At 36.3% G+C, this 144,179-nt stretch overlaps 1 protein-coding gene across 3 annotated transcripts; it reads right to left on the bottom strand.

The window, feature by feature from the left end:
* Positions 1-42,743: 42,743 nt before the first annotated feature.
* On the bottom strand, positions 42,744-102,462 carry LOC107863735 (kinesin-like protein KIN-7K, chloroplastic). 3 transcript variants are annotated; one of them, XM_016709840.2, is made up of 24 exons: positions 102,278-102,462; positions 101,840-102,083; positions 101,661-101,758; positions 98,503-98,592; positions 97,514-97,566; positions 90,113-90,178; positions 89,984-90,037; positions 89,189-89,248; positions 81,292-81,370; positions 61,131-61,198; positions 60,945-61,007; positions 60,193-60,297; positions 59,557-59,661; positions 59,320-59,427; positions 59,099-59,242; positions 57,886-58,068; positions 56,908-57,066; positions 55,929-56,150; positions 55,455-55,595; positions 55,234-55,359; positions 55,010-55,060; positions 54,850-54,897; positions 54,562-54,765; positions 42,744-43,581 (listed from the first exon to the last, which is right to left on the bottom strand). In XM_016709840.2, the coding sequence occupies exons 2-24, from the start codon at positions 102,076-102,078 to the stop codon at positions 43,027-43,029; spliced, it is 3,021 nt and encodes a 1,006-aa protein (XP_016565326.1). In that variant the 5' UTR covers positions 102,079-102,083; positions 102,278-102,462; the 3' UTR covers positions 42,744-43,026. The 3 variants fall into 3 exon arrangements, with proteins under 3 accessions (XP_016565326.1, XP_016565328.1, XP_016565329.1); XM_016709842.2 differs by lacking the exon at positions 102,278-102,462 and adding an exon at positions 102,213-102,263; XM_016709843.2 differs by lacking the exons at positions 89,189-89,248; positions 89,984-90,037; positions 90,113-90,178; ... (3 more) ...; positions 101,840-102,083; positions 102,278-102,462 and adding an exon at positions 82,646-82,726.
* Between the last annotated feature and the right edge of the window lie 41,717 nt (positions 102,463-144,179).

The raw sequence follows: 144,179 nt of genomic DNA, 5'->3' as shown, positions 1-144,179 counted from the left end.
GTAGGAAGAGGTGTTTCACGTGCAACACCTTGTACGGTCACTAAGATAGTACGATCACAGGTATAGGTCTACGATAGCGGGATCCAAGAACAAAGTATGGGTATAAATAAACCCTTATGTCATAATTTTTGCTATTTCTTACATATTTCCTAAGAGAAAAAAACCTAAAGAGTGAGATATCTTAAAATTGAGGCTTATGGGTAACTTAGCAGCTTGTTTAATATTTGCTTTGGCAATTATCTTCTGATTTGAAGTAAGAATTCACCCTTTTTCTTGATGCATATTATTGATTTATTTGTCAAAACCCTAAAACCTTGATGGATTGATTTTAGCCACAATTTATCTTAGTTTTCATCCATTTTTTAGGGCAATGATTCCTTGAGTATGTATGGTCCTAAGCTGGGGGTCTATAAGAAACAGCCTCTCTACTTCTCTTGAGATAGTGGTATGGTCTGTGTACACTCTACCCTTCCCAGACCCCAGTAAGTGGGAATACACTGGGTATGTTGTTGTTGTTACTCTATTTCTTGAGCATGTAAGAATTTTGGATTGATTTTGAAAATGTGTTTTCAATAAGTAGGACTCATTGGGGATTTTAATGTTATTTTTGTACGTGAATAACAATGGTGCAATATGGATATTTTTATTCTCCTATTGATGAGTAAAATGTATTTATGATAGCTTTGCATCTTGGGGAGGCTTCTTGAAAGGTAAAAGAGGTACATTAGTGGATCTTGTGAACTTTCTTTGGCATCCAGGTAGGCTAGGTATTATCCCTAGTTAGATTGAGCTATTTCATAGTATTCTTATGATATTAGGTTAGATTTAGGATGGGTTTTAGGTGTTGGATTGAAGAAATTCAAGACTTAGGTTAGTCAGACCATTTAGGCCATTTTAAAATCATAGAGTTGAAACACTTGACTTGTTTCCTTATGCCTTAGGTGAATTGGACTTTATTTCTCATGCTTAGCATGAGAATGCCTTAGATCACTCAAGATTATGTAAAAAATTCTCTAGTTACTCATGCTAAGGGTATGTTAGCCTTAGTTGCTCTGGTTACTCATGCTTAGGGTATGTTAGCCTTAGTTGCTTACACTAATGAAGGTTGCCTTAGTTTTATTTGACTTGGTTAAAGTGTTTGAGAAGAATCTCTACCTTAGGGCTATTTGTGGCTTACTTAACATCTAAGAATGGATTCAGATACCTTAGCCTAGTCTGGGGTAAAACTTGACTTAGAATATATTTTGGGGATTTAGAAGTAGGCTCTATGACCCACCTTAACCCAAGATCGATGTTAGTTCTCTTGAAATATTTATATGCTTGTTGAATACCTAGTGAATGCCCTTTTGAGGTAATATTGAGAAACTTTGATACTTGATGGTTATGTTAGTAAATGTGAGGGTTGACGCCTATGATTATGTTATTATTTATGCTATTGATGATGCTATTCATGATCTTGATTATATATGTGTGTGTGTATCTGGTTTAAGTACTAAAGATAATTATGCTATTTATTAAATACCCAGTTTGAGTTCAAAGGATGATTATGACACTATTGATTATATTTACTAGTTTGAGTTTGGCTATTGATTATTTACCAGTTCAAGTCTGACTATTGATAATATTTACATTTTTGAGTTTGATATACATATTATGCTATGATGACATACTTTTTATGATTAACAATATCGGGCTGTGAGATTAGGAGTAGAAATTTGGCTAAGTTGGAAAATGAGGAAATAGTTATAATATGGCATGACATAAATGGACTTTAGTGTTAAAATGACTAGTTGACAAATGATTCTTAGTTAAGAAATGATAACTAGCTAATAACTGAACTAGTTATAATAGATGGTTTGTTAATTAATGGTGACTAGTGTATCATGATGATAAGGTTTCTATATGATGGTAAAATTGTGAAATAATGTTAAATGATGATAAAGGTTAGTTATAATGTTGGATGATTGAATTATTCTATCTTGATTGTACTCTCCAGGAATATAGGGGTCTATGATGAGTTGTTTACTTTTCTGCACTATTTGGCATATGGGAGCCAATTTTTTAGTTATGACTGTAAGTGTTGATGCTTTATGTTATGTTTTTATTTTGATTCACTTACTTATCTATGCACAGCAATGTCGGAGCTCTAATGGAGTTGAATAAACGTGTAAATCATGAGTTTTAAGAAGATTTGAATAGAGTTCACACTATATTGCATGATAAGAATATGAAAGAAGTAAATCTTTTTGTAAAATATTTCATAGCCTCTCACTCATAAGTGTGGCATGCTTCACACCCATGAACAAGACTCTACTTAACACAGCTTTCAGAAACCCTAAGACACATTAAACCGAATGCTCTGATTCCAAGTTTTTCATAACTCGAGACTACCCCTTAGTTGTGACACGATGCTTAGAGTCACAAGTGAACTCAAGCTAACTCATGGCCTGGTATAACAACATAAAACTAAAATAATTGATGTAGAAACACTCTGTAGAAGTTGGACTGAATGACAAATTAATAAATCAGCCAATAATATTATCTGGGTTTAAAACCAAAAGGCTGAATATCTAATTGTATGTTCGAAAGCCTTTAATAAGATGAGTTACTGAGACAAGCCCTCAGTTGACTCTAACTAACTAAAACTAAAATGAAATAAAATGAAATATTAATATTATTTCTCAAATAATGATGTCACCAAAGTACCACTATTAATTTAGAGAAGATCGTACTATGCGCGATCCATATCTTGAACGTTAGAACCTATATTATAAGATAATATAGAACAAAAAATATTTGTGATCAATAGTTTGAATGTAATGAGTCTGTAAGATAGGAAATAAATATCATATGACTAATATGATGTATGTAACATGGTAATCAAATGCATTACCTAGTAATAAACATATACAATATGATAAACTGAAAAACTGAATACAAGGTCACACAAGTATCTAAAGTTGAACCATAAACTATGAAATATAAGGTATGGAATGTGGGAGCTATGGATAGCTGACATACCCCAATCTAACTTAATCATTTCCCAACTAGTAACCCTAGATGGAAGGGTGTTTTATACCTTGCTAAGGGTACGAACACTAACTGGTGTGTATCCACTAAACTGATGTCCAGAAGAACTAAGGTGACAAGACTGGTCTGATGGGTAACCCTTTAAAATATACAATAGATTCATAGTTTTGGGGCTAGGGACTTCTAGTAAAGGTCTCAGACTAACTGACGAGTGACCCTTCATCCCTATATCCACACGGTGCTAAGTACTATTCCCACCAAAATGACATAAATAATTAAAATGCTCAATAATAGTAATATTCTGATAACTGAAAATAAATGCACTATCTTAGAGCATTCAAAACATTTAAACTAGAAGATATAATACACATAAATATATGCATGAAATTCTTACTCTGGAGAATGAAACTGTTATGACAATTTCATGAACTAAATAAATTAAGGAATTTAATAAATCAAGTCCAACAATTATGGATTTCACAATATAATTAGGGTTTATAAATTTAAAATATAATGGTAATGATATTTATGTTAAAGCATGGGTTTATAACTCAATGGGATCAAGAATCTGAAATATCAAGAAATTCACAACATTCATAAAGCCTAGGTTCTTAGGATGGAATTAAACTGAGAAATTAAGTTAACTTTGGTACCCCATTAATGAAATCCCACATACCTATTGATAAAAACCCTAAAGAAATTTTTGAAATTGGAAGATTGAAGAAGATGAACCCTAGTTGCCCTGAAGAGGAGAAATTGCCTCTTTCATTCTTTGTTATGCAAAGTGTTGAATGTTTTTTTAGTAATGAAGGCTTGGGGTATCATTAATATTTATACTCATCCTTGAGGTGGCTTAAATATTATAGTTTTGATGTTAAAAGAGTGGGAAAAGACAGCAAAGCTCCTCATGAAACAAAACTAAAAATCTCCAGCATTGCATCATACGAACCATCCCACGATTATGGGACCCACTGATAATTATGGGTGGTGCACGTGGTTTAAAGGATGAATTTGGGATCTCCGAATTCCACCAGATGAGCCATGGTATGATCGTGGGACCCGCCTATAATTGTACCCTGTTTTATAAGTTGGAAGTACAATCTTAATCAACTTTAGGAGTCACGATCATACCTAAGATCATGGTTTATAACCATGATCATTGTTCCCTCTCATGGTCACAATGATACGTAATCTCACCAAGATCATACCTACACTTTTAGGTTCTCACTGTTAGATAGTGTTTCCTTAAAATGGCCATAACTTTTTACTGTAATAGCGGATTAAGGTGAAATAGTATGAGTTACAAAAATAATTTAAATACATTTTATTTGGTGGGCCTTGAGCTCAAAAATACTTCAGAATCTAGGATTTATGCTCATTTGAAGTTGACTATACAAATATTCTTCTCAAGAAATCAATAGGTAAGGTAGGTTTTGACTTGGCCTTGAGCTAGGAGTCACTTGTGGCTTAATACGAGTCTAAATTACTTCTCATACATCCAAAACATAATGTTCAATTCTTTATGCACTTGAATCATGTTTCTAATCATATATTGGATTTTTAAGGTGTTACAGGTCCCCTCATATAGAGTCATTTTTGGTAGTTTTTGAATTCTAGGATGTGTTCCCTTCAGACCAATCGGGTATGCCTCCCGATAAAGAGATCAATTTTTGTTTTGACTTAGAGTCAAGCACTCTCCCTATATACATTTTGCAATAGAATGGCTCCAATGGAGTTGAGGGATCTCAATACTCAATTGTAGAAGCTACTTGAAAAGGTTTTTATTCGTCTGAGTGCTTTATGTTGGGGTGCTCCAATATTGTTTGTCAAAAAGAAGAAAAATAGTTTAAGGGTGTGTCATGCTTATGGACAGTTGAAAAAGGTTACTATCAGAAATAAACAACTTTTTCTTTAGCATAAATGATTTGTTTGACTAGTTGTAGGGACGTCAGTGTTCTCAAAAATTAATTTACAATCGGGTTATCATTAGCAAAAAATTTGACCGGAGGATGTGCCAAAGAAAACTTTTTGAACTTGGTATGGTCATTATAAATTTCTAATGATGTCTTTTGGGTTGACTAATTCACATATGACCTTTATGAGTTTAATGAATGGGATCTTTTAAGTTGTTCTTGGATTCTTTTATTATTGTTTTTATTTCTGATATTCTTGTCAACTCTAAGGTAAATAAGAGCATGCAGTCCATCTTTGCATGGTTTTGGAGATTCTAAGGGAGAAACGATTGTCTGCTAAGTTTTTAAAGTGCAAATCTAATAGTCTTTAGTTGCCTTCTTGGGGTATGTAATTTTTAAAAGAGGGATAATGGTGGATTCCTAGAAGATTAAGGTAGTAAAGAATTGGATTCGGCATAGTTCAATGACATAAGGAGCTTTATGGATCTTGCTATTTATTACCATAGGTTTCTGAAGAACTCTGCATCCATTGCAATGCACTTGACAACGTTAATTAGAAGGAAGTGCCATTTTTTTGGTCATATAAATATAAAGAGAGCTTCAAAATATCAAGACACTCTTGACTACAATGTGTATTCTTTCATTGTTGGTTAAAGGTTTGGACTTTATAGTGTCTTAATGATTTACTTTTGGGTTTGGGTTTTGAGTTGATGCAAGATAAAAATATCATTACTTATGCTTCGAGGTAGTTGTAGCCTCACAAAAGTACCTATTGAACACATGACCTAGAGTCGACATCGGTGGTCTTTGCATTAAAGATTTAGAGACACTATCTTCATGGTATCAAGAGTGAGGTCCTCACAGATAACCATAACCTAAAACAATTATACACTCAAAGGGATCTAAATTTAAGGCAGCGGAGGTGGATGAAATTATTGAAGAAGCATAATGTAACTATTCAGTATCATTCGGGTAAGGCTAACATGGTGGCAGATGCATTGAGCCAAAAAGTGGTAAGTATGGGTAGTTTATCATTCCTGAGGGTGTCCAGGCGACCACTAGCTAGAAAATTTCAATGTCACAACCCGATTTATGAGTCATGATAGCACCTACCATCTCCGACCAGTAGGTATGAAAATACCATTAGCTAGAGCTAACGTAATGGGTTAATCCGGTACAAAAGGCCCAACATAGGTGAAACATAAGAACATCAATTGTAAACATAAGGGTTCTAGATAGAATAAACAATCATGAAAGATACCAATCCCAAAACCTAATAGAGCTATGTAATACCCGTGCTTATTCCTAGCTAGAAATCATCTCAAGGATGCTAGTACTTTCTTTGAAATACAAATCTATTTTTGTACCCGTGGTATTTTTGAGATTTCTACATTCTACCACGTGGGAAATTGATTTAGCTTTCTAATGATACCTATTTTGTCCAAATCCGACACTAGACGAGAAAGTTATAGATATTTTACTCAGAACTGACCGAAACGCCCAGGTAGGACATCCGAGTTAACAGACCACCAAATAAGTGACGGATCGCTACTTTGACCATCACAGCCAAGGCAGTAGGGCCACGTTCTAGATAAGGATTGATGGATGAGTTGACAGACTGTCAGATTTTTGACGGACCATCATCCAGGCCGTCAACTCTTATCCAGTAAACCCCATTTCTGATCAATGTATGACGGTCGAAATGAAGGACTAGAAAGTTCCTGATGGACCGTCAGTCGGGTCATCACACACCACGTTTTGGTTACTTCTAGGCCATTTTAACTGGGTATTTTTGGACACTTACCACTCGCCTATATGTACCCAAATGAGTCCGAATTTAGCCATTTTGCTCATTATTATTTCATAAACAAAAACTAGGGCTTCTCTCTAACTGTAATCTCCAAGAACAAGAACCAATCTTCTTCAAAAATCAAATGATTTCAAATCTATCAAGTTCAAAAACATCAAGAACCTTGAGTCAGGTATGCGTAGTGTTCATCTATGGATCCATTTCGTTCATAGAGCTCAAGAACCATGTTTTAAATATTATTATGTGATTGTCTTGTTGTGTTATGAGCACGTACATGTTGATGATTGTTGTTTAAGTTTCAAGATGATATCTAAAGGTGTTTTCATGAAGTATATATGTTTGTTAGTTGAAACCCATGATCCTTATGTGGCTTAATATGGTGAAATTCATGAACACACTTAAGCTAAAAGAATGTATGCAAAGTGTTTGATAATATTCCTAGATGATAGAATGCATGTCCCATGATTTAATAGTGCTTAAATGACAAGTCCTTGCTCTATGCTTTACGATTTCCCATGAATTCCATGTGAGTGATATGCGTTGTTGTTATGATATGGATTAACCATGATATTGAATCTATGCAAGTATATACATATTGTATGAATTTCCCTTCCAAGTATAAGATGTTGAGAACTATGCTTAGTATGAAATCCCCTACTCATGATATGGTAAATTGTGGACTCTACTCTTACGATCAAGTCAGTCATTTGTGTCAGTTTCCTTCCATTGAGTCCTGGGGGTACTTATACCCGAAAAATATTGTTGTGAACCTAGAGCCATGTTATGTTATCACAATAATCTTAGTCAAGCCATGATCTATAGAACTCAGTCGGGCATGTGACTCAGGAAACCTCAGAAATCTCATGATCTTAGTTAATTCTCAAATAGTAGCACTAATCCATCAGTCAACGGAAGTCAGTTACTCAGTCCATGTACCATCAGTAAAATCACGTTCAGTCTCTTCAGATGGGAGTAGAAGTTAGCACCGAGTGAACCCAAGGATGGGAACTCACCTATCAGTTTAGGGTGTGATTCTTAATAATCATCCTTGTGTTCCAAAACTACGTAGCCACTATAGGTTAAGACATCTTAAACTATCATATTAGGGTTGATGAGGTGGCTTAATCCGTTAGTTTAGAGTTCCCACCGATCTCATTTTAAGTACCTGCCAGCTAAGGGTCACTCACAACTGTCCTTACCAGTGGCGCAGTATTAACAACCTTCCAGTCGGGGCAGAGATTGGACCCCAACTTAGCTATATGCTTTATTGGGGCATGTCAGTCAAATAACTACCTCCTACAGTTTCATTCCTAGTCTCAGTAAAAGAACTCAGATAGTTCTTTAAATTTCAGTATATCAGGATGGTCAGATACAGTCAATTCAGTTATAGAATGGAACACAGATAGTTCCATTAGATCAGGACTGTCAGACACAGTCATCTATATTATCAGAATTTTAGTATTTGTCATGCTAGACATCAGTAGATCATGTATTAGTGTCCAGATCTAGATATCACATAATCATGATCTCAATTACTATGTATACATATTTACACTCTTATGTTCATATCAATCAGTCAGTTAGCATCGTTCATTCATGTAAACCCTTTTTGCATTTAGCCTACCTCACTCGTAGACTCAGTACTCCCAGTTGTACTGACACATATGTGCTATGGTGCTTTTTTTATGTTATACTATAGTTTCACAGATACGAGCTCCAGATCAGCAGTAGCAGTAGCATTCCAGTCACAGAGTTGCAGTGAGTACTCATCCATTCGAAGGAGATATTATTTATTTTATTTATCATTTCAATTCAGTTTTGCTAGATAGAGTTAGTTGGAGACATGTTTCTTCAACTCCTTATCAGATAATATTTAGAGGCTTTCAGATTAAGCTTAAATTTGATTCAGATTTCAATTGTTTTGGGTATTCGTTAGCCCATATGGATGTTACAATTTGTCAGATATTCTATGCAGTTGAACCTTATGGCATATTGTTCATGTTTTCCGCATTATTACATCATATATTGTAGTATATAGGTACAGATATCATTTATCGGTTAGATTGTGGTCCTACAGGATTATAGGCATCGTGTAGCACTCCGATTCAAAAAATTGGGGAATTATAAACTTGGTATCAGAGCCTAAGGTTCAATAGAGTCCTAGAAAGTCTGAAAGTCGTATCTAGCAGAGTCTTTTGCATGGGTGTGTTGCGCGCCACATTTATGTGCAATAGGATTTAAGATGTTTTAGGAACAGTTTCCCTTCTTTCGATATTCATATCGTGCTAGTGAGCATAATCTCAAGTTAAACTCTCAGTCTAATTTGTTCTTCTCTTATTTCAGAATATGTCTCCAAAGAGAAGAAACTAGCCAGCTCCTCAGCCCGAAGATCCTTTGGGTGAACATATTTCTCATGCGGAGTTTAGGGTCGCATTCACTACACTTGCTCATTCTATGGCAGCCCAAAATTAATGGCCACTAGTTATTCCAGCCAATCCAGTGGCCAACTCAGCCGCACCTAGGATTCAGGACTTCACCTGAATGAACCCTCTATCTTTCTTTGGGTCTAAGTCTGATGAAGACCCTTAGGAATTCATTGACCAAGTCCAGAAGGTCATAGAAATCATGGGAGTTACTTCTTGTTAGAGTGTTGAGTTAGCTGCATACCAGTTACAGGATGTTGCTCACACTTGGCACAAACAGTAGAAGTCTAAGAGGTTAGAAGATACAGGTCCTATAGAGTGGGAAGAATTTGTCACGACTTTCTTAGATTCTTTCCCCAAGAGCTGAGAGAGGAAAAAGTTCTAGAGTTCATCAATATTAGGTAGTGAAATATGATGGTTAAGGAGTATTCTCTCATATTTACTCAGCTAGCCAGATATGCCCCTTATGTTGTTACAGACAATAGGGCTAAGATGAGCAAGTTTGTGCCAGGGGTAAATGATAGTGTGGTAAATGAGTGTAGGTCTGCAATGTTGAACAGTGATATGACTTTAGCCAGGCTTATGACTCATACTCAACAATAGAGGAGCAAAAGATTAGGACTAGGGAGAGACAAAACAAGAGAGCAAGGTTAGGCAGTTTCAGTTTTGCTCAACCAAAATCAGAAGGAGGAAACCGTTTGTAGTTTTGTCCTAAGCCATAATTCCAACTCCTTCCTCCGTCGGTGCCCCAGTGCTGAAATTCAGAGACGGAAACAGAGATCAAGCACCAGGCTCTAAGTCTCAGGGTAGTGTCAGCAGTACCCGAACTAATCTCCTGTGTCAGACTTATGGTAAGAACCACAAGGGTACCGGTCGATCTGGTAGCAATGTTTGTTTTGATTGTGGCAAGCCAGGATATAGGGTTGGAGAGTGTGCACAGTCAGGTCTACAGGGTAAGCAGAATCGTTCCACAGCCCAGCCTGATCGCCCAAATCAGCAGAGTGCTACTTTTATGCTACTAATGGGCAATGCCCAAACAGACTCTATGCTCTTTAGAACCAATAATATCAGGAAAATTCTCCTAATATCATTACTGGTACGTTGCAGATTTTCCATGTTTATGTTTATGCTTTTTTAGATCCAGGTGCATCCTTATCTTTTGTTACTCCTTATATAGCAGGTAATTTCAGAATCAATCCCAAAATTTTAGCAGAGCCCTTTTTAGTCTCTACCCCAGTGGGTAAAACCATCATAGCTCGGCGGGTATATAGGTACTGCGCAATTTTGATATTTCAAAAATCCATGTCAGTAGATTTAGTTGAGTTAGAGATGACTGATTTTGATGTCATTCTCGGCATGGATTGGCTTCATTCGTACTATGCCACAGTCGACTGCAAAACCAGGGTAGTTCAGTTTTAGTTCCCAAATTAGCCCGTCCTAGAGTGGAAGGGTAGTACTTCATCTTTTAGGGGTCAGCTTATTTTCTAACTGCGGGAAAGGAAAATGATTTCTAAGGGGTGTGTGTATCATCTCGTGCATATTAAAGATTCCAGTTCTGAATCTCCTATACTTGAATCAATCTCAATTTTTCTTCCAGATACTCAATATATTTCTATTCTGCCATACAGAATGGCACCAGCAGAACTCAAGAAACTGAAAAATGAGTTGAAGGATCTCTTAGATAAGGGATTCATCAGGCCCAGTGTATCCCCATGGGGTGCACCAGTATTATTCGTGCGTAAGAAAGACAGTTCTCTCAGGATGTGCATTGATTACCATCAGCTCAACAAAGTTACGGTCAAGAACAAATATCCTTCTCCCAGAATAGATGACTTCTTTGACCAACTTTAGGGTCCCAGTTATTTCTCCAAAATAGATCTTAGATCAGACTAGCATCAGCTCAGAGTTAGAGAATGTTACATCCTAAAAACAGCTTTCCGGACTCGATATGGTCACTTCAATTTTTTAGTTATGTCCTTTGGTCTTACCAATGCCCCTTCCGCTTTCATGGACTTGATGAACTATGTGTTCAAGTGGTACTTATACATGTTTGTCATTGTCTTCATAGATGATATCCTGGTCTATTCCTGCATAGAGCATGATCATTAAGACCATCTCAGGATTGTTCTTCAGACTCTTAGACATCACCAGTTATTCACCAAATTCAATAAGTGCAAGTTTTGTCTAAGATCAGTAGCATTCCTTGGCCATATTATTTCTGGTGATGGCATTAGAGTAGATCCTTAGAAGACCAAAGTGGTAAGAACCTAGCCTCACCCCATCTCTCCATCAGATATTAGGAGTTTCTTGGTATTGGTTGGCTATTACAGATGATTTGTCGAGGGATTTTATTCTATTGCATCACCCATGTCCAGATTGACGTAGAAGAAGGTCAAGTTTTAGTGGTCGGATCATGTGAGAAGAGTTTTAAAGAGTTGAAGACTCGACTCACCTCAGCTCCAGTTCTAGCTCCTCTAGATGGTTCAGATAGGTTCGTGGTATATTATGATACATCTAGAGTGGGTTTAGGTTGTGTCCTCATGCGGCATGGTAAGGCCATAGCCTACGCCTCGAGATAGTTAAAGCCCTATGAGAAGAATTATCCTACTCATTATCTTGAGTTAGCAGCCGTAGTATTTTCCATAAAGATTTGAAGGCATTATCTATATGGAGTTCATGTAGGTGTCTTCACGGATCATAAGAGTCTCCAGTATTTATTTTCTTAGAAAGATCTTAATCTTCGTCAGAGAATTTTGAAAGATTATGACATGAGTGTCCTTTACTATTCGAGAAAGGCCAACATTGTGGACAACGCTTTTAGTACTCTCCATGGGTAGTGTTTCTCTCATCGAGGACAATAAGAAGAAGATAGCTCAGGAAATCCATCAGCTCGCTAGACTAGGTGTTCGCTTAGTCAATTCTTCGGAGAGTGGTGTATGTGTTCAGAGTAGTTTAGAGTCATCTTTAGTTTCTGAGATGAAAGAAAAGCAAGATAGGGATCCTAGCCTTGTCAAGATAAAAGAGCCAGTTTAGAATCAGAGAGTAGAGGTTTTCTCCCAATTCTTCGTTGTCAGGGTTGTCTGTGCGTTCCAGGTGTAGATGACTTAAAGTAGTGGATTCTTGCAGAAGCGCATGGTGCACGATACTCTATTCATCCAGGCGCCACTAAGATGTACCGCAACCTGCAGGAAATCTATTGGTGGAGTAGGATAAAGAGAGATATTGAAGAGTTTGTAGCTAAGTGCTCTACATATCAGCAAGTTAAGATAGATAATCAGAAGCCTAGTGGACCCATGCAGGAGTTCACCATTCCTACTTGGATATGGGAAGAAGTGAACATGGACTTTATGACGGGTTTGCCTCAAACTCATCATCAGCATGATTCAGTTTGGGTTATTGTAGACAGGATGACTAAGTGAGCTCATTTCCTCCAGTTCGTACCTCTTATTCAGCCAAGGATTACACCAAACTCTATATCAGGGAGTTGTTCAGATTACACGGTGTTCCATTATCTATTATTTAAGACAGAGGTACCTAGTTCACCTCTCACTTCTGGAAAGCATTCCAAAAGGGTCTTGGTACACAAGTCTATCTCAGTACAGCCTTTCATCCTCAGATAGATGGTCAAGAAGAAAAGACCATTCAGACTCTTGAATATATGCTAAGGGTGTGTGCAATTTATTTCAAGGGAAGTTGGGATGACCACTTCCCTTTGATTGAGTTTGCATACAACAATAGCTATCATTCCAGTATTAAAATGGCTTCTTTCGAAGCTCTCTATGGCAGGAGGTATAGATCTCCAATTAGTTGGTTTGAAGATAGTGAGGCCTCAGTCATAGGTCCTGACTTAGTTTTCAAAGCCTTAGAGAAAGTTCAGTTGATCAGAGAGAGACTCCGGGCTTCTCATAGCCGACAGAAGTCTTATACTGATGTTCGTAAAAAGGATCTTGAGTTCGAGGTCGATGACTATGTCTATCTCAAGATCTTTCCCATGAAAGGAGTGAAGAGTTTAAGCAAGAAAGGGAAACTCAGTCCCCGCTATGTCAGTCCCTTTACGATTCTCAGTCGCTTAGGCAAGGTAGCTTATGAGCTTGAATTGCCATCAGATTTAGCCTCAGTTCATCTGGCCTTCTATGTATCCTTGCTCAAGAAGTGCGTAGGTGACCTAGCAGTTGTAGTCCCTATTCAAAGCATTGATGTTCAGAACAGTCTCTCTTATGAAGAGATTCTAGTCAAAATCTTAGACTATCAGACTCGTCGATTGAGGAACAAAGAGGTCCCTCTAGTTAAGGTTATTTGGATAAATAAGTCCATCGAGGGAGCTACTTGGGAAGTTGAAGCAGATATTCATACCAAGTATCCTTACCTCTTCTCCGCTGATTCACATCAAGCTTAAGGTAATAGTTTGCCTTAAGCTTATTCAGTTTCATATTCATGTTCCCATTATAAACATGGTATCTACTACCATTTTATACTCTGTCATGTATTTATGTATCAGTTCAGTTATAAAATCATGCATTAGCTATGCATTCTCGTCTTGAGAAACTCAGTTTATCAGAACACTCAGTCACGCATTCATGTACCAATTAGCCATACATAAGATGTGCAAGAGTTAAGTATATTTAGCATATCAGTCATGAAGTCATGTCTCAGTCACTCATGTTCAGTTCATGTTCATGTATTATTTTCCCTATTAGTCAGTCTCATTCGAGGATGAATAATCTCAAGGGGGAGATATTGTAATACCCTTGCTTATTCCTAGATAGAAATAATCTCAAAGATGCTAGTACTTACTTTGAAATAAAAATCTATTTTTGTACCCGTGGTATTTTTGAGACTTCTACTTTCTATCACGTGGGAAATTGAGTTATCTTTCTAATGATACCTATTTTGTCCAAATACGACACCAGACGAGGAAGTTATGGATATTTTACTCAAAACTGACTGAAATGCCCAGGTGCGACGTCCAAGTTTACGGACTGCCAAAAAAGTGATGGACCACCACTTTTACTATCACAGCCAAGGTAGTAGGGCCACGTTCTGGATAAGGATTGATGAACGAGTTGATGAACCATCAGATTTTTGACGGACCGTCATCCAGGCCGTCAACTCTTATCCAGTGAACCCCATTTTTGGTCCACGTATGACGGTCAAAAAGATGGACCGTCAAGTTCCTAACGGACCATCTGTCGAGTCTTCACACGCCATGTTCATTTTACCTCCAGGCCATTTTAATAGGGGTATTTAGTCACTTACCACTCGCCTATATATACCCAGATGAGTCCAAATTCAGCCATTTTGCTTATTATTATTTCACAAATAAAAAAACTAGGGTTTCTCTCTAACTTTAATCTCCAAGCCCAATCTTCTTCAAAAATCAAAGGATTTCAAATCCTTCAAGTTCAAAAACATCAAGAACCTTGAGTTAGGTATGCGTAGTGTTCATCTATGGATCCATTTCGTTCATAAATCTCAAGAACCATGATTGAAATATTATTATGTGATTGTCTTGTTGTGTTATGATCATGTACATGTTGATGATTGTTGTTTAAGTTTCAAGATGATATCTAAAGGTGTTTTCATAAAGCATATGTGTTTGTTAGTTGAAACCCATGATCCTTATGTGGCTTAATATAGTAAAAATCATGAACACACTTAAGCTAAAAAATGCATGCAAAGTGTTTGATAATATGCCTAGATGGTAGAATTCATGTCCCATGCTGTAATAGTCTTAAATGACAAGTCCATCCTCTATGCTTTATGATTTTCCAATTCCATGTAAGTGATATGTACTGTTGTTGTGATATGGATTGACCATGATATTGAAGTTATGCAAGTATATACATGTTGTATGAATTTTTCTTCCATTTATAAGATGTTGAGAACTATACTTGTGTGAAATCTCCTACTCATGATATGGTAAATTGTGGATTCTACTCTTACGATCAAGTCAGTCATGTGTGTCACTTTCCTTCCATTGAGTCTTGTTGGTACTTGTACACAAAAAATATAGTTGTGTACCTAGATCTATGTCATGTTATCAAGATAATCTCAGTCAAGCCATGATCTATAGAACTCAGTCAGGCATGTGACTCAGGAAACCTTAGAAATATCTTGATCTCAGTTAATTCTCAAATAGTAGCACAAATCCATCAGTCAACGGAATTCAGTTACTCAGTCCATGTACCGTCAGTTAAATCATGCTCATTGTCTTCAGATGGGAGTAGAAGTTAGCACCGAGTGAACCCAAGGATAGGAACTCACCTGTCAGTTTAGGGTGTGATTCTTAGTAATCATCCTTGTGTTCTAGAACTACATAGCCAGTGTAGGTTGAGACGTCTTAACCTATCAGATTAGGGTTGATGAGGTGGCTTAATTCGTTAGTTTAGGGTTCCCACTGATCTCATTTTGAGTACCTACTAGCTAAGGGTCACTCACAGCTATCCTTACCAGTGGCACAGTATTGATATCCTTCCAGTTGGGGCAGAGATTGGACCCCAACTTAGCTATATGCATTATTGGGGCATGTCGTTCAAACAACTACCTCCCACATTTTCAATCCCAGTCTTAGTAAAAGAACTCAGATAGTTCTTTAGATTTCATTATATCAGGATGGTCAGATACAGTCAATTCAGTTATAGAACGGAACACAGATAGTTCTATTAGATTCAGGACTGTCAGACACAGTCATCTATGTTATCAGAATTTCAATATTTTTCATGCTAGATATCAGTAGATCATGTATTACTATCCAGATCTAGATATCACGTAATCACAATCTTAGTTACTATGTATGCATATTTGCACTCTTACGTTCATATTAGTCAGTCAGTTAGCATCGTTCATGTATGTAAACCCTTTATGCATTTATCCTACCTCACTCGTATACTCAGTACTCCTAGTCGTACTGACTCATTTGCGCTATGGTGCTTTCTTTCACGTTACACCATAGGTTCACAGATACGAGCTCCAGATCAGCAGCAGCAGTAGCATTCAGTCGCAGAGTTGTAGTGAGTTCTCATCCGTTCAAGGGCGATATTATTTATTTCATTTATTATTTCTGTTCAGTTTTGCCAGACGAAGTTAGTTGGACACATGTTCATTCAACTCCTTATTCAGACAGTATTTAGAGGCTTTCAGATTTAGCTCAGATTTGATTCAGATTTCAGTTGTTTTGGGTATTTGTTACCCCATATGGATGTTATGATTTATCAGATATTCTATGCAATTGAACCTTATGTCCTATTGTTTATGTTTTCCGCATTATTACTTCATATATTGTAGTATACAAGTACAGATATCAGTCATGGGTTAGCTTGTGGTCCTTCAGGGTCATAGGCACCGTGTAGCACTCCGGTTCAAAAATTTGGGGTGTTACAAGCTAGTACAAGAGCAACTAATCGTATCAATACAACTCTAAGTCTAGAATAGTTGATACATTAATCTTAAATACTAACGACTGAATACAAGAGATAGAAGGAAATTGGATGACTCAAACTCCAAGAGCTCACCCTATCTCCAAAAATCAATCTTTTCATGAACCACAATCAAAAATGACATCTAATACTCGAATTTAAACCAAAAAGGTCTAGAAGTATAGCATGAGTACAAACATAATAGGCACTCAGTAGGCATCATCAGCAGACTGAGCTAAATCATGATATAAGAATGATAAAATGCAAGATAATCATATACTAAGTCAAGGTAAAAATCAAACATGAATCATCTCCATCATCACTGTATATCATAAGTAAGCAATTCGAAATAACAGTATAACATAAGGCATCAATACATACTAATATCATTGTACATAACAAGAATGAAATATCAGAATCACAAAATAACGTAAGGCATTAATGCATGCCAATATCGCTGGACATAACAAGTAATAAATATCATAATGACCATATAATAAGGCACCAATGCATGCCAATACTATCATGCATAAGAAATAAATAATTCAAAATTATAAAACAACACAAGTAAAATCACCAGCAAATACAAGTACAAAGTTGGCTCCCATACACCAACTAGTGCATAAAGTAAAGAACTCATCACGACGTCCCATACTACCAGAGAGTACACCCAAGAGAAACATAAAAGAATCAAATCATCCATATACCCAAACTTTATCATTATCCATAGTTTTGCACAATTTCCATCAAACGACAATTTGCCAACATTCATAATCATCATCCATGATCGTAATTGAATAATATATACTCCGTTCGTTTTAAAAATAATGACCTACTTTGACTTGGCACAAAGTTTAAGAAACTAAAGAGGATTTTTGAATCTTGTGACCTTAAATTAAAGTTGTGTTGAATTTATCAAAATACCCTTTAATCTGGTTCTAAATATGCCATGTGGAAAGTTAAAATTAAAGTATTGCCAAAAAAGAAAAGAGGTCATTCTTTTTTAAATGGACTAAAAAAGAAAGTTGGTCATTGTTTTTTAAATGGAGGGACCACCAATCTACTCAAAACTATAACCATACCATCGTATAGGCCTCTATCTCATCAACACACCTTAGTCATTCATTATTAGATAACCAACTCTTATTACTAAACCCATTTACTCACTAGAGATCATATGACCTCTAGTTATTATCTATCCACTATTTGGCACATAAACACTATTCACGGGTTAATGACTAACCACCATTTACTAATTAGCCAATAACTAGCATCTAGCCTAGATTTACCACTAGGCCATAGTCGTCAAATAAACAATACTTAATTCTAGCCATCGTACTTCCACTAGTTACCATTAGTTCACCATTCATCTATCAAATAACATTTTTTTATTAATTAACATCATTAATCCATAAATCCTCACTTAACAACTAACCAAAATCATAGACTTAGTCATTAATAGCAACTAATCATCCCCATCTCTAATCCCATTATCACTAATCTCTATAGTAAAATAATCATCACTACTATTAGCCATCAATTTCATGAGTCATTTTCATCACTAAGGTTCACTAATCCATTAGTCACTATTAGAAACTTAAGCAATATCCACCACTAAGCATCTTTTATCCTTAAAACACAACTATACCACTTTCTACCTTAACTCATTAGAAGACTATAGCTGACATCTCTAATATCAACATAATACCCAACTACACAAGAGTATAAATAAACAAGTACACAAGAGTATAAATAAACAAGTAATTTCAATACATAGGGCTAGACAGATTCGAATCGATTATATATACATAGGCATATCAATAATCATCCTCCGACTGTATCGGGCATCATCATATCATTATAGTATCCTCCAGACTTGTCGGGTATCATCTTATCATCATAATATCTTTCGACCTTGCTGAATATCATCATATTATCACAATATCCTCTGGCCTTGCTGGGTACCATCATATCACCACAATATTTGTTATCTGTATCAGGTATCATCATATTATCATAATATACTCTATCCTCCTTGGGTATCAACATATCATCATCATATCCTCCGACCTTGTAGAGTATCATCATAATATCATCACATCCTCCAAACTCGTCGGGTATCATTATAAAGTCATCATATCCTCTGATCTTTTCGGGTATTACCATGACATCACAATACATTAATTCATATAATTAATAAAGAACAATCCCTACAAGTTCAAAAGTAAATGAAAAGCCCCATAAGGGCTAAAGTAAATGATAAGCCCCACGAGGGCTAAAGTGAATGACAAGCCCTATGATCTGAGGTGGTTTTATACACTTTTGTATCATTATTCTAGCTTATTCCTTGTTTTGAGAGAAATTTGCGTGCTTAACGTGTCCATATTGATATAAATAAGCATTTAAGTGTCCAAGTGTGTATTTATAATGTTCAAAGTGTTTTTCAATCAATTTTGTGCTTAGTTGAGTCATTTAGAGTTCAACCCAGAAAACTAGTTTTACTAGCTTGAGCTAGGTGTGTGTCTAGTTGGTTTCGGTGGATTCTAATATGTTTAATTTGTTTCAAATGATTTAAATGTGTAATTATGAGTGGAATAACTTATTTTTAATGTGAAAAGTTTAATTTGATTAAGTCAAGAGTCAAAATAATAAGTTAAAGATCATTGAGAATTAGCCTTATCTTTGCTTTTGTTTTGATTCATCATTGAGGATATTGTATTGTTTCAATTTTTAATTTATAATGTGTGATTATGTAGGAGGCTTTGTGAGATGAATACGGTAATATATTATTGATAAAAAGGCCAAAAATTTATTGGAAATACACTACAAAAGACATAAAAAAAAGGAGAGACGTTCAACACTCAGCCAAATTTTTAGAAGCTAATTCCAGTACACCGATGAGATACCGTCGCGTCGATGTGAAATGCTGCCAGCATCGCACCGCGTTAGTATATATGCTTGCCAAGTTAAATCTTTGCCGACACAGTTATGCATTTGTCCTATTATTACTTTCCATGACACTCAGTTTAAGGCTTGGGGAATCTATTCCTAATCTCACAAAAATTAGGTAAAATCCCACTTTATCTATATAAATATGGCAATACATCTGGACAACATTAAAGAATACTTGGACAATACCTGAACAACTTTGGATGTGAAAAACAAAGAGGCTGCTGCACAATTTGTTTATAGGTTTTTAATTCTTTAATTTAGTCATTAATTTCTCATATCATGTATTCAATTAATTGAATTATGATTATGAATATTATTGGCTAAAAAAACCCTTTTTTCGGGGTTAAAGTCAAGAACATAATTACTATTATTTTGGATTAATTTTAATTAATTTTGCTTATCATATTTGGTTGTTTGTTTATTCTTGTTTTAATTATTTTAAGGATTCGCGACCCTTAGAATACATATATTGTCGACCTTTTGATCTCGGGAAAGGACATAGAGAGATAGAACATGAGAATAAACAAAGTTTGGGTTTTTATTCTTTTATAAAATAAAGAATTAAACTTAGCGTCTAGGACAAGGATGTACTTAGATGTCTTACTTGATTCAAACGTAGGAGGATAGTTTTAATTCACTTAATTGGATTATTATTAATTCACTCAATGATGTAGTTGTAATATTTATATTAGGTAAAAGATTAGAGGTTGGGAAACCATGATCATGCAATTAACCCTAGGAATCAACAACCAAGATAAGCAAATTAACGAATGAAATTCAATAACATAGTATCATTGTTTGAAGTGCTTTAACCCTGGGTTTTACTCCACTGATTGTTCTAAGTATTTTTTTATTTACGCATTGTTACTTTAATTTTAATTTCCAAACTGTCTTTTTGCTTACACTTGCACTAAATTACTCTAAACTGTAAACTAGAATTAAATCATTGTTAAATAAAGTCTCTATGGGATCGATATTCGGCTTTCTTAAAGGCCACTATATTACCTGATAAGATCACGTACACTTGCATGTGTACTCGGGCGCTGTCAAGTTTTTGGCACCATTGTCGGGGACTTGTTATTTGCAATTATTTATTTTAGTTTCACTTTTAGATTTATTTGGTGTTTTCTATTCTTGGTCTTAGTTTTGTTTTTATTGGAAATAGATTTTCAAAGTAGAAAGTTGGCAAGGGATCATGACTTGGTTGAACCAAGCTATGAACCTAAGCAACTTTACATCAGCAAAGGAGAAAAGCAATCCTTCTCCCCAGAATTCCTCAATTCCAAGGAAACCAAGAGAATACTGTTCCAATGGCTGAACAACAAGCAGCTCGTAGGACAGTTAGGAAAGTGGCAGTCCCACTTCTGACACACTTGACTTCCCCAATTCAAAGACCGAGAGCTGGGGGAATTTTGAGTTAAAACAAACATGGTGCAGCTTCTAATCAGTAGTGGACAGTTTGCAAGGCTTTCACATGAGGATCCACAAGTCTACTTGTAGAATTTCATTGAGCTTACTGACACATTCATTCCTACTAGGGTGAGTATAGATCATGTGAGGCTGATACTATTTCCCCATTCCGTGTTGGGGGAAGCAAAAAGATGGTTGAATATGGAGCCGACCAATTCAATCACTTCATGGAATGACTTAGCCAGAAAATTCCTCATCAAATTTTTCCCTTCTAGCAAGACTGGGAGACTTTATAGTGAGATAGTGAGTTTCAACCAAAAGCCAGACGAGAACCTTTATTATACTTAGGAATATTTAAGGCTCTTATTTGGGACTGTCCACATCACCAAAAGTCTAATGTGGTACTTGCTCATACTTTTGTAGAAGTACTTGATCATAATATGAAGATTTTGCTAGATTCAGCCGCAGGTGGTCAAGTATTAAAGCTGACTTATCATGAGCTATACACATTACTGAACCGCATAGCACAAGGAAATCTAGAGTGGCATTCAAATTCTAGAAGTACGACAAAAAAATTATGGGTGTATTAGAGGTGGATCAATTCACAGCCCTATCAACATAGGTTTCTGCCTTACAAAATTTGATCAACACATCGTTCAGTAGCATGAAGTTAGGAGCAGCACAACCTACATCCACAGTTAATGCCATCCAAAAAGTTGTACATTGGTGCGAGGTATGTAGAAATAGTGGTCATGTAGCGGCCATGTGTGCTTCAAATCTAGAATTTGTGATGTATGTAGGCAATGCTCAAAGAACAAATTATGGTAATGCCTACAACATGAAGTGGCAGACTCAGCCATGGAAAGCTCCACAGCCACAGGCCCAATCAAATCAATCAACTAGCAATATAGAAGATATGATGAAATAGGTTTTAGCTAATCAGACATAATTTGTTGCAGACTTGAAAAGTTTACAAGTGGACACAAGAAGTTTATAAGTGCAAATGGGACTGAATCAAAAAGCATTGAATACTAGGCCACTAGGTAAGTTGCTAGAAGATACAGAAAATCCAGAGAAGGTTATGTCAATTACCTTGAGGAGTAGTAAGGAACTTCAAGGAGAGCCTCCAAATTTAACTAAGGAGGTAGATGCTGACGTGGTGACCCAAAAGGTAAATGACAAAGTTGCTAAAAATTAGAGAAAGTCTGAGTACTTGAAAACTAAAGTTGCTGAACAAAAAGTGAAAAATACACTGTCACTACCCTTCCCTAAGAGGCAAATAAAAGCAAAGGAGGATGCTATGTTCAAAAGTTCATTGACTCATTCAAAGAGCTTCATATTAATTTATCTCTTTTAGATTTTTTGCAGAGTATGCCCAAGTATGCAAAGTACTTGAGGGATGTGGTGGGAAAGAAGGTAAAATTACTGGATGCATGAGCAATAACACTTGCTAAACAATGTAGTGTGGTAATAACACTGAAAATCCCAAAGAAATCAAAAGATCAGGGGAAGTTTACTATCCCTATCTAAATTAGGAGTAAAATGGTCCATGCACCGAGTGACTTAGGGGCAAGCATAAATTTGATGCCTCTATCGTCGTTTAAAATATTGGGCTTAAGAGAACCAAGACCGACCTTCATGGTGTTGCAGTTGGCAGATAGTACATTTACATATTTGGATGGAATAATTGAGGATGTCCTGATTAAGATTGGTAAATTTATTATACCTGTTGACTTTATTGTTCTTGATTTTGAGGCAGATAAATAGGTACCAATCATCTTGGGGCATCCATTCTTAGCCACTGGTGGGGCCTTGGTTGATGTTAGAGAAAGCACGCTCAAAATAAGGGTAGATGATAAAGAGGTGGTATTTGATATTTATAAAACACCTATAGTAAAATCCCAAATTAAAGATTTATATGTTATCAATGTGATTGAAAGGGATGAGTGTAGGGTGGTTAATCCACCAAAGACCTCTTTGGATTAACTGATAGAGTGGCCTAAGTTAAAATTGTTGTCTCCCAACATGATGAAAGTTGAAGTAAATAAAGATGTTGACCTTGAGAGTGCAAACTCAAGAGGTCAGAAACGAATAAAAAAATAGTTCCCAAAAGGGAGTAAAGGGTGAAGGAATATGGTTGAGTTGAGTTGGGTCGTGTCGCGACACTAAATCAGGCGCTGCTTGGGAGGCAATCCATGATAAATTAGGTATTTTTTATTTTTAGTTTTTTTTAGTTTTTATTTCACATAGTTTTTATTTTTGGTTGAGTCACAATTTAATGGAAAGTCTGAGTACCATAAACCTAACCTAAGTAACATGGCAAAGAATGAGTGTGGGGTTCCCGTGGACCTCATTCATGTGTAAAGATGCTACTAGCTAGGCCTAGAGGCCTCAGGGTGTATTTTTATTTCTTACTTTTAAATTCACTTTGAGGACAAAGTAGATTTTTAAGAGTGGGATGGGGAAATTTCCAAATTTTGACTCAATTTAAAAAAAATTGTGTAAGATATTCTTATTGGTGCTATTTTTTATTACATGGTGTAAGTGGGTTTGTTTGTAAAAGTATGTTGATTGAATGAATTTCTATTTTTTGAGACCCTTAGGCTCATGTTTATGACTCTTGTACATGTTGGCTTAAAACTTCAATTTGTGCTATTGTTTAGTTGGGAGTCTATGATGATCCTCTTGAGTTAAGAATGTGCCGTGTGTGTGAGAATTTTTGTATATTCCTTGTTGCATGTGATGTATAGAACTTTTCCGGTGTGTGTGTGAAGAGAAATAAAGAATGTGGGTTTAGGAGATGATTTAGGTATTTCTTTGATAAAGTCCTACCCTTGTGCATTATCCTAGTTAACCTCCATTGAGCCTTTAGCTTTTTCTTTGGTATCCTTATTTTTAGCCTAATCCCTTCTTTGATAGACCATAATTTGATCCAAAAAGCTCCTAAGTTCTTTAATGAAAAAAAAATAATTTAGTAAGGAGTTTGAGAAATTGAAGAAGAAAAAGGTGAAATTGATGCCCCAAGCTAATAGTTATAGGTGTTTATATTTGATGTGTGGTGGTTGGGAGTGATATAAATGGTATGAAAAATATTCCCATGACTGTAGAAAAAGAAAAAAATTGAATCTTGAAGGATTAAACAATATGCCCACCATGTGTTTGTGAAAATGCTTAAAAGAGATGGGGCAAAATAAATGAATGGAGTTGACCAAAAAATGGTGTAAATTGGTTGTTGGCGATTGGTTTTAAACGTATAATGTAGTGTATTAAAGCTCTTAGAGAGGTTAGTCACTATTCCCAAATAGTTTCTACCCGTACCTTAGCCTATATTACAACCCAAAAAAGACCTATTTGATCCTAAGTTCATCCTTCCGTATTAATGGAGCATTACACTAAGGGAAATCTTATGGTTCATTGTGTGTGACTTGTGAATTCTTTGTGAGAGTGGGCGTAATTTGATTCATGTACCCACTATGTTATAAATTGCATTATTATGAGTGATTAGGGGTAACTCTGTTGTTGTGAGGGGCACATGTTTGATAAATGTGGGTTATTTGTATGATTTCCTTGATTGAATGATATGCATGAGTTTTCCAACTAGGTGAGACAATTCTTGAGGTTAGGATGTTTTGGAGTAGTGTTCATAAGCTTTCAATGGTGTAAATAACATACTGTATAAAAACTTGCATTTAGTGTAATCATTATAGTACTAGCTTGAGTGTCTTTATTTTAGTAAATGACAAGCCCATGAGGGCTAAAGTAAATGACAAGCCCCACGAGGGCTAAAGTAAATGACAAGCCCTATGATCTGAGGTGGTTTTATACACTTTTATATCATTATTCTAGCTTATTTTGCCTTATTTTGAGAGAAAATTGTGTGCTTAATGTGTCCATATTGATATAAATAAGCATTTAAGTGTCCAAGTGTGTATTTACAATGTTTAAAGTGTTTTTCAATTAAGTTTGTATTTAATTGAGTCATTTAGAGTTTAACCCGAAAAACTAGTTTTACTAGCTTGAGCTAGGTGTGTGTCTAGTTGGTTTCGATGGATTCTAATATGTTTAATTTGTTTCAGATGATTTAAATGTGTAATTATGAGTGGAATAACTTATTTGTAATGTTAAAAGTTTAATTTGATTAAGTCAAGAGTCAAAATAATAAGTTGAAGATCATTGAGAATTAGCCTTATCTTTGCTTTTGTTTTGATTCATCATTGAGGATATTGTATTGTTTAAATTTTTAATTTATAATATGTGATTATGTATGAGGCTTTGTGAGATGAATACGATAATATATTATTGATAAAAAGGCCAAAAATTTATTGGAAATACACTATAAAAGACATGAAAAAAAGGAGAGACGTTCAACACTTAACCAAATTTTTAAAAGCTAATTCCAGTACGCCGATGAGATATCGTCGCATCGCGTCGATGTGAAATGCTGCCAGCATCGCACCGCGTTGCCGACACAGTTATGCATTTTTCCTATTATTACTTTCCATGACACTCAGTTTAAGGCTTGGGGAATCTATTCCTAATCTCACAAAAATTAGGTAAAATCCCACTTTATCTATATAAATATGGCAATACATCTGGACAACATTAAAGAATACTTGGACAATACCTGAACAACTTTGGATGTGAAAAACAAAGAGGCTGCTGCACAATTTTTTTTATAGGTTTTTAATTCCTTAATTTAGTCTTTAATTTTTCATATCATGTATTCAATTATTTGGATTTTGATTATGAATATTATTGGCTAAAAAACCCTCTTGCTGGGGTTAAATCCAAGAACATAAATACTATTATTTTGGATTAATTTTGATTAATTTTGCTTATCATATTTGGTTGTTTGTTTATTCTTGTTTTTATTATTTTAAGGATTCCCGACCCTTAGAATACATATATTGCCGACCTTTTGATCTCGGGAGAGGGAATAGGCAAATAGAACAGGGGAATAAACAAAGTTTAGAATTTTATTCTTTTATAAAACAAAGAACTAAGCTTAGCGTCTAGGACAAGGATATACTTAGATGTCTTACTTGATTCAAACGTAGGAGGATAGTTTTAATTCACTTAATTGGATTATTATTAATTCACTCAATGATGTAGCTGTAATATTTATATTAGGTAAAAGATTAGAGGTTGGGAAATCATGATCATCCAATTAACCCTACGAATAAAAAAAACAAGATAAGTAAATTGATGAATGAAATTCAATAACATAGTATGATTGTTCGAAGTGCTTTAACCCTGGGCTTTACTCCATTGATTCTTCCAAGTATTTTTTTATTTACTCATTGTTACTTTAATTTTAATTTCCAAACTCTCTTTTTGGTTACTCTTGCACTAAATTAATCTAAATTGTGAACTAGAATTAAATCGTTGTTAAATCAAGTCTCTGTGGGATCGATATTCGACTTTCTTGAAGGCCACTATATTACTTGATAAGACCACATACACTTGTGTGTGTGCTCGGGCACTATCACCTTACGAGGTCTAAATTAAATTACAATCCCCACAAGGGCTAAAGTGAATAGATATAAGGGAGAAGCAAAGAAAATCATGCCTCAATAATCCAACGTTCATCATTAATGTCACTTTATCCGTAGATGTATGTATATGTAATATGAATAATATAAACTATTATCGGGTTTTTCCCCAAAATTTATATTTTTAATACCAACATTTTCCCTACATCCCATACTGGAGAGATGGTTATATAGATATGTATAAGAAGCAGCAAAAGCATTAGCATAAGTAATAATATAAGGAAGTATCATGAGTCGAAGCATAATATATAGAAAATATTTATATGTAGTCAATAAGTGTGCCTTCTAGCACCAGTAACATCATGGTCTCCAATATCGACAATAAGGAAGATTTCCAATATAATTATTAGCGCAGTTACTAAGCATGACCGTAACAAGGTCAATAGTATAGTTAACGGTCTAAACACTAGCCTAATCAACGGCTTAGTCAAGAGTATAAGCAAGGGTTTATCCTTACATAATCAATAATCTAGTCGTGCCCAAGTTTAGGCTAATAGTGCCCAGTCGGCTTCATCTCACCCTTCTTGCAGATTCTGTGGTTAGAGTCATCGTGGTCAGTGTAAGAAAGAGAAAAATTGATGATTTCATTATGTTCAAGTTGGGCATATGCAACGAGAGTTCTAATCTCGAGATGACTCTTCGACCAACAAAGCCCCTATTGCTACTTCTCCTACTCTGAAATCGAAAGGTGCTATCTCCGCTTCTATTTTTGGAACCAGCACTGGTCGAAGTCCCTTGTATGCACATTCTACTCACTAGGGGTCTGAAGCATTTTTGAATAATGTTACGTGTATGTTATTACCTTTCTCCCATGATGTGTATTGTTTGCTTGATCCAGGGTCTATACTTTCTTATGCACCCCCGTATATGGCGGTGCGTCTTAATGGTGGTCCCAAAAGTTATTGGTTCCTTTCTCTATTTCTACCTCGATAGGAGACTCTGTGGTTGTTAAAAGAGTCTATAGGGAATGTGTGATATTTGTTAGTGGTAGGGTACTTTTATTGACTTGATAGAGTTTGACATGGTTGATTTTGAAGTTATTTTGGGGATGGATTAGTTTCACTCTTGCTACGCTTTCTTAGATTGTAGGACTCGTAGGGTCATGTTTAAATTCTCCAATGAGTCGGTCATTGTATGGGAAGGTGGTTCCTTAGTTCCTAAGAGAGGTTCATTTCTTATCTTAAAGCCCAAAAGATGATTTCAAAGGGGTGTTTGTGTCATTTAGTCCGAGTTAAAGATTCTAACTTAGAAGAGTCTCCTCTAGAGTCTGTTCCCATGGTTAATGAGTTTTTTGTCATGTCCTTCAGTTGACCAATTCTCCAATGGCATTTATGGACTTGGTAAATAGGGTCTTCCATTCATTCTTGGAAATGGTTGTCTTTATCTTCATTGATAACATCTTAGTTTTTTCTATAAGCAAGGCGGATCATGTATATCACCTCCGTGCAGTGTTGCAAACTTTGAAGGATAACCGTTTGTATGCCAATTTCCCCAAGTATGATTTTTGGTTAGAAGTCGTAGCTTTTTTTATTCATGTTATCTATCTCTAGTGAAGGAATCAGGGTAGATTTCCTCAAAAGGGATACGGTAGTGTGTCTTTGGGTGTTCGGACCTAAGGATTCCTCTTTAGGTATGTTGTGTTGGGATGGGTCTAATATATGACTTAGATGGTCACTATGAAGCACTCTGTACCTATGGTGTCTTGTCTCTATTGAGGGTCTTGCCTTGAGTGGCAAGAGTAGTTCTTGTGCTTTAGTTCCTCCGTGACCCTCTTGTGTTGGATAGTGGCTTGGGGAGCATGGTGATGTTTTGAGATAATGGAAATGTAAAAGTCTCTAAGTGGGAGATTCTAGGGAGCCTTTTTAGGCATTGTATAGTGGGGGATATCGTTCTCCCATTTGATGGTATAAAGTTGGTAAGGTAAGTTGCTTGACCCCAATTTAGTTCACCAAGCCTTAGAAAGATATTAAGGTGATTCGTGAGAGGTTGAAAACCACTCAAAGTCACCAAAAATTCATATGTGGATATGTGGCATAGGAGTTTAGAGTTTAGTATGGGCGATTGGGTATTTTTGAAGGTGTCTCCCATGAAGGGAGTGATGCGAGTTGGTAATAAGGGAAAGCATAGTCCTTGGTATATTGGTCCCTACTTGATTATGAAGAGGGTTGGCAATGTTTCCTATGAGTTGGAGTTACCTTCTAGTATGAACTCCATTCACCCGCTTTTTTATGTCTCTATGTTGCATAAATGCATAAGTGATCTTTTATTGGTTGTGCCCTTAGAGGACGTTGGTATTTTGGGTTCCTTGTCTTGTGAGGATATCCTAGTAAGGATCTTAGTTTGGTAAGTTCACCGGTTATGAACGAAAGAGGTGGCTTTGAAAAAGGTTTTGTGGAGGAGCTGAAGGTCCGAGGAAGCTACTTGGGAGACGGAAGAGGACATAAAGTCCAAGTATTCACAATTATTTTCCATTTTAGAAACTCATGCTTGAGATATGTATTGGTGTTCCTAACTCGGTCTGTGTCTTTGATAGACGATGGGTCAAATCCCCGATGCTTATGATTAATTCATGTCTTTAGTAGACAAGGGATTCAAGTTTCCGATGCTTGAGTTGTTTTATGTATTTGAAAATCGATGGGTTTAAGACCCTAAGTTTTGAGTTGATGGAGTGTCCTAGATAAATGATGGGTTGGAAATGCTAAAGATTGATGAAATGAATGGTTGATTGATGATGATCACGATATGTGTTGGTTGCATCTTTGTTATGTGCCTTGTTCTAACTTGTTTGAAAGTTGTTTTGATATGTGATGATGTTAAGTTATGGTTATGGTTTCCTTATCCGTCATTCGCGGACAAATGATCCTAAGTGGGGGAGCATGAAACACCTAAGATTATGACCTTGCAAATTACTTTTTCTGATTTCTGAGCATGTTGTCCAAGGTACGATTGGCCAAGCCACTCGTACCCTTGGATATGAGCCGCACCCACTTCCCCCTCCCCTCTCATATTATAAGCATCCTAAAGGTTGCCATTCTGTCCTCTATACAAGTGAACCTCCACTTAATTGTATACTAAGTATACGAGTCATACCAAGTGAATCGTATAGAGCTTAGACTTGAACCATGGAGTGGACTGTTTTGTATACAAGTGGTGCATACGGTTAGAGCATGAGTCGTACCCTTTGGATATGACTCAAGGGTGTCCACTCATACCGTAACCAATGTAGAATTCCTAGGAGGAGCCTAGGGTACGAGTTAGGGTACCACTCATACCCTAGGGTACGATTGCTTAAGGAGTCATATGGGGGAGTCATACCCCTGAATGAGGTCACTTTTCAGCTTTTAACTAAGGGCCTTGTGGTCATTTTCCTTGCCTAAAACCCTAAGATCTCTCACTATATAAAACATTGTAGCCTCCTAGTCCCTCATTTTACATGACTCAAACATTCCAAAACACTCTAAAAGTTCTTGGAGAAAGATTGGAGGCTAGGGTTTGGAGGATGTGCACCTAGAGGCAAGAAGAGCCAAGATGTCTTGGTGGATCATCTTTTTTAAGGCATGTAGCTCTTCCCCTTGTTAAATAACTCTAAACCCATGTATTTCACACTTGAATTAGTAAGTGTACATGGTGATTTAGGAATCAAATAAAAAAGGTTTTGTTGCCTAATGATGGATAATGATGATTCTTGTCTAGACTTATGTTTGTACATATTATTGATGATGAATTGTACTTGTGGATGCTTGTTGTATGTGTTTTAACATGAGAGACTTGATTAACCCTAATCTTGATGATTTCTACCATGATAATGGCCTTGTTAAAGGTATATACATAAGGTGTTTATGAAAATATCTAAGCGAATTGTCTAGTCTCATGTTTGTGATGTTTGAAACTAGGGCAATGGCCCAATAAGAACGAATGATTGATGAATGATAGTGTAAATGTATTATGAACCATGTATTGTGAAATTGATGATATTGTTGGATTGATGACTAATAAGGGGTTGAAGCCACTAAATAGGAAAATGAACTTGATGTGTGTGTTGAGCCTAAATGTGGTGAGAATGTGGTGTAAGCTTGCTATATGTGAATAATTATATGGGTCTTGATAATTGTAAATTTACTTTATGAAGAGTGGAACTAAGGCATTTAGTATATTAAAGTGATTAGTGGTTAAATGGTGTTGTGAAGGTCAAATGTGTGTCTATGGAATTGGTTTAGTGAACGTGAATGAGTCATGTAATGACTAGATGAATGTGAATACTTGTGGGTGGCTGGTAAAGACCTTGTTTGACATTTATTGGGTCACAATGATTGTAAATTCTTGGTAAATAGTTGATAAGAACTTTGTTAATCATGTAATGGATTAGCGTAAGAATTTAAATGGGGTGATGACCCTATAAGTATGAACGGTTGATAATTGGTAATGTGCTGATGTTGCTTCCCATGTAATTTGTTAAACTATGTCCATGTTGGTTTGATGGCTAAAAAAAAAGTTCAATTCCTTAAGCTTGAACTTGAAATTGTGTGTGGAACTAAAGTGTGGCATTGAAATATTAATGAAGAATGAATTAGTAAGGGTCTTGATGACCACCGATTAAATTGAATGATGACATAAATTGAGGCTTTGGCCTAATAAAGTGTTTAATCAATAAATATTTTCATAAAGACCTTATAGTCCCGTGTGGGTCTTCATGACCATGAATTGATTTACATGATGAAATATGTTAAGGCGTCGGCCTATTAAAATGGTTGAGCAATGAAGGCTCCCATGAAGACCATGTGGTCATGTATCGTTGAATTGGCTAAATGAGCTAGAGTCCTTAACTGTGAAATGAATAGGATAAATGTAAATTCATGAACTAATAGGTTAAGAGTTCAAATGGTGACTAATAACGATAGGAGATTTGAGTTCCTCGTCTAATGATATGACTAGTGATTCAAGTTCCTAGACCGGTGAAATGACTAGTGATTCAAGTTCCTAGTCCAATGAAACGGTGAGTGATTCGAGTTCCTTATCTAATGAAATGGCTAATGAGGAGAGTTCCTAGTCCGATGAGATGGCTAGTGATTCTAGTTCCTAGTCTAAAGAATGGCTTGTGGCCCGAGCCCCCCCCCCCCCCCCCGCCTAATGAAATTGGTTGAATTGGTTAACTTGTTTGACTCGGTCAAAGTTAGTGTGTTGGTTGAGTTGGTTTGGGGTTTGGATCCCCTTTGACTAATGTAACGAAGAAGTTTAAGGTTATAAAATTGGTAAGGTGGAAGATTGGAAGTTCTTCACTCCATGTCTCATGAATGAATGAATTGAGAATACATTCTAAGTCTTGATTTTCCTTTGGAAGCATAATATGAACATGTCGTGTATATCTACGTGTATGAGTATGTGTTTAAGAATGTAATTAAGGTTTTATGCCTAATAAGAATGGTTTGAACCTATGTGTGGAATATCGGAGTCCTCCACTTTATGTCTCATGATTGAAGAGTTCAAGAATGTTGTCAAGTCTTGATATCTTGTTGGCATATGATATGTATCTATATGTAAGGATAAGTGCATTAGTATGATTGAATATGATATATCAACTTGTTGTTGAATGATGATGTTATTTTATCCTTACCCTTGAGTTACATACTAGCGCTCCAACAACTAACCGTCTTCGAATGATATATCCCAATGCGACATAGGAGATGCAGTGCACGGGTGTTCGAGCGGATTCATGCATTGACCTTGAAGTGGTGAACTTCCACACTATGGAAGACCTATCTCTCATAGTCACATTACTCTATGTCATAAACTTGTATAGATTTGGAACTTGGCTATTGTCGGAGGATTGTCCCGACATATTATTGACTTCAGTTCATTAGAGGTTTGTGGATGATTGTGAACTTGGGTATTTTGGCTAGATGATGATTAGGTTGGGTTAATGGGGTGACCTCCGGTTCATGTGGGCTTGGGGTGCCCATACGACATATCCCAGTTTTGGGGTGTGTCAGAATTCAAGAAATTATAGCATGAAAATGAAGGATTCATACCTTAAATTTGATGTTAATCATGAAAATATAAGTTAATCAAGATTCCAAGTTGCACCCAAGACTCAATTTGAAGTTAGCACATCACTCTGGGGGTTCTTGGTCTCTAAAATGAGTGAAAATGACCACAGTCGCGTCCTTGGGGCCTATTTTTAGCCACTACAGGTAAAGAGATATTGTTATCGTGACCACTTGGACTATGATCGCAAAGTCAAGATCGCCATGCTCCCCTCCGCGATTGTGGTATTCCCCTATTGCACCAGATATCAGCTGAAACTTGGAATATTTTCAAAGTTTCGGCCAATGCCTTGGGATGCATATGAAATCCATTATGAGCAAATGAACTATGAAACCATACTAATTTCAATATTTCAGATGCGTAGGCAATGTTGTATTTTCCATCCGAGGTTGTTTCGACCAACTATGGGTCCCACACCTAATTTTTTGATTTGTTAACTTTTCGACCAATAAGTCAAAATGTGTTTGGGTGTGCTGGGACCCAAACCAAAAGTCTACTCAATCTAAAATTAATATTCTGAAGTTGCTAGCACAATCGGAATTCGCTTTCGAGATTGTTTTACTAAAATTTTTATTTGATGGCCATTTGGAACCAACAAAGACTTTTAAACAGGGAATTGACTCTAAAAATCAAATGAACTACCCGTTAACTGAACTATCAGTTATAGCAAGTCATAAATGACTTTGGGCAGATATGGATAAGCTCTAACGGCAAAAATAAGCAGAATTATGGGAAATGACCTGGAGGGTCATTACATTCAAACTCTAGCATATTTAAGCATGTGGTTTGAGGTCTCAAAAAAGGGTGGTACATTGTCTAGTGTCAAGGTAAAGTCAACATTTATGGATCAGATTGTCCAAGCAATTTGAGGATGAGAAATTGAATGCATTTCAGAATAAAGTAGTGAGCGGTGAGATGGCAGACGTTACGCTTAACATAGGTAGGGTGTTGTTGTTTAAGCAAAGATTATGTGTTCCTTTGGTTGGTGATTTGATTTGAGGTATTCTTTTAGAGGCCTACAGTTTGCACTATTCTATTCATTCGGGTAGAACCAAGATGTACCTATTTTTAGAAAGCTTTAATAGTGACGTGTGACGAAGAGAGACATAATGTATTATGTGTCTAAGTGTCAGAATTGTTAACAGGTGAATTATGAACATGAAAGGCCTAAGGGATTGCTTCAGATGATGCTTATACCTGTGTGGAAATGGGATCATATTGCTATGGATCTCGTGATGAGTCTTCTTAAGACTTTGGAGAAGTATGACTCCATTTGGATGATAGTAAGTCAGCTAACGAAATTAGCTTACTTTTTATTGGTTTGGGTAGACTACAGCTCTTAGTAGTCAACTAAAACCTATATCAAGGTGATTTTCAAACTTCATGGGATGCCCCTAACCATCATTTTTAACAGGGATGCCAAGAACACTTCTAAATTCTAGGACAGGTAGCATGAGGATTTGGGTACCAAGCTCACATTTAGCATAATTTTTCATCCTCAAATTAATGGGTAGTCAGAGAGGATGATTCAAGTGCTAAAGGCCTGCGTAATTGATTTTAATGGTCAATGGGACCAGTTTCTTCCATTGTGTGAGTTTTCATACAACAATAGTTGTCACTCCAACATTGATATAGCCCTATTCGAGGCACTTCATGAAACAAAGTATATGTCACCTACTGGGTGGTTTGAGGCTGACAATGTCAAATATTTGAGCACAAACATGGTAAAAGGAGGCTCAAGAAAGTAAGATTTATTCAAACCAAGTTATTGGCTACTCAAAGTAGGCAAAAAGAGTATGCGGACCATAAGGTAAGAGAAAATGGACTTCAAAGTTGGTGAGCAAGTTTTGCTTAAGGCATCTCCCGTAAAGGGAGTGATGAGGTTCAATCAAGAGGGGGCAAGATCAGCTCATGGTATATCGGTCCTTTCGAGGTTCTTGAAGAGGTGGGTCCCGTTGCATATAAATTAGATCTACCACAGGGTTGTTGTAAGTCCATTTGGTATTTGATGTCTTAATGTTGAAAAGGTACCAACGGGAGGGAGACTACATAATTAAATGAAATTTAGTACTTCTAGATAAGGATCTGGCTTATGTAGAGGAACCAGTAGCGATTCTAGATTAGGATATCTAGATACTGAGGATGAAGGAAATTAATTCGGTTAAGATTTAATAGAAGCATTATCTAGTTAAGGAAGCCACTTGGGAAATGGAGAAGGACATACGGGATAAGTACCCTTAATTTTTTGGGGATTCAGATACTGTATTCTCTCCTCAATTTAGCCTACTTTTGCATTTGATCATTTGGGAATAAACAATGGGTAAATTGGTATCTAATGTAATGACCATCTCATTGTTATGTATGAATATTTATTGGTATCTAATATAATGACCATCTCATTGTTATGTATGAATATTTCATTAAAAGTCCCATGCTAAATTTCTTTTTAAAGTTAGAAATTTTAGGCTAGGCTAGTTTCGAACAAAATCCGAGCGAGGTGTGGTCTAGGTATGTAAGGAAATTATTTGGACAGGTTTAGTGGCATTTTACTTGAATTTTTGATAGCTAAGTCGATTGAGAACCCATAGGAATTTACGAAATAAAATTTGGGTGAGTAGAACTCCTGAAATTGATCTTAGCAAAAAGGGTGTTGTTTGAAGTATCCCAAATCTAAGGCGTGTTGTAAGAAGAGGGATTTTGGGGAAAAACTAGCCAATTTATCCCATTGACACCGCTATAGCAACTGGTATTCTTCTATAGCGACTGCGCTATAGCGGAGAAAATCCTGCTATATCAACAATCAAAGGTTGGCTAACACCGTTATAGTTGCAGGTGCTGTTATCGATGAAAATCACAGTTTAATTAAATATTCTCTCAAAATAGTTTATTATTTTAAAACTCATTTTGGAGTAAAGAAAGGGCAATTTGAAGCGATTAACCCTAAAAATTCTTTATTTAGCTTCAAAAAGGTAACGAAGCCATCCTCATTAACTTGTAATTGATGACTAAGCCTTAGAATTTCTAATTTACGAAATTCGAGGGGGGTTTTAGGGAGAAATATAGTTGTTTCTGGTTCAAGGGAGGAAATTAAGCAATAAGATAATAGGGTTTGTTGTTAACAGTTAAATTACCTTACATTTTATTAATTGATGAATTTAACCATGAAATTGGTAGCTTTAGGTGAATTATAATAGAAAAGTCCTAGAACGGAAATAAATTATCATGAACTTGACCTTAGGGGTTAGCGGTGATTTACAATTCCCGACATGGTAGGTCATGGTATTAATTATATTTTTATATGCCTGTTCTAGACCACTAGCAAACAAAAATTGTAGGGAAGGGCAAAGCTTCGGCTTAGAGGAGTTGTGCAACTTTCGTTCGAGGTAGGTGATAGTATTATGTTTAATCCAATTAGTGTTATATTTGTATGTTAACTACTTTATAGTGTGGTGGGTTGGTGTATGTTGTTTGGTATGGTCAATGCAAATGATTTTACGATTGATATATGATTCTGACCTACTTTATTTGTTAAATATGAAATGTTCGGTATTTAGAACGTTCTCACGGATTTTTGGTGAAACAAGGTTAGCAGACACTTGTGTCTGGGATTTATTACATGGACAGAGATTGTACCCTACAGGTTATGGCTAGAGGGCGATTATTTACCCCTAGCATGCATGTACAAAGCAAAGGTGAGTTTGACGGTTTCATGCGTAAACCAGGAAAATATGTTTACGTGCTAAATAATTTACTCTAACTTAACTTGACAGAATTTGACTGGTGATAAGATGTTGACTTGCAGTTTTGATCCCTAATTGCTTATTTGTTTCTTGTTATGATATGTGTGATTGTTGAGCATGGATTAACTTGTTCTACTATAATTTGGTTATTTGTTCATATTCTCTTCTAGGGTTAGTCAAATTACCCTGATACTATACCTGCTCTTACTTTTGTGAATAACGCATAATCCAGCAACTCCTACGAGACCTCACTTGTAATCCTGGTGGTTAAGCAGATTATATGCAGGCATATTCGAGCTACCATGGAATCTCTCCTCAGTGGCATAGTTTCTTTATTTCTGAACTTATGTTTCTATTATAATTTTTGGGGTTGCATCCCTTTCTTGACATTCTTTAGTAGTTTTGGTATGGACGACTTTCAGTTCCTAGGAATGGTTTATTTTCTTAAGTGCAATATTTTGTCTTTGATTGTACTTATTTTTTGGTTTATCATTATTTTATCTATTAATTTATTGGTTCTTGATTTTTTAAGTATTGCTTGTTAGATGGTGTATTAGGATAGATGGTTCTCCCAATAGGTGAATAGTGTGGGTGCTACTCATGACGGATTTTGGGTCGTGACAATATCTTACATCTTATATGTAGTTTCCTAGTCTTTTCAGCTACCAATGTGAAACTTATATTAATACATCCAACAATTATTGGGCTCAACCAACCCAAAGATACTCTTAGATGGTGCAATGTTATCTGCTTTGAGCCAAACCTATACAATCTTTTTTAAAAGGTCTCACACCATTAAGAGATCCTGCATCTTATATATAGCTTCTCAGTCCTTTTACCTATCAATGTGAAACTTTGTTCACACACTCTCTAATCTCCCCTTGAACTAAGTTCCTTATGATACATCATCATGATATATAGATAACGGAGTTTAACTATAACATCCACATATTTTGAGTATTATTATGGAAATCGTAACCCGCAACAGACTTCTTCTTGTATGTGCACCTCCAAGCTCGTAATGGTAAGCAAATCAACCTCCGCACTACATCACTCTGCCATATCCTCATACTCATCCCACTAAATTTGGGCTCTAATACTAGTTGATGATCTCAGAAAGTCAAAAGGTACTCTTACATGGTGTGATATTGTCCACTTTAAGCCTAGTCCGTATGTTTTTCCTTAAAAGGCCTCACTCCATTAAGAGATCCTACATCTAATTTGTAGCTTTTCAATCTTTTTAGCTATCAATGTGAAAATTTTATTCGCACAGCCAAAATAAATTATGATTTTGATTTATTAAAAGGAAAAATTCACAGGTGGCTGGTAGATTGAATGCTAATAATATATATTGATGAAAAATAAATTAGTTAATTGGATCCATATCTTAATGTGGAAATTGATGATATATCTTTTGAAAAGCTTATAAATTTTCATTAAGTGAATTTATGAATTCAGCACATGAAATATGTAGTATTATAAAGAAAATTATCAACGAACTAAACTCATAAATAATTAATTTATTAACTTATATCTGTGGTTTTAACATGGTAAATTAAGTAAATATTTAAATAAAAATTTAAAAAAATATATAGAGGAGGCAAATACAATTTTTAATAGAATAATTTGAAATTTATTATGGTAAGAATAATTCATTCATATTTTAATTATTTATATAACAAGGAGCTTCAGTAATTAATTTTGTACTTCATGCTACGCCCACATTTAACTAAACTCAAAATCTCATTTCTTGATTTTAAGATAAAAGAAAGAAACCAAACTTAATTTTATCTAGGTTTCCAAGGCTAAACATGTGTGTATAAAATAGAGGTTATATGTTTATAAAATGGAGGTTATTCTAAGCTTTAAAGAGAACTTGTTTGCATAGTATGTAATTGTCTGCCGCCAACATTAAAAGAGTTATCAACTAGCAATATGAGATCAATATAAAAGATTATGAAATTGAAGACCTACTTTGATACAAGTGGAACTTCATCAATATCGTGGAATGAAGAATGAGCTCAAAAATATGCTTAAGTGAAAGAACAAGGAAGAAAGAGGTTATGGATGCAAAAGCGATCACTTTTGACATTAAAGCCTCATACTAAACAAGACCGTTATTTTATTAAGGATATTTTTGTAATTACTAGTGTAAGCTATAAATAAAAGAGAATAGCTTATTTTACGGATAGACTAATTTTGATGATTAATATTTTGATGAGAAACTTTGTGAGAGTTATGGGAGACTATTTTGATTATTGATATTTTCATGACAAACTCTTGTGAGAGTTTAGGCTATGTTCTTTGTTTCTATTGAATGTTGATAGGACTGCTTGCTTGAGGATATCATTCCTCTTGAGAGTGTCTCGACGATATAGGTGTTTGTCGCATTTCTTAATAGAAGGTCTTGATTTTCATATAGCCTCGATTGCCTATTAAATCTTTACTTGTATCTTACTTTTCTAGATTTGGTATATTTTAGACTTAGTATTTGAGGGTATTAATTTTGATATAATCATTGTTCTCATTTCTTTTCCATTTTATGTCGATCTTCTATCGTTAATTTCGTGTTCAAAATTTTAGGATTTCATCTTACCTCCTACGTATTTCTTTCTTGTATCATACTTGGAGGATATATTTTCACTCTTTGAAAAATATTTCTCGAATATATTCTAGCATGACGGTATATGTTGTCAATTTTTCATTTAAGCAATCATTTCTGCTTCCACTGTTCATATTTTCCAATAACTTCTTTGACATAATCAGTGACCTTTGGTTTGGGTCCTAAGTTGAGTTGAGGTCGAGACTAGGTCGGGTGTCAGAAGTCGGCGTCGAGAGTCGAGGTTAGGTGCCCGAGTTGGGTGTTGGATCGGGTCTTAGGTCAGTCTCGGGTCAGAGTGGTGGATAATGTAATAACTCTAATTGTGATTTTTAGTTTTTTCTTTATTTTTTTTATTTTGCCCTTCCATAGTTATTATATGTCATTGATGAGTTGTCGGTATGATTGGCACAATATCTGAAGCGTTCGGTGATGATTTGAATGAGTTTGAGATTTTGATTAGTCTTGAAAGTAGGGATTTCCATGGTTCAGTTTGGATCAATTTTTGATTAAAATCAAAACCAAATCAGTTTAGTTGAATTTTAAATTTTTAAAATCAAATCAAACTAAATAAAATAAAAAAAATCGATTTAATTTGGTCTTTTAATTTTTAGCTAACTAATGATAAATTGATAATGATAAAATAACAGAGATATGAGACAATAATTTCGAATGAACATTAGGAATCAATAAATTCCTCTTTACTAGCACAAGAATGTATATGAATCTTCTAGTATTTTTCAATACTATTTTGATGTTTTAGCATGTTTCAGTTGCATAACGTACTGTAGAGGTAGTACCACATCACATATCTAGCCTTTACAAAATTAAGATGAAACTTTAGATAGAACGATTAATCCTACAAAAATTAAAGGGACAAGGGATTGAAGAGTAGATGGTTGTCTTAGTAAAGAAAATTAAATGCCGCCAATATATCACACCACATATAGACATTTAGATTTAGAGTGTGATTTGTGCATATTTGTTTAGAAACTTATGTGTTATAGTGCATGTGAAAGAAGTTAATGATTAAAAGATTTAAAATATTTAAAATTATTTATGAGAAACTAATATCATATATTCAAATAAATATAAAATTTAGGTATATAATTTATCAGTTAGGTTTGATTATTTATTCAGTTATATTTTAGTAAAATCAAAAGCAAGTCAAATATTGTTGGTTTTTAAAATTTAAAACCAAACCAAATCAAATCACTTTTTTTAACATGTTTGATTTGGTTCACGGTTTGGTTTGATTTTTAATCAAATCGTGAACACCCCTAATTAAAAGTGATTAGTTTGACTTTAGTCAACATTTAGTGATCCGAGCATCGAAAAGTGATTTTGTCAATTCCACTAGATCCAATTATCAATTTTGAATTAATAGCGTGGTTGATTCAGGTTTCGAGTCCTTATTTTGATTTTTGAGCACTTAGAAAAGAAACTAACTAAATTAGTCTAAAAAGTACCGGAGGGTTAACTTGTTGATAATGGCATTTTTGGTGAATCAAATGATTTCATTGAGTCTGGAATGTCAAAATTAATCTAGTAGCATTATTGAATTATTTTATGGGGTCCTAAATGAATCTCGAGGGTCCATTTGGAAGATTTTGAATCATTTTCCTTCGTTGACTGTTGTCATCTAGTGTAGGACCTGATCTTCATCTCAATCGAATAACTTTGTGTTGTGATTGCGAGGTTTGACCAAGTGACTCACGCAATTGCGTGGGGGTTGACCACGATTGCGTAGAGTTGAGCTAGACTAGATCGAGTTTATCTGTCGCGGTAGCGAGGCCCACCTACGACAATCGTGGTGGCTTATTTAATTGTCGGTTAATATTGATCCTCGCGATCACGTGGTGGACGCTGCAATCGTGAGGCATTGTGCACCTGTAGAGTATAAAAGTTTTCTTTCTCGATTTTATCATTTATGGATCTTGAAACCTCGGGATTGACAATTTTAAAGAAGGTTCATCATCAAAAGTGTTTAGGTAAGCTTCTAAACATAATTTCTATCATTATTCATTGATCTAATTTCAAGAACATCTTCAAAACCTTGATTTTAAACTTGGAATGTTGAGGTTTTTCCTGGTAGAATGAAAAGAATGATTTTTCGTCGAAATCAACTTGTTTTTAGATGAATTTTCATATAAAGAATTCTTGAAGTATGAAAAACTTGATTCTTCAATAAAATTCTGATTTTGTCATTTTCTTGTCGGGATCGATCTTGAAAGTATTGTGAACCCAAAATAAAAGTAGCTAATATGGGTATCATTAGACTCCTTTTGATGTGTAGATTATGTTTTTGATAGATTGGATTCATTTTGAGACCGCACAAAAAGGAAAGATCTTTGTTGAATGGTCCAGGCTTGTATTTCAGCTTTTTGAGGCGGGTATGACTAACTTTCTTCCGATCGGACTGGCTAGTTAACTATTAATGTAAAGTATGCTATGAGTTGGAGATTTTTTCATGAGATCATCTTTGAAAATCATTATTTTGTCATGCTATTATTTGCCTTTACTATTATTGTGATGCTCGAGTATGGGCTTGGATTGATATTATCGACGTTTTACATGACTCATTATTACTTTGATGCCATGCGATAACTTGTATCATGATCTAGTGAGATTTAAGGAGATTTGAGCTTATTTATACCATTATTGAGTTGATTCATTACATAATATTTTTTGGGTTATAAGAACGCATCCTCATTTCATTCATCTTTATTCATAAAATTAGTACCATTGAAAAACACTGATTTTGAAAAAAAAATGCACTTTATAAATATCTTGATCGAGGGAAATGTTGGTGAGGTTGACTGAGATATGAGATGTTGTTTGCTAATTGTGTAATTTAGTCTTCCTTTATATATTCCTGTGCAGTCATTCTTATATTGTTATTACACTTGTATTATTTAAACTATTAGGAGATATGACTTAAGCTGTCGTTGAAAACATTTCTATATGCAGGTGAAAATGCTTGTAGTATCCTTTAAATGTTTTGTTTTCTACTGTGTTCGATCTGTCTATGATGCCTACTAAGTATACATGGATCATACTCGCTCCAATTTTCTGTATCTTTTTTGTGCAGATGATCCCAATTCGAGCGCAACCCTCGGAGCTTGAGATCATGTTGGATTGGGGTTGTCTCAGAGAAATGATGAACGTCTCATTCAGAGCATGACCCCAAAATTCATCGTATCTTTATCTTGATCTTGTCTTTATTTTATATTTCAAAGACAGATGTATTTTCATATTTTACGTCAGTTATTAGTGCTCTTTGCTCGTGACACTAGATTTTGAATTTGAATTGTATTTACTTCAGTTTTGAATTTGTTTCATATATATTTGGTCTGACTTTAATTCAAAGTCTCACATGTGGGTGTTATTTATCTTCTTTATGCATATCAATCTCTTTCGGGTGTTGGCCTTACCTACCAAGGTTGGGTTAGGATAGGTGCTATCTTGACCTCAACTTTTCGATCGTGACAAATCGGCTCCTAGATCCTTTGTCAAGAGTTAAGGTCTAAGATCGTGATCGGGTCTGATGTCATTAATATTTGCCCTAAATGCGTAGACTATTTTCTTTTTACACACCAAACACCAAAACATTTTAAAAAAAGAAAAGCAGTTTTTTTCCAAGAAAATATTTTCTAGGAATACATGTTCCTTCATGCCAAACACACCCATAATCAGTGATTTTTCTTTAGTTTAAATAAGCACTGTAGAAAGACTCAAAAGTGAAATGTTTCAAAGAGAAAAAAAAAGATTTTTTTTCCTCCATACGATACTTCTATTGCCTTATAGAGACAACTGGTAAAGGGTAGCAAACCAATTAGCCAATTTCCCAGAATCAGTAAGCAAAATGTATTTCTATCACTCAACATTCCATCTATAAAAATTGCAAACATCAACCTCTGTACAAGAATAGCAAGTTCAGCGTGCACAGAACAATTCAGAGAGGCCCTCCCGACTGATTTACCTACAGTAGCATAAAGGTGAAAAACAGACAACAGAATGGCCCTCCGAATCTGCAACAATACCACTAAACTATCATACAGACAATCACAACTCATACTGGTTTCTAAGTACAAACATCCCTCACTGACGCCCTCTAGCATGCACAATACTATCCCAAACCTAAAAACCATCAATTCTATGGCTTTCTAATAAGGTTGATTCAGAAGGATCGGATTCAGCTCCTTGAGACTTCTTTAATTTTGCAATGAGAACCCACATATTTGCCAGTTCATTTTCAAGATAGGCTTCTCTTTGTTTGGATTCTTCAACCTTGCTCTGTAATTCAGCCTCTTTATGATCCCTTTCTGCAAGAGCAGCTTCATATGAAAGCTCTCTTTCACGGCACAAAGCCAGCTCTCTTTTCATATCTGCACTCAACACATTTTGCTCATTTCGTCTCGGATGAGCATCTCTTCTTCCATTTCGCATGGAAACACTTGGCTTACGCTGGGTAGAGGAACTCTTCTGGGCGGCTAGCTCAGCAGCTAATTTCTCATTATAATGCATTAGCTTCGCAACTTCTTCAGAGAGTGCCTTTAATTCAACTGCTGCAGCAGACGCTAGCCCTTTGGCATATGTACTCTCTTCTGCCAATTTCTGGTTCCGGAGCTCCAGCTTCTCCTTCACCTCAACAAGTTCCGCCACTTTCTTGTGGAGTTCTTCAGTCTCTCTTGCCTAACAGGAGCAAAAGCAACAATTCAGCTGACATATTGTTGTGGATGAGGACAGTGGGTTCATAACACAAGAATGTTAACTCCAACTTTATGTATGAAGTACTTGCTGGTACCTTTTAAGTATTTTGAACATTTTGTGTAATACAAACATGTATGCATAGACATAAGTATGTAATCGTCTCCAAGTGCCATAATGGGACCAGTGAAGTGTTCATATCTTTTGCCTTTTTCTTTAAGAGAAAGTTATGTAACCTTGTAACATACAAAGCTCTTCTTTGTGGAATCTCTTACCCCCAAAGGGAAATGAGAAGAATTCTAGAATGGATTGCTACCTATGCCTAGATCGAGGGGAAATGGGAACTTTATTGATAAGACCAACTTAATTGTAGACAATATCTTATTACGAGTAATTCCGACACTTCATAAAAGAGGTGGTTTCGGTGAATGAATAATAATTGGGTCCTCTTTTCGAACAACACATAAGTTCCTGTTATTTTATATTTCCTAGAAAAAAGGGCTCAACCTACCAGATCTGTTCATGATAATTTAAAGAAGGGAGAGGTTTTCAAGGAACTTCGACATAATCAACCGAAATTCAATTAAGGAAATACAAAGAAAAAGGAGTACTGATTTGAATATAACTTTGTAAAACTTTTCTCTTCTATTCTTTTGTATTTCCTTTCTCTCCTTTCTATTTGTATTTATTTATCATTGCTACCACTGCATTCCGTGTTCTATAACAACAAAACTTCTTATTTTGTTGATTCACGAAATCTAAAATTCGGGGATTTCCATTAATTGGATGGTTTTTCATTTCTTTATTGCAACTCTACTGAAACTAAAAAGAAATCAAGGTTGTTGATCTCACTTATCTTAACTGAATCCATTATGGATAAAATTAATCTAAGGAAATTACAGTTTTGTTTTCCACTTATTCTTTATGTATTCTCCAATATATGTTTTCTTATTTAAAAAAAATGATAAAGTGACTTTTTATATCTATTTTAGTTGGATTATATTTAACTAGTTGTAGTGTCAGTCCAACACAAGACCTTTTTAAAAATTTGTTATTGTTTTCAACTGAACAATAACAAATTTTTAAAACATGGTCCAACACAACAGTTGAATATTAAAGTTTTGTTATCCTTATTTAAATTGAAGTCTAGTTAGAAATTTAGTTATAAATATATGTTTTGAGTTATTAATAAAATAATTTTTTTTGACAATACAATTGCAGTATTTTCTTCTCTCCAACTCTTTCTCTGTTATTTCTCTAATTTCCAAGTCAAAACCCAATAATTGGCATCAAGAGCCAAATTCTTAAGGGATCTGTGAGAGAGATGAATTTTGAAAATAACTTTTCCCAAATAGCTCCTCCTATCATTGATGGTGAGAATTACCATCTTTGGGCAATAAGAATGGAGACTTATCTTGAAGCTTTAGATCTTTGGGAGGCCGTGTAGGACAATTATGAGGTTCTTTCGTTGCCCGATAATCCCACTGTGGCCCAGATCAAAAGTCAAAAGGAAAAGAAAATCAGAAAATCAAAAGCAAAAGCAACTTTGTTTGCTAGTCTGTCTCCAATAATTTTCATGAAAATTATGACACTTAAATCACCAAAAGAAATTTGGTGATTATCTGAAGGAAGAATATATCGGAGATGAAAGAATACAAGGCATGAAAGTATTGAATCTAATAAGGGAATTCGAATTGCAAAAGATGAAGGAATCTGAGACCGTCAAAGAGTACTCAGACCGACTTCTTAGTATTGTTAACAAGGTAAGATTGCTTGGCACAAAATTTAAAGATTCAAGAATTGTTGAAAAAATTCTTATTACCGTGCCTACAAGATACAAAGTATTAATTATTACCTTGGAAAACACAAAAAACCTGTCCAATATTACCTTGGCAGAATTGTTAAATACATTGCAGGCGCAAGAGCAACGGAGGCTTATGAGGCAGGATGTTGTGGTTGAAGGAACTTTGGCAGCTAACCACAAGACTCACAGCAAAGGTAATGATACAAGATCGACAATAAAGACACAAAAACATACACCAAAATAGTCAACGATTTGAAAAACCGAGGACCCCCTTTGATGACCTCTCTCGGATTCACAAGAAGAAGAAGAAAGGAAATGACATAAAGTGTAAAACACACTAAAAACAATAACAACACTTGATGAACAAGATGCAATAACAACAACACACGGTTACAAGACAAGAACACAAATGGATTACGCTAGATATAGACAAACGATTACAAGAAAGTAAAGATAAACAGATAGACAAACAAATGAAGATGTAATATTAACAATCCAAAAGCTTATTCCACTTTTGGACCTTTAATATCACACACAACCTAAACCTATCTCTTACGTGACCTCAAGGGAACCGGAACCCCCAAGCAATCTCCGTTAAGGATTCCACCTTGAAAGAGGCTCTCAAAAGAGGCTACAAATATGTCATCTAAAATCTCTCCTTAAAATAAAGGCAAACTAGCTATTTATAGGTCATGGATCTTTATTACATAATAGGCCTAAAAGTGACTTTAAAAGCTATTGGGCCCGAAAGTGACCCAAAGCCCAAAATAATGTCATGGGCGTCCATGCTCTCTCAAAGCCCACGCTATCTTCCAAAAACGTCGTGGCTCAATGCTCCCGTGGATGACATCATCAAATGTAGCTTCTCTCACGCTCCAAGCTATAATCCACATACGTATTTGTTCCCCTAAAACAACCAAATCTTAGATCCATAGATGTGATCCTTGAAGCATCGATCCCAAAGGAGTGGAGCCCATTGATCTTGTATCATCCTCCCTTTCTTGAAGATGATTCGTCCTCGAATCCAACTCCTTTATCAACTTGTCGTTGCACCTTTCAAGTTTGGAATTCTTTAGTAAGAACTCCGTTAGGCTTTCAAGCTCATTTTCATATGACATTCTTCTTGCATCCTCCTTTGATATTATTTGTTCATGAACCTGCACAAATGAAGGAGTGATGCTTGGTAAAATGCTAGCATCATGGTTAGCGAGTAACAAAGGTTCCATGTTAGAATTGGTCTTCTCAATTTGGATTTGAGTTAGATGAACAATGTCGTCGAGAACTTGGATTGTAGTGGGAGCATGTTCTTGAAGTGGAATCGGATGTGATCTTTGGTAATGAGGTGTTTGTTGGTGGAATTATGGTGGTTGGGGTACATTTGGTGGGGTTTGGGTAGTAAGACATGTCACCTTTTCCATGTTTCCTTCCAAACGTGACCCGTCCTTCTTCCAACTATTCGATTCTTGTCGCCAATCCACGAGAGCTTTCATTATCGCCTCTTTTGAGATAGGTTGGATCTCATCTCCCAAAGCCATGGTACTTATAAATTAGGCACTCAACACAACTTTTTCTTCAATTTTGACGATCAAACACCACCTTTTAAAAAGAATTCAAGATGAAGGTTGAGAAGGCCATGGTACTTATAAATTAGGCACTCAACACAACTTTTTCTTCAATTTTGAGGATCAAACACCGCCTTTTGAAAAGAATTCAAGATGAAGGTTTGAATCTTCTCAAGAACACTCAAGAACACCAAGAACTCCAAAAATCTCTAACTCTTAAACCGATGATCGAAATGCGATGAAATTTTGCCAAGCCTATTTTCAACCTTCTAAACACATTCCAAACATCAATTTTTTCAGTTTCTCAACCAAAAATTTCAAATCTTGAACCCACCTCTCTCTCTTCAAGTTTAAGCCCACATCAAGGGTAGAACACTCAAATCAACTCCGATTTGGCTCAAATTCGAACCCTAGACTCCTATAGTGTTAGAGAACAAGAATCTAACACTAAAAATACAAGAAAACAACAAAATCAAAGACTCAAATTTTGACCTAGGGTTTAAAACGGGAATAGTACCTTTTTTTTTTGAAATTTTCGATTTTGACACTTCTTTTTTTTTTGCAATTTTCAAGATAACAAACCAAAGATTGACTTCATAGGAACAAAATCAAGCTCGGTTTTGATACAAGATCGACAAGAAAGACACAAAAAGATACACCAAAATAGTCAACGATTTGAGAACCGAGGACCCCCTTTGATGACCTCTCTCGGATTCACAAGAAGAACAAGAAAGAAAATGACATCAAGAGTGAAACACACTAAAAACAATAACAACACTTGATGAACAAGATGCAATAACAACAACACACGGTTACAAGACAAGAACACAAATGGATTACACTAGATATAGACAAACGATTACAAGAAAGTAAAGATAGATAGATAGATAGACAAATGAAGATGTAATATTAACAATCCAAAAGCTTATTCCACTTTTGAACCTTTAATATCACACACAACCTAAACCTATCTCTTACGTGACCTCAAGGGAACCGGAACCCCCAAGCAATCTCCATTAAGGATTCCACCTTGAAAGAGGCTCTCAAAAGAGGCTACAAATATGTCATCTAAAATCTCCCCTTAAAATGAAGGCAAACTAGCTATTTATAGGCCATGGATCTTTATTACATAATAGGCCTAAAAGTGACTTTAAAAGCTATTGGGCCCGAAAGTGACCCAAAGCCCAAAATAATGTCATGGGCGTCCATGCTCTCTCAAAGCCCACGCTATCTTCCAAAAACGTCGTGGCTCAATGCTCCCGTGGATGACATCATCAAATGTAGCTTCTCCCGCGCTCCAAGCTATAATCCACATACGTATTTGTTCCCCTAAAACAACCAAATCTTGGATCCATAATATGATCCTTGAAGCATCGATCCCAAAGGAGTAGAGCCCATTGATCTTGTATAAGGTAATAATTCAAGAAAAAATTACCCACCTTGCCAGCACTGTGGCAAAATAGGTCATCCTCCATTTAAATGTTGGAAGAGACCAGATGCACAATGCAAGATTTGTAATCAACTTGGCCATGAAGCTGTGATTTGAAAAAACAAATCTCAAAAATATGAAGCAGATGCTCAAGTCACCAAAGAAGAAGATCACTTATTTGTGGCAACATATTCTTCAACTAAGAAATCTGATTTTTGGATGATTGATGGTGGTCGTACAAACCACATGACATATGACAAAACTCTTTTAAAAGAGTTTCTACCTTTGGAAAATAAGAAAGTCAGAATTAGGAATGGTGACTATATTCCTACAGAAGAAAAAAGGAATGTTGCAATCAAAATAATTTTAGGTACAAAAATAATTTCAAATGTCCTTTACGTGCCCAATATTGATAAAAGTTTGTTAAGTGTTGGTCAGCTAATGAAAAAAGGATTTAAACTATTGTTTGGAGATAAATATTGTTGAATCTTTGATTCCACTAATCATGAGATCTTACAAGTTGATATAAGGCAAAAGTTTCTTATTTAATCCAACAGAAGATGCACACAAGTCATGCAAGAACAAAGATGAATTGGCCGATTTATTCAAGAGGTCAAATTCGGCCGAAGCCGAGACTGCAATCTACAATTTCTAATCCAAGGAGGAGTGTAGAAAATATGTCTCAGAAATAAAGTAGGAGTAAATAATTTTAGTAGTATTAACTTATTAAAATTCTAAGTAGGTTAGATTTAGGAATTAGTTATCTTATTTGAATTAGGAATTAGTTATCCTTATTTAAATTGAAGTCTAGTTAGAAATTTAGCTATAAATATATGTTTTGAGTTATTAATAAAATAATTTCCTTTGACAATACAATTGCAGTATTTTCTTATCTCAAACTCTTTCCCTGTTATTTCTCTAATTTCAAAGCCTAAAACCAACACACTTCAATGGCCCTATATTTTTAATAAGTGTCTCCCAACCCTCTCCTCCAGTTCCCGTGGGCCCTTGCTAGCAGTATAATTTAAAATGGACACTTGTTCATAGGTACCCATATGCGTGTACCCCCTCTATTTCACAGCTATATATGTTATCCCTCTCTATGTAAGGTTTCTTTGCCCGTTGATTCTAGTCCAGAACCAAACCATCCTCTCCGGTAACCACCATGGTTTGTGATTTGCACCAAATGGGAATAATAAAGGTAAGACCATTATCAGCTATCTTAACCTCTTACGTAACTTCAACCCCGTCTACTTTGATTCTCATCCTTTCCCATTTCAAGTGATTCTTTTTAAAAAAAAAAAAAAGAAAAACAAAGGGAAAGTTGTACTCTTTAGCAATGAGGGTATGCAGGCAACCGTCAAAAGGATTTACATCAATGACCAAAAGCAAAAACAAGCAAACTACTGCTTAACAACAAAGAAGATATAAAATCTACAATCTGTTCAGCATCCTTTATACTCTCTTCTTTACATTAAAAAAAAAAAAAAGTATTCATACAGTACCATTTAATCTTTTGTAATGATTCTACAGTATTCTCAAGACACCTCTTGTTTCTTACTCTCCAAATAGTCCACACCATATACAAGACGGGATCATGTTCCACCATTTCTTCTGACTCTTACTCCCCCCTCTCCTCACCCAACAACTAAGAAGGTCTGTTGAATGTTCCGGCATGGTTCAAGTTGTGTGTGTCAGATTTAAGAACATAGCCCATAGTTGAATAGTGAACTTGCAATGGAGGAACAAATGGTTGTTAGTCTCATAAGTCTCATTACATAGTGAACACCAAGAAGCTATCTGGAAGCCTCTTCTTTGCAGCTTCTCACGAATTAGGCATGCCCTTCTGACCACTAGGCATAAGAAGCACCTCACTTTAGTGGGCACCTTGTTCTTCCATACCTTACTCCAAGGTTACTGGAAGCTCTTCACTTTCCTATTGTACAGTGCTGACTGATAAAATACCATCCTGATTATGCTTCCATTTCATTTAATCTATTTCTAAGTTTATGCCCTTGAAATCATCCAACACTTGCATCAACTCAGCTACTCTCCCCATCTCCAGTCACTCAGAAACCTTTTAAAGCTCAGGTTCCACCCATGCTCAGCCATACCTCATTTACCATGGCATCTTTAGAAGTGCTAGGATGTAAAGGTCCGGGAAGGAAGACATCAAGGTTCCTTGGACAATCCAGTGATCCTTCCAGAAATGAATCTTGGCCCCATTTCCCACCTTGTACACAATATTGCAATGCAGTTGATTCCAAAGATTTCTAATAGTCCTCCATACCGAAACAGCATATGTACTATTCACCACAGTGGAACACCATGGGCTAACCTGTCCATATTTGATATAGATAACTTCCTTCCAAAGCACTTGATCCTCTCTTCCAAATCTCCACAGCCATTTTGTCAACAAACACTTGTTTTGTAACCCCAAGTTTCTGATCCCCATACCCCCTGAAACTTCTACGCAGCAAAGCAGTTTGCCATTTAACTAGGTGGATTCCTTTACCTTCCTTATTTCCCAACCAAAGAAAATCCCTCCTCAACTTATCAAGTCTTTCTTCCACTTTAGTAGGCATCGGAAATAAAGACATAACATAAGTAGGCAGAGAATCTAGTACAGAATTTATGAGAATGATCCTCCCACCCAAGGACAAATATTGAGTCTTCCAATTTGCCAGCTTCTCCGTTTTTTCTATTATGTCATCCCATATCACTAGCTCTTTGTGATTATTTCCAAGTGGCATTCCTAGATAAACAGTTGGGAGTTTTTCAATTCTACAACCCAAAATGTTTGCCAAGGCCTAAATATGTGCAACCTCTTTGATGGGGTATATGCAACTCTTCCTCCAGTTGACTGTCAAACCTGAGACAACCTCAAAAACTATCAAGAACATTCTGATTATTCTGATTTGTTTATCTTTAGCTTCACAAAATATAATTGTATCTTCAGCGTAAAGTAGATGACATATATCCACCCCCGAGTGTGCCAATTTTGAATCCCTTTCTGAGTAGCCACTCTCATCATACCATCAAAACCCTCCATGGCTAAGATGAAAAGGAACGGGGATAGAGGGTCTCCCAGATGAGACCTAAAAAAGTTTCATCCCAATGATAAAGAGTAGAGAATTCTATCTAATCTGGAGGCAGTCAGATGATTTTCACCTCTTTTCCAAGTTTATGATCCTCCAAATAAAGGAGGATCATTTAGTTCCATTTCATTTATCCAATCAGTAAATTCTGTCATATCTCCTGTTAACCTCTGAGTAATTGATCTTTCAGTGGGATATCTTGTCACATTGAAATCCCCACAGAACATCCAACGCCATGTCCATGTGTTTTTAAATTGATCAGGTTCCTCCACAAATCCCTTCTGATAACTTTGTTGCAGTCACAATAGATTGAACTTGAGAACCAGCTCACATTCATATTAATGCCTTCAAACTTGCAGGTGATCACTTATCCTGCCACTTCCACCAGCTCACCCTTCCAATTTCTCCTATCCCACAACACTGCTATACCCCCATTCCTCCCCTCAGCCTTTAAATGTAATTCTCCCAACCATCTGTTACACCACAGCTGTTTGATCAACTGTGAATCTACCCGTCAATTTTGTTTCCAGCAGAACATATATATCTGCATCCCACTGTTGAAGAAGACTTCTAATTCTTCTTCTTTTATTCTCATTGTTTCCCCCTTACATTCCATGTCACCACTTCTATCATTGAAAAACTGAAGTTGTTTTCCTCCCCCTGTTTCTCAGTTCACCATCTTTGAAATTTACGTAAAAGGCCAAATTCCTCACCTCTTTCGAAACATTATTTTAGATTATTGTCTTTCCTGGGCATCTCCATATTTTGCTTTAAACGTTCCCTCTTTTGATCAATCTTCAGAAAAAGCTCAAAGACAGTCTTATCACAACCTTCAAAGGCAGCCCCAAATAATCTACTGAGCTTGAGGACATTAGATTGCACCCATAAAGAAGCTTTGCCTTCAAGTGATTCTTTAATGATGTTCCCTCTGCTTCCAGCCAACCTCCACAATTCCCCAGTGGCTTTGAATATTTTCAGTCCAAAGATGCAGAGGAAGATCCATTGCTCTTATCCATGTTGAGGTTTTCCAATGGTTGCAGCATCCAGCAGTCAACAATCACCATTCCAAATGGATTTTCAGATGCTTCCAACCCCATTCTTTCTGCAGGATGTGCTCTGACATGTGTTTGCTTGGGAACTCAAATAAGAAGCAACCACCCATTTCATATATGTTAATTCCAAAAAGCATTCCAAGTGCTCACGGCCCACTTCTGTTGGCTTCTCCTTCAAATTTACATTGAAGCTCCCCATAACACACCTGCCTAACAGTCCATTCTCATGATTTGCAGCACCTCCGGAAATGAAAATAGTATTATTGCTGATGTTGATATGAGATTCAGAACCCTCCTTAGTCTGCTATTTGCTGGCTCCTTGCTGAGTTGCCACAAGGAATATTAGGGTCTGCTAGGAATATTTGAAATAAATGGTCCTTTATATTCTTTGATGAAGTTATCAATCTTATATGTTATGTCCCCCCACCCTGCATTGAATGTGAATATAATGACAGATCTATTCCCTCCTTGCACTGTAGCAGTGCTTATAAACCTTCCGAACTTGTGTTTTCTCAAACAAAAGAAGTTTGTTGCTTGATTAATTTCCAACTTCTCGTATGAGTATCAATGTCTTTTGATGCCTCTAGTAACACAAAAACCATCCATTCCATGGTTCCCTGCTAAAGGTTATTCTGTCCATCACAACTTCAGCTCTGGCTGCTAGTTTGGTAATGTCGCAAGACTTAAAACCTACTACAAAGTAGATTCTGCGTTTCCCTACGAAACTACACCAGTTTATAGATTAAGCACTAAGAGATGATTACATGCCACTCTTTTTGGGATTACGCATATTAAAAGAGTAGGTTACTGAAAGAAGCATTTACTGAAGACAACTTGACGTATCTAAATTAGGGTAGAAGTTTAGTATGTAGCAGTGTATTGTGTTGTTATTCGTCCATACTAGTAGTAGTAGTATTGCTTCGGCAGTTTCTTGCCCTTCACTTTCTATTATTATTTGTTGTTGCTTGTGCTTTGATTATCATATTATTTTGGTGTAGTTACCATCTGCTATTTCTTGTACTTTTGTTACTTCCTTTTCTGGACTGCTTTGGACGGTTTTTCCTTGAGCCGAGGGTCTATCGGAAACAGCCTCTCTACCTTTATGTAGGGGTAAGGTCTGCATACACTACCCTTCCCATACCCCAGTTTGAGGGATTATACTGGGTATTTTCTTCTTGTTGTTGTTGTAACTTGAGGGATCTAAATCTGATCCTAATACAATCCATCCCTCTTAATCTTAAGACAATCTCTACTTCGGATCTTTCCCAAAAATTAAATTTTGAAACCAACCAGATAATCTCTACTTCTAATCTTGTCTGAAAAATCAATATTCTAAACCAAATGTAGGAGTACTTATTCAAAACATCGAAAAAACACTTTTACCTACACAGTAATGGAGCTCCTTCTTAAGTAGAGAATGACACAACATAATCATCTAGAAAACTTAGTTCAATTACTATTAAAGATCGAGAGACTTATTGAATATGAACAAATTGCAAGAATAAGCCACTCCGTAGGGTATATACTTGTGGTGGAAGCTGGAAACTGGTTACAGGTAGCCTTTCACTCAGAAAATAAAAATAGATTCGGTATTGCAAGTTGAAAAAGATAACAAGCCAAAAATTACATACATGTACACTTACATTTAAACAACAGTAATGTGATTACCAGGGAGTGTTGCATCAAAAAGAACTATGATTGACAGGTTGCGTATTTAACAATAGGTGGCAAACGCGATCAGAAATCCTAAAGACGTTTGCAGAAGGTTTTCTAAATGTGGAGAAACACTTTGCAAATCAAAATGGGAACAAAATGTAAAATTTTGAGAAAATACGACCTTAGGCTAGGGGCTAATCTTATCCCTCTAGTACGATTCTTTTGTTTCATCTTTATAATTCTAGCAAATCATTTTCTTTTGTGCTGCAACAAATATATATCCCAAGTTATACGAGTCGAGTGGCCAACAAGACAGTAGGCAATATGCAAGAGTTCTACTCAATTGAGAAAAACAGATATGAACCTGGGCCTGTAGGAATAATGTTTCTTTTGCATCCTTTAAGGCACCACTCTCCTTTTCAGCTATTAGTTCCACAAGTAAACTTTTGGTTTCAGATGGACGTAGTGAATGGGCAACTGATGGACTGTGAGCTCTCTTGTCTAAGGCATCAGAAAGCTGTTGCTTGAAGGACACAATTGCTTCTTGTAGATTCTCACATTCATGGGTCTATCAAAATAAGAAATCTCATTACAACAGATTTCAGGAATCAATCAAAATTCCACGAGGAAACAGCTGAAAAGAGGTGTCTACCTTTTGATTTAGCTGGTCCTGAATTATTCGATTATCGGCAGCTCTAACCTGGTAAGAGCAATGTAACTCAACGATGTAATTGAAAGGATATCCATAAACTCGAACTATAAGGAGAAATGGAAGAAATAATATTCTTAGTGAAGGCATCTGGTAATACTACCTCAAGTTCGAAAGACTTCTCATTCAACTGTGCCAAGAGATCAGCAACAGACTGCAGAGTGCATACAAAAGAAAAACAGTTTACATAGATTAGTATACTTTCAACATATCTGCTTCCATTCAATAATAGAAGAAACCAGACTCTTTCGTTTTTTGATGAAGGAAACCAGACTCTTTTACCTGATAAGGAAATAATTTTATTGAAGTAGAAGAAGCCAAACTTACAACAATTTCTTCTTGGTTTTCCATCATGTCACAAGGGCTAGTAATGGACTCAGCAATTTGCTTCTCCAATGAAGCTATTTGTTCATTCTTCATTCTTATTTCATCCTTCAGCGTCCTAATCTCCATCTTAGGCACTCAAAGAGTTTTAAGTCAGAAAATATAACAGTTGCATTTTAAATAAAATACAAAAGATGCAGAAGAGATTGTTTCATGACTTATACTTGCACTTGTTCTTTCTTTGGACTGGGTGTAGCTTCCTCTGACAACCGTTTTAAAGCACTGGTATGCAGTGCCACTTCACCTGACAAAATCTTTTGCTGCTCTCTCAGGAGGTCAATTTGATCAATTGTCTTCATGCTAGTCTATTACACAAGAGTAAAACTATGAGTAACCAGACCATGAAAACACACTGTAAACGTCAAAGCACAAAGCTGACAGTGATTCCATGTGAGAGCATTCTAAACTTTATTTCATGAGGTAAATATTTGGATCCAATCACTAGTTTCATCTTCTGGGACTACTCAGAGAAACTTCAGACACCCTAGAAATGGAAGAATTCAAGAGCAGCATTTCCAGATCAACACTATATTTAAATTAACTCTGATAACCCTATATTGGGGTTTGTTACATGAAATCCAATAGATATACTAATGTTCACTTCATTATCAAACGTTGCAAAATATCAACTTCCATACCATAGAAGTCTCCGGGTCCAAAAGGTTATCCTCTGGAACTTCTTTATCCAATATGACATCAGATAAACGCTCTGCCGATGGTGTACTTTCTGTGGGTATAGAGCGTGAATTGCTCGATTCCATGTGATTTTCAGCTAGAGGAGTGGATGGTGTACTAGTTGACTTGATTCCACTGGATCTATCACTAGTGCTCGCCAATGTACCTGACCCACTGTCTCGTCTCTGTGAATAAGAGCAGAAGAATTTGAAGCACCATAAATAACAAGCTAAGAATGTCCTGTTGAAAATAGTAACTCAGGTCTCAGAGCATGGGGACTATTTTCACTAGTTTCAAAGGCTTGATTGACCCTAGGGATTGCAAGCATACAAACACGAGAAATTTTGGCCACATAAACCACAGTGCGGTCAAGGTATGCCAGAATTAAACCCACCATGCTATCATGGATCAACACAAACTTCTCCAATAGTTTTTCTATATACATATATATAAATCTTTCAACTAAAACCTCTGAAAATCCTTTTCTATACTGTTCCGCATGCAAATGCTAGAACTTATTAAGTAAAAGGTCGTGAACAGTTATAGTGAAAAGGGGAAAAAGAAAATACAGCTAGGAACATAATAAGCTGTCCCTTCATTGATTCCATAAAACAGACAATTTCCTCAGTTGATATAAACAGCATAGTTCAGAGTTTATCCACATTACATTCTGTTTATACTGCCGTCTGAGTATAAAATGAGATTATGAATGACCACCGAGATAACAAATGCTTAATGAATCTTTTGATATGTCATAAAATGGAAAAATCATGTCACATATAGTTGTATAGAAGAGTTCTTTTAGATCGTCATTGTTAACTGTAATGTGTTTTTTACATGATAAATAAAAACAGTTCCCATGTCCTTGCCACTAACATAATTGTAAAAACATGATACATGAAGTGAAGTGGTTGTAATAACAATAGAGTAAATTCCAAATACCCGTGGCTTAAACCAGTTAAGCAATCCATTTTTCCGAGTCTTCTTTTCCTCTTTGAATGTATCGTCAGAAATGTCCATGTTGCCATCAACCGAAACATACAAATCAACATTTTCATCTTCCAAGATGAGATCTCGTCTTCGATGAGGAAGATATGCAAGCTATAAACTCAACAAAGGAAAGGAAAAAGGACAGTTAAGACCTTGTAAAACTAAAAACAGTACTGAAGTGTGGAAAGGCAGGTTCCTCCCTTGTGTAGAGTGTTGCATCATATTATAATCGGTTACAAGGGTGGATCCATGAAGGAGGGAGGGGGTGCCACATCACCCACATACCTCGATTGAAACTGTATATATATGCATTAGAAATATAATAAATATATAAAGTGGCACCCGCAGTAACAAGCAGCCATCTAGTGCCACTGGTTGAGCGTCCATGCTTTGCCCATGGGTGAGAGATCGATCCCAGCTTGCAACGTTTTCAGATGAACTTTTGTCTTCTTCATCTAATAGGCTTTACATATTAACTCTTCTTTTTTCTTTTTTCTTTATTTGTTATCGACTCTTTTTTTCATATGAGTTCCTATTAATTTATTAAGCTTTTGCCCTGAGTATCTAATATGCATCTACAGTGAGTTTTTGTTCGAGACATCCATCCTTGCATTGATAGCTCTAGAATAATTGTCGAGGACAACTATGAATACATAATATATTTTTATTGATACTAGTAATATTATTGAACTTTTATGCCTTTGTTTAAAATTGTCGTAGCTATTTAATTATCCATATAAACCAAAAAGACAATTATCTGAACCGAAGCTCAAAATAGATCAAGTCATAAAAACTGTGGCACCCAGAATTTCAAAATTCTGGATCCGCCTCTGTTCGTTTACCTTTGGAAACGCTACTAAGTACTGGAACTAAATGAACATATTGCAAAGGCAAGTATCAAAACAAAGGAATCATTACGAGTAACAGCACCTCTTCTTCCCCAAAGGAATGCCTTCTTCTAGGACCAGCCCGATGAGGAAATCTTGAGGACTGTGAAGTTTTAGTGGATACTAGAATTAGCTTTGTTAGACGCTGTATTCTACCAAGCAAAGCTGCTTTAGCTTCCTCTTCTTGTTCCAACCTCGACTGTAGTCTGACTTGACCATCTTCTAGCTTTAAGAAGTATGTCAAAGTAGATGAACTTTAGTTACATAATGCATTACACAATAGTAACAAACCATTGTGCACTCTAACACAATATCTTAAACAAAAACATCCAATTCACTGTAAACCAAACACTGTTAATGACAATGATGTATTAAGTGTAGAAAATGCAGCACTTTCTGCAGTGATTATTCAGTCAGAGCCAGATGTCTGAGACAGCCAACAATGATTTCAAGATCAGCCAGATAACAGGAAAGCTGCTAAACCTTTGTATTCTTTACAATATGAAGGATTCAATCAAACAACAAGCTCACATAAATCTACCCAAAAAAACTACAGGGAAGGAACAAATATAATTAACATCAAATATGCCAGTGCATAAGATTCAAAACTAGCAACTGTGGCAGCTAAATTTCCATTGAAAGGATTATTAAATAGTACAAAGGGGGTTTCAGAACATAGCACCCTATAACCAGTAATAGAACATTACAAGCCCATTATCAGTTAAGGAAAACCATAAAGGTATAAATAATATATCAAAATAAACAGCTATGCCATAATCCCAAACTTGTTGAGGTCTCTAAATCTATCAAAATAATTCAAATAAAACTCAAACAAAGAGAGAGATGGAAAATACTGACAAAGCGACCACTATAACCACCTATAAATGATTACCTTAACTTTATGTTTGCCCTATTCATTTTTATTTGTTTACCTAATAATTCTTCCCCTGTTCATTTTTTTTTTTTTGTAAATATGTTTGACCTATTCATTCACTTCAGCTTAGCAGAAGGTAGCCCTTCCCACCCTCTTCCTGTATCACTTCATCCAAGAGCCCCTTCAAGAAAACAAGGCTGAAATCATATGCAAATAGATAGAGGAAACGACATCAACTCAATCTCCTGAAAATTAGCTGACTACTTGTAATCTTTTATGAAGTTGAATGAAACAGAAGTATGACCTCTCCCGGTCAATTTTGCTGACTGATGAAAGGCAGAAAATGTAGAGGCGAGGAGAAAGCAACATCGGCCAAGGTTACCTTTTGTTTCAGGAGCACAAAATCTTCTCCGCTATCCTTCATTTGTGGAACTGCAACGATGCCTCGCTTTAGTTGTTCTAACTCTTCTCTTAGACGACGAATTTCGTTTTGATATTTCTTGATAAGTGATTTTTCATCAATTATCTGCGAATTGACAGTTTCCAGTTCAAGCACACTGACAACCCCCAATCGAAGGCATCATGCATCTGGACTTGTCTTACCTTGTTTTGTGCTGCTTGAATCTCAATGTGTTTAGCACGATGAGCAAACTTCAATGTGTTATGTGTCTCCTCAGAATTGCTTGACGAAGGAGTCACAGTGCATATTAGCTATTACAGACGAAGAAAAAACAGATTGGTAAGGTATTCCCTTTAATTCAAACTGATATCGGTTTAATAAGGATCATTTGTATGATAGTCATGCTGTTAACAACAACACATAAAGAATGAAGAACTTACAGATACGCGTCCTTGACCACTTAATGAGGATTGAAGAAGCCTGGTCAGTTTTGAATCTCTATATGGTATATGAGTAGCTTTCCCATCAGTTAACTTGGAAATAACCTGCAAGGAAAACAAGTCAATTTACCCCACAACAAATGAAAACCAAAGATCGGAACCTACTTTCTTTTCTTCCTTCTTTTGGTTCTCTTAGTCACAAACCTCATCTTGTCTAGTTATTTTGTGAAGAAATGAAACCTTTTAAATGGACTTTCGATTAGTCCAACCACGAATAGAAGCATCTGCAAAGTACTTATGTATCATACAATGCTCACACAACATTTTCTAAACCTCTTTCATAAATTCATCATTTACAAATATACACTACACACCTCTTTTAACTTGACCTTGTTCATCAAATACACAAAATGATATAGCTAGAGTTTGGTTCTTCAAAAATAAATCATCAAAAAGTCCCTGGTTTTAAAATCTTCTGTCCTTTGTGCACATTACAATGTCAAGTCAATATACTTGATATTGGTACGTCCTGTATACAAGTTTCTCTTAAACATCTAAGTTGAATGTCAAAAGAGAAGATACTAGTCCAGAAAAACTATTTCTCTGATGATACAATAAAGTCATTTGGATCCTTACAGTTCCAAGAGTCAGTAGGCTTTTGTTGATGTAAGATCCCTCCTTTCGGCGCACACCGGTGGTTTCAGCCTTTGAGCTCTCAGAACCTGCCAAATCAATAAGGTGCTGCAAGCATTTTTTTTTTTTTAACAAGAAGCAGAAAAGTGGGAAATGGAGAGTTAGAAGTCCTCAATCAGAACAAAGATCAACACTTTCAGACAAATAACAGTAACTTGACCCAATAATCAGTTGTTAGGAAGCGAGGACTAGTTTAAGCCAGTAACAGCTTGTTTGGATGTTGGTTATGCAACGTTTCATGATGTATCATACTATATTGTTTTGATACATATAATGATGATAAATTGCATCATTTCCATCGTTTCATAATACCATGCACCAGCAATATGAATAATAAATTCACAATAATACAAAGAATAAGTTCACGGGTAGAATTATTATAAAAAAAGATGGGGGTGAAGGGTAAAATGGCACTATAAAATAATTAGTAAGGGAAAAATGAGAAGAATAAAGGGGTAACAACACCATTACACCAAATCAGTCGTTACATAGAATAGCTCTTACGATTGTTACATAACAACGAAGTTAACAATACTAAACAATAAAACCTGTGTAACAACCAAAACAATATTGTTTTTAAAGTAATCATACAACACAATACAATAGGTAAAAATCATCAAAAAAGCTGTAAGTTATGTATGATTTGTTCAAAGTAGTTATGTTGAAGTCTAACAAGTCTAGAACAGAGTTTTTACCAGCTGTGACAATGTAACTGCCCCTCCTTCACTATATTCACCGCAGGGGCTACTTTCTATTGTCTGCCAAAAGAAAGTTATCTAAAATTACTATGTACACATTGTTTCGACGAAACTCTATATGCAAATAGATCAAATAGCATAATGAATCACGGATTTATAGTTCACTGGTAAAAACATAAATACCAGCGTAAATATTGTGTGACTTCTGCTACTGAGTAGATTGAAGTTTGTGGAACCAACATGCCTATGCTCTGCAAGCAGAAAACCAATTTTCAACAAAATTAAAACATAATATATAACTGATAACTCAATCTCTAACGAAGTACATAAAAGAGATGAACAATTCCTAAAAGAATGTACTTCACCAAGGAATTGAGAAGAAAACAAAGGATCAACAGCCTTTCTTGTTGTGTTATATGTTTGGCCTAAGTGTTCCTTTATGCATAGGTCGTAAAACTTGGCACCGTCTAGGTGCAATTAATAAAAAGATTTTTAAGAATTAAAATAGGTATAAGTATGTGTACACACTACCCTCCCCAGACCCCATCTATGAGTGTAACACTGGGTATGTTGTTGTAAAATTACTGTAAAGTTATAAAAATCGTAAGAAGATAAATGCCTTCTGTCCAAAAGTTAACTCCAAGATAAAACAATATATGTCTGCGCACTACAAGTCGTATTTTCAAAATCTGAGTGTTCTGCACTGACAGGTCCTCTCTCTTCTGGCAGTAAGAATTAGTTTTTATGAACCTGTAGGTCAATCAGTGAATTTGACTTAGATACAAATTATTCTGTTTTGGATTTATTATAGGGTCCTTCAGGAGTTCTTCAGTGTATATATCTCATAGATTTGAGTATATTCTGAAAGTATACTGATATTCGAATATCCAAAGGAAGAGAATAATATTCTTTCTTTTGCCAAAATGGTCCCTAAATATGGGTGTATCTATTCATTTTAACCCTTCACTATTGTTTTCGCTCTTTGCAGTCCTCCGTCTATCTGTAAGCTAAGTAATTGTTTCAGCAGTACTTGTCAAAAAGTTGATGTTATTTCATCATAACTGTAATTAAAGTGCACCACGCAAGGTTATTTTGGTCATTGTAGGAAACAATATCAAAACTTTCCTTTCCGGTTCCAATCAACAAAGTTAGAGCTTAGGCTATTACATTAAACATCCACTACGAGAAATAAGTGTACAAATCCAACCCTTCTTTTAGAGCGCTTCTACTTTAAATCATAATTTGAGACTTCCTAAAGGTTCATATAATATATTTGGACTTGTAAATACGGTTTGGATTGAACTCAAGGGACTTTGGGTGATTCAGCTCCGGCACCACTGATACTCATTTTGCAATTGCATTTCGCGACGGCGAGGAGGAGTTCACGATTGCAAAGGATACAGGAGTTATTCAGTGTGAATGCAACACCGTTGGAAACTCCGGCATGATCGTGATGGCCAGCTAACCCAACCCAGCGCGGTCGCTAGAGGTTCTCCGCAATCGCGAAGAAGGCCTGATCAGTATATATAGCTGATTTTATTTTTTCAGAAGTCCTTTTTTTGTGGAGTTTGAGCAAGGAGCTCTTGGGTTTGGCATCAAGAAGAATGGAGTCTGAACCTACAGGCTACAATCAAGGTAATGATTCTCTATACTGGTCCAGTATTATGCTTGTTTTTTTAAACTGTTAAATCATGGATTCTGAAGGCTAAAATCGGATTTTTTAGATCTGGCCTAAATAAAAGAGATAAAGCGAGGATTTGGACTAGCATTTGATATCAAAATTGAATTTTGAATATAGAATTGGATGTTCTAGCTAAGGGATAACACACCTATATACTTAATTTTGGATTTTGACCCGAAGGGTAACTTTGAGTTGATCGACCTCAAGGAGTCCTAAAATTATGGGATCAATTCTTCCAAACTAATTTGGACTCATTATTCATGATTTTGAATAGATTGAGGCCATTGGAGATCATTTGGAGCAATTTCAGCATTCCAAGTGAAGTAAAGATTTCCCCTTGAGGCAAATGAGGCTTTGACTTTAAATTTATTTGCTTTTCCTTAAAAGCATGTTACAATGTGTTGCTTGTATGCATTTAAACCATTTTGTCCATGTGCATAGGTTAGCATAGCTAGGTTGGCTAGTTTGAAGTACCTAGAGTTCACTGTGAGGGTCCTAAGCATGTGCTTTACATTATTTGATAGTCAAGCGATTTCTTGATATGACGTGATATTGTTTAGTTGATTAGCATGCTTTATCACTAGTTATCTTTTAGAAGTCGTTTGTGCTACCTTGTGATATCTCTTTAGCTGTTTAGCACACTTTACCATTTTGATTGCAGTACACGCAGCCTGGGCACGATGTATGTCCATATAGGTAGACAGTCAGGTTGACCTTGAGTGAGCGTACTCAAGGCACTACAGTAAGGTCGAGCTTGGGTGAGTGTACTCAAGGGCCCATAGTTGGGTTGAGCATGGGTGGGTGTACCTTGGGCCCACAGATCAGTTTGAGCTTGAGCAATGTCTAATGGCACCATCACAAATTAGTAGTAGTGTACATCAAGTTTACTTTCATTATTTGTATTTAAGGGTGACTCTAGGGTAAGGCAAGTTAAGCCCTTGCCTTGGGTGCCCAAATATTAAAAGGCCTTAAAAATACATTTATGTGATTACTATGAGAAATAATGAAGAAAAATATTATTATTGAATTGTGTATCTACATAATTACATTAAGACCCTATTTATAGACACTACATTACAATCATTTTTCAAGTAGGATTTTATATACTATTCCTATTCCTACTCATATTATAACACTGCCCCTCAAGTTGGTGCATACATGTCATAAGTACCTAACTTGTTTTCAATAATGTAATCAATACGAGGACTAGTGAGGGATTTGGTGAAGATATCTGCAAGTTGATCACTTGACTTCACAAATTTTGTAACACTATCTCCTAAGAGTATCTTTTTCTCTGACAAAGCGACAATCAATCTCTATGTGTTTAATTCTCTCATGAAACACGGGATTTGACGCGATATGAAGGGCCGGTTGATTGTCACACACAAGTTCCATCTTACCAAATTCTCCAAATTTTAGTTTTCTCAACAACTGTTTGATCCAAACTAGCTCACAAGTTGCTACAGCCATTGCTCGATATTCTGTTTCTGCACAAGATCGAGCAACCACATTCTGTTTCTTACTCTTCCAGGACACCAAATTACCTCCTACTAAAACATAATATCCGAATAAGAACATCTATCAAAGGGTGATCCTGCCCATTCAGCATCTGTATATCCAATGATATGCTTATGGCCTTGATCCTCGAAGAGTAGTCCTTTACCTGGAGCTGACTTTATATATCACAGAATACGAACAACTGCATCCCAATGACTATCACAAGGGAAAGTCTTACAAAGGCAAGTCATACACTAACAGGAAAAGATATGTCTAGTCTAGTCACTATGATATAATTCAACTTTTCAACCAGCCATCTATACCTTCCAGGATCACTGAGTTGCCCCCTGTCCTGGCAAAAGTTTAGCAGTTAGATCCATAGGAGTGTCAATGGGTCAATATCCCATCATTCTTGTCTCCTTAAAAATGTCTAGGGCATACTTACGTTGAGAAATAACAATACCTGATCTAGACTGAGCAACCTCAGTACCTAGAAAATACTTCAGTCTGCCGAGGTCTTTAGTCTGAAAATGTTGAAAGAGATGTTGCTTCAAATTAGTGATACCATCTTGATCATTGCCGGTGATAATGATATCATGAACATAAACCACCAGATAAATTCACAGATTTGGTTCAGAATGTTGATACTGAGTGATCAGCTCTACTACACACCATGCCAAGCTCCTAAATTACTGTGCTGAACTTCCCAAACCAAGCTCAAGGGGACTGTTTCAGAGTGACCCGCGCAAGCAGTATACAAGGGTACTAAACTCCCCCAAGCAACAAAACCAAGTGGTTGCTCCATATAGACTTTTTCCTCAAGATCACCATGCCAGAAAAGCATTCTAAGTGTCCAACTAATAAAGAGGTCAATGACGAATGGCATCCATAGATATAAAGAGACGAACAGATGTTATTTTTGCCACAGGAAAAAAGGTGTTACTATAATCTAGCCCAGCGTACCATTTGACCAAATTGACTGATATACCTAATCGCAACCAACAGCACCTGCATAAAGGGAAACAAGCTCCCTAAGTACCACTCATATGTAAAGCAGACATCTCATCAATCATAGTTTGCTTCCATCCTGAATGAGAAAGTGCTTCACCTATAATCTTATGGGATGGAAATAAAGAACAAGGATGATACAAAAGCATAATGGGGTGATGATAGACGATGATAACTCAAGAAAGTATAATGTGGGTTAGTATTATGAGTAGATTGTATACCTTTTTGAAGTGCAAATGACTAGCTAGGAGGAGGCAAGTCCGCAGTACGAGCAGCGTCCGGCGCATGACATGAATCATCTAGGACTAATGTTAGACGCGGATAGAAATGATAAGTCAGAAGTGGTGGAACTGCAACTGGAGATGTAAAAGTAATCATAGATTCCTCAAAGGTTGGTTGCACGTAAGACCGAAGGTATATATCAAGATGAGCAGAAAATGTATAGTAAGGTTGAGACTCAAAGAATGTAACATCGGGGGACATAACGTAACAACCAAGATTAGGTGAATAGCAACGATACCCTTTTTCGAACTCGAGAGCAACTAAGAGAGACATATTTGAGAGCATGAAGGGCTAATTTATCTTTTCCTGAGACTAAGTTATGAACAAAGCATGTGCTCCCAAAGACATGAGGGGGGATAGAGTAGAGATATCACCGAGGAAATAGTATGGAATGGAAAACCTGATTCTGAATCGAAGATGATGGCATTCTATTAATGAGATAGCAAGATGCGAGGATTGCATCACCCCAAAAACGCAGCGGAACATGGGATTCAATGACAAGAGTGTGAGCAGTCTCAATGAGATGCCTATTTTTCCTTTTTGCTATACCGTTTTTCTAAGGAGTGTATGGACATGATGTTTGGTGAATAATTCTTTGGTAAGTCATAAACTCCTGAAACTGGGAGGGTAAGTATTCCAAGGCATTATCACTAGAAAAAGTACAAATAGAAACATCAAATTAATTTTGTATTTCAGTACAAAAACTTTTGAATATAGAAAATAACTCAGAATGATCTTTCATTAAGAAAACCCAAGTACACCTTAAGAAAATCATTAATAAAACTAACAAAATCACGAAATCCTAAGGGTGAACTGACTCTACTAGGACCCGAAATATTAGAATAAACTAATGAGAAAATAGACTCCGAACAACTCAATACTACGTGAAAATGTAGCACGAGTGTGTTTCCCAAGTTGACAGAACTCACAATCTAATGTAGACAAACTAAACAAACTAGGCACCATCTTATGTAGCTTGGATAGACTCGAATGTCCCAAACATTTGTGAATTAGGTCTGGAGGGTTTATAACGGAGCATGATGTTAAGGAATTTGAAGAGGTAAGATAGTAAAAGCCTTGTGATTCATGTCCTGTGTCAATTGTCCGTCCCATACTATGGTCCTGCATAATAAAAAAATCATAAAAAAAATGTTTTACTACAATGAAGGGCACGCATCAAACGACTAATAGATGCAAGATTAAAAAAACATCCAGGGATATAAAGAACAGGGTCTAGAGTAATAGAATATAAGGGTTTAGCTTGTCCAACTCTTTTTGGTCTAGTTTGGAACCCATTGGCTAGAGTAATAGCAGGAAGTGATTGTGAATAAACAATATCAGATAGAAGTGATTTGTTACCAGAAGTATGATCAAAGAAGAGTCCATGACTCATGATCCAAGAGTACTAGACTGTGAAACACAAGCAAAAGAATTACCACCAACGAAAGCATCAAAAGCATCAGGCTGAGCAATCGAGACTACTTGTGGAGACGTCTGCTAACTTGCTTGATACTCGATACTGAAGGAACTCATCATATTCTGTCTGAGCAATATGAGCATTATTGAATGGTTGATAGGTTGTGGAGATGTCTTCTTCCTTACTCGATTCCGAAGGATCTCATTATATTCCTTTATAGCAATAGGATCACAACTGGGTGGTGAGCCAAGCAAAATATGACATATGTCCTGAGTGTGTCCAAACTTATGGCAATAACTACACTTAGATCGAGATTTTTCAAAACGACCTCCTTCTCACCGATTCTCCATACGTTGATATGTTCGTTTTCCTACGGTTTGAGGTGCGAGAATAGATGAGTCAATGCTGGGTAATGAAATCACTTTGTGACTGGAAGGGGCGGCAAGACAAAATAGACGAGAGAATGACTCATCAATTATAGGAACTGTAGAACTAGCTAAAATCTGGTCACGTATTGGATCATTGTCGGTAGGAAGCCCAGCAAGTGTAAGAACTAAAAACAGCATATGTCTGTGCTCTTGTTGCTTTTCCACATTTGTAGTAACGGCATCAACATTTCAAATTCCTCCCTGAAAGCTTATATCTGTCCCAAGTAAGTAGTCGGATTCTTATTTCATTAAGTTGGTCACCGGAGATATCACATCATAAAAACGCGATATATCATTAGTGTATAAAGCATGAGCCTTTTTCAAAACTAAATAAAGTGTCTAGAATGGGCAAAACAGGGGCATCAACTTGGAGTAAATATATCGCCACAAGAGACTACATAATTGAGCATCGACCTTCTCTTATTGTTCTTTGGCTTTTGCATCTTCCTCACTAGACTTTGCTTTTTCATCCACCACAATAGCCTTGATCTTAAAGTGATCTTGGACACCTTGACCTTAGCACCAAAGCTCAACTGAGGAAGCCGAAGCTAAATAATTTGAACTTCCCATTAATGGTTCGAAAGTGATCATAGGGCTTGAAATTTGACTTCTTTGTGAAATTTGACTAGAAAGCAACAAGAAACGGTAATCCGAAAAAACAGTAATGAACTGAGTTATGAAGCGGGATGTATTCTGGAAAAGATTTCTGAAAGTCGCGAACGAAATCTGAGAAATACTGTCGGAATATGGAAAATACTATTGTAATCTGGTCGGAGGAGGAGGATTTGGATGACACCAACAATCAAGCAAAGGATGAAAAAAATTGATTGGAACCTCTGGCGCGTGACACAGATCTTGCCGAAAAATCGTACCGTCATCGGCGTGTGAGGATTTTCTATTCCGGTAGTTCTACTTGGGGTTTCGTCGCCTAAGAATTCCGAGACTAGTGGTAATGGTAGTTTTTTGCATAACACTCACAAATCAAAGGATGACACAATCAACAACTTGTACAGTCACAAGAATTGACACATTGGACTGACTACTAAATTTTATGAATGTTTCTCACCAATCCTCTCATACCATATGAGAAATAGTGGAGAAAAATAATATTATTGAATTGTGTATCTAAATAATCATTGTGACCCTATTTATAGACACTACATTACGATACTTTTCCAAGTAGGATTTTATATACTATTCATGTTCCTACACATTTCTAACAATTATTTATAAAAGATTTTAAATTTAACATATTTTGAAAGTTGGTAGGTTGTACAGTTGAGTAAATAACGACAAATCCTCTCATTACAACAACAACATACCCAACGTATACCCACAAAGTAGGGTCTGGGGAGGGTAAAGTGTTTGCAATCCATACTTTCAACGACTCCCTCTATTTCAGTTTGTTTGACCTATTTTCCTTTTTAGTTCGTTTCAAAAAGAATGACTCTGCCTTTTTAAACAAATAACAACACACTCCTTCCCTTTTTAGCAACTCTATAATTCCAACTTCCCGTCTTAACATGTCTAAAACCACGAGATTAAAGAGCATTTTAGTACATTTTACATATTTAATTTAAGATCACGAGATTCCAAAAGAAAAATATTTTCTAAACTCTGTGTCAAGTCAAAACATGTCAATCAATTTGGAACAGTTTCATGAATAATTTTTCTTCCTCTATCTATAGTCCATTTTCATGTTTATGATGATTTCAATTTCTAATTCAACTTTGTTTCTCTGAATTAGCTAGCATTTCTTTTATGTCATATTTGATTGATCCATACATCAAAAAACAAGTTGTTTTGTGTTTCATCTTCTTAAACTAAGAAATCATTGAGGCAGTGTTTTGAGGTTCAAAACTCGGTTATAGTCTCACCCCTTGACCCTTTTCCACTCAAATACCATGTTTTTGTATAGGGAGAGTTAGATGACTTAACGTGCGCCTAACCTAAACATCACGCATTGCACTTCATCTTATATCAACGCCATATGGGCTTCTTTTGTGTCTTATTATCAATGGATTTTATGAAAAAAGTTTAAGAGTTTTAATATACTTTTGTTTTAGGCTACCAAGTTTGTGAGCCACCCTTGTCTGTATTCATAATTTTAGGTTAGTTGTATTACTCGTATTCCATATTTATGCTTGTATTGCTATGATGAAGTGTTCGTATGCACTGCAAGTTGTTTCTAAGGACTTTCCCTGGGAATAGACTAAAGAGCGAATCATTGATCTTGTTGGATTTTTTAGCCTCATCATTACTGTGTGTGGCACAGTTCTAGACGGAATCCAGCAAATCGACCAAGAAAACCAACGAATATCTGGTGATTTCTATGCCTTAATCTTTCTTTTCTCCTCAGTTTAGTTTCTACAATGTTTCTTGCTGTGATTATTTGGCTTTTGCTTTGATTAATTTTGTTTTCACTCTCGTTCTCCGCAGATTATACAGATTGGAAATTGTTTCGGTTGCGTTAGGTTTATTGAATTAATTGTTTTTTGGTTTGATTAGTAGTTGGAATTTGTTTCAGTTTGTGTCACCAGGCTTATTGAATTAATTGTTTAGTTGAGTTTCTTTTAGATATATATTTTTGCTTCAGTTAACTCACGCAATTCTGCCTTATTGGTTCTTGCCGTTAGTTTAACTCGACTTTACTTCTACTCGCCTCAAATTCTGGATTGATTGTGCTTCATTCCTACTATATTGATCATTGCTTTTAGATTCTGGCTTATCTTTAGTATTGATTCCTGCTTGCGTAGTGTAAATCCTAGAATATTTTTTATTTGCTTTCTCTAGCGAACGATGGTAGATTGGGGTCATGTTCTCAGTTGGAGTCCGGGCTAGGTTTAGGGGTGGTAAGGGGGTCAAGGGAGCTTCTAGGTTAAGAGTAAGGTCTTGTAACATAGGGACTTTAACGGGAAAGTCCATAAAGCTAGTGAAGATTCTCAAGAAGAGGAGGATTAATATAGCTTATATCCAAAAACCCAAGTGGGTAGGAACGAAGGCACAGGATGTAGGCAGCTATAAGTTGTGGTACTCAGGAGGTTCGACGAATAGGAATGTTGCAGGAATCATAGTAGATAGAGAGCTAAGGGATAAAATGAAGAGGTTAGGACGGTCAACAATAGAATGATGATGATTAAGTTAGTCGTCGGAGGGACTTTGACTATTATCAGTATATACGCATCACAAGGCTTGGACGAGGAGGACAAGAACTTTTGGGAGGTTTTTGACGAGGTGGTGAGAGTTATATTGTTTTTTCGTGGGTGGAGATTTCAAACACATCGGGCCAACACTGAGGAGTTATAATGATGTGTAGGAAGACATTGATTTAGGGACAAGTACAAAGGAGGAGTCTCACTTTTGAATTTCGCAATAGCTTTGGGTTGGTGGTAACCAATTTGAATTTTCCAAAGGAGAAGCTCTTGGTAACATTTTGAAGTACGATGGCTAAGACTCAGATAATATTATTTGCTCCTTAAGAAGAATGATAAAGGTTCGTGTAGAGATTGTGAGGTTATCAGAAGTGAGAATCTTACGACCCCTCATAAGCTCATGAAATGGATTTGGAGATCAAGCAGAAGAGGAAGAGGAAGAGGACTGTAGATTTACAAAAGGCTGTTGGGTATATCATACAGTCAACTACAACATCTCCCTAGCAACTCCAAAAAGTCCATATATTGATCTATACTAACAATGGAACTACTTTTATACCAACAAAGCAAATTATATAAACACTTGTTTTTAACTCTAGAAATATGAAATTTTTGCCCAGCAAAACAAGTGTTGTTTCTTTCTAACCAAATAATCCAGAATATGCACAACGGTGTAGTTCTCCATATTTGCTTCAAAGCTTTATGCATTCTCTGCTGCTGCCAACTCTCCAATAATTCCTTCACACTCTGAGGCATGATACAAATATTGAAAAAAATACCCAACAGAGTCTAGCTAGCTATTCTGGATTAACTTTTTTTAAGTAGCTTATAAGTTGAAAGTTAAAAGCCACCCAACTTTTGGCTTTTAGCTTATTTTTGTTACTTTTTTCAGCCTAAAAGAAAGTGCTTAAAAGCACTTTGTCTTTCCCAAACACCTCCAAAAATAAAAGAGTTTAAAAGCCAAAAAACTACTTAAAATAAGTCAATCCAAACATCCTATATGGCCAATGCCCTAGAGATTTGATTTCTATGAAGGCTTGGGGAAGTAGTGTGGATGCGAATAGTATGGGATAGGACTGCTAGATGTGTTTGAAATCCCGGGAAATGGTTCTAAGAGTCCAATCCTATCTGAAGTTTCTCTTCGAGTTCGCATCCATTAACGCTAATGAACACGTCCTTAGAGGAAGATGGCTTTGGAAAAATCATGATATACGACTACAATGGTGGGCACTGACGCTTGGTGCAATCCAATCTAGGGTTACCCTAAATCTAAATATGGATCAAACTGGTGGGCCTCCTTTTACACTTGTGGTCACTGAAGGGGTTTAGGGCAGCGGGGGATTTTAGCAGCAGATGGGTGAAAATGGAGGAGGAAACAGAACTCCGTAATCATCTAAAATAGGCACAAATACTCGTCAAGAGCAACGGAAAACCCATGCAAAATGAGGTGAAGATAGTTGTTAAGGGTGTTGGGTTTATCACTCAAATGTGGGATGAGACTCTGATGAGGTTTTTCACCGGAGAAGCAGATCGCAACATTGAAGGTGACAAGAAGGAATATGCTTTGAACCAGTGGTTAATACACGAGGGTGGTGCTGTGAAGTCCACGTCCATGCCAGCTGTTAGCAGGAACTCATGTGGGGTGTTCAGAATATTTTGAATTTAATGAAGCACGTGAATGCACACGTGACGCGTGCATATGAAAGAGAGAACCTGATTCTTTGGGTTCAGATCCTCTGGCCCAACAATTATTCCAAGTGCGTGCAAAGAAGCCCAATAATAGTGGAAGGCCATCTGAGCCTTTTCTCGATGAAATAGAGGCAAACTACAGAACTCTAAAAAGGCAAAATGGAGAAGACGATCCAGTCCTAATAGTACATGGAGATGAAGGAGATGTGATAGATATCCAAACTTCTCAAAAGGATGACGACGACATGTCAATCATCCAAACAGAGGAAACAACAGTTCTGGAGACACAAGTGGAAGGAAACATGCAATTAGAAGAGAAGGAGGAGGTTGAAACTTTAGAAGATATCTTACATTTAAATTCTGCCGAGCAGCAAATTGATCTCGCAGCAGAGAATGAAATTCCTTTATTGGTCCAACAGAACATAATCAAGCTCAGTAAAGAATTTGGGGTACACTTCAGAGATTGTGAGGAGGTGGCTCTGAAAGTTAAAATAGTATCACGGAATGTAAGGGGCCTCAATGAACCGAGAAAGAGGCTACAAATAAAAAACATGAGCAATGTGGTAAGCTTCCCATCAGGAAAAAAATAACTGCAGCAGGTTCAACAGAGCAATGGAAGATTTTTCTGAATTTACCAGGACATGCAGCTACAAGACCTACCTTTGATAAGTGGTACTTTTACTTGGAGGAAAGGCTGTTGGAGAGAAAAACAGATCTTAAAAAAGAAAAGAGAGAGCAGAAAGCATTATATGGTTTCATTGATTACTGCCAAATTTAAGAACATAACTGAAAAAGCTCAATAAAAGGAGTAAAATAAGCTACCATTATTTCTAATAATTATGACCTAAAGATAAGCAAAAGTAATAAAGCTGATTTTGCATGATTGTAGCCTCATTTAATAAATTTAAATCCTACTTTAAAGTTGTATTTACAGCAGCTGGTACAACTAACCTGCAGCTTTTGAGACACTAATCTTAACACTCCTCCTTGACTCAAGCGCTGTAGACCAAGTTTTTTTCCGAGAAACTCGAATCTTGCTCCAACTAGAGACTTAGTTGGCAATCTATTTAGCAGAAATACTGCGGTATTGGTAGCTTAAGTCCAAAATTTCTTTGGCAGCCCTTTCTCATGGAGCAAACACCTTGTCATCTCCATTAGCATCCTATTTTTCCTTTCCACTACTCTGTTTTGTTGAGGAATATAGGGTGCCATTAGCTGATGCTCGATTCCTGCTTCATTACAAAAGTTGTTGAACTTTTCTGAAGTATATTCGATTTCATTATCTGTTCTTATCACCTAAATTCTGCAACGACTCTGATTTTCCACAAAAACCTTAAATTTCCAGAATACATCAGAGACCTCAGATTTTAAAATTCAAAAGATAAATCCAACAATTTCTGAAACAATCATCTATAAAGGCAATGTAGTACTTACTACCATTTAAAGATGGTGTTTTTTGAGGTCCACCTACATCTGTATGAATAAGTTGTAGCTTATTCGTTGGCCTCTATGATAAATTCTGAAAAGGAAGCCTTGTTTGCTTCCCATACCGACAAGCTTCACAAGCAGGCAAATTTTTCTTAAGGCTCGGGAGACCTTCTGCTAGTTGATTTTCTTTCATGAAGAGTATGGCATCATGATGATAATGTTAAGAGCCTTTTGTTGCATAACCCGAAAGCATTTTCCAACCTGACAATTGTTGCTTGCTCATCGTCCAATAGATTCAAGGAAAAACTCTTTCCTCTCATCTTGACCTTGAACATCTCCTTATTATCAGAATCCTTGATGACACATGTTTTTTCTTCAAACAACACTTTGAAACCATTTTCAAGTAGTTGCCCAACACCTAAGAGGTTTTGATCAAGATCAGGAACAAAGAAAACATTAGTTATAAGTTTCAAACCTGTAGGGCTTTGAATTGTAATTGTTCCTTTGCCTTTTGCATCAAGATATTCTCCATTTCCAATTTTGACTTTGGAAATAACAGATCTATCTAGTTCTTTAAAGAGCTTTTGATCACTGGTCATATGATTTGTGCATCTGCTATCAATCAACCAATTTTTAAAAGTGTTTTTGCAAGCAAAACAAGTTGCTACAAACAATTCCTCTTCTTCATATTGATTTACAGTAGCCTTGACTTCTTGTTGTGTTTGTGACTTGCATACCTTCTCCACATAGCCCAGTTGACCACATTTGTTGCACTTGACATCTGGTCTCCACCAACATTTCTGTTGAGAGTGATTTGTCTTTTTGCAATGAGGGCAGGGTGGATTACTTCCTCCCTGATACTAGCTTGCAAATTTAAGTTACTGAAAGTCAAGCTGAAAGAGTGGAGCAACACAGTCTATGGTAACCTAGGCATGCAGAAATCGAGTATCCTCAATCAACTGGTTGATCTTGACTTGATATAAGAACAGAGATTACTTTCTGATGATGAATCTTATTTAAGAGAGCAGTAGTGGCAGTTGAGTTTGAGGATATTGCCGAGAAAGAGGAAGTCGCTTGGAGGCAAAGATCAAGGGCCCTCTGGCTTAAAAAAGGGGATAGAAACACAAATTTTTTCCATAGGATTGCTAAATGTCACAGAAGGTACAATATCATTGACAAACTGATCATCAATGGATCCAATACAACTGAACCAGCCAGGATTAGAGATGAAATCACTAGGTTCTATCAGGAACAATATTCTGAGACAAAAGCATGGAGACCTCAGTTCAGTCGTAGAATTCAGCATATGGTTTGTGAAGAGGACAATATAGTACTGCAAGGCCAATTTGAGAAGCAGGAGATCAAAAACAATGTGTTCTCATGTGCAGGGGATAAGGCCCCTGGCCCTAATGGCTTCTCATTTTTTTTTTTTAATCACGTAAAAGTATTTTCATTCATAATCATGACCAAAAAGGTTGTATACACAGGCTACACCAAAAGATCAAGACACTACAAGACATGATTCCCCACAAACTCCTTCCAATCCTCTAAGCAACAAGTAACTTTTTGTTTACACCAAAAGAAAATAAGGAAGCGGAGGCTACTCCTCAACTGCAAGAAACTCGACTCTACACCTTCAAAAGCTCTCTTATTTCTCTCTCCCCAAACTACCCACATTAATGCAATTGGAACTATGTTCCAAGCCATTCGTCTTCTCCTTTCTCTCCTACTCTTCCATATAAGCATTAGATCTTTCTTTCACAGTTCTTGACATTACAAAAGAATTGTGAAACTACCTAAACATATCCCACCAGAATCTCATGGTAAGCCCACAATTTAGAAGAAGGTGATTCACGTCCTCACCCGTCTCCTTGCACATGAAGCACAACAAAAGCGGACAAACTTCCGCTTTCTAAGATTTTTCGCTGTCAAAATCACCCCTCTAGTAGCCACCAAGTAAAACAGTATACCTTCCTCGGGACACTTGGAGTCCATACAGCATTCAATGGGAAGTCAACCGCTTCTCTAACAAAAATTTTCTCATATAAAGACTTCACAGAAAACACTCTATGACTTCCAAGATGCCACAACCACACATCAGGATTATCTACCAGGATTATCCACCAGATTGATTTGCCTATGGAGTAAGTCTATTAATCTTTGAAACTCACTCACCTCCCAGTCCTGAAAATCTCTTCTAAATCTCAAATCCCAAAAAGTCTCTCCACCTTGTAGCCTCCTAATTTGTTGAATTGTCAAGTCTCGTTGACAAGATATCCTTTACAAACTCTGAAATTCATCTTTCAAAATTATATTCCCTCAACATTTATGCTCCTAAAAATTTACTCTCCCTCCATCTCTAACCTTGAATGAGATATTTTCTTCAAAATAATCCAATCCGTACACAATATTTCTCCACAAACCACACCTGAAGGCAATATCTCTAGTTTTCCAACCCTCATCCTTAATCCCATATTTATCACCTATCAACCCCCTCCATAAAGCTTGTACCTCTATCCCAAACCTCCACATCCATTTGCCCAATACAGCTTTATTAAAGATTTTTAGATATTTAACACCAAACCTCCCTATTTTTTGGGGAGATGTGAAAACCTCTCATCGCACCAAATGAAACTTCTTGGCTTCGTCGGCCGCATCCCGAAGGAAATATCTCTAGATCTTTTCCAACTTTTCAATGACCTGGGTTGCAACAAAAAACAAAGAGAAGTAGTAGGTGAGGATGCTAGAAAGTGTGCTCTTTATAAGCATTTTCTTCCCACCCTTGGATAAATATCTTTTCTGCCACCTTGCTAGCCTTTTCTTGACCCTCTAAATAACTGGATTCTACACAGTTTGATCCATGTGTGAAGCACCTAACGGAACTCAAAGGTATGTAGTCGGAAAAACCCCAACCCTATAATTCAAAACTCTAGCAAGTGATCCAATATCATTCACCTCCCCATAGGATACACATCTCACATTTCCTCGAATTGATTTTAAGTCCTGACATCGCCTAATACCAAGAGAGAATTTGGCCTAGATAATCTAGTTGGGTCACAACTGCATCACAAAGCACTAAGGTATCATTCGCAAACAACAGATAAGACACTAATATTGCCCCTACTTCCCTAACCACCACCTCAAAACCTTTCAAGTAGCCTCCCAAAACAGCTTTATCCATCATCGTGCTCAGGGCTTTCATAACTAAAATAAACATCGGAGATAGAGGGTCTCCTTGTCGCAAACCCCTCGAGCTCCCAAAAAACCCACATGGATTACCATTGACCAACACAAAAAATCTCACATCTCACTGAAGAAACGCAAAAGTAGATCCATTTCCTCCCCTTCTCCCCAACACACATTTGAAGCATAATGGAATCTAGGAAAATCCAATTCACATGATCATATGCCTTTTTAAGGTCAAATTTGCACAAAACACATGGTACTCCTTGCTTTCTCCCAGAATCCACCACTTCATTAGCCACCAACGCTGCATCCAAAATTTGAGAGCCTTCCACAAAAGCATTCTGTGAAGTAGAACCGTCTCATCCAACACCTTCTCAAGTCTAATAGAAAGCACCTTAGAAAAGATCTTGTAAATGCTTCCCACTAAACTAATAGGTCTATAGACCTTCATGCTCGTAGCACCCTCCCGTTTAGATATAATGACAATGAACGAGGCATTCAAACTTTTCTCGAATTCACCACTATTTTGGAACACAGCAATAGAATCCATCACATCGGTTTTGACTGTATTCCAACGATGCTGAACAAAAAAGCCAAAGTGAAACCATCTGAGCCCGGAGCTTTGTCACCCGCACAACACTCTACCTCTCTTTTCACCTCCTATTCCTCGAATGCCCTCTCCAACCACTCACCCTCCTCTCTAATTTGACTAAACCCTACCCCCCCCCCCCCCAACCAAAGGTAGGTCTCCACTCCACTTTCTCTTTAAACAAATTTTCATAATAATATACAATTGCCCCCTCTACTTCCTCTTTCCCCATAAGGTTCACCCCGTTAACCTCCACTGATGCTATGAAGTTTCTCCTTTTATTTGCTACCGCCACCCTGTGAAAGAATTTTGTATTAGAATCCCCCTCTTCAACCATAAAGCTCTCGATTTTTGCCTCCAACTCACCTCTTGAGCCAAAGCCAATCCAGCTAACTCGGCTTTCTCGTACAATGTTGGGAAGTGATAAAGGAGGAAGTGGTCGCCCACATCCAGAATTTCCATGATCAGTGTTATTTTGATAAAAGCTTTAATGCTACGTTAATAGCCCTGATTCCTAAGATTCCTAAGAAGGTGGGTGCATCAGAACTGTTCTGATAAGATTTCAGGCCAATTAGCTTAATTGGGAGCTTTTATAAAATCATATCAAAGATCCTACCAGAGAGACTCAAGAAAGTTACGCCAAAGTTAGTGGATGATCAGCAATTGGCCTTCATAAAGGGCAGGTAAATTATGGGTGCTATTCTAGTGGCTAATGAATGTGTTGATGTGAGAAACAAATCCAAAGTTCCAGGAATTCTATGTAAGCTAGACATACAGAAAGCTTATGACCACCTGAATTGGGATTATATGTGGAGAACACTAAGGAAGATAGGGTTTGGCAATACCAGGATAAAATGAATGAGATTTTGCATGTCTACAGTGAAGTTCTCAGTCCTGATAAATGGCACTCCATCTGGATTCTTTTCCTCTGGTAGAGGATTGAGATAAGGAGATCCCTTATCTCCTTTTCTCTTCATTTTGGCTATGGGTGGTTTTAGTGATATGCCGAAGACAGCTCAAGTGAATGGTAGAATCAGGGGCTTCAAGGTGAATCAAAATGACCCACTGGGAGTGTCTATCTCCAATTTACAACACATTGATGTTCTGTGATGCAGAGTGTGAACAACTGAAACACCTAAGGGTTACATTTATTTTGTTTGAAGCAATATCTGGACTTCAAATAAACTGGGGAAAGAGTTTTGTCTACCCAGTGAATGAAGTACCACAAATCAATATCCTGGCCATTATCTTAGGTGGCAATATAGGTGAGCTTCCCACCATATATCTTGGCATGCCTTTGGGAGCTAAAAGCAAGTCCATAAACATCTGGAACTCTGTGGTAGAAAAGTGTGAGAAGAAGTTGGCAAATTGGACAAGTCAATATTTATCCTTGGGCAGAAGAGTCACACTAATAAATAGTTTTCTTGATTCCATGCCAACCTATATGATGTCTCTATTCCCAATTCCTGGAAAGATCATTAAGAAGTTGGATGCTATCAGAAGGAATTTCCTATGGCAAGGTAATGATGAAGATGAGAAGAAGTATCATTTGGTCAAGTGGGATGCTGTTATAACCAACAAAAAAGAAGGGGGTTTGGAAATTAAGAATTTGAAAGCCCAAAACCAGAGCCTATTGTCAAAATGGTTATGGAGACTGGCAGCAAATGATAAAGGTTTATGGAAGAAAGTCATCATTGTAAGATATGGAAAGGAAAGATCATGGACTGCTAAGAAAGTTAAAATTCATTAAGGGGTGGGTCTAGGGAGAACTTTCAGAAATCAGTGGCCAAAAACGTTGGGCAATTCTGTCATCAATGTCGAAAATGGTAGAAAGACTTTGTTCTGGGATGATGTATGGGTGGGACAAACACCCCTGAGACAACAATACCCAGACATCTATAACCTTAATCAACAGAAACTGGCCACAATCGCAGAAGTCAAAAATGCACAAGGCTGGAACATGACATTCAGAAGGTTCCTCAATGACTGGGAAGCGGAGAGACTGACTCAATTCTACTATACTCTAGAACAAGCCAAGAGCCTCACCTCTGAGGAAGATTGACTATTGTGAAAGCTGGAGAAAGATGGCAAGTTCAAGGTGAAATCAGCTTACAAGTTATTGGATATCTCAACTCAAATCAAGGAAGTGTGGCCTTGGAGGATAATCTGGAAAGCGAAGATACCTCATACGGTAGCTTGCTTCATATGGCTAGTTGCAAGACAAGCAGTTCTGACTCAGGAAAATTTAATGAAAAACGGAAAACAGTTATGCTCCAGATGCTGTTTTTGTGAACCTGAGACGGAGACAGTAAACCAACTTTTTTGCACTGCAAAGGGACTGAGAAACTATGGCAGTGGTTCATTAATCTGAGGGGTATTAGATGGTCCATGCCAAGGAACACTGCAGAAGTCCTTGCATGTTGAAATAGAGATGGAAATCAGTTAGGACACAAGGAGAGATAGAAGATTGTCCCTGCCTGCATTTGGTGGACAATATGGATGGAGAGAAACCGGAGATGTTTTGAGAACAAGAGCATTCCCTACCAAAGCATTAAAATGAACTGCTTCTATCTCTCCTTCTACTTTTGGTGTAATCATATTGTTCCTAAGAATCAGGGGGACATCACCTTACTTTTAGAAAGTTTATGAGGTAAATAGGTGATAAGAGCTTTTTTTGGATGTCCCTTACTATTTTGATATAATTACTACTGAGGTACACTATTGGTGTATCTCTATGTTAATAATACCAGTTAACTTTCTCCAAAAAAAGCCTTTTTTAAGTTTTAAAAAAAGAGGCTTATCAAAAGTCCCAAGAGAGATTTTATGGAGATGTTGGGAGGCTAGAGGTGTACTTGTGGTGTAATCTAGGGCAATCTAAGACAAGTACGATGGAGCCATGACCTGGGCAAACAGTTGGGAGGAGACTCAAAGCACCTCCTATTTTGATGGGGTTGCACCAGAAATCATCCCTTAGCCCCTTTTTTGCCTTAGTGATGGATGAATTGACGCGGCAAATCCGAGGTGAGGTACCATTGTGTATTTAATCAGTGGATCACATAGTTCTTGGAGATTTCTCGATTATAAAAATAAAAAGAGACAGATTCCTATTCAAAAAGAAGAAGAAAAACTCTCGGAAAGAATCATCACAAAGTTTATAAAATCAGATAAATCAACTTGCAGATATATTCACCAAGACACTTGCCGGTCTCCAACTAATTATATGTGCCGCAAGCTAGGTATCTACAGTCTGTATCCATGGATTTGCGAGTAGTAAGAACACATTGTAAATATACTGAATATCAACTAGGATCAGTAAAAATAACTACGAAGATAATTTAATTTTGATGCTCATTCATATTTTAAAATAGTATACATCACAATCCAAACCTCCCATAGCTTGATGTAATAATCTCACTATGAAATCCCCCACGGTTCTTTTCCCATTCTCTTCTTTCTTATAAAGGGTATTTTAGCTAAGGGCCTGAAAGACACCGGACCGCAAACCTATAAAAATGATAGTCAAGGGCTATACTGAACAATACCCAAACAAGAGGAACAAATTCGGGGAAAGAAGATCCCCAAAAGGAATAAATTTAGAAACAGAAATATTGCTGCATTCAAATATCATATATCCAATTTAGAAAACAGTACTCACATCATGTATATATATATATATATATATATGATCCTCTTGGCATGATATGTCTAGCAAAATTTTGTTTCTTAACTTGTAGTGAAGAAACTTCCCAGCAATGGAGGAAAAAACTGATTTGATATAAATTATGCAGAAAAACTGGTTTAATAAATTATGCAGAAAAATTAGCGTGAAATGCGGACAGTTGTTGATGAACATCAATTAAATGTATTCTTTTGCATGGATACGAAAGTAGACATTAAGAAAGTAAAAGTTGAAAATGGAAACATTTACTTTTAGATTCTCTTGTAGAAGATAGTTATACTGTGACTTATAAAAACATCAGCCTATACCTTCCCCAGCAGCAATAAGGGATAGAGCATGAGCAGGGGATAAAACAACTTCTTCCTTAATTCCTTCCACAAAGGTACCCTAAAAATCATTTAAGGAGAAACAAATAAGAACTGCAAAAAGAAATCAGAACATTGAAGGGCAACGTGCTATAAAATTTCAAAGAAGTTAGCATCAAATAAGAGATTTCAACATACTAATAGCTTAGGATGGAGAAAAATGAGCACAAGCAATACTTTACAAACTAACCCAGCATAAGCAATACTTTAAAAATAACTGGAACACTGCAAACTGCAAATTACTTTAATTAAAAAAAGAAGACCACTGCATATTGAAAAAGTAAGCATTTAATACTTTGTTTAAAGCATCTAGAAGCTCAACAAACGTCAACAATGGTAAATGACTCTCTGGAGATGTATGAACATAAGCGTGTGAGATTGGCTTCTAGGAGAAGGCCCTCATTGCAGATTTAGTAGACTCTGGGCATCCCATCAGGTGGATGCTTCAAAGCATTTAATACAGAAAGCTGGCTAAAGAACCCAGAAGAAGTCAATCAGAGAGTGGCTACAGGTGCTATAACCACGATATTGCTTAATGTGTGCACTAACCGAGTGAAAGTGATGTTAGATAACAGTGACACTAAATAAGGTATAAGCAGTAAACAGTCCCTAGATTGTAGCTCACAATAGAACCATAGATGTACTGGTTTTTAAAAAATGCCCGCAATAGTCAATTTAATTTACATCCAATCAACATTCTTATGTAGCTGTATCAACATTCTTATGTAGCTGTGAACCATAGCAATACAGCTAGTCCATCGATACATATATATCCGTTAAATAAGAACAATCCCTTCTCTGAAACTTCTGTTCTCAACCAAACAACACAGGGTCTGTTTGGTAAGGAGGAAAATGTTTTTCATTTTCTAGAAAAACATTTTCCTAGAAAATATTTGTTAGGAAAACAAGTTGTTTCTTACTTATTTTCTTGTGATCCGTATGCACGTAAAATATATTATCCTTAAAGCATTTGTATATGTCTAACACAATACAATGAGAATGGATAGGGGCGGAGTGATGGAAATTATGGCGGGGGAGGTGTGTGGTTGGGGGGAGGGGTGGTGGGTGGACTGGAGGTGGGGGGTGAGTGATTATGAGAGTGGTAGGAGAAAATGTCACTTGTTTTCCCTACTTTCATTAAGGAAATCATTTTTCTTATTTTCAAGGAGCTTGTTTTCCTAAAGAATATATTTTCCGAAATTTTCAACCAAACGAACATGAGAAAAAGGGAAAGCATTTCCTTTGACCGAATACACCCTTAGATTTGCACAAATCATTAAATGTTAAGAGACCTTACCACTTGAGATGCCGAAATAATTTTTAATCCCAACGAGGAAGCATCATGGTGGTATATATTCTTCATCAGATTTCAGTTGTATATATACCCTGCAGTAGATATGTTACTTATGTGAACTTAGAGGGTGTTTGGATTGACTTATTTTTAAGTGCTTCCGACTTTTAAGCATCTTTTTATTTTTAAAGATGTTTGGCAAAGACAAAAAGTAATTAAAAGCACTTTAATTTAGGCTTAAAAGTACAAAAAAAAAAAAAAAAAGCCAAAAGTAGGTTGCTACCTACTTTTGGCTTTTAGCTTTCAAGTCACTTAAAAAATGTCCATCCAAACACCCCCTTAGTGTTGTCCTGCTTATTATCTCAAGGGCGCTTGCACAATTTTTATTTGGAAAAGCGTCAAAAATACCCCTCTAGTTTACTGGTTAATTGCCCTTAGTTATACTATAGAGCCAAATATACCCCTTCTGTTAGAAAACTTAACAAAAATACCCTTATTTTAACATGGCAATTTAGCATCCTATGTGGCCTAATATTTGGATTAAGTGGATGCCATGTGGCATGCCACTTCACCACCAAATTTATCTTCCACTTTTCTCTTTATTCACTAACTAAATCCCAAATCCAAATATAAATTCAACTTCGTTCTTCATTTTCTCTCCCCCTTCAAATCTCATAAACGCCATTTCTATATCTTTTCTTCTAAAGAAAACAAATCTCCTAAAAGACTGAAGAATTAATTGATTCTCGTTCATGAACAATTTGTGTTTGAAATCAACATCTTTTCAGTAGCATTTTCAGAATACATTACAAATTAATGAGCTAATAAGCAAAATATTTACGGGTGAAAATCGTTTACACCCCTCAACTTTGATATTAAAATCATTTACACCCCTCAACTTTGATTTTAAAATCAAACACCCCCTCAATTTTGAACAATAATCATTCTCCCCTTTATCCTATGTAATATCTATCTTATGCTTAACATGTTCAATCTTCCATTAATGTAAAATCTGTATTATATATACTATATCCCATACCCTAGGCATTTACATTTTTATTTAAATTCATTAACATTATAAATACAATATTTCTTTTAGAAATTAATCACAAAATCTAATGCTATTTTTATGATTGGTATCTATTTATATTAAAAGTGTGAAGACTCTTAGAAATGTGATTCGAACTTTTTACACTTCATTAGAAGACTCCACAATAGATAAAATTGTCTTTTCACTATTTTTTTCAAATAATTGACATTTAATTATAATTATTATATTAATATTTAAGATTCTTAAACTTTATTAAAATTATAGCTATTAAAGTTTTGGTTATTTGTTACCAACTAAATTAGGATTCCCTTTTTTTTTTTTTCCTTTTTCTAGGAGTTTGTAGTAGTAGTAAGTAGTAAAATCTAATAGAAGTAGTAAAAGGCCGAAGTAAGGAAAATAGAACAATGTTGTTTTGTGTGTGTGTGTGTGTGGGCTTGTTCACATCTTGAACAAAATTAAATCCTAAAAGGTCTATATAAGGAAAAGGAAATAATAGTTGGGGCCAAGAAATTCCCTCATGTTCTAAAAAAAATTCACAATTAATTTGATTAATAATTTCTTTAGGTGTGATTATTTATCCAAGGTAAGAAATGACAATATTTAATGCATCTAAATTAATTAGAGCTTTACCTTAAATAAAAGAAATTTTTCTATGATTAATTCTATTAAAGTAAATCGTTCGCTGTTTTTGGTACAACCAAACTCCTCCTGAAATTTTCTCTTTTCCTTAAATTTATGCAAAATTTGTTATTTGTTATGTCCATTTCTTAATCATTTGTGAATTCAATATGATATAATTGCTAATTTCATGTCCAATTCAATTGTCATGATGCTTTTGCTACATTTTTGTTGGGTCTAGAAGTTTTTGGTAGCGGAGATATTCTTATAACTACTTTTTCGATGAGCTTTGAACTTGCGGACTATAATAGTTTCATCAATTTCAAGTCTATTTTATAAATGAATCTTTGGTCGGACTTTGAAAAATATTTTGTACAAAGGCTAGATTTAATTATATTGTTCTAATGTCTCGATTTCTTATGATTGTCGTATTATCTTGTTGCTAGCGGTGTTAATTTATCTTGCATACCGTACAAGATTATATGCACTTATCTTTCGTGTTTGTTATACCGTTATCGGTTCTAAGCTGAGGGTCTATCGGAAACAGCCTCTCTACTTCACCTGAGGTAGTGGTATGATCTGAGTACACTCTACCCTCCCCAGACTCCACAATGTGGGAATACACTGGTATGTTGCTGTTGTTGTTCTAATGTCTCAATTATCATATTGTTTTGTAGAGTTTCTATACTCTTAATTTTTTCTACTTAATACATGTGAAAGATGAATGTTCGGTCGAATTTTGAGGAATTTTTGTATAAATATTAAGTTTAATTATATTGTTATGATATCTCGATTATCGTATTATATTTTTATAGCTTACATGTGGTAGATGAATGTTCGGTCGGGCTTTATGAAATTCTTGTATAAAGGCTAGGTTTAACCATATTATTCTAATATCTGGATTATCGTATAGTTTTGTTATAGTTTTTGTTCTGCTATTATTTGTTATTAGGTCTAATTATATTGTTGTGATATCTCGATTTGTAGTTTGAGTCACGTTATTAGCTGTTGTTTTTGTTATTATCCATTGTTTCTTGTACTTTCATTACTTCTTTTGGATTATTATTGACTTTTTTTTTCTTTAGCCGAGGGTACTCAAAAACAAGCATAGATAAGGGTAAGATCTGTGTCTTCAACAAAAGAATTGAGTAAGTCCATGCATATATATCTTTTTGTGGAGTTAAGAGTTAAAAATATTCAAAAAATATCAACATCCATCATTGCAATCAGCATTCGGTAACTTTTCTTTATCTCTTATAACCGGGTTTATTATGCTTTGCTTATTAAGATTGATAGAACAATTTTACCATTTCTTTCATGAAAACTTTAGGCAAAATGGTATAGTGGAACCATATACTTGTCCGAGCTTGTAAAGTAAACACATATACTTACACTTTTGCCATCTGAACCCCTCAACTCAATAAAACTCAATATTTTAAACCCTATTTCGGAGTGTCTAACACAACCGCCTCCACGTCAGCTTCCACTGTCATTTTTAAATGTTGCATGAGATTCCACGATTTTTTTAAATGACAACAACAACAACATACCCATTGTATTCCCACCAAGTGGGGTCTAGGGAGGGTAAAGTGTATGCAGACCATCCCACTACCTCAGATGAAGTAGAGGTTTCCGATAACAATATAACAAACAAATCACATAAAAGCATACATCCACACAGCAATACTATAATAACAGATAGAAAAGGATAATAACTAAAACAAGACACGCACAAGATGATACTAAAAATATCTATTCAAAAAACATAGGTATCACCAATACACCACAGAAGTACTCCTACACACTAACCCTCTACCCTAATCCGCTTTCTCCACACCTTCCTATCAAGGGTCATGTCCTTCGTAAGCTGTAACTGTTCCATGTTTCGTCTAATCAACTCCCTCCAATACTTCTTAGGCCTACCTCCCTATCCCTTTTTTGTTCATAATTGTCATGGAAAGGGCTAAACAACATGATCAAAATCGTCAATCTTAATGAGTGGATTAAGGGCTTTGAGGTAACAATGAATGGTCATTATAGCCAAGATATTACACATCTCCAGTACGCGGATGACACCTTGATATTCTGTGATGCAGATAAGGAACAATTGAGAATTCTAAGAATTATCTTAATCATTTTTAAGGTAATTCTAGGCTACATACTAACTAGAGAAAAGAGTCCTCTTTTCCCAATTAATGAAGTAACAAACATGGAGGCTTTGGCAATGATTCTAGGGGGAGAAGTGGGGCTCTCCCTACTACTTATCTTGGCATTCCATTGGAAGCAAAATCAAAATCTACAGGGATCTGGAACAATGTCATAAGGAAATGTGAGAAAAATCTTCCAAGATGGAAGTGTCAATACTTGTCATTTGGTGGGAGACTCACTCTGATTAATTCAGTCCTAGATTATATGCCGACTTATATGATGTCCCTTTTTCCCATACCAGTAGGAGTCACTCAAAGACTGAACAATATTAGAAGGAAGTTTTTGTGGCAGGGCAATAAAGAAAAATGGTGTATCATCTAGTAAAGTGGAAAGAAGTAATTCTTAGCAACGCTCAAGGCAGACTGTGAGAAATTTGAAGAATCACAGCAAAGCAATCAAATTGAAGTGGTTATGGAGATATTCTCAAGACCCTCAAAACTTATGGAGCAAAGTGATCAAAGCTAAGTATGAAGCGGAAGACAACTGGATGACAAAGCCAATTAACTCAACTTATGGTGTTAGCCTTTGGAGGTTTATCAGGGTATTATAGCAAGCACTTAAATGTAAAGTCTCTATCAGAGTACAAAATGGTAGCAAAACTTCATTGTGGAATGATAACTGGTTGGGGAATGGAACCTTAAAAGTCTTATTTGCTGATATTTTTGCTATAGCTCAATACCAACAGAGATCTATAGCTGAAATGTGGTCCCCTCAAGGTTGGAATCTGACACTTAGAAGAAATTTGAACGACTGGGAGGTGAACAGAATGATAGAATTTCACAAGCAGCTGGAAATTCACAGGAACCCAGAGTGGAGATGACATGCCCGCTAAACATATATCGAAGACTAATGTACCATATAAGGTTGCTTGTTTCTCATGGTTATTGGCAAAGGAAGCGATGCTCACATGAGAAAATTTGATCAAGAGAAAACGGATTCTTTGTTCTAGATGTTTCTCATGTGAAAAAGAAGCAAAATCAGTTGATCATTTATTTCTTCACTGCAACATCACTAACCAGTTATGGAAGATCTTCATTAATCTCAGAGGTGCCTGGACAACGCCTAGAAAGATTACTGAAGCTCTCCTTATCTGGGAAGCAGGTGGAGCTGGAGCTGATAAACAGGTGGAGGAGGATACCTACTTGCATCTGGTGGACAATTTGGAGAGAAAGAAATTCTAGATGTTTTGAGAACAGTAGCAATAGAGTCCAGAAGATCAAAGTTAATTGTATTCTGTTGTTTTGTTTTTGGTGCAATCAGTCTATTCAGAAGATACTATATCTATCCTAGACACTTTAGGTTCTTGTTAGGATGGTAGGCTTGTTTTGCTTTCTTTTGCTCACATGTATATATGGTTTCAGTACAACCTATGTACTGATTTGTGCTTAATACATACAACCGTTACCTTCTAAAAAAAATGGGTTTTTTGAGATTTGAAGAGAGATAAAAGAGAAGTTGAATTTATTTTGGATTAGGGATTTTGTAGGTGAATAAAGACAACAGAAAAAAAAAAAATATGATGGTGAGGTGCCATGCCACGTGTTCACCTAATCCAAATATTAGGCCATGTAGGATTTTAGTTGCCATGTTGGAAAACCGTTAAAATGAGGGGTATTTTTGTTAAGTTTTCTAACGGAAGGGGTATATTTGGCCCTATGGTATAACTAAGGGAAAATTTAACCAATAAACTAAAGTTAGAGGGGTATTTTTGACCATTTTCCCTTTTTAATTATGTGCCAGGGAAATCATTCAAGTCGAACTTGGTGACTTTAGATGTAGTATTCATGAATAGAGATCTGTTATATTCCCAGATTCTCTCCAACATACCAGGGTAAAAGCTCTCACTAGCTGGGCCTTTTTTGGATAGAAAGGTTAAGAGTACTCTTTTTAGATTGATAAGAATTGCTAGCCCCCAACCCACCCCACCCCACCCAAAAAAAGAGAATAATTGCTAACTGAGTTGCTCCATAAATTTAGTTCAACGTAAAAGGAAGTACAATGTGGATTTATGGGGGGCGCACATCACAAGTTCAAATCTTACCAGGAGAACCAAGTCAGATACTTAGTGTAGAAGGTTAAAGGTGCAGACCCATTATCCATTGAGTTTCGAAGTTGGAGAAAGTGAATTCCTCGATTATCAAAATCCTTTCCAGAATTAGAAGACACCTTCGTAAAGTTACTCATAATAGTTAAAGTTCAAGGCGTTGCTGTTGCTGAGCTAGAGAGCGCTTTCAGATTTGGCAAGCTTGGAGGTGAATCTTGTATGTGAAACAAACTGCTGACAATACCATTAATGTAGCATTCCTAAGGAAGAAACTATTCACGCATGTCATTTATGATAGTCCTCCATTGCAGGGTTGAAGATAGATGGGTTGATCACTGAACCTTTTTTTCGTTTTGATTAAGTAAAATTTCATTGAATAAACTGATAAGGTGCCAAGAATATATTGATCATGCTAAATTAAACTGCACTTCCTCCAAGATGTAGAAGTGGCAGTTTCTTTTATTTGAAGGGATACCTAGTAGAAAAACAAGAGCTGCCAAGTGAATGAAAGTTAAAAAAACAAGGAAGCCATAACAGTTACTGACTTGATGCAGCATCATAAAGAAAAGTAGGTGTTTATCAGCAATGTTTATGTGAACATGCATAAGAATATTAATGGAAATGAAACCTGAGTGTCCTCTCTGATTCTTAAATTCTGTCCAGCTGGATTTAGCAAGTCATTAACAACCTGAATAAAGCATTAAGGATGCTATCAACTAACAGAAAACTGCTTCATCCTTAAACACCTAACGAAACTGTAAGCACCAACCCTTAAATTCTCAAGTAACCACAATTAAACAGAAGAAATTGGTATTCTGAATGTATGAATTTTTTATGTGTAAACAAAATAGCTCAATGAATCATCAAAATTCTTTCAGAGCCTTATGAAGTTATGCTATACATGCATCATGCTTACACGTCAGATGATTGATAGCCTATATCTCAAAAACAGAAAATGGAAACGTATGGGTCATAGTTTTATTGCTCATTCCACCCATACATTTTTAGATTGAAGAAAGTTTTCAAAACGAAATTGTTTCAAAACTTTTGTATGACTGGTAATGGTGTTACATAATAAATACATGCTACTCATTTTTTTAATAAATGTATAGATGAATTCTTATAAACCATGCCCGAGTATTATCTAAATGGAATTTAAATTTTTTTTGTGAATTCATATTCAATGGTAGTTATTTGTTGAAAAGACGAAAAATCAGCCTTTTATCATTATCCACAGTGGTGGAAATCATGGAGATGGAAAAAATTCACCTTAATTATAAGTGGTCAAGTAATTAGGATAAACAACAAAAGGAAAGTAGATCAAAAGGGGGATTAACAGTTGACATTTACTACACAATATACCAAGCAGAACTACGGACTTGAAGCGAAAAGCCAATTTCTTCATAAATGGTTGGAACCTCACCTCATTGTAGATCTCCAGGTATGAGACGCGAAGCAGAAATTCTCGGCTCGGAGTCTAAACCAGCAACAAATTCAGCCAAGTGTTTATGTCAAGAGTCTAAACCATAAAGTTTGCACTAACTAGAAGTACCTCTTGGATAATGCTGAAGGCATCCTTCACAGCCAATGGTATAATACCAGGAGATCTTTGATCACCCTATGATGAGACACAAGTTACGTAAAATTATCAGATTCGTCCCTCAGATGAACAGTAAGTTGATTAGATAGGGCCCATTGCATAAAGTACAGGGAACGGTAACAGCAGTTCCAATTTTTAAGCAAACAAACAGCAAGACTATCATGTGAAACCTACAGTTGCCAAGGCAATTTAAAGATTTGTGAACTCCTTGTAGTTAGAATCAGCCTTATTAAAAGCCATCATTTTGTAACTTAAAGCAATGAAAAAAGGTAACTGCTTCATAGGGATTCCATCCACTTTAGAGAAGTTTGAGCTTCAATTAACAGTGCACAAAGAATCTGTTTGGATAGGATTAAAAAAAATAGTTTTTTAGCTTATGTGCTTAAAAGCTGAAAATAAGTGTTTATAAATTAAACAAATAAGAGTTTGGATAGAAGTGCTGAAACTGAAAAAAAGTTATTGATGTGTTTGGTAAACAAGTGTTGTTAAGCACTTTTTTGTTGTCAAAATGACTTAAATGACCTTAACGATGTTAATACCATAAATAAGTTGAATTGTATATAAGTTTTAATTCTAATAACTCAAAAACAAAGAAGAAAGATGAAGAGGAAACTAGAGGAAAGAGACGGAGAGAAGCGGCAAAGAGAAAAAGAAAGAACAATAATATATTTAAGGGTTACAAATTCGGGGTATTATTGAAATTGGAGGAAAATATAAGAGATAAAAAGGTAAATTTCTTGGTCAAACTTAAAAGAATTTTAATCTAAAAGTAAAAAACTGGGGGTACCCAGCTTCTCACTTTTTGCTTTTTTTTAATTTAGCTTTTCGCTTTTTTTAAGTACCTTTTTTATTTTACCAAACACCTAAAAAAGCTAAAAAGGAAAAATTAAAAGCTGGTTGACCAGATATTAATTCTATCCAAACGGGCTCAAAGTGATCCTATAGGAACAGAAATAGTATATAGATACGTAGAAAAAGATTGTAATGTAGTGTCCTACATGGAATAGGATTGGCATGTAGTATCTATAAATATGGTCTCAGTGTAATAATATAGATATAACAATTCAATAATTCTTCTCCAAGAATTCTCACATGGTATCAGAGCAGGACCCATCTCACCTAATGTTGGGCCCCCAAATTAAATATTGCCCACGCACCAAATATCCAGTGTTAGGCATGAGGGGTGTTGAAGAATGAAAAAAGTCTCACATTGGTGGTTAATGAGATAGGTGGTCTCTTTATAAGCCTTGGGCAATCCGCCTCCCTTTGAGATAGCATTTGGTGCGTGAGTTAGGCCTAATACCTTGATGACAAAATAAAGGATTGGGTCATTGGAATTGGTTGCCCAAATGGGTGTTGGCATGTCTCCTAAAAGAATACTGCCTACAATTCACAAAGAGAAATCCTTCTGTGGGATTACGTGCATTCTATATTTACTTACATTACCAATTGTCAATTCTTGTTCATTGTCATTGAGATTCAGTCAATTTGAATTAATATTTAGGTATCGATATTACCTCCTTTTTTTCTCCTTTCAATCAAATAAAAATGATTGGAGTTTTTCTATTTGGAATCATGTTAGGTCTAATTCCTATTACTTTAACGGGGTTATTCGTAACGACTATGGGGTGGTCTCCGATCCATGGTGGGCTAGACATACGCGTCACGGCCAGTCCTTAGTTTGGGCCATGACAAGCTTGGTATTAGAGCTAGGCTTAGGGTCGTTGGGTGCCCACAAAGCCGCATCGAGTAGAATCCTTTTTATGGGTGTGTAGCGCACCACACTTATAGGGAGAAGGCTACAAGGCATTTAGGAATATTTCCCTTTCTTGTGTTCTATTTTGGGTTGTAGAGTTATGCTAGCAAAAATTGGGCCAATAATATATGCATGAGAAACAATCATGCTGAAAGGACTGATTTGAGAGGTATCCTGGACAAAGAATGTAGTCATTGTGCTTATTTCTGGTGACTACTCTCATATCTAATTTGTGAAGCACCGTGCATCTTTCCAATGACTACTTTCTCATATTTGATTTGCGTAGCACCATGCATTTTTTCAACTACTACTTTCTCATATCTGATTTGCATAGAACCATGCATCTTTCTATGACTACTTTCTCATATCTGACTTGCATAGTACCATGCATCTTTCCAATGACTACTTTCTTATATCTGATTTGCATAGCACCGTGCATTTTCTCGAACTGCTTTCTTATAACTGAGTAGCACAGCATCGTGTTTCTTCCTGGTGACTCCTCAGACCTAATTTACGTAATTTCACTTTTCGTCAGTGTTATGCCGGAAAAAACACCACCAAGAGGTCCAATGTCTCCCTTCGACCAAACCCCAACCAGCACCACTGTGAATCAACCTCCCCACATCTCCCATGGGATCGTCACCTCCGATGAGATTTGACCAAGCCCCGGCACGTGAGCCTGTTTCGGACTGTTTTTCGGTGACTTGTTCAATATCCACTTGTCTCTTGATTCTGAGATGTCCCATATATTTTATACAAGTTTTCGGCAATTGTCCAACAACAAATCAACTTTCTAGCAACGTTTACTAGTTTACTGGCCATTTTTTTCCAGCTTGTTCCTTTTCAACTGAGGTCGCCCAAACGTCCCAAGCAGTGCTTGCTTACCAGTTTTCTTGCAATATCTTCACCAAGTCCCCTATTGGTCCTCGTATTAATTACATCTATAACAAGATCGGTACATATTGCTTGTATGCACCAACCTAAGGGAGAGTGTTGAATTGGAGTAGGAACAAGAATAGTATATAAAATCTTACTTTTTTTATAACCATGGTATCCGAGCATGCTTCCGCGCACCTTGACTAATTCCACGGGATACCCGTCATCTCCCACCAGCAACAGGTACCAGGTAACTCTGTCCACCAAGGCTTGAACAGATGGGAAGAAACCAGCTAGTGTTTGTCTCGATTGGGAATTGAACCTGAGATCCCATGGTGCTCAAAGTATGTACAATCCTACTTGGAAAAGGATCGTAATGTATTGTCCTACTTGGAATAGGATTGGCATGTAGTGCCGGTAAATGGGTCATAGTGTAATAATGTAGATACAACAATTCAATAATATTCTTCTCCAATATTTCTCATAGATCCCAACAAGGATCTGTCACTTCTTTCAATTTCAACTTTGAGGAGCTGGATTAATATTGGCATTGGATATTGGATGCTAAAGTTAATTATTTTAATTGCAACTTAACTTTTTTGTACTAAACCCATAGAGGTTTTCTATTTTTCTTCATAAAATGTGTACTTCACTTCTAGCTTTTCGCTTTAAGCCCCATGGACCTTGTCACTTTTGCTTTTAAATACACTAATATGAATAACACATGAGTTCAGATATTTCAGGAACTAGACAAAGAATGGTAGGCTATCTGAGAATGTTCCCAGGTATATAGGTATACATTTCACCGTATGTTCCTGAAAACTGGATTCATTTTTCTCATTCCAATTTTTGCACGCAACAGACACGTTATCTTCCAGTATGTGCTTTTCCGTTTTATCATTAACTATCTTTATTCTCATAAATAGTATGGTACTGTTAGACAATGACCTGATCTAGTTTTAACTGCAACATCAGTCGGAGACAAGAAACTGCAGAGAGACAATGTCAGTTCACATGACAGTCTAAAGCTCAAGACATTGGAGACACCACTGGCGACTAGTTAGTAGATCCAACCACAGCCATGGTGTCGGTAGATCCAGGCAACCAAAACATGAAAGTGGCTCCCAGCCGGAACAGCCACACACTGACACACACCGGAAGGAAGGAGGTAATTTCCATGAGTACGGCACTTGTGACAATTCTAATGCAACACCACTGTTCCCTGAAAACTGGATTCATTTTTCTCATTCCAATTTTTGTAAGCAACAGACACCTTATCTTCCAGTATGTGCTTTTCCGTTTTATCGTTAACTATCTTTATTCTCATAAATAGTATGGTACTGTTAGACAATGACCTGATCTAGTTTTAACTGCAACATCAGTCAGAGACAAGAAGCTGCAGAGAGACAATGTCAGTTCACATGACAGTTATAAGCTCAAGACATTGGAGACACCACTGGCGACTAGTTAGTAGATCCAACCACAGCCCTGGTGTCGGTAGATCTAGGCAACCAAAACATGAAAGTGGCTCCCAGCCGGAACAGCCACACACTGACACACACCGGAAGGAAGGAGATAATTTCCATGAGTCTCAAGCATGCGCGGCACTTGTGACGAATTCTAATGCAACACCACTGTTTCCAGCCCATCCAGTTTTCAACACACATCATTGGCTGGGATTCTGTCAGCTTAATTTTCAGAGAATATTTTGCAGTCCAGCTGAAGCAAAAAATGTCTGGAGAGAGATATTCTCAACAAGCCAAGAAATTCAACAAGGAAGCATAGGTGTGGCCAGTTTTGAACCTGGAGGATATAGGAAAATAGATAGCGGAAGAAGCCGGGTTTCAATTGGTCTTGTGGACATACGCAGTTGAGAAAGAATTCTTGACGACCTGTTTGGCAGGAAGCTTCACAATATGGGCTGAATCAGCTGAAGCTACAGAGGACTGGGCAGTGGAGACTCAAGATTAGTAACTGCACTGAAAGTTCCACTGCTAGGGGCATTTGATTTCTCCCCAGGTACACTGACCAAAGGGAAGCACCGAGGGTGTTGTAAAGGGGGGAACAAATTTAAACAAACAAGGAAAGAGTAGAGGAAACAATAATGAGGGAGATGAGGGAATGGCTGGAGAAGGCTATCGGGGAAGAGGTTATGGAGGTGGTGAATAACTGTAAACAAGAGAAAACTCCTAGGCCTCATGGTTTCTTTTTCGGCTTTCTTCCAACAGTACTGGAACAAGGTTCAAGGAGAGGTGAGGAGACAATAGCTCCATTCAACGAAACTGGAAGTTCAAGAAGAGCCTCAAAGCATCCATTATTGCCAATTTTTTGAATAAGGAAGGAGCCGCGAGGTTGAGACGGTTCGCACATGTGATGAGGAGATGCATTGATGCCCTAGTACGGAGGTATGAGAGGTTGGCTATGGATGGATTCAGGAGAGGTAGAGGTAGGCCGAAGAAATATTGGAGGGAGGTGATTAAACTGGACATAGAGCAGTTACAGTTTACCAAGGACATGACCCTAGATAGGAAGGAGTGGAGTACGCGAATTAGGGTAGCAGGTTAGTAGAAAGGAGTGTGTCCATGCTAGTAGGTAGGAGTGCTTTGTTTTGTTGTTTTTACTAGTAGTCGTAGTGCTACGACTTTTAGTTTCTTGTTCTTGGAGTTTTGGTGATGTTTGTTGTTGCGGGTAGATCGATTGTAGTATTATTTTGTGGTAGTCTTGTTTCGTTCACTATATGTTGTTTTTCTTACTATCTATTGTTTCTTGTACTTATATTACATTTTTTCTAGACTATTTTTGTCTTGAACTGGGGGTCTATCAGAAACAGCCTCTCTACCTCACCTCTAAGGTAGAGGTACGGACTGCGTACATCCCCCTCCCCCCAAACTTTGTAGGAATATACTGGGTATGTTGTTAGAAGGAGCAGAGACCATCAAAGACTATCAGCGAAACAGTCTTTGGTGGGTCATTTGGAAATAAAACAATCTTAAATGTTTTGAAGGCAAAAGAGAGAACAAACACAAGCTGAAGTTCAATTTTTTATCCCTCTTAGCCTTTTGATGCAACGCACAAAATGTATATGATGTAGAGAGCTTCTCAGATATTCTCAGTTATCTCACAGGCTAGAGTAGGTAGGAACTGAAATTTTAGAGGTTCCTGGATATGAATTGAAATAACTCGTAAGGCTCCTGATGTAATAACTGCAGAATCTTAGTGCTTCTTTTGTATAGATTATAAAATGCTCACGTTATCCAAAAAAAAAAAAAAGAGGGCGTTTGAAGTGATACGTTTGAGGAATAGCTTCTCTCTTTTCGTCAATTTGTTATACGCCCATGAAGTTCCTGTTTCTGTATAAGATTGAGTGCCTTTGGTAGAGTGTAGGTTCCCTACTTTTACATTTCTACTTCTTTGTATATTGGTTGCATACAGGATCTAATTTACGGCTTTATACATTCAATATAAATTATTTACTTTATACAAAAAAAGAACAACCTTAGCATAGTCTTATTATCATAACACTGGAGTCCTACAAGAAATTTGAGAACTTCGAAATTCCTTCACAATGATCAGTAGCATACCATCATTCTTCACTGAACAGTAGCAAGCAGTTTCAATATCTGCTACAGTTTCTGGTCCTTATTTTCATGTTAGGATAGTTACTACAAAAAAAGTAAAGTTGAGCTGCCTCAAACCCTTTCAATGATAACTAGATTCTAGCTCAAATTAATCTTTTTTTCTTTCTTTAGCACGAATGTATTACCAATTAAAAGAATAAGGAAGAAAGAGAAGTTTGGGATAGTGTTTTACCTATGAACAACCTTTCACCTAATTCCGTTTGTTCACCTGGTTTTTGAGTTCTTCAATCTGATACTCCTATGTTATAACATGTTTCCTTTAGATATATTCTTTTGTCAAGTAAGTTCATATGTTTCCTTTGGATATTTTTCTTTTTACTTTTAGGGGTAAGTCTACATTATCTTTGGCATCCAACAGGCCAATCTTCCATGAGTGGCATGACTGCAGCAAATTATTTTAGAGATAAAATGACTATTTATTTCATTTACACCCGCAAAGTGGAAACCATTAAACGTATATCCAATGACTAATGTCAAAGCAAGAAACAAAGAGTTGATCAACTAGGTAGTTGTAAACACGTAATAATGTAGTTCTGTAGCACTTGATTAATGAGATCATCCACACAGCATTATGATCAAAGCCTGTTCACAAAAAAACTAAACGGATAATTCCCCATCTAAACCTCATAGCAACACATATATATAATAGCAAGTTTAACTAGAGATAAAACAAACTTCTACTGTCCAATTCTTGCAGAAGTTTTTTATATAGGCACAAATATATCTTTCTCCAAACAAGAAATGCACAATCCTTTTCAAGAAGAACGGACATGAGAAAACCTAATAATATAAAATGCAGAAGACCTAATAAAATAAAACGCAAAAAAACTAATAAACCTAATAATATAAAATGCAGAAGACCTAATAAAATAAAACGCAAAAAAACTAATAAATTGAACTAGAAGTAATCAAATAGGCTTTCCATTCTTCCAAATGTAAGATCCTTATAGATAAATTCACACGCCTAAATCATGTTCAACCTGTACACTCACTTAAGGATGTTTCAGTTAAAAAGCATGCTGGGAGAGGGAAAAGATATGCTTTGAGTAGATAAAATCAACAACATAGAAACAACTATCTTACATGCATGGTATGGGTTTTCCCGCTGCTTGTAACTCCATATGCAAAGATCGTGCCTGCCATTGAAAGAAAAGCAGATGAATATCTGACTGTAAAAGAGAATATCAGCATCTCAAATTTCCTCTAAGGATTTTAAGGGAACTCGTTCAAAAAATCAGGAAAACTGTGAGATCTATATACAAGAAAAGGAACCCTGAGTGGTAGCTCAGCTGGTAAAGGCCTGAGGACAAAGTCCTTCAGGTCGCCAATTCGAGTCCCACCAGGGCCACCGGAGGCATTGAAAACCGGCCGCGCATCCAGGGCCCGTGGAACTAGCCGGAACTCCGCCTTGAAACAGCGGGGGCCGGTGGGTACAGCTAGTCGGGTTCGCAAAGCGATACCCGGAAACCACGGATATCAAAAAATATATATATATATATATATATCTACAAGAAAAGGAGCAGTATATATGGTAGTGGATGAAGCGCTTTCATAACAAATGAATACAGCAGTTGGTCTCAGAAGAAAGACTAGAATCAAAGTACAACAATTCCGAGTTTATCAAATACTGTTCTTTTTTTTTTAGACTGGTAACTTTTTATCAAATATTGTTCTCAATAAAAGGATTGGTTGCTAAGGATAAACCAGCTACCTAACAGAGGCCTAACTACATCTCAAATTCAATGGAAAAAATACCATTCTTCAACTAACTTTCTGATAGCTTGCTCACTCAAAGCTACAAGACATGCCATAGATGGCAAAGGTTTCATCCTAGCAACCACTTTTCTTTGAAACTCTAGGTGTTTGCATTTGATAGGCACTTATTGAAAGATAAATGAGCCTTCCACTATAACATTATCAGCCTTCCGAATTCTTTTGAAGTATAGGTTATCAGAAAAATATGCAAGCAAAAGATGGTGGTGTTCATAAGCAGCAAATGCACATCCAAGGCTACATGAACTCTATTTACTTGTTTACACATAATCCTTGGTCATAAGATAAGAGCTACATACCATTTATTCCTTCCATGGAACCACCAACAACATGCTGTGCAGCAACATCATAGACATGACGCGTTGTGGTGGTAGGACCAAAAACCCTATCTGTAGAGAGTCAACCAAATTTGTTAGTTAGGCTATGACAGTAGTTAGATACAGAAGGACCAAGACATTATAATGCACAAGACAAGCATGTCTCACAATCAATTATTGAAACAATTGTCAGACACAATACACAAAAAGAACTAAGACTGAATAATGATTATGGTTTTGGAGTCTAAAGGTGTACCAGCGGCTTACATTAGGTTGATGGAGCCAAGACTCGGGTGAGAACAGTGGAAGGTGATTTGGAGCACTTCCCAGTCGAGATGGGGTTGCACCAAGGATCAACGCATAGCCCATTTCTTTTTTCCTTTGGTGATGGACGAATTGACGCGTCATATTCAGGGTGACGTGCCTCGGTGTATGTTATTTGATTGAGGAAACTCACGGCAAGGTTCCAGATAGGTTGGAGGTATGGAGACAGACTCCGAAGTCTAAAGGGTTTAAGTTAAGTAGGACCAAGACAGAATATTTGGAGTGTAAATTCAGTGATACAGCTCATGAAGCAGGCGAAGAGGTGAGACTTGATACTCAAGTTGCCCACAAGAATGAAAGATTTAAGTATCTTGGGTCTTTAATCCAAGGAAATTGGGAGATCGACGATGATGACACACAAATTTTTAGTGCGACGTGGATGAAGTGGAGGCTTGCGTCTGGAGTATTCTGTGATATGAAGGTACCGCTAAAACTTAAAGGTAAGTTCTATAGAGTGGTGGTTAAACCGGCTTTGTTGTATGGGACGGAGTGTTAGCCAATCAAGAACCCTCACGTTCAGAAAATACAAGTGGAAAATAAGGGTAAACAACCCAGAGAGATGATAGTCCAACAAATTTGTAGGTCTCGTGAAGGTGTTATTCACTAGGATTTAAGATTCAGAAGAACCTTCATGATTGGGATGATTGGGATGATTGGGAGATGGAAGAATTTCACAATTTACTGGAGCTTTTGTACGGGATAGACTTGGATGCACGAGGTAGCAGGAGAGGGTGACGACTTATTCACTGTTAGCTCTTTTTATAAGAGGTTGCTAGTGAGAGAGGAAGGTGCATTTCCTTATGATTCAGTTTAGATCCCTAGAGCACCAAGGAAGGTGTGTTTCTTTGTAATGGTTGGCGGCTAAGGGTGTGATATTACCAGCGGAGAATATGAGAAAAAAGAAAATCACTCATGCTAGTTGGTGTTTCATGTGTAAAAGTACTGGTGAAAGTGTAGATCATTTTCTTCTGTCGGTTATGGAGGGTGGCCTTAAACTTGTTTAGGACGCAATGGGTCATGTCGGGTATAGTGAAGGAGGCTTTGCAAAGTTGGACTCCTAAAAGGGGAAGGAACGACTAAGAGCATAGAGTGTTGTCCCTTTGGCAATCATTTGGGTTATTATGAAAGAGAGGAATAGAAGGGCGTTTGAAGGGGTGGAACTTGATTTCGTAAAATTAAAGAGTAGTGTTTTGTACCTTGTTTTACTTTTCGTGAACTTGTGAGCTCCCAATTTGTATAGAGGATTGGAACTCTTTTATTGAGAACCATATTTGGATGTAGGTTCTCTTCTTTTGGGTATATGTATACGGGGTTTCCCCTGTTGTTAATAAAATTATTTACCTTACCAATTAAAAAAATGTAGTAGAAATAAGGATGTTGAGATGGAAGTGTGTGCATACTAGACGTGATAGGATTAGGAATGAGATATCTGGGACAAAGTGGGAATGGCCCCCATGGTGGACAAGATAAGGGCAAGAAGATTAAAATAGCTTGGCATATGAAAAGGAGATGTGCAGATGCCCTAGTGAGGAGGTGTGAGAGGTTTAATATAGTTGAGCGAGGAGAGGCAGAGGAAAGCTGAGAAAATATTGGGAAGAGGTGATTAGGAAGGATAGGGTGCATCTTCAGCTTATCGAGGACATGACCTTAGATAGGAGGGTATGGAGGTCGCGGAACAGGCTAGAAGGTTAGTAGGTGGTTGAATGTTGTCCGAGTATTAACCTATTCTTGTAGTCTTTAGTTTGGTGGTTGTTCAAAGCTCTAAGTCTGTTGTAGTATTAGCCTATTCACATTGTCTTTGGCTTTTATCTATTGTCACCTATTGTTTATTATGTTTAGGAGGTCTCACCTTGTTATTTATGTTACAGTTCCGCCTTACTTTCCTATTAGTTGTCTTGTTTTTCTTCACTATTGTTTTTTTCTTTTCTTTTTCTTCATTTTCATTACTACTTTGATTTGGTCACTTGAGCTGAGGGTCTTTCGGAAACAACTGCTCCACCTCCGTACGGTACGGTAAGGTAAGGTCTGCATACACTCTACCCTCCCAGACTCCACTTTGTGGGTTTTACTGGGTATGTTGTTGTTGTTGTGTTGCTGAAATAATGATAGTGAATAGTGAGCTCAAACAGTCTAACTACTGTGAAACACTAAAGCTGCAATAAACAATTAAGCACCTGACTCAAACATTCAAGTCCAGTATAGGATGCTGAAGTGTCCTTCTTATGCTAAATTTTCAGTCACAGACCCAATTCCTTGAGATGACCTCAATTGACAAACATTAATATTAACCTACATATTTTATTTTATTTTTGAAAAGTACAAGTACTGTTGCAATTCATAATACCTTTTCTTTGAAGAGGAGCAATTCATAATATCATGACGTAGTTGATAAACATTTTAACATCGGTAGTTTGATAAAGTAAATAGCTTCATATGATAGCATCAAGAAGATGCATGGTAGAACCAAAGACATTACAAAATGTAAAGAGTAACTCCATCACATAAGTGGCTATTCTGCAAGGGGTTATCAAAGTACAAAAAATTGCCAGTTATGTAGAGGGGACACGTTGTGACAGCTAAATAGACACAAAAGATATCTAACCTTAGTAGAGTAATTTGGAGTTTAACAAATATCAGAAGAAATTTTTGACTCTAGTCATAAATTAAGTCAACCATTTTTTGGTTGAATAATAGGAAAATAGAAAGATATGAACTAGAAGCATTCAAGCAATAAGGAAGTAAATCTTATGCTTCTAATAAGAGCAACGCATTGTCTATGCTATACACAAAGAATAGCAACATACAACAAGACATACCATATGCATATGCTAGTGAAGGATTATGCTCATTTCTAACAATGGTTTCTCCATCTGCGTACCATGAGATTTCCTCCCCTTGTCGAATCTCCCTCGGGCTAAATTAATCACAGTAACGACCAAATTAATTTTGAAAAAAAAAAGTGTCAATTTGCAAAACTGAGTAAAATTAGTTCCACCTTAGAGGTCGGAAACGCACTGTCACGGTAACATTCTCTTTGGGTCTCTCCGTCTCTGCTGACACACTTTCCGAGTAATAGAATTGCCGCTTACTCCTAGCTGATGAGGAAGCCGGGGAGGTCACATCGTCTATCGAATGCTCTGGAAACTGCTTAGATGATGACGTGGTTGATGAGGTAGGCGAATTACCTACTCTTGAGCTCAATTTTTGAGATTTCGACCCTTGTTTTGTTGCCATTTTATCTGCACAAATTTAGAAAAACATAAATGTAAAAGCTGAATATACGGACAATCAAAACCAACATTTATAGGCTCAAATTTCTGCTACTGGGTAAGTATCTGAAGGTTAAATTAGCAACAAGAAAAGCATACAGGTGATAAAGGAAAAATTGGTTAAGTAGCGGCATGCATTTAGAGTTGAGATTCGGGAAAAATACCTTAAGCAATAAGGAGTATATATGAACAAGTACACCTTCACTTTAATTTAAGATCTAAAAGTAGGTAACAAAAAGACATCATCATTCTCTTCAGAGGTGTCAAAAATAGTGCCTTTTAGGTGAGAAATGAAAAAGGATTGTGTTTGGATTGGAAATTTCTCTCTCCATCCATTTAGTAAGTGTTTGCAATGAAAACTAAAGTTTACAGGAATTGGAATTAAAGTTGAAATTGGAGTTGGATTTGTATTTGCTCATATTTGTTTTTGAATATTTTTTTAACCTTTGAAAGAAAAATTTCAAATATGATTTACCCAATTAAAATTTAGCTACTAAACACAATTAGTCATTTTTATAAAAATAATTACATATACATGGTTATATTTAATGAATTTCATTTATGACATATATAATATTTACATTAATAGCCGTTTCTCATATTTGAAAATTTTAAATATGAATGTTATATTAACAGATCATTGTTTCCTATTTTTTAGATAACAAATATTATCTTTCAAACAAATTTATTATTTTAGGAATTTATTTAATTAATTTAATATATTTTTCGTTCCTAAAAAATAGGAAATGATGATTTGTTATTAAATTTTAGGATGCCGCTAATTTATTTCTTTAATTTTCTTATACATGAAAGATTTTACTGTGTGTGAATAAATTATTTCTATGTAAAACATACTTTGCATAGTTATGGTATATTATATCATATACCATAAATATATAAATATGCTTAGTATGTTTCTTTATACTTTGTGTGTATATATATATATGTGTGTGTATATGGTATATACATTGTATAAATTTTATATATAACATAATTTGTATATTTCTGTTATAAATATAATACTTTATATATTTATGGGTATAAATATAAATTAGCAGCAAAATAATGTCTTAAATAAGGGAGAAAAATATGATAAGAGAAAAAGAGATATATATTAATTAGGATAGCATTAAATTTGAAATTATAATTGTCTTATTCTTTAAAACTGTTATATACATAATATTGAAAAAGTAATGTAGAAGGAGAGTTTTATGTACAAATTTAAAAGATTAGGGTTATATGTAATAATAATAAAAGTTGAAATTGGAATTGAAAAATTGTGAAAACAACAAAAACCCGTTTTCCCTTTTCAGAAAAAAATTTCGAAATTATTTTTCGAATTTTCATGGCCAAACACCACAATTTCCAACTCCGAAAAAATTGTCCAGAAAAAAGAAAAAAAATTTCATAGTCAAACGGGCCCTTATTTTTGCTTGCCTTGGAAGCGATGCACACTTGCTCGCTCTCTCTCTCTCTTACCTTCATGAAAGCTTAAACCAACTCCACTGTTTAGCTTTCAAGTGGAACAATGAGCAAATTGTGTTGAACATATGCATGAAAGCACAACAACAAGATGACATAAGAGCTATGGTAGTGATAAATACGATGGATATGACAGGATTACAGTTGATATGCCTATTGAGAAAAAATTAAGGGGAGAAATCTTGGCTGCGGTAATCATAAACGTTGAGAGTGATGGATAACTGAATATGATGAGATGGTTCATACCCTACATAGCATAGGCTTTTAAAAGTATCCCTCAAAGAAGCTCGATCTTGACTTGAAGAATAGAACCACACCTCCTACAATACCATCGATTAAAGAACCATCGATATTGGAATTAAAGGTTCTCTCTCTTCACTTGCATTATGCATTTTTTAGGACCAATAATACCTTACCAGTGATCATTGCAGCAGACTTGGTAGGAGCACAGTTGGAGGCTCTAATATTAATAATACGAAAGTTTAAGAAAGCTATTGTATGGACCATTACTGACATTATGGGGATCCCACCAGGTATATGCACACATAAAATACAGCTTGAACTGTACAATATTCCCAGTATTGAGCATCAGAGATGACTAAATTCTTCTATACAAAAAGTATTTAAAAAAGAGATAATTAAATGGTTAGACGCTGGGGTCGTTTTCCCTATTGCAGGTATTAGGTAGGTTAGCCTGGTTTAATGCATACTAAAGAAAGGGGGAGTTATAGTAGTTCTGAATGAAAAGAGTGAGTTAGCACCACTGAGGCTAGTGACTGGATGGAGAGTATACATGGATTACAGAAAGCTAAAAAAAATAGACTCAAAAAAACCACTTTCCAATGCCATTCATGGACCAGATATTGGACAGACTTATCAGAAGAGGTTGATACTATTTTCTTGACGGGTACTCGGGATACAATCAAATCATGATTGCTCCTGATGACCAAGAGAAGACTACCTTTACTTGCATCTATGGGACCTTTGCATTTAAAAGGATGTCGTTTGGATTTTGCAATGCAACTGCCACTTTTCAGAGATGTATGATGTCCATTTTCTCTGACATGATGGAAGATGTTATTGAGGTATTCATAGATGACTTTTCAGTGGTTAGATATTCTTTTAATGATTACCTAGCCCACTAGCCAGTACACTACAGAGATGTAAAGAATACAGTTTAGTACTAATTGGGAAAAATATCACTTTATGGTGAAATGAGGTATAGTTCTAGGGCATAAGATCTCCAAACACTGCATTGAAGTGGACAAAGCAAAGATATAAGTAATTGAGAAATTTCCTCCGCCAGTATCAGTTAAATGTATACAAAGTTTTTTGGGTCACGCTGGTTTCTATAGAAGATTCACTAAGGAATTCTCTAAAATTACATCCCCATTATGCGAACTTTTAGAGAAGGAGGTAAAGTTTGTATTTGATGGTGAGTGTCTCAAGGCTTTATAATGCTTGAAGGAGAGTTTTATTTTGGCACCTATTATTGTGTCACCAAACTAGTCGGCACCTTTGAGGTGATATGTGATGTAAGTTGTAATACCCCGCAAAGTTCTCTCCTAGTCTGAGCCTTAGAGCGTGTTTGGAAAAATGAAAATCCGAGACTAAAAATTTCAGAAATATCTTCCCAAGTATGAAACACTTTGAATCGTATTGTATTTTTATAATTTTAGCTTTTTGTCATGTAGAGCATTGAATAAGCTTTCTATCTTATTAAAATCCGACATCGGATGAGGGAGTTATGGCCGTTTTACTAAACGGTATTGGAATCTCCCAGGTTTTTCGGTCGACCTGGTGGATCGTCAAGTCCTTGGTGGGCCGTCAAGTGTCTCGTCAATCCAAGGCAGTGACCCCTCTTTTTGGTCATCATGTGACGACCAAAGTGGTGGACTGTCAATAAGTTGACAGACCATCAAGGGGTCCGTCAGGTCGAAATAGAATGGCCCATTCCTGAACCCCGAGTGACGGACGATCTGGTGGACTGTCAGATTCCTGACGGACCATCACTTCAACCGTCATGACGAGGCAGAATGACCTAGATTTGGCACTTGAGTGACGGACGACCTGGTGGACCATCAGTCCCTCTGACGGACTATCACAGACCCCGATCAGCAGTTTTCAATTCTTTTTATTTAAAGGACATTTTTGTATTTTCCACTATTTCCCCAACCTCTATAAATACCCACTTAAGTGTTGAAGGCCTCATTTTCTTTTCTCTTCTTTCACCCAAAAACTAGGGTTTTCAAAATAAAAAATTCTCTCTTCTTTTAGTTACAGAGTATGCCTCCTCACAGAGATTTTGTCCATGGGGTTGATGACCAGCCCTCTCAGCTAGTAGATCCTGAAAATAAGAGTGTGTTACATGCAAAGTTTCGGGCAGCTTTCCAGGCGCTAGCCAGGCTGTGACTAATGTTTATAGGAACCGTTAGGCTGCAGTCCCACCTCAGCAAGATGGGGATTCTGTCACAGCCAGGATTAGAAGCTTCATGGGAATGAACTCACCCGGATTCTTTAGGTCAGTAGTAGGTGAGGATTCGTAGTTGTTTCTTGAGGAGGTGAAGAAGATCACCCAGATTATGCATGTGTTAGAGGAGGAGAGTATTGAGTTTGAATCTTATAGATCGAAAGATATTGCTCATGATTGGGTAGTGATGTGGGTAGAGAGTAGAGGGGAGAATGCAGTTCCTGTGACTTGGTCAGAGTTTTAGAGTGCCTTTCTAGATAGATTTTTCCCTCTAGAGATGAGAGAGGCTAAGGTAGAGGAGTTCATGAATCTAAGGCAAGGTTCCATGACCTTGAAAGAGTATTGTCTTAAGTTTAACCAATTAGCTAAGTATGCTCCTGTCTTGGTAGCTGACCCTAGAGCGAGTATGAGTAAGTTTTTGTCTGGTGTATCGAGTTTTGTGTTGAAAGAGTGTAGATCTGCCATGCTCAGTAGAGATATAAACATTTCCAGGCTAATGATTCATGCGTAACAGATTGAGGGAGACAAGATGAATGAGAGAGAGGGGGAGTAAAAGAGCCAAGACAGGTAGTCGTGGTCTCTTGCAGTCGGGGTCTCAAGGTGGTAGTAGTTCTCAGTATGGTCGAAGATTTTTAGTTCCAGCTCCGTCTTCAGCTAGTGTACTCGCACCTGTGTTTGGGGGTGTCAGAGTTGAGGGAGCGCCAAGCTCCAAAGCCCGAAGTAGTACTAGTGGTGTTCGTACCTACCCGTTGTGTGAAGAATGCGATAAGAATCATAAGGGTGTATGTAGAGCCGGTAGCGATGTGTGCTTTGGATGTGGTGAGACCGGTCATAAAGTTTGAGACTATCCTAAGCCAAGTCCCTGAAGTCAGCGTAGTCGTCCTTCAGGCTCTCCTTGATTGGGAAAGATCCCCTAAAATAGACCTGGGTAAGTTATGAGCACTTTATCGTTATAATATACATTATTAGATCTTTTGCTTTCATTTTGAGCTTATATGATAGCACGAGTCATACCCGAGTTTCAGGTCTCAGTCGATCAATTATGACCCAGTCGTAGGTTCCTCACGCATCACTCTTGTATATCAGTGAAGTGTGTTTAGAGGAACATAGAGTCCCAAGGGGGAGATACCCCATAGTATCATGATGTTGCATGCCAATAGATTCATCCCGATGCATGATTAAATTTCCTTTATAAAGTTAGCATTAGTCATTATTTCATTGTCAAGTCGTGCTTTCAGAAGTCAGCTTAGCCGGACATTCACGCATTAGATATGTACATTTAGTAGAAAGAGTTCAGCTAGTCAAAGTGTGTTCAGCCGTGTATTCATGAGATCATTCCAGTTACGAGTCCATGCATTAGATATGCATATGTGTTACGAGAATTCAGCTATGAGTAGATTCAGTCGAGTATTCCTTGCATCAGATATGCATGCCTAGTGTGAGAACTCCGTATGCCTAGTATTGATCCGTATTCTCAGTTTATCAAAGTGACATTCAAGGATAAATGTTCCCAAGTGGGATATAATATAATACCCCGCAAAGTTCTCTCCTAGTTTGAGCCTTAGAACATTTTTGAAAAAACAAAAATCCGAGTCTAAAAATTTTAGAAATATCTTCCCAAGTATGAAACACTTTGAATCATGTTGTATTTCTATAATTTCAACTTTTTTTCATGTAGATCATTTAATAATCTTTCCATCGATACCAATTTTATCAAAATTCGATATCGGACGAGAGAGTTATGACCGTTTTACTAAACGGTATCGAAATCGCCCAGGTTTGACGGTCGACCTGGTGAAATGTCTGGACCTTGGTGGGCCGTTAAGTATCCCATCAATCCAAGGCAGTGACCCCTCTTTTTGGTCATCATGTGGTGACCAAAGTGGTGGACTGTCAATAAGTTGACGGACCATCAAGGGGTCCGTCAGGTCAAAATAGAATGGCCCATTCCTGACCCCTGAGTGATGGACGATCTGCTGGACCGTTAGATCCCTAACGGACCGTCACTTCGATAGTCATGACGAGGCAGAATGACCTAGATTTGGCACTCGAGTGACGGGCGACCTGGTGGACCGTCAGGCCCTCTGACGGACCGTCAGATCGACCGTCACAGACCTCGATCAGTAGTTTTCAATTCTTTTTCTTTAAAGGACATTTGGGTATTTTCCACTCTTTCCCTAACCTCTATAAATACCCACTTAAGTGTTGAAGGCCTCATTTTCTTTTCTCTTCTTTCACCTAAAAATTAGGGTTTCTAAAATAAAAAATTCTCTCTTCTTCCACTAAAAATTAAGAGAGAATCAAGAGTAAGGATCAAGAATTCTTCCAAGAGACTTCAAGAAAAGAGTTTCCCCAAGGTATGTAGATGTTGATTCTTGGGTCCCTTTAATCCAAGAAGCTCAAGTACCTTTTTTCTAAATCTCTAAGATTTATGTTTATGAATTTTTAATGATTCTTATGAGTTGAAATTGATGTTCTTGCTATGATTGAGTTGTGGTTCATGTTTGTCTACAAGATTATCAAGCTTTGGCCTTAGTATGTGGTATTTGTGTGGTAAATGGATTATGTACTTGTTGTTGATGTTGAATGACCTCCAAGATGGGATACTTATGTGGTTTGTATGAATCTATGATAATATATGAGTGGAAACATGTAAATTTGGTTGTTCATGATGAGTAGTTGGGTTATTATACTTATGCCTAAGTTGTGCATGTAAGGTGTTCGATAAAATGTCTAAGAGACTAGAAATTAAGCATGGTATTTAAATCGTGATCTAATGACTTCTAAGATACGTTATGTGTTACTATTGTTGATGTGTTCATGACTTTTGGGTGTACAATTGGTTGATTTAGCAAAGTATGTCTCCTATAGGTTGATAAAAGCTTAGAAGAAGAATATGGGCCATTATAGCATGTTGAATAGGAAGCCCCAAAATGTGAGCTAGTCTATGCATGCCTAGTGTTTGATAAAATGACCAAGTTGAATTATTCCATGCTAGTAGGAAATCCCCAAATAAGTGTGAACCTATGCATGTCCAGTGTTTATTGAAGGACCTTAGTGAACGAGTGAAGATGTGATGGTTGTAAATTCCCCATTATGTTCCCTTTGATATATGCTAAGTTTTTAATATATACCAAGTGATTAGCAAGTAAGCTATGACATGATAGTATGAAGTTTCCCAAGCGGTGTGAAATCCAAATACATGTTAAGACCGATATAGGTATGAAATAGTTGAGGTAAAACCTTGTTGAATGGAGTACGATCTAATAGCATATTTCCTCTATGTTATTGTATGATTAATATCCCGAGATGCTTAAAGCGGCCCTTTGGTAATTGTGATGATGAATAGTGGTCTATGTTTCCTAAATGTTGGATGTAATGCCTTAAGGATTTTAAGGGGGGAAAGTATGTTATGATTTCTAATTACTTGGAGAGATGCTTTAATAATTGTGATGATGCTTTAATGATGGTGATGATTGAGGAATGATTGCGATAATACATGAATGATTGCGATAATACATGAATGATTGCGATAATACATGAATGATTATGATGATGAATGAATGCTTGTGTTGATACATGAATGATTGTGATGGTGAAGGATGATCATGATGATGTGAGAATGATTATGTTTTACTTTTATTTTATCGAGTACTGGGGGTATTTATACCCGATAATAGAGCTGTTATCTAGAGCCCATGTCAGTTTCGCGATAATTCCAATCGAGCCACGATTCTCAGAACTCAGTGAACTATAGAACTATGTATCTTCAGACAAGTGTGAAGCTTAATCAGGCTCTGTAATCTTAGTTAACTCTGTAATCTCTGTATCGCTAGTAATCTAGCCTCCGTCTTGTGATCAGCTCATATCTAATAGTATTTAAGTGATTCATTTCTAATCTCAAAAGTAATTTGAATAATCTATTCAAGCTCCGCATCATCCGTCAGATGCTATGATTCGATACCTTTCTGTCAGATACGAAACTAAGTAATCTCAGCGTAACTCAGTCAGATCTCTTGAGAAATATAATCAGTATCAGATTCAGCTCAGTCTAAGTTCAGTTAAGTATCAAATCAGTGTCTTTCAGTTGGGAGTAAAAACTAGCACCGAGCGATCTCAAGGATGGGGACTCACCTACTAGTGGAGGGTGTGATCCTTAGATGCAATCCTTGTGCTCCAGAACTACGTAGCCAGCCTAGGTTCACATATCACACCTGCTAGATAAGGGTGGATGAGAGACATCATACCGGTTAGATGAGGGTAGATGAGGTGGATTAACCTGTTAGATAAGGGCTCCACCATTCTCATATGAGGACCTAATAGATGAGGGTCATATAAAGATAATGTCTTTACCCGTGGCACGGTATTGACACCCTCCCAACCGGGGTTAGAGGTTGGACCCCTAAGAGATAGTAGGGGAAAATCGGTTAAGTAACTACTTCCCACGATCTCAATTTCAGAATTAGTCTCAGACTTCAAGAAAGAGCTCAGTTCAGTGTATAAAATTTAAGGTTGTTAGATACAGGCCATTAAGTATGATTACTTACTAATTCAAAGATCCGCTGCTAGATAGGCGGATCTCAAAATCATTTATGAAGAAGTATTGTTATCCACAGACTCAAAGACAACCTGTTAGATAAGGTTGCCATCCGTTTTAGAAGCTTCAGACACTCGTAATCTCAGTATGTTCAGAGATTTCAAAACTCACTCCTTGATGAAAGTGCATCCATATTTCCCAGTTATCAACATCAGATGAGTCTGTGATTCAGTATCTCAGTGTCAATAGTGAGTTCAGTTTCAGTAAAGTGGTATCTGAGTTCCAGTCTCTAGAGTTGTGATGATTGTAATTATAACCTGTGCATTCATGTATGTATTCTCATGCGACGTTTTCATGATTATTCAGTTTACATATTATACATGCATGAGCCCTTGCATTTAGCCTTACCCTTCTACATACTCAGTATATTTTGTACTGACGCATTTGTGCTATGGTGTTTTATTTGACACCATAGTTTCAAAGACACATGATTCAGAGTTTTCTCAGCAGTTCAGTCCCTGTTAGCAGCAGTAGCAGTGAGTCCTCTTTCTTCAAGAATGAATCTCAGTTTACTATTATTGCATCAGATTTTGTTTATATTGTCAGTTAATGGAGTTAGTTGGGACATATCCTATCAACTGCACAGTTTAGACAGTTTAAAGGCTTTTCAGACGGAAGTTGATGTATTAGTATTCAGTTTTAAGTTTGAGTATGTATAGATGTGTTGAACCTTATGGCCAGTTTCCGCATTTATTTTAGATAGTATGCAGTGTATAGGTACAGATATCAGAAAAGGGTTAGCTTGTGGTCCTTTGGGTCCATAAGCACCGTGTGACATCTCGGGAGGGATCTCAGGGCGTTACATAAGTGGAGTGGACTTGGATGCTTTCTTTGGCCAAATAAGAGAGAAGATGTCGCGTCCCATTTATTATGTAGTCAAAGCTTTAAACCCCACACAGAAAAATTACACTATTACAAAGTATGAGCTACTTGCGGTAGTTTTCACTTTTGAGAAGTTCTGATCCTACTTGATTGGAACCAAGGTGATAGTTTATACTGACCATGCAATATTGAGATATCAGATGACAAAGTAAGATGATAAACCTTGGTTGATTCATTGGGTACTTTTGCTGCATGAGTTTGTTTTGAGGTCAAGGATCGAAAGGGGAAATAAAATCAAGTCGCGAACCATTTATCCAGATTTGAAGAAGAGACAACCCAGAAACTATGGGAATGATCTTGAGATAGATGATTACTTTCTAGATGAGCATGTGCTAACAACATATCATGATCTGATTCTCCGATTTGCTGATTTTACCAACTACTTGGCAAGTGATCTCATTTTAGAAGACTTATTCTTCCAGCAGCGATGCAGATTTATGCATGAGGTTAGGAAATTCTTTTGGGATAAGCTATATCTGTATAGGTTTTGTGCCGATGGAATAATTTGGAGATGTATACCAGAGGTAGAGATGATGAGCATTTTAGAGGCTTGTCATTCATCACCTGTTGGGGGTCATTATAGTGGTACATGGATATCCCATAAAATTCTACAATGTGGGTTTTATTGGCCTACAATCTACAAGTATGTTTATGATTTTGCACAATCTTATGACCAATGCCAGCGTCTAGGCAATATTTTGCAAAGCTATGAACTCCCTATGATACCTCTTTTAGATTAGAGTTATTTGATGTGTGGGAAATTAATTTCATGGGTACGTTTGTGAGCTCATATGGCATGAGGTACATTCTGGTAGCAGTTGAATATGTATCAAAATAGGTGGAGGCTGTTGCACTTCCAGACAACAAAGGCAGAAGTGTCACTATTTTTTTAAAGAAAAATATCTTCTCTAGATTTGGCACTCCTCATGCAATTATTAGTGATGTTAGGTCTCATTTCTGCAGTCGGTTGTTCAAGGACCTACTTGATAGATATGGTGTGAGGCATAGGGTGGCAACACTCTACCATCCACAGACTAGCGGGCAAGTGGAAGTCTCCAACAAAGAAATAAAGTCCATATTGGCGAAGACTGTGAATGACAACAGGATTAATTGGTCTATAAAACTACATGATGCACTATGGTCCTATTGAATGGCGTATAAAACTCCCATAGGTGCCTTTCCATATCAGTTTGTATATGGTGAAGCATGTTATTTGCCGATTGATCTGGAGCATAAAGCACTTTGGGCGATAAAATGGCTAAATTTTCAATGGCATGATGCAATAAATTTAAGGCTGAGGAAAGTGAATGAGTTGGATAAATTCTGACTTTGTACTTATGAGAGCTTAGCCATATACAAGGAGAGAATAAAACTATACCACAACAAGAAGATAGTGAAGAGAATGTTCAAGCCCGGTTATTTGGTTTTGCTGTACAACTCAAGACTATGCCTATTTCCTAGCAAGCTGAGGTCAAAATAAATCAGACCATTCATTGTGGTTAAGGTGTTCCCATATGGTTCTATTGAGCTAAAGCATAATGTAACACTGCATTTAAAGTAAATAGGTAGTGTGTAAGACATTATATTGGAAACTTGGAAGAAGTTAGTGTTTGTGAAGAGACAGACCTTGACAAAGTCTGAGTAGTCAAGAGAGCTGAGTCATGCTGCAATTGTAAATCAAGCATTTTTTGGGAGGCAACCCAAGGTATTATATTTCCTGTATTCATGTTGCATGTTTGACATCTGATCTTTGCATCTACGGTGCAATAGGTATGTTCATAACTCTCTTGTTTTGGTTTGATGCATTGGGGACAAGGCATAATTTTCACTTGAGAGTGGAACGACTTGTGGGTATTGATGTCCTCTTAGGGTTTTTATTGTTGTGTTTTTTTTCCCCAGAGTTTTGTTCCTAGTAGAGTCGGCATGTTTAGGCGTATTATGTTTTGTTTCGTGATGTTGTGTGTAATTAGGAGATTTCCTAGTATTTAGGGTTGTAGTCAGATTTTGAATATTAGGGCAGTAGTTAGATTTTTACTAATTTTTGATAACCCTCCAAAATTTTGTAAATTAGAAATGTTATTGATGTATATATACGTGAACTTTATGGATCTTATTTTGGCATTATTATTAGGGACATGATAACCATTTGCTAATAATTGCATGAACTGAATAGGTAGTAGTTTGTGATATTGACTCTATGCTATGTGAGTGTGAGATACTACCTTGTTCCCTTTGTATGTTAAATTCAGAAATTGCCTGGTTAGTCATGTCTAGGTTTAAGGATAGTTAGTTAGGAAAGGATCATAGGTTGTTTTTTTTATTTTAGTCCATTTTTAGCCTAAATGACCTTTTATGTGTGAATTGTATCCCTTGTTTTGAGCCTTATAACCTATTTTTCTTGTTACACCTTTCACCTTTCCATTTGTGTTACAATTTACCTATTTTGGCCCTCTTCCTCCTTAGACATTATGCACCTCAACACATGTAAAAGTTTAAGTTGAGGGTGGTTATCATAGGGGTGCGTAGTGTAAAATGGGTATGAAAGAAGGGTAAAATAAGAAAAAAGTTAGTAGGGTTGGGTGTGGTAGTAAAAGAAAAAAAAGAGAAAGTTTATTTTTTTTTGTGAAAAAGTGAAAAAGGAAAAAATAAATACCCACACCCAATCTAAATGTGCAATAAAAGAATAAAAGGGAGATATATGGGTGGAATAAAAGGAAATTGGCTAGTAAGTGATACCCCAAGGTTTGTGTAGTGCCAAAGAGGCTTAGTCACTTTAAATGTCCATATATATCTTACCAGCCCCAAAACCTACATTACTAGTCGAGAAAAGTCCTATAGTGATCTTAACTTGACTACCTGAATGCTAAGGTAAAGAAAATAAGGGCAAGCTTATGGTATTTGACATGAATTGGCTGTAACTTCTTTGTTTAGTGTGAGTGTCTCTTGACCGCCCCTGTATTGACATGTATGATTTCATATGAGTAAGTGGGACATTTTTGTTGTGAGTGCACTTGGGTTATAATGCCATCTATTTGCTTGTCTCGGGTAGAGTAATTTGTACATATAAATGGTAGTCTTTTGCTAATGTAGTTGCCATACCTTGATTCCTTTGTGTCACATTGTTACGTTTCATATTCGTACACAGTTAGTTTTGAAAGGAGATATAAGAGGGCATCCTGTGATTTGAACTTAATGTGATGACTGATTGCGTTGAATATCTTAGATTCTCCTAGTTAAGCGTCATTTTTTATTTTGTTTTGTTTTTGTTGCCTGAGGACATGCAAATGTCCTAAGTTGAGGGTGTTGTTATGCTATAGAAATATAATACTTTCGATACTTAAAATGAGGAAAAGATGCGAGTTTCTGAGGCCTTTTTATTAGATTTGATCTGTTTTGGATATGTTTTGTAGAAAACCATGATTTAGATTATAAGTTCATGAAAATGGTGAAAAAAGGTGTTTTAGTTACTTTGGAGCGGATAATTGAGATATTTTTTGGCTTGATCATGATCAAAACCTGTTCGAGAATCGAGAAAGAGCTAAAAAACTGACTCCCGGCACCTACTATGTTGACCCACGGACCCCGGGTAAGACTACGAACCGCAGGTACGGAAAGCGAGTACCAGAAGTCCTTAATCGCGAGAGATAACTTGCTGGAAAATTTCCATCCAATACCTGCGGTGGTACACAATCCCAAAAGCAGACCACAGGTACAATCTGCGGCCGACACCAAATCGCGGGTAGCCACCGACGCTGATTTCCCCTATTCTATTCGGGCTTAGTTTTTAGGGTTTTCTCTTGTACTAGGAAAGGATAAAGACAACAGTAATTTGGGGAGTTAATAGTCGATCTGTTGCATCACAATGGTATATGTGAATGATTATTAACCTTTATCTAATAACTTGAGACTCAAAAGATGATAGTTAACTTGGACCAGGGTAAGGGTTAGTAATGTAACACTCTGAGACTCAATAGGTAAAGTGTGAAATCCTTCTGCTCTTCCAAAAGACTGTAGGAGGTACATAACTTATCGGTTCTGCATGCAAAGTACTGAGTTGATATGCCAGAGGGAAACACAATCCTAGTGTTCACTCATAAATGATTTTAGCTAGAGTGAACATTGCTACTTGCTCGAGACTACTACAAATAAATCCCCTAATTTACTTTCCAGTACTGCCAGTAGACTATAACTTCTGATAACAGTAAACCACGTGTTCCTTTGGGATTCGACCACAACCTAAGTTGGGTTACTATATCTTGACTGTGACCGTAACATTATCTAAAAAGAGGTGTTTCTTGGACGTCATCAGGTATACACTAATCTTCAGAGGACAGATAGTCCTCATTATGAAGAACTCTTAAGTTTTCATCTGTAGATGAATCCTCATTATCACTTTGATCCGGACTTGAATTCTCCGAGAAGAATTTAATAAAATACTGCATAAAAATTGCTTTATATTTTCATCTATGTTAAGATTCTTGATTTATCCTTGATTTTACAGTCTTTTGCATAATGGCTTACTCTACCACATTTGAAACAAGCATTAGGCTTTTTGGACTTAATATAATCTTTTTTAGTTTTAAAATTTTCTTTCTTGTAGATCTTTTCTCAATTCTCTTATTTTTATTATTATAAAATTATTTTCTTTGTTTTTGCGCCTATAAGGCTCTTTAGAACCCTTAGGATTTTCAATGGCAATTTTTTTCACAAAATTCACCTAATTGTTGTCTTTCATTAAGGCGATGTCTTTTGATTTGTTGATTCAATCTGTAATACCCCTATGTTTCTAAGCTAGGAAGTGAATAAGTATTCCTACGTATCAAATCTCCTATCCTGTGATTCATACTTGAGTACATGACTTACAATGAATATCCTAGTGATAGGATAGTTTATGATGCATTAAGCATGTTCATATAAGTCACTTAAGGTAATACAAGCTAAGAGTTTTTGAATCCATCAAGTTTTAGTGTTCGATTTTGCAAGGGTCATCTTTGAACGAGTATAAATCGGTGTTAATGTGGTATTTTGGATGATTTAGACCCACCGAATTGTATAGAATCGAATTATCTTTCCAACGATACAAATTTCGCCTTAATCCAATACCCGAGCGAAAAGTTATGCTCTTTTTTGTGAGAGACAGTAAGGATAGGCGATTAGTTAGGTGCCGCCCAACCCAAACATAGGCAATTGGTTAGGCGCCTCCCAACCTAGCTTAGGCAATCACTTGGGCGCCGTCTAAGTCAGTTCCAGGTGCCAAAAACACTCCGTTTTGAGTTATTTTTAGGGTAATTAAGTCTTTTAACACTCATTACACGTCCCTAAACTTAACCCTACGAAATATATAGCTTCTAAACATATTACAACCATATTATCATCTCAAAGATCATCATCCAAGAGCATTAAAAGAGAAAAACAACTAGGGTTAAGTAAATAAGCTTGAAGATCCGATTTCAAGGAAATTCCTCCGTCAATAAAAAGGAATCCTCCTTTTAAAGTATGGGTGAGTTGATTTATGGATCCCTTTCATCCATAAAGCTCAAAAACCCTCTTTTTCATTATAAAGTATGATTTCTATATTGTTGGGTGTTGATGATCGTGTTGTTGATATTGGGTGATTCCCAAGATGGAATCTTTATATGTTTTTATGAATTCATGATATCATATGAGTTGGAAACATGTAAATTTGGTTGATCATGATGTATAATTTGATGATTTCACCTATGCTTAAGATGTGCATGCAAGGTGTTTGGTAAAATGCCTAAGAAACTAGAAATCATGCAATATAGCTAAATTGTGACTAAGTGAAGGATTCATTATATGCCCTTACGTTCCAATGACTTGAATGTTGATAATGTGCCTTGTAAATGTTGTTGGAATACTCATGAATAATTATTATGAGATTATGCTATGTTTACTTGCAAATCCTACTTATGAACAAAATGTATAATAACCATGCAATCCACATGAACTTCCATGCTATTGGTATGTGTTGCCAATATGATTAGGCAATGAACATGATATTAAGATTGTGCAAGTACTTCCATGTGATATGAAAACCTTTCCATGCAATACATTTTTGATAACCATGCTTAGTATGAGATCCCTACTTATGATATTATAAATTATGGACTCTACTCTTATGATCAAGTCAGTTATGTGTGTCAGTTTCCTTCCATCGAGTCCTGAGGGTACTTGTACCCAAAAACTATAGCTGTGTGCCTAGATCCTTGTCATGTTTCACGATATCTGAACTCAAGCTATGATTCCATAGACTTCAGTCAGTCATGTGACTCAGGAAAACCACATGATCTTAGTCAGTTGTCAGATATCAGTAACATTTCGCCAGTCAACGGAATTCAGTAAGATTAAGTCATGCACATTCAGTTATTCATTTCCAGTCCCTCCAAATGGGAGTAGAAGTTAGCACCGAGTGAACCCAAGGATGGGAACTCACCCGCCAGTTCAGGGTGTGATTCTTAGTAGTCATCCTTGTGTTCCAGAACTACGTAGCTAGCGTAGGTTGAGACATTTTAACTCGTCAGATTAGGGTTGATGAGGTGGCTTAACTCGTCAGTTTAAGGTTCCCACCATTCTCATTGAGTACCCGCAAGATAAGGGTCACTCACAGGCTGTCCTTACCTGTGGCACGGTATTGAGACCCCTCCAGTTGAGGCTGAGATTGGACCCCAGCTGAGCCATAACGGCCTACATGGGGCATGTCGGTTAAACACTACTTCCCAAAGTTTTAGTATTAGTCTCAGTAAAAGAACTCAGGGCGTTCTTCAGATTTCAGTATATACTGGACTGTCAGATACAGTCATCCATGTTATCAGTTTCAGTATCAGTCATGATAATTATCAGTAAACCATGTATTAGCTTACAAGTCATGCTATCACGTATTCACGGTCCCAGTTTCTATATATGTGTGTTTGCACTCCCACGTTCATATTAGTCAGTCAGTGTTGTTCATGCATGAAACTCTTTATGTTCAGCCTACCTTCCTCGTATACTCAGTACTTCAGTTGTACTGACGCATTTGTGCTATGGTGCTTTCTTTTCATGTTACACCATAGGTTCCGAGACACGAGCTCCAGCCCAGCAGTAGTGGTAGCATTCCAGTCGCAGAGACACAGTGAGTCCTCATTGATTCGAGGACAATATGATTTGATTCATTTATTTATTTCTTCAGTTCAATTTTACGGATTTAGTTGGAGACATGTTTCTTTAACTTCTTATTCAGATAGTTTAGAGTCTTTCAAATATATGTTCAGATTTACATTCAGATTGAGTTGTTTTGGGTATTTTCACCCACATGGATTTATTCAGTTGAACCTTATGGCCTTACAGTTCTATGTATTCCACATTATTATATCATAGTTTGCAGTATATAGGTACAGATATCAGTCATGGGTTAGCTTGTGGTCCCTCGGGGTCATGAGCACCGTATAGAATTTTGGTTCAGCGAATCGGGGTGTTACAAACTTGGTATCAGAGCCTAAGGTTCCAAAGTTATTCAGTAACATGTGATCCATAATGGTTTTGTATGATATCCTACGTTACCAATGAACTTGTTTCCACCCTACAAGATGTTAAGACATTCCAATAATTACTTGTTTTCCAAATCTTACATGTTTATTGCACTAATGAATATCAGAAGGTATCTGGTTACTCAAACAAGATCCATGTGCTATTAATGACTCCAAAACGTTTCATTGATATACCAATAAGTTCCTACTTCATTGTTATGGCATTGCTGACTTCAAAATACTTCATTGATGTGCCAATGAGTTCTTACTTCATTGTTATTGCATTGATGACCTATTTATATGTCTCTTATTAATGTATCATTATTTTAAAGTATCAAAAATGCGGTGGCGACCGAAATAACAATCTCAAAGATTAATTGAACTAAGTGATGGAAGTTCTCTCTTATCGGGTGGTATCCCAGGGGCATAAACCTATCATGGGTCGATCCCTATTTATGTGTTTATGGGTGGTATCCCAAGGGCACAAGCCTATCATGGGTCGATCCCAGTTTGATATGTACTGGAGGCAGTCTAATGGTCACAGTACAATATAGTAATGATTACAAAGATAATAAGAACGAAGGTAAAGTGATTGAATAAATACAATGTACAGGTAGTGATTGAATAAATACAATGTACAGGTTGTCACAAGTTTTAGTAAGTGTGGTCCACTTCTATTATGATTTATTCACTGAGGCCAGCTGAATTTTTGGGTCAACTTTGAATGATCATAACTCCCATAATATAATGAACTGGGAGAGCTGCGACCTATGAAAAGAAATATCTTTGAGTCTTCTTTCCAATGCAATTAGTTTCATCCAAATCCAACGTCTGAGTAAGGAGTTATACTTGTTTTACTTCAGCCTATCAAAATAAATTTTTAGGGTCAACTTCAAACAACCATAACTCCTTGTACTGGATGAACTGGGTGGCCTACTTTATATTAAATGAAATCCCTTTGAATTATCCTTCCAATGATACCAATTTAACCCAAATCTGATATCGTAACAAAGAGTTATGGTCAATCTACTTCAACTTATCAAAACAGTCCACCAAAGGACAGATTTGACATTATTTATACCGGAATTGGCCCATCGAATACGAAGGTTATTGAATAAGATTTCCAACAATATAAAGATTTCCAAAAATGGATAGGTTTCGGATATAATCGAGCACGTTCGAAACTATAAAATGGTGGCCGGGATAGTTGGGAATAGTAAATGTGCAGGAAAATTTCCTGCACACAAACTACTGAGGCCAGCCGAATTTTTGGGTCAACTTCGAATGATCATAACTCCCTTAATATAATGAAATGGGAGAGCTGCAAACTATGAAAAGAAATATCTTTGAGTCTTCTTTCCAATGCAATTGGTTTTATCCAAATCCAACGTCTGAGTAAGAAGTTATACTCGTTTTACTTCAGCCTATCAAAACAGATTTTTAGGGTCAACTTCAAATAACCATAACTCCTTGTACAGGACGAACTTGGTGGCTTACTTTATATGAAATTAAATCCCTTTGAATTATCCTTCCAATGATACCAATTTAACCCAAATCTGATATCGTAACAAAGAGTTATGGTCAATCTACTTCAACTTATCAAAACAGTCCACCAAAGGACAGATTTGACATTATTTAAATTTTAAAGGCATTTTGGTCATTTCCTATTATATTATGGTCGGGAATATGTGTATATATACATGTATATGAGTTCAAAAACTCATTTTCATCATCAATCATTGAGAAAGAACAAACCCTAGCCAAATTTGACCTTTAAATTACTTTTGATTCAACCGTAGAAATTCCAAAGTAATTCGATAACTGCGTTTGTCATCTCGAGAGCTTCGAACGGCACCTATTATTTGTGAAAATAGGATTGCATAATCAAGAGGTGAATTCTAAGGTATGAATATTATTTGTCTTTGTTCTTTTCCATATGTATATGTGTGATAATGGATTATATGTATTGGTTGTTATTGAAAGGTGATGAAAATAGGGTTATGGACTATTTTGCATGGTTTGGTTGTATTGAATTGTGGAAGGTGGATATGGTGATTGAGTTATGGAAGGTAGACATGGTGATATACTATTGAATTGATGATTATTTATGTCTATGACTCAATTTGGTTTAATGGATTGGTTGGAAGGATAAATGAATCCAAACTTGATATTGGAGGATGTTGTATAAATATGCATGGCATGTGAATGTAATTGAAGTATAATAGGGTTAAAGTGACACCCTTTATGGTGTAATTAAGGCTTACTACTTAACCACTAGTTTGGTGAATTCAAATAATTGAATTGTGACGTTTGGTCGCTAATACTAGATTGCTATATATGTTCATTGTAGATAAGTAATCCGAAAAGACGGGAAGTCTATTTGGGACTAGTATTGAAGGTTGACAGTCAGGTATGTAAAGCATACTCTATACCATATCTTTGGCATGAAAGTGAACAATTGTTCTATTAAGAAGGTTTCCAAAGTTATTCAATAACATGTGATCCATAATGGTTTTGTATGATGTCCTACGTTACCAATGAGATTGTTTCCACCCTACAAGATGTCAAGACATTCCAATACTTACTTGTCTTCCAAATCTTACATGTTTATTGCACTAATTAATGTCAGAAGGTATCCGGTTACTCAAACAAGATCCATGTGCTATTAATGACTCCAAAACGTTTCATTGATATACCAATATGTTCCTACTTCATTGTTATGGTATTGATGAATCCAAAACACTTCATTGATGTGCCAATGAGTTCTTACTTCATTGTTATTGCATTGATGGCCTATTTATATGTCTCTTATTGATGTATCATTTTTTCAAAGTATCAAAAATACGGTGGCGACCGAAATAACAATCTCAAAGATTAATTGAACTAAGTGATGGAAGTTCTCTCTTATTGGGTGGTATCCCAGGCGCATAAGCCTATCATGGGTCGATCCCTATTTATGTGTTTATTGGTGGTATCCCAAGGGCATAAGCCTATCATGGGTCTATCCTAGTTGATATGTACTGGAGGCAGCCTAATGGTTACAGTACATCACAGTAATGATTACAAAGATGATAAGAACGAAGGTAAAGTGATTGAATAAATACAATGTACAGGTTGTCACAAGTTTTAGTAAGTGTGGTCCACTCCTATTACGATTTATTCACTTGTTTTTGATTTCTATTGAGCTCCTATATCATATGTGATTATCTATAGCTTTACATACTCAGTACTTATTTCGTACTGACATCCCCCACGGAGGACCTGCATTTCATGATGCAGGCACAGGTACCTCAGCTCATACACCGCACAAGTAGGAGCCAGGATATCCAGCTGCATTTGGTGAGCTTCAGTTTGCTTTGGGGCTTTTCGTGTCATATCCAGTCACTTTTGGTATTGTATAAATGTTAGTTATATGGCGGGGTGTGTCCCGACTTTAGTTAAACTCTATGTATTATCTAAAGGCTTTGTGGACCTAATGTACAGTCAAGGTGGTGTTTTGTTAATAGACGTGATGGCTGCAACGACCAAGTATTGTATATACATATATATGTGTGCTCGAGCTTATACAGGTGATTATTTCTTTTTATATGCAACTTGATGCTTTCCGAATTTTGGGTTGTCATAGAGGTATGCATGGATAGTATAAGGTTATGAGCTGGTTCTCCCGGGCCTCCTTGGTTATGGGTGCTAGTCCTCCCCAATAGGATTTGAGGCGTGACATCTATGTGTTCCAGGTGTAGATGAATTAAGGTAGCGAATTCTTACAGAAGCACATGGTACGCGATACTCTATTCATCCAGGGGCCACTAAGATGTACCGCGACATGTGGAAGATCTATTGGTGGAGTGGGATGAAGAGAGATGTTGCAGAGTTTGTGGCTAAGTGGTCTACATGTCTGCAGGTTAAGATAAAGCATCAAAAACCTAGTGGTTACTTGGAAGTGGGAAGAAGTTAACATGGACTTCGTAACGGGTTTGCCTAGAAATCGTCATCAGCATGATTAAGTTTGGGTCATTATAGATAGAATGACCAAGTCAGCTCATTTCCATCCTATTCGTACTTCTTATTCCACTGAGGATTATACCAAACTCTACATCAGCGAGTTAGTCAGGTTACACGGTGTTCCACTATCTATTATCTCAGACAGAGGTACCCAGTTCACTTTTTACTTCTGGAAAGCATTCCAAAAGGGTCTCGATACCCAAGTCTATCTCAGTACAGCATTTCATCCTCAGACAGATGGTCAAGTAGAGAGGACCATTCAGACTCTTGAAGATATGATAAGGGCGTGTGCAATTGACTTCAAGGGAACTTGGGATGACCACTTTACTTTGATTGAGTTTGCATACAAAAATAGCTATCATTCTAATATTCAGATGGCTCCATTCAAAGCTCTCTATGGTAGGAGATATAGATCTTCGATTGGTTGGTTTGAAGTTAGTGAGGCCTCAATCATAGGTCCTAACTTAGTATTCGACGCCTTAGAGAAAGTTCAGTTGATCAGAGAGGGACTTTGGGCTGTTCAGAGCCGACAAAAGTCCTATGCAGATATTCGTAGAAAGGATCTCGAGTTTGAGGTCAATGACTATGTCTATCTTAAGATCTCTCCTATGAAGGGAGTGAATAAGTTCGACAAGAAAGGGAAACTCAGTCCCCGGTATATCGGTCCCTTCAGAATTCTTTGTCGCTTCGGCAAGGTAACTTATGAGCTTGAGTTGCCTTCAGATCTACCCTTAGTCCATCCAGTCTTTCATGTCTCTTTGCTAAAGAAGTGCATAGGTGACCCAGTAGCTGCTGTCCCTATTTAAAGCATCACCATTCAGAACAGCCTTTCCTATGAAGAAATTCCTGTCAAAATCTTTGATTATCAGACTCGTAGATTGAGGAACAAAGAATTCCCTCTAGTCAAGGTTCTTTGGTGAAATTAGTCTTATGAGGGAGCTACTTGGAAAGCTGAAGTAGATATGCGTACCAATTATCCTCACCTCTTCCCCGCCAATTTAGATCAAGCTTAAGGTAACAGTTCTCCTTAATCTTATTTAGTTTCACATTCATGTTTCCAGTATAAACCTGGTACCTATTAACCGTTTCATACTCAGTCATGCATTCATGTGTCAGTTGTCCGTGCATCAGATATGCACGAGTTCAGTATGTTTATCATGTCAGTCATGAGATCAAGTTTCAGTTCTTCAAGTTCAGTTCAGGTTCTATTATCTTGTATCCCTTCTCAATAAATTCTCATTCGGGGACGAATATTCTCAAGGAGGAGATATTTTAATACCCCGGATGTTTCTAACCTAGGAAGTGAATAAGTATTCCTATGTATGAAATCTCCTATCCTGTGATTCATACTTGAGTATATGACTTACAATAAATATCCTAGTGATAGGATATCTTATGATGTATTAATCATGTTCGTATAAGTCACTTAAGGTAATACAAGCCAAGAGTTTTTGAATCCATCAAGTTTTAGTGTTCGATTTTGCAAGGGTCATATTTGAACAAGTATAACTTGGTGTTAATATGGTATTTTGTCTGATTTAGACCTGCCAAATTGTAGAGAATCGAATTAGCTATCCAACGATACCAATTTTTCCTTAATCCAATACCCGAGCGAAAAGTTATGCCCTTTTTCGTGAGAGACACTAAGGATAGGCGATTGGTTAGGCGCTGCCCAACCCAAACATAGGCGATTGGTTCGGCGCCACCTAACCTAGCTTAGCCAATCACTTGGGCGCTGCCTAAGTCAGTTTCAGGTGCCAAAGACACTCCATTTTGAGTTATTTTAAGGGTAATTAAGTCTTTTAACACTCATTACACGTCCCTAAACTTAACCCTACGAAATATATAGCTTCTAAGCATATTACAACCCTATTATCATCTCAAAGCTCATCATCCAAGAGCACTAAAAGAGAAAAACAACTCTGGTTGCATAACTAAGCTTGAATGTCCTATTTCAAGGAAATTCCTCCGTCAATCATCAGGAATCCTCCTTTTAAAGTATGCGTGAGTTGATTTATGGATGATCCCTTTCATCCATAAAGCTCAAAAACCCTCTTTTTCATTATAAAGTATGATTTCTATATTGTTGGGTGTTGATGATCGTGTTGTTGATATTGGGTAATTCCCAAGATGGAATCTTTATATGTTTTTATGAATTCATGATATCATATGAGTTAGAAACATGTAAATTTGGTTGTTCATGATGTATAATTTGATGATTTCACCTATGCTTAAGATGTGCATGCAAGGTGATTGGTAAAATGCCTAAGAAACTAGAAATCATGCAATATAGCTAAATTGTGACTAAGTGAAGGGTTCATGATATGCCCTTACGTTCCAATGACTTGTATGTTGATAATGTGCCTTATAAATATTGTTGGAATACTCATGAACAATTATTATGAGATTATGCTATGTTTACTTGCAAATCCTACTTATGAACAAGATGTGTGATAACCATGCAATCCACATAAACTTCCATGCTATTGGTATGTGTTGCCAATATGATTATGCAATAAACATGATATTAAGATTGTGCAAGTACTTCCATGTGATATGGAATCCCTTCCATGCAATACATTGTTGATAACCATGCTTAGTATGAGATCCCTACTTATGATATTATAAATTATGGACTCTACTCTTATGATCAAGTCAGTCATGTGTGTCAGTTTTCTTCCATCGAGTCCTGGGGGTACTTGTACCCAAAAACTATAGATGTGTGCCTAGATCCATGTCATGTTTCACGATATCCGAACTCAAGCTATGATTCCATAGACTTTAGTCAGTTATATGACTCAGGAAAACCTTATGATCTTAGTCAGTTGTCAGATATCAGTAACATTTTGCCAGTCAACGGAATTCAGTAAGATTAAGTCATGCACAGTCAGTTATTCATGTCCAGTCCCTCCAGATGGGAGTAGAGGTTAGCATTGAGTGAACCCAAGGATGGGAAATCACCCGCCAGTTTAGGGTATGATTCTTAGTAGTCATCCTTGTGTTCCAGAACTACGTAGCCAATGTAGGTTGAGACATCTTAACCCATCAGATTAGGGTTGATGAGGTGCCTTAACCCGTTAGTTTAGGGTTTCCACCATTCTCATTGAGTACCCGCCAGATAAGGGTCACTCACAGGTTGTCCTTACCTGTGGCACGGTATTGACACCCCTCCAGTCGGGGCAGAGATTGGACCCCAGCTTAGCCATAACGGCCTACATGGGGCATGTCGGTTAAACACTACTTCCCACAGTTTTAGTATCAGTCTCAGTAAAAGAACTCAGGGCGTTCTTCAGGTTTCAGTATATACAAAACTGTTAGATACAGTCGTCCATGTTATCAGTTTCAGTATCAGTCATGACAGTTATCAGTAAACTATGTATTAGCTTACAGGTCATGCTATCACGTATTCACGGTCCTAGTTTCTATATATGTGTGTTTGCACTCCCACGTTCATATTAGTCAGTCAGTGTTGTTTATGCATGAAACTCTTTATGTTCAGCCTACCTTCCTCATATACTCAGTACTCCAGTTGTACTGACGCATTTGCGCTATGGTGCGTTCTTTTCATGTTACACCATAGGTTTCGAGACACGAGCTCCAGCCCAGCAGTAGCAGTAGCATTCCAGTCGCAGAGACACAGTGAGTCCTCATTGGTTCGAGGACAATATGATTTGATTCATTTATTTATTTCTTCAGTTCAATTTTACGGATTTAGTTGGAGACATGTTTCTTTAACTTCTTATTCAGATAGTTTAGAGGCTTTCAGATTTATGTTCTGATTTACGTTCAGATTGAGTTGTTTTGGGTATTTTCATCCACATAATTTTATTCAGTTGAACCTTATGGCCTTACAGTTCTATGTATTCCGCATTATTATATCATGATTTGCAGTATACAGGTACAGATATCAGTCATGGGTTAGCTTGTGGTCTCTCGGGGTCATGAGCACTGTGTAGCATTCTGGTTTAGCAAATCAGGGTGTTACACAATTTGATCTTATTACATATGGATTGTCTTTCTTGAGTACAAATATTAAACAATTTTTCGTAGGTATAATCTTCGTAATTTATACTTATTGCGAATCCTTTAAGAACTTTTCTCAGATAAAAATACATCTTTGTACCATCTAAAAGATGACAAAGTCTTGCTTCTTAAATTTTAAAGAATAGTTCTATTAGTCTCACTATTGTCAGACCATCTTCTTGAAAAATGTTCCATAATATTAAGAATTACAGTATATATTGCATTTGGACTGGTTGATTATCTTCTTGGTTAATTGATTGTAATATTATAAAACGCTAGTCAAAGGTTAAATAATTATCCCACCAACTTTTTTACTGACCAGTTTAATACCCAACAAGCTCCTAGATAAGTTTTTAATATCCGTCATATGTTTAAAGGCACCAAAACATTTATGTCAAATCATAAATTAGTGTCATGATCATTCACCTTGAGTTCGAAGTGTGTTCAATGCAATTATGGTTAAAGGAAGCACTTTGAGAAAGTGGAGTTGAAAATATTTGTATTGATTGGTTTTAATTTTATGTTCTATAGGGTCAACTTTAAAAAAGTGTAGCTCCTAGAATGTAACGTGTTAGGTGGCCTACTATATATCAATTGAAAGATCGTCGAGTCTTCTTTTCAACTCTTCTAATTTCACCTTAATCCAATATTGGATTAGAAATTTATGCTCATTTTACTTGGGAGTATCCGTCTGCCAGAAAGTGACAACTAAGTTGACGAGCTTTCAACTAGGTGACCACTAAATTGACAAGCCATCAACTTGGTGATGATCCATCAACTCAAGTCGTCAACATTAATTAGTAAATGGGAAAATCTAGCTTGATATTAACGACAAGGATGAATATTTGTCACCAAACTGGCGGGTCGTCAACCTAGTTGTCAAATGGAAATTCCTGCAGTTTTTTAAAAGTTTTCTTAGGGGTATTTTGGACTCTTACTCACCTCAAACCCTACCTCTACTACTTAAATGACCATATAAAGGTTATGCATTCATCAATTATGAATTATTAACGCTCATTCTCATCTCTACTCTTAAGATAAATGAAGTTAGGGTTTCTTTTTGAAGTTTAACTTTCAAGGATCCAAATTCAAGCTTTCTTCAAAAAATCAAGAAATTTAGGTATGTGGGGTTTGAAAAAGGATAAACCTTTCATCTTTGTGCTCAGAAGATTTGGTTTTGCAATTAAATTATAAGAGATCAATTTGGGTTCATACCCAATTTTCATGTTTTTGAGATTATGGCATGAACATGTGATTTAAAGTTCAGTTAGCATAAGAATTTACCTTTACTTAGATATTTTCACTTGTATGATTGTTATTATGAGATGAATTATAATATTTTTACATGAATTTCCATGAGATGGTGAATATATATTATTTTCAGGCTGATTTTGTCAGTCTACAAATAAGAGCATATGAATTTATCACGATTCTCCAGTTTACAAAAAGTTTAGATTTACTATTACCACAATATGCTTTAGATTTCATTTTTGATCATATGATCTTAGACATGATATGAAACTCACATAGTTATTCATAAGTATGAGTTATTAACAGAATCATGATTGATTTTCAGATTTATAAACCCATTATTTCTTTTATGGTGAATTTTATCAGTATGAGCATATAGTATGTATATTTTGCTAGTAGTATATATTACCGAGAGGAAAGTGTGGGTTCAACACATCTTACTTACTAAAAACTATGTTCCATCGTAGGTTTAGGGGCCTCGCCAAAGAGTATCCCCATTGCTCAATATAGGCTTAGTTTAGTGATCACTCCAATTTTAGTTCAGGTTCTATTCCGATGTAAAGGGTAGAATAACCCTCCTCAATGTGGGTCAGAAGTTGGGGTCTATGCTAGCTCACATGGTTTATGTCGGTTATAAGAATCTCCTACAAAAAAAGTACTTTAGAAACTAAATGTAGAGACTCACTATTTTGTTCAGAGATTATTTTATGAGTTATTCCTTATGAGATTTTAGCTTTTAGTTTTACCTATGATAAAGGTGAGTCCTTTTACACTTAGCCTGCATAATTTGAAAGTATATCTAACTTAAGTTTTACTTATTCTATAGGATTAAGGATTTAAGAAACTAAGTGTAGTGACTCACCCAGCTTATTAGATTATGTTTTGTTATTCATGTTTTATGATATTTCAGCTTTTAGTTTATTTTAATATCTTGGTGTGTCTATTTTCAGTTAGAATGAATATTTCAATATTATGCATTCATTTAGTTTCACTTATTGCATTCATCCCGCTCACTTAGTACATTCCTGAAGTACTGACCACATATACGTTTGTGTGGCTACATTGTTTCATAATGTAGGTACCAATTGTAACCCACACATTATAATTAGATAGTTTATAGTTTTCAGCCAGCAGGTGATAAGTTCTCTTAATTCGAGGACTTGAGTCAACTACTGTTCTAGTATTAGATATTTTATTTTGTTGTATTGACTAGGGATAGCTGGGGGTCATGTCCTGGCTACCTATAGTCTGTATTAATAATAGCTTCATAGACAGTCAATCAGAGTTGACGTATTCGGTTTCAACTTTCTTTTGTACAATCTAATGATGTAAATATTTAAAAATAATTTTGTAATGAATAAGTCCAGCTAATGACATCCGTTCCACTTATTATTTTTTGTTTTATGTATTTATTTCAATTGCTTATGAGTTATGCCAGTATCGTGGGTTAGCTTAGGATCACTTGTGGTTTGAAGCCTTGTGTGACGTCTGGGGGATAGTCTCGGAGCGTTAGTAACTCGGTATCAGAGCACAAAATTTAAGTGTTTTAGGGTGTTTGTAAAGCCGTGTCTAGTAGAGTCTTGTGGAATGGTAAAGAGACGTCTGTACTATTACTCGAGAGGCTATTGTGCATTTAAGAAATATTTTTCTTCTTTATGCTCTAGATCATACAGTAAGGTTGTTTTCTGAGATACTTCTTTTGATTCATATGTTACTCCTTAATTCTCCATCTATGACTTATTCTTGTAATAGCATTAGTAGTAAATTTTAAGTCCTCTCGAGATGATAATCTCAGATTTACTATCAGTAACATCAGAAATCACATAAAGGGCTTGAGAGGAGCCCGCTAGTGTGTTTAAAGTCCTTTAATTTGAAGCTTATATCCTCATCCATATGATTTGTGCAGTTAAGGCAAATATGCTACCTAATCAGATTTCTATTTAACTTTTCACTATAGATAACACTCATGAATGGAGAACATGTGCCTAGAGTATTGAATACAATTTTTATTAAGGGATAATGTAACTTAGGGTGTTATGATTCATAAGTAGTAGAACATCTTTAGAGTTTGAACTATGGATTTAAAAGTGTAGTAATAAGAAAATGTGGGGTTAGTATTTGGTTGAGGGTAAATTGATAGATCTATGTCTGCTATTAAGTATGTTTGACGTAATCCATGTATGTTAATTAAGGGGTAGTGAACGTGGTGTAGGTTTCACAGTAGAAGGTAGAGAAGGAGTTATTATTTAAGGTTAATTGCGGTATGATTAAAGTAGGAAAGAAGTCCGTGATAGTATTCTATTGTGCTAGAAAAGTATAGGTTTTTAACAAAAGTATTATGTTGATAAGGATTATTAATATGGGTTGAAAGGGAAATTGGTTAATGCTTGTAGGGATAGAAGTATAATTTAGATATAAGGATGGATTAAGAGTAGTGATGTGTGAAAGGAGGATATTCTAATGGATTATAGTATGATAAACCATAAGATTATGATCAAATATTATTATTATGAGTATCTAGTAGACTAGTGTTTCTTTATGTTTTGCGGAGCAAGAATGGTATATGACGTTGTGGTTAATCATGTTTAGTAATAGAATTTAAGCTTGAACAGTGAATGATTACCTAGGTGGATATAATGATTTCTTGGGATAGTGATGTTAGTTATGAAAGGTGAGCTAGTAGGCTTGGAATAATGTATGCAAGAATTTAAGTTCATTTATTTCGCAATTAAGTACGATGGTGTAGGTATGATGTAGAGACCCAAAGTGATATATGGATACATTATTTTCTAAGTTTTTAAAGTGTCATGTATGCTTAGATAGTGCCCATGAGTTGCTAAGTGTGAATAAGGCTAATTATATAGTTTACGGTGTTCTTGATGGCTAAGTATATGGATAGATAATTTTGAGTCTCTTTTTATGATTTGGTTTAGGGAAAAATCTAAGTTTAGAGAAGAGATATTAGTAAACTATGAACAAAATAGGCAGATTATGTGTTTAGTGAGGCAGGTATTTTTTCGAGAAAAGTGTAAGTATATGATGACGATTATTGAAGCTAGAGAAAGTTAAGTGTGGTATGTATGTAAGGACTGTCCAAGAATGAAGTTACTATTGTCCAGATGGATTTTATCCGAGTAAGTGAGAATTCATATGTATTTGGAAGACCCCACAAAATTCTAAGCTTAACTCAGTCCGTTAAAGCTAGTTAAAGGGTTCCAAACTTAGAAAATTTTAGCTAAGTATTCAGACTTAGTGTTATTTTAGCCTTCGTAGGTTGGAAACTCTATTTCAAGGCCCGTATGACCTTAAAGTTATGATTTTTAGGTTGAATCATGATTAGGAATGTCAGTGGGTGTTCCCGGATAAGTTTTGGATTTTTCGAACTTCGTTTGAAACACATTTGAAAGCTCAAACCAGTGGATTGATGCGATATCGATGCGCTGCGTTGCCCATCGCGTTGATGAATATTTTTTTCCAGCTCCCAGTGTAAATTCTAGTAAAACGATGCAGATACAACACGGCGCATTGGCCATTGCGTCGATCTGCGCATTACTGGGCACGTTTTTAGTCTTTAAAAACCGCATCCAAAGGGGTATTTTGGTCATTTTTCCACCCCTATTCAGCCCCAAAAGCACGAAATTAAGTCATTCCTAGGGCTTCATTCTTTCTCTCAAATTGCTCTTAAGAACAAAATCCTAGGACATCAATTGTAAGATCAATCCTCAAGAACACTTTATCAATCTTCAAGAATTCAAGCATTAAGGTATGTTACGTGTTCATCCAACGGTTTCCTTCCACCCTTGGAGTTCAAGAAACCTTTTGAATTACAAATAAATAGTTTTGATGAATTTCATGATTGAATTTAATTATGTTCATAACTATGACGTTAGATGAGTTTATAATCCATGATTAATTACAAGTTCAGGGGAAATAAATGGCATGTGTGCGTTGTTGTATGGTTTCATGTTAAAAACCCCTTTGAAATCATAAGTTGGGATTATAATTATGATGCTTGCATGTTGTATTACAGTCGTGTGCATAAATTATGCTCTTCAAGTGTTTTGGTGAATTGTTCATGTGATTTAATAATGAAATTATATCATATTAGCATGTATACAAGCACATGTATATCAAGTATTTGACAAAATATCTAAATGAATGCATCTTAATGAGCAAGTACTATTATGCTACTAAATTCATGCAGTGTTCTACTTTCCTTGCTATCAAGTGCTGGGGGTATTTAATACTCAAAAAACCTAGTTGTTTACTAGATCTATAGCGGTTACAAAACAGTTTCAGCAGTACTCAGTATTCAATCTCAGTTCAGTATTCAGTTCAGAACTCAGTAGTATTCAGTTTAGAAATCAGTAGACTCAGTCAATTCACAGAATTTAGTCAGTAATCAGTTTAGTACTTAGTGAACTCAGTCCAGTTTAGTCAGACAACATGATCAGTAACAGTTTAGTCAGGCCTAGAATAGTTTAAAAATCAATTCAGCATCTTTCAGTTGGGGGTAGGATTCAGCACCAAGCGAGCCTAGGGATGGGGGCTCACCTGTTTGATAGGACTGAGATCCCTAGAAGTAATCCCTAAGTTCCAAAACTACATAGCCAGCGTGGTTATGAGATGTCACCCGTTAGATAGGACTGACATACTTAGGGATCACCCGCTAGTTAGGACTGATCTCAAGGGTCACCTACTAGACTAGGACTGACCCCACAACCAGTTGTTTTTACCCGTAGCATGGTACTGAAACCCTTTCAATGGGGGTTACAAATTGGACCCCAATTTTGTTATCTTATTTGGGGCATGTCGGTTAGATGATTACCTTTCACAGTTTTAGTTTCAATTTCAGTCTCAGTATAGAACTAAGTTCAGTTGTACTGACTTATGACCAGCTCAATATATAACTCAGATTGGTTTTACAAAATCAGGACTGTCAGATACAGTCACCCAGTTATTAGTAATACTGTATCAGTAAACTCAGATAGTAGTATATTAGTATTCAAAGCTCAGTATCCAGTGTTATCATGACCTCAACTATAGTTTACGTATTCATGCATGTACTCGCTTTCAGTTATGTTCATGTTACTTAGTCATTTATTGTTCATGCATATGAGCACATACATATCAACCTACCTCACTTAGCATACCAGTAGATTCAAAGTACTGACGTATACTTTTCTTTGCATTATGATATCTTATATCATAGGTTCAGACACACGGGATCCTAACCGTACTTAGCAGTCTAGACTATCAGCAACAAACTTATTAGTGAGTCCTTATAGTTCAAGAACAAAGTTATTACTTCAGTTTATCAGTGGTTCAGTAGTCGGAGTTAGTTGGGGGCTTGTCCCATCTACTCCAATTTCAAACAGTTAGATGCTTTCAGACTAGAGTATTTCAGACAGATATTTCATTATTTAGTTTTTAATATTCAGTATTTATTTTTAGTTTTGAACCTTATGGAAATTTCTACCAAATTTCTATATTATCATAGTATTATTAGTCAGTTATTGCAACAGGTACCAATCATGGGTTAGCTTGTGGTCCTTTGGGATTATGAGCATCATGTAGCGTTCGGGGTACATACTTGGGGCGTTACAAACTTGGTATCAAAGCGTAAGGTTCAACAGAGTCCTAGGAAGTTTGAATTCCATATCTAGTAGAGTCTTGTGCATGGGTGTGTAGCGTGCCACACTTATGGACAAGAGGCTACGAGATGTTTTAGGAAAAGTTTCCCTTCTTTCAGTATTTATGTCGTGTGAGTGAGCATGATCTCAATTTAAAATCTCAGTCTAATCCACTTCTTGCCTCCTAAAAATAACAATGAAAGAAGAACAGAAAACCAGTTAGCACCTCCGCCCATTCAGGAAGATCCCCTGGACGAGCATGTCTCTCATGCAAAATTCAGAGCTGTATTTACTACTCTAGCCAATTTAGTAGTAGCTCAGAATAAACGACCAGATGTTGTTCAGGTCAATCAAGTGGCCAATATTGCTGCAGCCAGAATTTGAGACTTCATTTGAATGAACCCTCTTTCTTTCATGGGATCTAAGTCAGAAGAGGATCCACAGGAGTTCCTCGACCAGGTTTAGAAAGTCACACATATTATGGGAGTGACTTTTAGTAAGAGTGCTGAGTTAACTGCCTATCAGCTATAAGATGTACACCATAAGTGGTTTAAGCAGTGGAAGGTAGACAGGGGTACAGAAGAAGAGCCTATAGAGTGGAAAGAGTTTGCTACCGCTTTTCTTGATAGATTCTTTCTCTTAGAGTTGAGAGAAGCCAAGGTGTTATAGTTCATCATTATCAGGCAAGGAAATATGAGATTGAAAGAGTATTCCCTCAAGTTTACCCAGTTAGGCAGGTATGCTCCCCATGTAGTAGCAGACAATAAGTCCAAAATGAGCAAGTTCGTGTCTAGGGTGTTAGAGAGTGTGGTCAAGGAGTGCAGGAATGCAATGTTGATTAAGAATATGGACATATCTAGGCTTATGGTCCATTTTCAACAAATTGAGGAGCAGAAGCTTAAGAAGAAGGAGAGAGAAAATAAGAGTGCCAAAATGGGTAGCTTTAGTTTTGCCCAGCTAAGGTCAGATAGTGGTAACTGTCCTCAATTTAGTCAGAAGTTTTCAGCCCCAATTCCATCATCAGCTAGTACACCAGTACCAAGGTTGAAGAACAATAGTCATGATGGGGTGCTAGGCTCCAAAACCCAGGGTAGTGTAAGCAGCGGTCGTACCCATTCACTTTGCGAAAAATATGGTAGAAATCACCTAGGTACGTGTAGAGCTGGCAGTGATGTATGTTTTGGATTTGGCAATCTAGGCCATAGGATTTAGGAATGTATATTAATGGCTCATAGGGGAAAATATTTGTGCCAATAGGGTTAGTCCAACCATCCTTCAGTTCAGTTCAATCGCCCAAATTAGTAGGGTGCCACTTTTAGTGCCGCTAGTGGGCAATGCCAAATAGGATTTATACACTTCTGTCCAGACAAGATCAGGAAGGTTCTCCTAATGCAGTCATTGGTATGTTACAAATCTCCCATTTACATGTTTTGTCTTATTAGATTCAGGAGCTTCTCTGTCTTTTATAATGCCTTACATAGCGATCGATTTCAAAGTCAGACCAAAAACCTTAACAGAACCTTTCTCAGTTTCCACCCTAGTGGGTCAATCTATCATAGCTCGGAAGATATACTGGAACTGTCCGGTTATGATATGTCAGAAAGTCAAGCCTTCAGATTCTAGTAGTAATGTCAGTATGTATAGACAAACAGTGGGAGGAAATAATGCCCAACCCATCTTTACCTTAGTGTAAAGTTTTGTACTTCAGTTATCATGATGTCTACGCATGCATTATAGAGTGTTAGTTCTCATAACTCATTCTTTGCTCCTAATGATCAACGGATTCAATTTATGTCATATATATCCTTAGTTTAGATCTCAAGCCTCAGTAAGTGTAGAGTTCAGTATAGTATTCATTCATGCTTTAGGTCCTCATGTTTTAACCCTTCAGTGAACTCTCCTTATGAAATGATGTAGTGATCAGCGATTGCATACTTGTATTACACGAGGTTTTAGTTATAAAGATAGGCTTGAATGTTAGGTTAGTCTGCAAGAAAATGGCTAGCAGGAAGTTGTATTTAGTGCATGAAAGGAGGGAAATTAGAATTTTTTTTGTAAGATAAGAAATTGAGAAAATACAGAGTGTGAGTGTCTATTTAGATCCTCGATTTATGTCAGTCTCTATCACATAGTTATCAGAACTCAGTATTTAGTTCCAATATATTATAGTCTTAGTTACCGTCTTAGTTACAGTCTTAGTCATAGTCTCAGTCTAGTAATCAGATCAGAATTTGGTTTTGTTTCAGGTTTGGTTGACCATTGCATACAATTATCAGTTATTCAGTTATCAGTATTTCAGTACCTTAGTTTATAGAATATTTCAAAATCATGTTATATGCTTGGTCTTGCATTCTCAAATAATATAGTTTTCATGATTTTAAGCTCAGTTATCTCCTGTTACATAGTCAGTCCTTACCTCATATGTATAATACTCTACAGTTCCAGTTAGCTGTTCAGACTAAGTGCAGTTCAATATTACATGACCAAGTATTCAGCTATCAACCATTAAGATAATCAGATTAGTTAGTATGTTTATCCACTCATGCTCAGCACCCATGTGAATATTTTCAGTAGTCCCAGGTGATGTTTTATACGAAGGTGGAGAGTATAGTTGAGAGAGTATTCAAGGGATATGTATAAGCTTGAAAATTTATAGTTACAGTGCATAAGGCTTAATCACTTTATCTTAGATGATATTTCGTAGGCCTTTACTCATATTATAGAATTTTAGCCAGGATGTGATTTTCTTATTCAGGTGTTTTATTCAGCCATGCCAATACTTCTTGCTCCCAAAGCCACTAGAACTCTATATAAAGAGTGTCAAATAAAGATTCTAGTTGAATATAAGTTTTCAGCATAAGTTAGTCTGCAAAACTAGTAATTCAGTTTAGCAGTTAGGCGGTTAATATTCGTATAATTGGGTTTCCAATCCTTCCATCTAGTCGCACTATCTGAAGTTTCATAAAAGTAACTATTCCAAGATCGAGCAACCATGTGGTTGTGAGTTCAGCTCAGTCTGGGTGTTATGCCACAGTTTCAGATCCCCCATATGCAGTCACGATTCAGTTCGTAGGTGCCCTATGCATTGTCTCAATTTTTTTCCTCAGTACCTCAGCCAAGTCAGCATTCTTCAGGGGATATAATGTCCTAAGGAGGAGATTCACTACAATCCCTCTGATCTTTTATGACCTAAACCATCCATCTTTTCTTCACGTAACAAATCTAGTTTGGTGTAGTAGGTACTCATAGGTGGACCCTCAAGGTCTAATCTCAGCCGTAAGCCATGTATTCAGAGACTCAGTTCAGTTTATGATATTCAGTTCATGTATCCTATTTCAGTCTCAGTTATGTTCTCATGTTCTCATTCATGTATGTTTAGTTAACGATCTTAGGTTTATCAGTATTCTCAGCTTAAGGTAACAGTTTTTCTTAGATTGGCTTAGTCCATCTTCAGTTACAATTATAAACTTGGTATCCATTACCATTGCATATTCAGTCGTGCAATTATGAATCAGTTCAGTCATGTACTCATGCATCAGATATGCATGTTTAGTTTGAAAACTCAGCTTATCAGTAGCTTTAGTTCCATGCATCAGATATGCATGTTTAGTGTGTAAACTCAGTCTATCAGTATTTTTCAGCTTAGTTAGTCTCATTCGAGGACGAATATTCCCAAGGGGGATATTGTAAGACCTCACAAAATTCTAAGCTTAACTCAGTCCGTTAAAGCTTGTTAAAGGGTCCAAGACTTAGAAAATTTTAGCTAAGTATTTAGACTTAGTGCTATTTTAGCCTTTGTAGGTTAGAGACTCTATTTTCTGACCCTCATGATCTTAAAGTAATTATTTTTAGGTTGAATCATGATCAGGAATATCAGTGGGTGTTCCTGGATAAGTTTTGGATTTTTCAAACTTCAGTTTAGAACTCAGTAGTATTCAGTTCAGAACTCAGTAGACTTAGTCAGTTCACAGAATTCAGTCAGTAATCAGTTCAGTACTCAGTGAACTCAGTCCAGTTCAGTCAGACAACACGATCAGTAACAGTTTATTCAGGCCTAGAATAGTTCAAAAATCAATTCAGTATCTTTTAGTTGGGAGTATGATTTAGCACCGAGAGAGCCTAGGGATGGGGGCTCATCCATTAGATAAGACTGAGATCTATAGAAGTAATCCCTAAGTTCTAGAACTACGTAGCCAGCTTAGGTTATAAGATGTCACCTATTAGATTGACTGACATACTCAGGGATCATCTGCTAGTTAGGACTGATCTCAGGGGTCACCCGCTAGAGTAGGACTGACTCCACAACCAGTTATTTTTACCTGTAGCATGGTACTGACACCCTTCCAATTGGGGTTACAGATTGGACCCTAATTTAGTTATCTTATTTGGGGCATGTTGGTTAGATGATTACCTCCCATAGTTTCAGTTTTAGTCTCAGTATAGAACTTAGTTTAGTTCTATAGACTTTTGACTATCAGGTACAGTCACCAGCTCAGTATATAACTCAAATCAATTTTATAGAATCAATACTGTCAAATACAGTCACCCAGTTATCAGTAATGCATTATTAGTAAACTCAAATAATAGTAAATCAGTATTCAGAACTCAGTATCCAGTGTTATCATGACCTCAGCTACAGTTTACATATTCATGCATATACTCACATTTAGTTATATTTATGTTACTCAGTTAGTTATTGTTCATGTATATGAACCCATGCATATCAGCCTACCTCACTTAGCATACCAGTTTATTCAAATTACTGATACATACTTTTCTTTGCATTATGATGTCTTATATCATAGGTTCAGATGCACAGGCTCCTGATCATACTTAGCAGTCCAGCCTATCTACAGTAGACTTATTAGTGAATCCTCATAGTTCGAGGACAAAGTTATTACTTCAGTTTATCAGTAGTTCAGTAGTCGGAGTTAGTTGGGGGCTTGTCCCATCAACTCTAATTTTAGACAGTTAGAGGCTTTCAGACTGGAGTATTTCAGACAGATATTTTAGTATTTAATTTTTAATATTCATTATTTATTTTTAGTTTTGAACCTTATCATAAATTTCTGCTAAATTTCTTTATTATCAAAGTATTATTACTCAGTTATTTCAACAGGTACCTATCATGGGTTAGTTTGTGGTTCTTTAGAATTATGAGCATCGTGTATCATTTGGGGTACAAACTCGGGGTGTTACAGTATTTCATTAGAATGAAGTAATTATGGCCCAGTCTTAAGATTATGGAAGTGGGCAGTTTAGAATGTTGACTTTGATCTAAGAGGGAAATGATAGGGTGAAGAACTAAATCAAGTTTTTAGAATTAGATTATGATGCGTGTTGATAAAATTTGTGATGAGATAGTGATCCATTCTTTCTCCAATATATTATGTTGCTTAGATTTCAATCATTATGGCACCTTATCTATGTCTTATGTGATAGTACCACGCCTGTGACCAATGCCTATACACTTTATGCATATTCAAGTTCAATCTTAACTTCTAGTAAAGAAGTAACAACTACACTCTGTGATTTGATTCACCTTTCATAAATCTATGAACTCCTATCTTATATTGAGTAACTTATGATAAGTGTGAACCTATGTTTTAGAGTATGCTAAGTTCTTCAGTTCTCAGAACTCATGGTACAGTGTTAATGACCAGTGAAATTCACATTATGTTATATATGTCCTAAGTTTAGATCTCTTTAATGAATTGATGGCTTTAATACTCTTCTTCAAGCCTCAGTCAAGTGTCAATGTTATGTACAGTGTTCTTTTATGCTTCAGGTCCTCATATTCTAGCACTTTAGTGATCTCTTCCTATGTTAAGACAGTGGTGGTGAAAGTGGATGAACAATAGTTTAGATGTGAAAAAGTAAGTGTTCCTTATTAGGTAAAATTTGTTGAATGCTTGTTTTATCTAATGCTATAAGTGTGAAAGAAGATAGATGCAAATCTTTCATATACCATAGTTAGTTGAGAATTTTAGATGTGTCTTCTTGGGGATAATGCATAAAAGTTGTTATTTATGGAGGTACTAGAGAATATAGGAAAAATTCCTTGGTGGTTTTATTGCCTAGAAGTTCATATATGGTTATAATGGTAGGCTTGAATGTCATGTTGATATATAAGTGGATGAATGCATTATGCACTAGTGAATTCCTGGTAAGAGGTCAAAGTTTGTTGAAGTGGTAAGGAGTATTATTCTTGAGATAAGAGCTTTGAAAAGACATAGGATATTGAAACCCATGGTTTACACTAGTATTATGGTGTTATGTGTAGTACCTTGTAATTTTAAGTTAGGCTTGAACATGGTGAGAGTATGTAGTTCAACTCAGACTTTGGCTAGAGTAGTCATGTAAACCCATGTGAGGATTATAAGTGCATCAAATAAAGCATAGTATTTAAGAGGATAAGTATATTTGAGAAGTGTGGCTAAGTTTGAAAGTTAACGGTTACATTGCCTAAGACATAGTAGTCCTATTCTAGCATCTGTTATATACGCCTATATCTTATGTTATAGAGTTATATCCATGTCGTTATTCCTTACTCAAATTCCATATCCAAATAATGCACAAAATTATTTCCCTCAATTGTTATTAGAAGTTATGATAATGAGTGTTTGAGGAAAATTATATTCCGTTCTTAGTAACTCTTGGAGATTTTATCGCATCAGTTATCACTTAGCAGTTCTGTATGATGATCAAGTCATGAATGTTTTAATTGAGTTCTAAACTCTTAGCATGAATCAGATCCTTATAGTTAATTAAGTCCGTTCTAAAATTAGTTTCATGATAGAAGTTTTATCGCTTCGTTTCAGCTCAGCTACATTCTTCATTAGCAAACATGTCGTGTCTACATTATTCTATATGATTCCTAAGTATGTATTCATATTCCATATGTATCAACTGAATTAGTAAACTATTAAGAGGTGATTCCAATTATGAGACATGATAAATTTTAGAAATTCAGTTTCAAGATACTAACTGCATCTTTTCGTGTGAATCCCAGTCTTCATTTGAGGGCTAATGATCCCAAGGGGGAGATATTGTAATACCCTAAAAAATTCTAGATAAGTTTCTAACTATCTGTCATATGCTTAAAGGCCCCAAAGCATTTATGCCAAACCATAAATAAGTGTCATGATCATTCACCTTGAGTCTGAATTATGTTAAATGTGATTATGGTTATAGGAATATCTTTGAGCAAAGTGGAGTTGAAAACTTTTGTATTGATTGAGTTTTAATATTGGATTCTACAAAGGTCAATTTTAAATGAGTGTAACTCCTAGAATATAATGAGTTAGGTGGCCTACTATATATCAAATGAAAGATCTTTGAGTCTTCTTTCCAACTCATTTGATTTCACCTTAATCCAATATCAAAGTAGAAAGTTATGCTCATTTTACTTGGGAGTATCTGTCTTCCTAAATATGACAACTAAGTTGATGAGCTGTCAACTAGGTGAGACTAAGTTGACGAGCTGTCAGCTCAAGTCGTCAGCCTTAACCAGTAAATGGAAAAATCCAGCTTGAGATTGATAACTAGGGTGACAAGTTGTCACCAATATGACTGGTCATCAACCTAGTTGTCAAATCAAAATTCCTAAAACTTTTTGTAAGTTTTTTTGGGGGTATTTTGGTCCTTTTCTCACCTCAAACCCTATGTACATGACTTAAATAACCTTATAAATGTTATATATTCTTCAATTATCAATTTACAATGCTCTTTCTCCACTCCATAAGCAAGAGAAAAAAGTTAGGGTTTCTTTCTAAAGTTCAACTTCCAAGGATCAAAATTCAAGCTTTCCGTTGAGAAATTATGAAATTCTGGCATGTGGGATTTGAACGAGGATAACCGTTTATCCTTATGACCAAAATCTTTGGTTTTACAATTGAATTATGATATTTCAATTAGGGTTCATACCCAATTTTCGTATTTTTGAGATTATGGCATGAACATGTGATTTAAAGTTCAGTTAGCACAAGAATTTACCTTTACTTATATATTTTCACTTGTATGATTGTTATTATGAGATGAATTACAATATTTTTACATGAATTTCCATGAGATGGTGAATATATATTATTTTCAAGCTGATTTTGTCAGTCTACAAATAAGAGCATATGAATTTATCGTGATTCTCCAACTTATAAGAACTTCAGATTTACTATTTCAGATTACCACAATATGATTTAGATTTCAATTTTGATCTTATGATCTCAGACATAATATGAAACTCACACAATTATTTATGAGTATTAGTATTAACAAAAGCATAATTGGTTTTCAAATTTACAAACCTATATGCTTATTTCAAGGTGAATTTCATCTGTATGAGCATATAGTAAATATATTTTGAGATTAGTATTTAGTACTGAGAGGGAAGTGTGGGTTCAATACATCCATTTCTAAAATACTATGTGCCACCATAGATTTAGGGGCCTCACCAAAGAGTATCCCCCTTGCCTAATATGGGCTTAGTTTAGTGATCACTCCAATTTCATTTTAGGTTCTATTTCAATGACCAAGGTAGAACAACCTTCCTCAACGTGGGTCAGACATTGGGGTCCATGCTAGCTCACATGGTTTATGTCGGTTATGAGAATCCCAACAAGTAAAAAGTACTATAGATACTAAAATGTAAAGACTCATTATTTTCTTCAGAGATTGTTTTATGAGTTATTCATTATGAGATTTTAGCTTTTAGTTTTACTTAGGATAAAGGTGAGTCCTTTTATACTTAGCCTACATGATTTGAAAGTATATCCAGCTTCTATTTTACTTGTTCTATAGGAGTAAATATTTAAGAAACTAAGTGTAGTGACTCATCCAATTTATCAGGTTATGTTTTGTTATTCATGTTTTATCATATTTCTGCTTTCAGTTTATTTCGTTGGTTAGTCTATATGCATTTAGAATGCATGTTTTAATATTATGCATTGATTTAGTTTTACTTATTGCATTCACCCCACTCACTTAGTGCATTCTTGAAATATTGACCATATATACTCTTGTGTGGCTGCATTATTTCATAATGTAGGTACCAGTTATAGCCCATATATCATAATCAGACAGTTCACTATTTTCAGCCAGCAGGTGATAAGTTTTCTTGATTTGAGGACTTGAATCAACTACAGTTCCAGTATTATATGCTTTATTCCATTTTATTAATTAGGAATAGTTGAGGGTCATGTCCTGGCTACCTATGACCAGTATTAGTAAAGGCTTCATAGGCAGTCAGTCAGAGTTTATTTATTCAGTTTCAGTTTTATTTTGTATAATCTAGTGATGTAAAAATATTTTAAAATAGTTTTGTAATGGATAACTCCAGCTAATGACATCTCTTCTTCTTCTTCTTATTATTAATTTTATGTATTTATTTTAGTTGCTTATGAGTTATTCTAGAATAATGGGTTAGGTTGAGATCACTTGTGGTTCTAAGCACTATGTGACATCCAGGGGTAGTCTTAGCGCGTTACACCAATAAATCCTATAGTAATCATTTCTGCAATAGTTCTATCATGGTTCTTATTAACTTTACAAATTGTACTATACATCAACATTCAATGTATTACTATGGCAATTTGCCTATCCCTGTAACTATCTATGTTCCATTCATAAATTTCATCTTCATTATTACTATTAGAGACCACTATCTCTTGTTCTTCTAATAATACATCTTGAAGGTAGGTCTAGGATGGTAGTACATCCTTTGGATTGATTTTCTAGCATATTTTTCTGAGATCTTATTAATCTCACTAGGGACCTTATTATTGTTTTCAAAATTATTATATCTGCTTAAAGGATTAATTTTTAATCCATTAGATTTTTCTTTTAATAATTTCTCCAAATCTTCCAGACATTTCTTTAATTTAAAGTCTTTGATGTCAAGGGGAGGTTGAATACTTGTAATAGCAACTGACACTTGATCTTTCCTTTTATTATCACCATGATCTATTTTCTTTATTTCAGAAAATTCCTATCAATTCTATAATGTATAGAAATAATTTGGTTGCCTAATATGCTCAGATAAATATTAACATAATTTCTTTGCTTAATCATTTTATTAACATATTGAGCCGTAATAATGGCAGTATTATTTTCAACTAATTTTGCAAATGCAATAAAGTAAACTATTTTATCCAATTTTTCAATTTGTAAGGATTGTTGGCGAGGAAAAACTGACATGGTAATCTC

The sequence above is a fragment of the Capsicum annuum genome, chromosome 3 (genome assembly GCF_002878395.1).
Source record: "Capsicum annuum cultivar UCD-10X-F1 chromosome 3, UCD10Xv1.1, whole genome shotgun sequence".
NCBI lineage: Eukaryota > Viridiplantae > Streptophyta > Magnoliopsida > Solanales > Solanaceae > Capsicum > Capsicum annuum.
The sequence above is the reverse complement of the archived record's forward strand: the minus strand, read 5'-3'. Positions and strand labels throughout refer to the sequence as shown.

Bases quoted from the DNA above. Each gene is read 5' to 3' on its own strand.
- LOC107863735 (XM_016709840.2), bottom strand. From the start codon at position 102,078: ATGGCAACAAAACAAGGGTCGAAATCTCAAAAATTGAGCTCAAGAGTA. The intron at 97,567-98,502 runs GTATGTAGCTCT...TTTCAATGGCAG, and splicing joins TTCCATGGAAGGAATAAATG to GCACGATCTTTGCATATGGA. The intron at 55,596-55,928 runs GTATGGAAGTTG...CTTGTGTAATAG, and splicing joins TGGACCCGGAGACTTCTATG to ACTAGCATGAAGACAATTGA.